The sequence below is a fragment of the Salmo trutta genome, chromosome 32 (genome assembly GCF_901001165.1).
Source record: "Salmo trutta chromosome 32, fSalTru1.1, whole genome shotgun sequence".
Lineage (NCBI taxonomy): Eukaryota > Metazoa > Chordata > Actinopteri > Salmoniformes > Salmonidae > Salmo > Salmo trutta.
Genome location: NC_042988.1, coordinates 2265150 through 2390674, shown reverse-complemented (window position 1 = coordinate 2390674; position 125525 = coordinate 2265150). Strand labels below are relative to the sequence as shown.

General features: G+C 43.5%; 4 protein-coding genes across 7 annotated transcripts; 1 reads left to right on the top strand and 3 right to left on the bottom strand.

The window, feature by feature from the left end:
* Positions 1-10152: 10152 nt before the first annotated feature.
* LOC115170759 (ras-related protein R-Ras) lies at positions 10153-28920 on the bottom strand. Its single transcript, XM_029727037.1, has 6 exons — positions 27998-28920; positions 27666-27753; positions 15382-15484; positions 12835-12943; positions 12446-12564; positions 10153-12153 (listed from the first exon to the last, which is right to left on the bottom strand). Exons 1-6 carry the CDS (start codon positions 28082-28084, stop codon positions 12066-12068), a joined length of 594 nt encoding a protein of 197 aa, XP_029582897.1. The 5' UTR covers positions 28085-28920; the 3' UTR covers positions 10153-12065.
* Positions 28921-29823: 903 nt separating this feature from the next.
* Positions 29824-33339, bottom strand: si:ch211-195b15.8 (tyrosine-protein phosphatase vhp-1). Its single transcript, XM_029727036.1, has 5 exons — positions 33141-33339; positions 32695-32811; positions 32355-32514; positions 31656-31779; positions 29824-31494 (listed from the first exon to the last, which is right to left on the bottom strand). The coding sequence occupies exons 2-5, from the start codon at positions 32794-32796 to the stop codon at positions 30243-30245; spliced, it is 1638 nt and encodes a 545-aa protein (XP_029582896.1). The 5' UTR covers positions 32797-32811; positions 33141-33339; the 3' UTR covers positions 29824-30242.
* A 16082-nt stretch (positions 33340-49421) lies between these two features.
* ap2a1 (adaptor related protein complex 2 subunit alpha 1) lies at positions 49422-111067 on the bottom strand. Its single transcript, XM_029727035.1, has 22 exons — positions 110234-111067; positions 97916-98127; positions 83445-83638; positions 82974-83103; positions 82089-82190; positions 81691-81950; positions 70581-70749; positions 70308-70445; positions 66949-67131; positions 64945-65042; positions 64442-64673; positions 62325-62476; positions 62153-62162; positions 60581-60735; positions 59412-59483; positions 57312-57394; positions 56554-56643; positions 54750-54873; positions 54426-54542; positions 54217-54286; positions 53970-54104; positions 49422-51830 (listed from the first exon to the last, which is right to left on the bottom strand). The coding sequence occupies exons 1-22, from the start codon at positions 110298-110300 to the stop codon at positions 51753-51755; spliced, it is 2871 nt and encodes a 956-aa protein (XP_029582895.1). The 5' UTR covers positions 110301-111067; the 3' UTR covers positions 49422-51752.
* Positions 111068-116724: 5657 nt separating this feature from the next.
* LOC115170756 (protein arginine N-methyltransferase 1) lies at positions 116725-121704 on the top strand. Of its 4 annotated transcripts, none has more exons than XM_029727032.1 (10): positions 116725-116794; positions 117889-117984; positions 118243-118398; positions 118756-118819; positions 118941-119083; positions 119656-119743; positions 120391-120506; positions 120716-120866; positions 121099-121220; positions 121403-121704. In XM_029727032.1, exons 1-10 carry the CDS (start codon positions 116768-116770, stop codon positions 121484-121486), a joined length of 1047 nt encoding a protein of 348 aa, XP_029582892.1. In that variant the 5' UTR covers positions 116725-116767; the 3' UTR covers positions 121487-121704. The 4 variants fall into 4 exon arrangements, with proteins under 4 accessions (XP_029582892.1, XP_029582890.1, XP_029582894.1 ...); XM_029727030.1 differs by having other exon boundaries at positions 119656-119767; XM_029727034.1 differs by having other exon boundaries at positions 116727-116794; positions 117898-117984.
* The last annotated feature ends 3821 nt before the right edge of the window (positions 121705-125525 follow it).

The following is a 125525-nucleotide window of genomic DNA, read 5'->3' as shown; positions in this document are numbered from 1 at the left end:
AAGTTCTCTGCCAGTTTCTGCATCCCACAGCGATTCTGTGGATTCCCCATTGGATCTGAAAACACCAGCAAGGATAAGAACCCCACAGTATGCATGTAAATGGTCCATCTCCGTTCATCTCTTTCCAAAAACATGCCTTCCCTCCATATTAGTGCAGTCCAGAATGATTTTCTGGATGGTGTCTGACAGTTCAAAAGAAGATTATGTCCTGCACACGAGTAACCGCCATCCGCATCGGCCCTGGTTGCATCCTTATCACATTGGCAGCCATGCGGGTGGCTCATTCCTTGGGCAAAAAGACCATTCAATTTCACTATTTTTTGACATCCATATTTTTCCTCCTGCAGGCTGCTGATGAGCTGGTTCTGGGGCTGGCTGAGGGTCAATCTCATCCTCTCCTTCCAACTCACTGTCAGACTCCAAATTGACAGAGACAAGATCCTCATATTTCTGAAAATTCTTCATCTTCCAAAGTGGAAGACACTCTTTCCACACTAGCTTCTCTCTCTCTGCAAAATGATTTCTAAGGCCCTCTGAACAGAGATTATTTTTGCCATGCTGATGTAACAGGGTTATATTGGTGATTCCCCTTGCCACTTTATTGTTAAGCCAATGGGGTTTTGGTTTTATTTTTGTCTTGCCTTCACCTACTCAACATGGCATCTTATTGGCTGGTTTGCGTGGCTTGCTTACGAGGGAGGATGTTTCAGTTAGAATCGTCCCAGTGAACAAGCGCCAAACCAGCGGTAAGTTGTTGGTTGCAAAGCACTGTACGTCAAAAGTGATTTTTATACTCCCAAGTGATGATTTAAATGTACAATTTATATCAATTTGTTTGTAAAGGTTATTCGAACATCACACATAAGATGCAGCGTTTTTTAGTGAATATTGGTTGTGCATTTTGTTGTAGAGAATTCCAGCTAATACTAGCTAGCGATTGTTAAGTTTCGTCAATTCGAATCTGGTATCAGGACAAAATAGTCAGCACATAGTAACTTCTGATTTCTTTGTACTTTAATTAATGCAAACACTTGAATGGTAAATGTGTGGTTCGTATATACGGGCTCCCTGTAAACCCCGCAGGGCAGACAGAGAACTGGTAATGACATCACATGTTCTTCCTTAAATACTGGACAGACTTAGTTCCCTCTCCATGAGGGCCTGTCATAGTAGAGGCTAGAATATGGTTTAGACTTATTCCAACCTATCGTTGGTGTGCAGGTTGGTCCCAACCTCTAGACGCACTCCTGTTTCCTGGCGTAGCTGTTGTCTCTGGCGGATGTCTCATCTTGTGACTGCAAAATGCACAGTTCTCTAAAACCCTTAACACCCCCCTGCATATACCTTTCACTCATATTCTGTTATTGCTATTATTCTACAGAAAAGCTCTTGCAAAACCCTGTTTTAAAGCATCAGCATTCTGTCCACATGACCCACCATCACATGAGCCACTTCCTCTAACATATAACAGTATTCAATTATCTTATAGTTAATAAACTTATCATTATAGCATCTGTGTTATATGATATAGGTTATGCAAACAAATTGTTATATTATATAGGATATGCACACAAATAGTTGGTCAAACCCTAACACAACTTACTGTGTCTGGTGGGGGGGGTTTGTATATTTTGTTTAGTGCTGAGTGCAGAGTTGGATGGTGAGCCGTGCATTGCAGTGCTGTTCCTATCAGGTACATTGTTAAAGATATTATATTGTATATTGTAATTGTAATATTTTGGTATAATTTTGTGCTGTTCCTATCAGAATAAAGCTCCATGACTGGTGTTACAAGTTGGAGTTCGTGTCGATGATTGATTGTACACAACGCAAGAAGAGTACTGTTACAGTGGTGCCGTGACCGTTCTGCTGGATTTCCATCTCAGAACTTCGCCGTGGTTGCCGTTGAAGAATCAGATAAGACGTTGCTGGTGCAGTTTATGGCAATATTGCATTTCGCCACAAGAGGGCGCTACTGCAACGTTTTACTATCGAAATGGAAGATTTCTCTGGTTGAGACTTTCTCTTCACAGATAAACGATAACTTTTGTGTTACTTGTTTATTTGCAATTCTAACGTATATCTGATATAAGTAGGGTGAGTTTTACCAGTGTACTAGATATAGGTTAGATTTTGACGAGGTAAAAAAATAAATATATATATATATTTTTTTTCATTTACATTTTTATTAGTGTGTTGATTTCCCATTGTAAGATGGAAGGTGTTGGGAGAGGTAGGGGTTTCCTGACATTTAATCTGTCACCATCTGTTGGTAGGGGTTCAGCCAAGATTCCGGTTGCTTCTACACCTATGCCTAAACTGGAGGGTTTTGGGAGTTTTGATGATAGTTTATCCATGGAAACGCCCAAGGATGTGTATGAAAGAGTTTTGCCAAAAACAGGTAGTGGGGAGGTCTCCATGAATTTCATAGCAGACATAGTACAGCAGATTGGTCATTCCATTGGGGAGAACATTGCCTCCTGTTTGGAGTCAAAGGCAATTGTTGGACATGTTGGGGACAATGTTATGGGGGAATGCATGCAGCTCTAGGGGTATGGATGTGTCAGGCCTGAACCTGGTATTGAAGTCTGATATCAGGGAACCGGTGTACTTTCGGGGGGATGGCTCTGAAAAGTGCACAGGGCATGAGTGGGAGGATATGGTCATGGTTTACATGCGTAAGAGGGGCGTATCTGGGATGGACCAAGCAGATGAGGTTATGGGTAGGCTTATGGGAAGGGCCCACGATGTTGTTAAAGTGGGCATACGCAGCAATCCCTCCGTTGATTTATCTGAAGGCCCGAGTCCCATCTTTGACATACTGAAACAAAATTTTAGTGACACTGCTTTTTCAAGCATGCCCCTCGCTGACTTTTATGCCACATTACCTCTGACTGATGAACAGCCATTCGACTATTGGCTCAGACTGAACAGGGCTATGGAGGTTGCTGAAGATTGTCTAAAGAGACAGAACAAAAGTGTTGAAGACCCATCTCGTGAGCTCACAGTCATGTTCATCAGACATTGCCCTAACGCTGAGCTGTCGCTTATCTTTAAGTGCAAGCCATTACAGCAGTGGACCGCTGCAGATGTTCATGAGAGGTTGGATGAATACAGGAGGGAGCAGAGGTACTCTCACTTATCTAAGGTGACCCCAGCCATCGCAACAATGAAGCAGGAAGTTGGTGCTGTCATGCCAATCACCATGCCTGCTGTGAGGCCCCACATGGAAGTACCTAATGTGTTGCCTTCCCCAGCCCAGAGTATTCAGGGCTCAGCTGAGCCGATGGAACGTATCCTTGCAATGCTGGAGCGTGTGCTGGAGCAGAGGCCACAGCAGTCTGACCGTAAGTTCCAAAAAGGGAATAGGAGCAAATTGAAGTCTAATGGGCCATGTGACATGTGCGGGGATGCTGGACAGGATATTTACTTTCACTGCAGGGCCAATCACCTCTGCTTTCTTTGTCATGTAGCTGGCCACGCACGCTCTCAGTGCCCCAAGGCCGCAGCTCTGAGCACAGCTGGTGGAGTCCCTACAGTAATCACTGCTCAGCTCCCGGGAAACTAGTAGGCCTGCATGTAGAAGGGGAGAGTGTTGGGCCTTTTGTAGAGTCCCCATCGGTGAGAGCTGTTGATTTGGAGTCTGTATATAAATGTTTGTGACGAAATGGAGACTGAGAAGAGTATCATAATGCAGAACACAAGAGACTTTCCCCATATGATGATTTATTCTATGCCAAGGTGTTAATTGGAGAAGTAGAAGTGAGAGCTATGCTTGACAGTGGGTCCATGGCTTATACCTTGAGCTCTAGGGTCTTACCTGAACTGTTGCATGCAGGAGTGTTGAAAAGTCCATCATTGAGTCCTACAGAGGTAGTCTTGGTTGGTTGTGGTGGGTTGAAGACGAGGCCTTTGGGAGTATGTGAGCTGGAGATGGAGGTGTACGGCTGTAGTGATGAGCTCATCTTGGGCAGCAATCTCCTAAAGCATTTGATTCGCCACCTGAAGACTAATGGAGATCTCTGGAAGAGGGTTTATACTCCTGTGTGTGACGGGGGTGAGGAGAGCAAGCTAATCAACATGATGGCTAATGTGGAGAGATGGAGAGACAGTGAAGTACCTGACAAAGTTGGAACTGTGAGACTAAAAGGGGCTGTGACTCTAGAGCCTATGCAGGAGCACTTAGTCTGGGGCAGACTACGAAACACTCAGAATCTATCAGCTGGCAGTGCTGTTCTCATTGAGCCCAGCAGTTCAAGGTCAACACCAAGGTCAATCCTGGTAGGGAGGACAGTAGCTCTATTGCGGGGGGATGGGTGGCTCCCTGTTAGAGTGATAAACCCTTCTCAGAAGACACTGACATTGAGACGAAACGCCACTCTAGCCGATGTCTTTCCTTGCATGGCTCTGGAGGACTTTGACTCTTCGTGTGTGAATGATGATTCATCAGCAGCTTTTCAGCAGCAAGTGCAGAGAACGGCTGATATACTCACTGACTGCCAAGATGACTTGACACTGACTGATGACGGTTCCAGCCAACTTCACCATACTGACAGACCTGACAGTTCAAGCAGTCCTGAGGTCTTACGTGACTTAGGTTTGACTGATATTGATGTCGACTCCTGTCAAGTGTCTCCTGCTGGTAAGAAGAAACTCATCCAGCTCATAGCTGAGTACCAGTCCATTTTTTTCCAGGCACAAGTTGGATTGTGGAAAAGCTTCTGGATGTCTTCACCGCATTCAACTGAGTGATGAGAAACCCTTTCGGATGCCCTACCGACGCCTTTCACCAAATCATTATGAGAAGCTCAAGCAAGCATTGAATGAGATGGAAGAACGTGAAATCATAAGGAAGTCTAGTAGTGAGTTCGCCTCTCCCCTTGTCCTTGTATGGAAGAAGTCTGGAGATCTGAGACTCTACTGATTTTCGTTTGCTCAATGCTCGCACCATCAAAGACGCACACCCACTCCCTCACCAGGCTGACGCGCTGGCTGCTTTAGGTGGAAATGCCTTTTTCTCGACAATGGACCTTACCTCTGGCTACTACAATGTGGAAGTGCATGAGGATGACCGGAGATTCACAGCTTTTACGTCGCCATTTGAATTGTACGAATACAATCGTATGCCACAGGGGTTATGTAATAGTCCTGCAACCTTTATGAGGATGATGCTAAACATCTTTGGGGATCAGAACTTTCTTAGCCTGCTGTGTTACCTTGACGATGTCTTGGTCTATGCGCCCACTGAAGATCTGGCTATACAGCGCCTGGAAATGATTTTTGAACGTCTCAAGGCTCACAACCTGAAGTTGGCGCCAAAAAAGTGTAACTTTCTGCAGAGGTCTGTGAAGTTTCTGGGGCATATCATTAGTGCGGGTGGTGTAGCTACAGACCCTGAGAAGGTAAGGGCCATTACAGGAGTAACAGAAGCTGATCTGATGGAAGATGGCACTGACATTCCATCTCAGAAGAAATTGAGGTCATTCCTTGGGATGGTGGTGTATTATCAACAGTTCATTGAAAGTTGCTCGACCATCGCAAAGTATCTCTTTGGATTGACTACTGGACACAAGACTCCATGCTGGAAAAAGAAGCGACGCTCACCTGTCAGGAAGTTGACGGCTGCCGACTGGACAACAGAATGCAGACAGGCCTTATTCCAGCTAAAGCAAGCCTTACTGGACCAGGTTTTGTTGGCCCACCCCAACTTCGACAAACCCTTTCTACTCTCGGTGGATGCGTCCAGCAACGGCTTAGGTGCTGTGCTGTCCCAGGAGCAGGAACAGGGAGCTACAGCGAGACCTATAGCCTTCGCGAGCAAGTCCCTCAGTTATGCGCAGTCGAGGTATCCTGCGCACAGGCTCGAGTTCTTTGCCATGAAATGGGCTATCTGTGACAAGTTCCATCACTGGCTACGGGGACAGCAGTTCACGGTATGGACGGATAATAATCCCTTGACATACATTCTGACCAAAGCAAACAGAGATGGGTCGCCAAGCTGGCACCGTACGAGTTTGACATCAAGTACATCCCTGGAAAAATAAATGTTGTTGCAGATGCTTTGAGCAGAGAGCCCTTCGTACGACCCAGTGCACTCCATCGCCTGACAAGGGTCCCGTATGAGACCTTACTAGCTGAAGCTAACGCTGTACGCACAGACAGAGTGCAAGATGTGTTTCGCTGGTCCAGCCACCCCTTTGACAAAGCCTCTGACTCCAACGAAGTGTTCATTAGCTGTCAGGCTACTGTTGACCCCCCCATCTGGTGCTTTATCGAGACATGAAGTTGCAGCTGTTCTTCATTCACACAGGTGCTGGGTGGGTGAAGTGGGCTCACATGCACTGCTGTTGCCACAGCTTCCACAGGCTGTTATGCCATCAGAGCAGACCGATGTCGATGTTCTGCCACACGACCTACTGATGAGTAAGCAGCGTGATGACAACGTGATCAGCAGAGTGATCTTCTTTGTGGAGAGGGGGAGAAGACCATCCCGGAGAGAGCGTGCCCATGAGAGTGTTGAGGTTTTGTGTCTTCTCAGAAGTTGGGACAAGTTGACCATGAAGATGGGTGTACTGTATCGTGTTTCGAAGAATGTGGTCACAAAGAAGAAAATGCATCTGTATATGGTTCCAGCCTCCATGAAAGCAATGGTGTTGAAGGGTGTCCATGATGAAGCTGGCCACTAGGGCCAACAGAGAATAGTCTACCTGACAAGACAGAGGTTATTCTGGCATGGCCTGGAGAGGGAGGTTAAAGCATATGTGAAGTGCTGCAGGAGATGCGTCATGAGCAAGACTACTGATCCGGAAGCAAGAGCTCCTCTTGAGAGCATAATAACATCTGAGCCTCTTGAACTAGTGTGCATAGACTTTTGGTCTGCAGAAGATTCTTCAAACAAGTCCTTGGATGTGCTCGTTGTTACTGACCACTTTACCAAATTGGCTCATGCCTTCTTGTGTCCGAACCAGTCTGCTAAGTCAGTAGCTCATCAGTTGTGGAACAACTATTTCTGTGTCTACGGGATGCCTCGCCGTATACACTCAGACCAGGGAGCCAACTTTGAGAGCGCTTTAATAGCCGAACTGTTGAGTGCTGCAGGTGTTCAGAAGTCTCACACCACGTCGTACCATCCGATGGGGAACGGGTCCTGCGAAAGGATGAATAGGACGTTGGGAAACATGATCCGAGCCCTGCCGACGAGAGCAAAGCACAGATGGCCTCAGGCGCTGAAGTCCCTCACGTTTGCGTACAATTGTACAATCCACGAGACCACAGGCTTTGCCCCTTTCCTGCTAATGTTTGGGAGGACGCCAAGACTGCCTGTTGACATGGTCTTTGGCTCTGTCATAGAGAACCCAGAAGTTGTCGACTATGTTCAGTCTTTGAGAGATCTGAAAGAAGCCATGAATACAGCACAGGCATCTGCAGCAAAGCAGTCGAAGAGGCATGCTGACCTTTATGACAGAAGAGTCAGAGGAGCACCAGTGGAGATTGGGGATCGAGTTTTGCTGGCTAACAAGGGGGAGCGAGGAAAGCGGAAGCTCGCTGACCGTTGGGAGGATACTGTCTACCTTGTCACTGGATTGAATGCTGACAGTCACACTTTTAAGATTCAGAACAGCTCCACTGGACAGGAGAAGACGGTACATCGCAACCTGATAATGCCAGTCAACTTTCTTCCTCTTCCCCATGCTGCCGTTGATGAGGGAACAGACATGTCTGGATTAACAGAGTCTGAGGAAATGAGTGACAGCTTTGTGGTCTCAGCTGCCATGGACACTGCAGTGGATGATGATGCTGAGTACAGAACAAGAGTGTGGGTGTCAGAGTTGCCTTCTGAAGGAACAGGTGACACAAGCCTGGAGGGTGATGTGCGATCCTTGGATGCTCAGGATATTCCACCTTTGGATTATGTGGAAGATATACTGCAGCTGGAAGATCTGCCTCGATCAGAGAGTCTTCAAGAATCTGACCGAGACCGTAACAGTGTAGTGAGTGAGATAATTGACCAGTCTGCTTACGATATCCGTACTGACTTACCAAACTTGGACCATTCTTTAACTGATCAGTTACGCACTGACTGTGTTGACAGACCCACTATCGCAACAGTACACAACACTGTCACTCCTTATGCAGTTGAAGGTACTCGGGATCGTATTAGGTCAAGGGCAGGAAGACTATTTAAACCAGTGTCAAGACTGATTGAGATTATGAATCAGCAGAAAGTTGGCTCTTGAAGGTTAATATGTGAATAGAGAGGGTCAATGGTATTGACATGTTTTGTTTTTACATCATTGTGACCATGATTAGAGGTTGCAGGATGATAATGTGACGGATATGATAAAGTCTCTTATGGTAGTTTATTTTATTACTTAGATGTTTTAAAGTCACTGAGTGTACTTAACATGTAACAGGCATGTTTACCTATGAGGGCTAAGGGGATTGATCAACCACTTTTCACTCTAATTCTCAAGGAGAATAGTCTAATGACTGGAATATTTAGTGACTGTTTTAAAGCAGGGTCTCTATCCTCGATATACACAGCTTTACCTTTTAGTTTTCTCTATTAGGTAGTATAAAAATATCTATATATATTTTTTTTCTTCTATGGATTATTCTGTACATATGTTGAGTGTCTCTGTACCTGGTATGTTTGCACAGTGTGGTTTTGTATTTTTATTATTTTATGATCAGTTCCTAAGTGGAATTCAGTAGGGGGGAGTGTAACAGGGTTATATTGGTGATTCCCCTTGCCACTTTATTGTTAAAACCAAAACCCCATTGGCTTATTTTTGTCTTGCCTTCACCTACTCAACATGGCATCTTATTGGCTGGTTTGCGTGGCTTGCTTACGAGAGAGGATGTTTCAGTTAGAATCATCCCAGTGAACAAGCACCAAACCAGCGGTAAGTTGTTGGTTGCAAAGCACTGTACGTCAAAAGTGATTTTTATACTCCCAAGTGATGATTTAAATGTACAATTTATATCAATTTGTTTGTAAATGTTATTCGAACATCACACAAAAGATGCAGCGTTTTTTGGTGAATATTGGTTGTGCATTTTGTTGTAGAGAATTTCAGCTAATACTAGCTAGCAACTTACTGTGTCTGGTGGAGGGGGTTTGTATATTTTGTACAGTGCGTGAGTGCAGAGTTGGATGGTGAGCCGTGCATTGCATGACATGCAATTTTGTGCTGTTCCTATCAGAATAAAGTTCCATGACTGGTGTTACAAGTTGGAGTTCATGTCGATGATTGATTGTACACAATGCAAGAAGAGTACTGTTACACTGATTGATTGTGGTAAGGAGCCACACATGCAAAGCTATTTATTTGTGTCCCTCACCCAATTTGCACCTGGCTGGGGTAGTGTGGGAAAATACTGCATTTTTTACAATGTATCAAAATAATGTGATGTAATAACATTGTATAGTTTCACACACTACAAAGGGTACAGAGTGTGAGAAAAGTGGGAGACAGGTTCTTGGTGCTATGTTGAAACAGCAGTGGGCCCGAACACCACATATGTAATATAAATGTGCTATTTTGCATGTTCTTCACAGAAAATGAGCCAAGGCCAATGAGTCTCAGATTACTAAAATAATTAATTGTATCATTTACATTTTTTCAAACATTGAAAATTGGTCCCACAGACCCAAACACTACAAAAGGGTTAAAGGTATTTTATTTTATATATTTGTTTAGCTTTTATTTAAGCATAGAACAATGTTGGAAAGACAGGGAGGATGGAGAGGGCGAATCAAAGGGCAGTGGGCCGGATTCGAACCCATGCCGGCTGTAACCACTGAACCACACAGGCTACCATACATAATATTTCTGAGGATGAACATCAGATAAGCGCATGTTTGAGTACATTGAATTGTCACAATCCCAATTCAAACAGACCTTTTTATTGATCTGTACATTTACATGCTTCTTTTCTGCATTCATCAGTTTAAAAAACAAAAAAACATTTGACCTCGGCCAAACTGCTTCCCTCTCGCTACTTTACTGTCACCAAGCGTTCACCAATACTGTTGATGAGAAATAGTAAAGTAGAAAAAGTTGAGTGCGTCCAGACAGCCCGTTGCCCTAATTCATTCTGACATTCTGAGCAAAAACTCAAGATTTGAGTAATAATGTATAAAAAGTGTAACGTGTACAAAAGGTATTTGGTTTATTTCAATACAAAATACACATGGCGGATACTGGTAGATTACAAGGTGCAAGTTTGATATAGTTTGAGATTCATTGGTATAAGAATACAAACGACTTTCTGCTGTTAGAAATAACTACATAACAGATGTAAGTACAATACTTTTTTGTGGTTTACTACACTGCATTAATAGCACTGAGTCAATGCATTATTTTATAATTAGGTGTGGAACAAATGTGGATCCAACATCAACACGGTTCTATTTCACAAAGAAAATAAGATAGCCAGCTTTGAGAACCAATCATCACTAACTCAAATTATTAATCAAAACATCGCAAATATTTTTAGGGTCAGTTTTGAGTCTGATTCAACTCACAAATTTGGAGCAGATTAAGAATCTTTCATAACGTTAGACGGCTATCCTGCTTTGTGTGAAATATCGCCCAAGGGATAAGTAGGCTAACTGTTAGTCATATGTTAATTACATCTATATGAAGGTTTGCAAGACCAGTGCTACATATCCTCTCTAAACAAACAAGTTATTTCATGACAGACAAATGTAGTTTACGGAAGTTAAATCAGGAAGGCTGGTCTGATTGCTCGGTTAACTTCAAGCATAACATCATTTACTTAGCTTCCTATTGTATGGGCATAGTGGGAATGAATACGAACGTATTATCAGCATATCGTTTTCTCTTTCCTATTAGCCACGTCCGGAATGTAATTCACCCATTTACCGTATAGCCTATATGCACCAATACCCATGCCTCATGCTTGCTGTTCAGCCTATGGGCTCACTCTTGCAATTATCACCGTCATCTCTCTCAACCAATGGGCGTAAATCTTGGGACGTATTTATATGTCAACTTACCCATGTTCTCTCACTTTCTGTCTTTCATCAACAGTTGATGCCTTGTCTGAAGCTTTTCAACAGATCTTCATTAGCTGGGACTCATTCATTTAATACAATTCAAAAACGAACTCCTTTTTGTACATGGCTGGTAGCGGTGTGACATTTAAACATTTGCAAAGAGCATAACAATAAAAATGACTTAAAAAGCAGGCCTACACCTGTATGCATAGATAAAAGTACCTAGACATGCCTAAACATCCACCCAGTCATTTTAAAATAAACAATAGCACTTTAGTGTCAAACTACTTTTGCCTACCTTGAAGTTGTGCAAAAAAATATGATATATTCTGTGGTCATGGATACTACACTGTGAAAAAGTACCAGTCTTTCAAACACATCGTTTCACTCTCATTCTGCTTCAGCTCACTCTTTTCCATGCAGTCTTTTAAAAATCTAATTTGTCGATTCAGTTTAACTGGGCTCCTTTCATTTTCTGTTGTAGGTATGAATGATAGCGCCCTCCAGTTCCTAAATTATCTGTTCCTTCCCGCAATGTCAAATCAGTGACTTCCATCAGGTTGACCCAATGTAGGAAGCTACCCAAAACACAGTATCTGTGAGATCTCACTCTTTACCATCCCTACTCTTTCTTTCTTCAGTCTGTAGTAGACTCATCTCTCGATCTCTTCTCATCTAGCCCAAGGCCTCTCCCTTTACATCCTCAATAATGAAATAACAATACCACAAATACAAAAAAAGTATATAAAAAAAAAAGTTTGAAGATGCTAATTTCTAAGTGTGAATGAAACCATTAAAAAAAATGTATCACTCCACCACTTTGCCCACCATTGCCGTATGCAACCTCTCCCACACACATCCCTACCCAATTCCCCAAACCTCACCATACAGTTTTTTGCATTTCCAAGTGTATATCTCTCCCCTCCCTTGCCAAATCTTCTCATTTCCCTCCAGGTAAGTCAGACAAGACTTGCATCAGTGGTGAGGTGAGGGGGTTTTGGTCTCTGTGACAACAGTGCTATGCCATGGGAGGGGGCATTTAAAGGAGGGTGCAGGGGCAGCCACCGCTCTTCCGTTTTCCTGTGTGGTTTGCAGGTAGAGGGGGACTCTCAGTCTCCTGAAACTTTCTGTTTTTAAAAGAAAGAAAGCATTGGATACTTCGACTCAGGAGTAGGCTATAATGGACACTAAAATGTCTGTCCCTCAACTCTGCCTCTGGTCACCAACTCTTCTAATTATCTAGCTATAAACATGACCTATTATAAAGTAGCTTTCTAGCTGTTAGCTAGCTGTTAACGTTACCTTATAGCTTTCTAGCTGTTAGCTAGCTGTTAACGTTACCTTATAGCTTTCTAGCTGTTAGCTAGCTGTTAACGTTACCTTATAGCTTTCTAGCTGTTAGCTAGCTGTTAACGTTACCTTATAGCTCGCACAACCTCCAGGAAGGCTTCGTCTACATTGTAGCGGTTCTTAGCCGAGGCCTCCATGTAATGGATCCTGTTCTCTCTGGCAAAGCCATGGGCCTCCTCTCTGGAGATCTACAGACAGGACAGAGAGAGGTACATGCACTCAGGTTAAAATGCACCCGCCAGGCCAGCAGCAGTTTCATTTCCTTATTCCGGTAAACTGAGTAAGAGTAAGGTGGTGGTATTAGATCTAGCCAAAGAAACACTTGTAGCCACTCGCCACCTGTTGGCAACTCAAAAGTATTTGAGGCCTGAGAATTAGAACCAGTAGGATCTAAATTGGCATTATTATAGCTAGCAGAAGATCTCCTTTAACATGACATTGAGAGTGAAAGCCAGTACCACTCTCGACTGGTCCAGGTCAGCCTTGTTCCCCACCAGCACCATGGGGAAGTCATCCCGGTCCTTCACTCTCAGTATCTGGGTGTGGAACTTGTGGATCTCATTGTAACTGAAAAAAGGGAAGGAAATTGGCCGAAACGAGAACACATTAGGAACTGATCATAAGTGCTTTATGTCCTTAAAAAGGTGCAATCCATTAGTTCAATTTACTGTAAAAAAAAAATATATATATATATATATATATATATATATATATATATTTTTTTTTTAAAAGCAGCCTTGTGGAGGACTGTCAGGTGAGACTCTTTGCGAGTGTAAATGCCCCTTAAAGCAAAGAGGCATCTTCATTGGCATAAATCCAACTACTTAGTTGTTTTATTGTATAATCTTATTTTAAATGTACAAAGACAACAGCACAGTGACAAACATTCATTCAAACATGACAACAAACAATAGAAGTGAGAGGTGTAGACTGGGTCCTACCAGGACACAAAGGACACCCATCGAGCCCTACCAAAGCAAGCCAGGCATCCTGTATAATCTGGCAGGAGTCAAGTCTTGGGGTACAGTTCATAAATAAATAAGGACAATTGTTATATTAGGCCATGCTCTATGGTTTACGTATGTTCTCAGAATGTGAACTCTGTTTAGGTGCAATTGCACCAATCCACCTTTCAACTCAGAGGACTACTACAGCAGCTCATTATGCTGCCTGTATTTGACACCATGTCATGAATGCAACTCTTATGAGAGGTGAACGCCTATAACAAGTCTCACTTCCCCTAGTTACTGTAGCATCACTCTGTGATTAGGGTTGCACAGCCGCAATCAGAAAACACAGTATAGTGTAATACTGACCATGGCTTGAACGCCTCGACACTTGAAGGAATGAATGATCACGAGTGTACTGCGTTTGCGTCGCAAATAGGGATGTTAACGGTTAACCGTTAAATCGGTTAGCTGCCGAAAATTCATTTGACAAGTCGTGCTTATCAGTCTATAGCAGGGATCACCAATTTCATCTTGAGTGGATGGACGAGGGGACAGAACATAATAAAACATTAAAAAAAGTTAGACTGCAAATTGATCACAAGAAGCCAAAACAGATGTTTGACTAAAATAATTTCAAACCTTGATTACATTTGGGAACATTGCCCTGCATAGGGTGCCGTCTTTTGGATGGGAAGTTAAACGCGTTTCCTGACTCTGTGGTTATTCAAAATCCCATGGCGCTTATTGTAGGAGTAGGGGTGTTCACCCCAGTGTCATGGCAAAATTTTCTACCTGGCAACACTCCATCATGGCCACCTAATCATCCCCCTCATTCCTAATTGGCATATATCACTTCTCACCTCGCCACCTGATGTGTAGTGAGAGTTCTTGTACAAAAAAATGGTCGCCGTGCATCACTGAGGTGGGTGAGTTTCCCTCTACTATATAAAGCACTTTGAGTACCTCAGTTGGTAGAAAAGTGCTATTTAAATACAATCAATTATTAGTCATTATTATTATTTGAATACGATCACGTCTCTCTATAATGCAAGGAAATAGATTTCCAAAATTAAAAATCACTTGGAGCTGATTTCCTGGTGTTTTTACAGTCTTATGTCCAAAAATGACAAATCATTTTTTTTGGTATGTATTTTTTTGCTCAGAAAATTTGGGGGTGGGCAAATAAAAACACCCACAGGCCAAATTCAGGCCGCCAGTTAGGGAACCCGGGTGTATAGGTTACTTTGCATCATTTTTCTACATTGAAATTGCCGCATGTGTATTTTCATTAGTCGTCACGCATTCTATTTATTACAAGTGCACAGCATGCAGAGAGCCTACTTTGAGGAGAGGAATAGCCTACCAGACAGCGCGAGTGTAACTCCTCAAAAAGCCTGTAGGCTACTGGAGTGAAACCTGCTTTTGTGAGTCCAGTCAATGCGCAACAAATAACATTTCTAAATGCAACTGCTTGTTAAAAACTTGTGGCCACGATTAAAAAGGAGCTATTTTTATTTCTCAATCTCAACTTGTAAAGCCTCCCATTTGACATAAGTTCTTAATGAAAAATGCCCAGTTCTTGTATGCATGCATGGTATCAGAGAGGAAGAGGCGAAGCGCCAAAATCTGTCCAAAATATTGTCCAGTGCATTTCTATGGGCTTATTTTGGGCCTAAGCTTGTCGCCTGCCTCCTGGCTATGGGACGACTCCCCTTGTTAAAACAGAAACATATGCATCTCGTCATTATATACATATCTCTGATAGTTTCTGTTGATCACGTCATTTTACTGTTTGGAAAAAATATAACCGTTCGTTGACCGGTTAATGAGGGTCAGTTAGTCGGCAGCTAAATTTATCAAAATGTGCATCCCTAATCACAAACAGTGACGTTGCCTTCCTGAAACCTTGAGTACTGTAGCCCTGACAAATACTTTAGCTCTGAAGACTTCAGAGTATGTTGTGTAGTTGGGAACACTGGTTTGAATCTACAGTTTGCCTGTGACTTGAGAAACTGTGTACATGCATCCACCCAAACAGACACAACAAACTCTTACCTGCCAGTGTCATTCAGAGCGAACACCAGCAAGAAGCCTTCTCCTGAGCGCATGTACTGCTCCCTCATTGCACCAAACTCCTCCTGACCTGCTGTGTCCAAGACTGACACACACAAAGAGAGTCAGATGTACATACATATGGATAAATATGGATAGTGACATACAGTGCATTCGGAAAGTATTCAGACCTTTTCAACATTTTGTGTTCCTCAATCTACACACAATAAACCATAATGACAGAGCAAAAACAGTTTTTTTGTTGTCCTGTTCGATGGTGAACCTTCGCCCCATTCTGAGGTCCAAAGCAGGTTTTGATCTAGGATCTCTGTACTTTGCTCCATTCATCTTTCCCTTGATCCTGACTAGTCTCCCAGTCCCTGCCACTGAAAAACATCCCCCACAGCATGATGCTGCCACCACCATGCTTCACCTTAGTGCCAGGTTTCCTCCAGATGTGACGCTTGGCATTCAGGCCAAAGAGTTCAATCTCGGTTTCATCAGACCAGAGAATCTTGTTTCTCATGGTCTGAGAGTTCTTTAGGTGCCTTTTGGCAAACTCCAAGCAGGCTGTCATGTGCCTTTTACTGAGGAGTGGCTTCCGTCTGGCCACTCTACCATAAAGACCTGATTGGTGAAGTGCTGCATGGTTGTCCTTCTGGAAGGTTCTCCCACCTCCACAGAGGAACTCTGGAGATCTGTCAGTGACCATTGGGTTCTTGGTCACCTCCCTGACCAAGGCCCTTCTCCCCCGATTGCTCAGTTTGGCCGGACAGCCAGCTCTAGGAAGAGTTTTGGTGGTTCCAAACCTCTTCCACTTATGAAAGATGAAGGCTACTGTGTTCTTGGGGACCTTCAATGCTGCAGAGATTTTTTGGTACTCTTCCCCAGATATGTGCCTCGACACAAACCTGTCGTCTCGGAGCTTTACATACAATTCCTTCGATCTCATGGCTTGGTTTTTGCTCTGACATGGACTGTCAACTGTGGGACCTTATATAGGACAGGTGTGCCTCTTACCAAATCATGTCCAATCAATTGAATTTACCACAGGTGGACTCCAATCAAGTTGAAGAAACATCTCAAAGATGACCAATGGAAACAGGATGCACCTGAGCTCAATTTCGAGTCTAATAGCAAAGGGTCTGAATATTTATAAAGTATTTCGGTTTTAAAAAACATTTAATACATTTGCATACATTTCTGAAACCTGTTTTTGCTTTGTCATAATGGGGTATTGTGTGTAGATTGATGAGGAAACAAAATAATGTAATACATTTTAGAATAAGGCTGTAATATAACAAAATGTGGAAAATGTCAGGGGGTTTGAATACTTTCCGAATGCACTGTAGATGCAGCATAGTAAAAAATGCAGAAGGGGTGCAGGGAAGGCTCTCTGACAAGTGCAACACCCCCCCTTTGTGCCAGTAGAAATTACGCTTTGACTCAGATTTTCACTTTAAAATGTATGCCAAACAAAAGCCATAGATTTCAAAGTTCAAACAATACAACTCTATGCACAATTTACACAGAACATTTCACAAAAACACATTCACTGAAAGAACTGTGCGGATGCAAAGTTTCTAAAACAATTATGGTAAATTGGTTTTATTATGCGACCATGTTTTCCAAAAACTTAATTATCTGCTCCCAATTAAGATTCAAAGATGTCTGCTGAAAGAGTGGGGTGTCAAGTTATGACATGACACCTTGAGTTAAATATAAAGTCTTTTGGTTATTGAACTACAGTAGAAGTGGATTTAGATGTTTTAAATTTAACCTTTACTTAACTAGGCAAGTCAGTTAAGAACAAATTCTTATTTACAATGACGGCCTACACCGGCCAAACTCAGACGACGCTGGGCCAATTGTGCGCCGCCCTATAGAACTCCCAATCATGGCTGGTTGTGATACAGCCTGGAATCGAACCAGGGCGTCTGTAGTGACGTCTTTAGCACTGAGATGCAGTGCCTTAGACCGCTGCACCACTTGGGAGCTCTGATCTGTACTATACAGAAATACATAATTATGGATATAAATATCATTCTCTTCATAATGATGTATCCTGGACCATTCAGAGGTGTGGGGAACAAATATAGAACAAAGTGAGGATAAAACAACAGAAGAGGACATAGAGCGACATAGAACAGCTCAAAAGAGGAAGAGCTTGCGTACAGTGGTGGAAAAAGTACCCAATTGACATACTTGAGTAAAAGTAAAGATACCTTAACTTTTTAGTGACAGGGCAGTATTCGGAAATTATGGATGAATGACGTGCCCAAATTAAACTGCCTGCTACTCGGGCAGTTTAAGGATATGCATATTATTAGTAGATTTGGATAGAAAACACTCTGAAGTTTCTAAAACTGTTTGAATGATGTCTGAGTATAACAGAAATCATATGGCAGGCAAAAACCTGAGAAAAATCCAACCAGAAAGTGTGGAAATCTGAGGTTTGTAGTTTTTCAAGTGATTCCCTATCCAGTATACAGTGACTTAGGGTTCATTTTGCACATCCAAAGGCTTCCACTAGATGTCAACAGTCTTTAGAACGTTGTTTCATGCTTCTACTGTGAATAGGGGGAGAAGAGCTCCTGGAAGTAGATGAGTGAGAAAATGACATGAGCTCAGTGGCGTACGCTCCCGTGAGAGTTAGCTGTGTTCCTTTTCTTTTTGAAGACAAAGGAATCGTCCGGTTAGAATATTATGGAAGATTTGTGATAAAAACATCCTAAAGATTGATTCTATACATCGTCTGTAATATAACTTTTTTGAATTTTCGTCTGAACTCAACTTCTAGGGTAGGGGGCAGTATTTTCACAGCCGGATAAAAAAACTTACCCAAATTAAAAACGGCCTACTACTCGGGCCCAGGAACTAGAATATGCATATTATTAGTAGATTTGGATAGAAAACACTCTGAAGTTTCTAAAACTGTTTGAATGGTGTCTGTGAGTATAACAGAACGCATATGGCAGGCAAAAAACTGAGAATAATCTAACCAGGAAGTGGGAAGTCTGGTGCTTGTAGTCCTTTCAAGTCATTGCTATCGAACACACAGTGACTTAGGGTTCATTTTGCACTTCCTAAGGCTTCCACTAGATGTCAACAGTCTTTAGAAAGTTGTTTGAGGCGTCTATGATGAACAGAGCGAACAGAGGAAGTTGGAAGTTGTTGACTCAGGAAAGCAAATGAGTTCATTGGTGCGCGTTCACGTGAGAGTTAGCTGTGTTCCAAAACGTTTTTCAAGACACTGGAATCGTCCGGTTGGAATATTATTGAAATTCTAAGTTAAAAAGGCCCTAAAGATTGATGCTATACAACGTTTTACATGTTTGAACGAACGTAAATATAACCTTTTTGACTTTTCGTCGTGACATTTTGGCCGCGCTTCCTACACTTGGAGTAGCTTACTGAACGCGGAAACAACAAGGAGTTATTTGGACATAAATTATGGACTTTATCGAACAAAACAACATTTATTGTGGATCTGGGATACCTGGAAGTGCCTTCTGATGAAGATCAAAGTGAATATTTCTAATGCTATTTATGATTTTAGATGACTCCAAAATGGCGGGTATCTGTATTGCCTAGTGTATTTTTCTGAGCGCAGTACTCAGATTATGGCAAAGTGTGCTTTCGCTATAAAGTTTTTTTGAAATCTGAAACAGCGGTTGCATTAAGGAGAAGTGTATCTATAATTCTTTGAATAACAGTTTAATATTTTATCAACGTTTATGATGAGTATTTCTGTAAATTGATGTGTTCATTCACCGGAAGTTTTGGGAGGCAAAACATTTCTGAACATTACACGCCAATGTAAAATGGGGTTTTTGGATATAAATATGAACTTTATCAAGCAAAACATACATGTATTGTGTAACATGAAGTCCTATGAGTGCCATCTGATGACAATCAAAGGTTAGTGATTAATTTTAGCTCCATTTCTGGTTTTTGTGATACCTCTCCTTGCTTGGAAAATGGCTGTGTTTTTTCTTGTCTCGGCGCTGTCCTAACAATCTAATGCTATGCTTAAACAGCGGTTGACATGCTTCGAAGTACGGTAATGGAATATTTAGAAATGTTTTGTCACGAAACGCGTCGGGAGCGTCACCCTTCGGATAGTGTCTTGAAGGCACGAACAAAACAGAGGATATTTGAACATAACTATGGATTATTTTGAACCAAACCAACATTTGTTATTGAAGTAGAAGTCCTGGGAGTGCATTCTGACGAAGAACAGCAAAGGTAATCACATTTTTCTAATAGTAAATCGGAGTTTGGTGAGGGCCAAACTTGGTGGGTGTCAAAATAGCTAGCCGTGATGGCCGGGCTATCTACTCAGAATATTGCAAAATGTGCTTTTGCCGAAAAGCTATTTTAAAATCAGACATAGCGATTGCATAAAGGAGTTCTGTATCTATAATTCTTAAAATAATTGTTATGTTTTTTGTGAACGTTTATCGTGAGTAATTTAGTAAATTCACCGGAAGTTTGCGGTGGGAATGCTAGTCACATGCTAATGTAAAAAGCTGTTTTTTGATATAAATATGAACTTGATTGAACAAAACATACATGTATTGTATAACATAATGTCCTAGGAGTGTCATCTGATGAAGATCATCAAAGGTTAGTGCTGCATTTAGCTGTGGTTTGGGTTTATGTGACATTATACGCTAGCTTGAAAAATGGGTGTCTGATTATTTCTGGCTGGGTACTCTGCTGACATAATCTAATGTTTTGCTTTCGTTGTAAAGCCTTTTTGAAATCGGACAGTGTGGTTAGATTAACGAGAGTCTTGTCTTTAAAATGGTGTAAAATAGTCATATGTTTGAGAAATTGAAGTAATAGCATTTCTAAGGTATTTGAATAACGCGCCACGGGATTCGACTGGCTGTTGAGTAGGTGGGATGATTTCGTCCCACATACCCTAGAGAGGTTAACGAGAAGTTCATCTTTAAAATGGTGTAAAATAGTTCTATGTTTGAGAAATTTGAATTATGAGATTTTTGTTGTTTTGAATTTGGCGCCCTGCTATTTCACTGGCTGTTGAATAGTGTGTCCCGCAGGTGGGATGCTAGCGTCCCACATTTCCCAGAGAGGTTAATAGAAAATGACTCAAGTAAAAGTCACCCAGTAGAATACTACTTGAGTAAAGTCTGAAAGTCTTTGGGTTTTAAATATACTTAAGTATCAAAAGTAAATGTAATTGCTAATATACGCAAGTATAAAAAGTAAAAATAATTTCAAATTCCTTATATTAAGCAAACAGCACAATTTTCACGTATAGAGTGCCCCTGGCTCTCTCCAACACTCTGACATAATTTACAAACAAGGCATTCATGCTTAGTGAATCCGCCAGATCAGAGGCAGTAGGGATGACCAGGGGTGTTCATGATAAGTGCGTGAATTTGAAAAAATGTTTCTCTCCTGCTAAGCATTCAAAATGTAACGAGTACTTTTGGGTGTCAGGAAAAATGTATGGAGTAAAAAGTACATTTAAAAGTAGTCAAAAATATAAATAATAAAGTACAGATACCCCCAAAAACTACTTAAGTAGTACTTTCAAGTATTTTTACTTAAGTACTTTACACCACTGCTTGCGTGAGTGATTCCCGTAGCTGCGAGCCAAAGCTAATTTGGTGATTTTCGAAAGGATCTTTGGTTTGTAAGTGTAGTGCTCTGAACCAGGCTTGGATTTTGTTGTTTCGGCAGAGCGCCATTCGATGAACATTAAATATAATTTTGATTTTTGCAACTTAAAAAGCCAACTCTTCCTCTGTTTACACCACCCCTCGCTACCGCATAGATCGGAACCCCACTGGACCGATCACAGTGGTGGAGAATGCGGTCACCAGAAGTGGTGACAAATAGTTAAAATGGTTGGCTATGTGCACCATTGCGCAAAAGGAAAGCACAGACCTCGAGAATTTAAGTGGCCATGCTGGCTCAGGCAGGGAAGGACAGTAAGCCCAGAGTGGGGACTCATACCTAGGCTACAAGAACAGGATGATGACATTGAGGCCGATCTGCTTTCATTCAAGAGGTCAGCAGTAAGAGGACTATGGGCCCCGGAGCGGTGGGCAGGAATGCTGGCCCCCTTTCTTTCCGGGTGTGCGCAGGCTGTGTATTTCAACCTGGATCCTGCAGAAGCAGAGGACTAAGAAACTAAAAGCCAAAGTCTTATCCCAGGTACTGTCAAAATCCACAGGCCAAGCGTTTCTACAAGTGGACCTTCGATAGCAACGAATCAGCAATAGCCCAAATGTACCAACTAATATGGCTGACCAAGGGTTGGCAAAAGACGGTGTTGCCGGTGCTGGGAGCTTGGGCATACGTCATGGCAGTGACCATTTAATGACGAACCCATACCCACCGAGCCTTCCTCCGGATCAAGGGGCGCACATCCATGTAATCTATCCCCGCAGTGTTGAACCGTAGAGGGAGCCCCGGCCATAAAAGTCCAAGGAGAGGATGCAGAAGCGATGCTCGACTCAGGTAGTAAGATTACCCTAGTTCCGTCACACTTCGTGCAGGAGGGAGATGTGTCAGGAACAGATGTCAGTCTCCTGTATCCATGGGGACACAGTGGCGCAAGTTAAGTTAGTTACGCCGAGGCAAGTAGACTATGAAGGTGTGGGTGGTGAATCACTTACCGGTATCGGTACAGCTAAGGAGAGACTAATCTGTTCGAGAGTTCGTTGCGGATTAAACAGAACCGCCCCAAGCCCGCACCGGTGAGCATAAGCAATGCGAAGCAGTCACTGGCACACATATAGAAAACACATCCCCAAAAGGGGCATACCCGCCGTGCCCCACTGGCACTACAGGGAGAAGTCTCTTTTTCACCCAGATCGAGTGCAGGGGAGGAAGAAAAGGAAAATCAAAATCAGAGGCTCAGGCAGCTGTTTCAAGAAAAGACAGGATGCATGCTCAGGTCTCTCAACGGAGAGTGGAGGAGACCTAGGGCCTGCACAGGCCCTGGTAAGAATAGATAGCCAAGACTAATTTACCTGATGAGTTGACAGGACAGTTTGGCACCGCACAGCTGCAGGACCCAGACATGGTCTCAGTGCAGCGCAGAGTGAAGGTGACGGACGGGAAGCACATGGAGGACATCAATCCCCCTTATTACTGCATAGAGGGCTTACTATACTGGTGGTTAAGAGAAGGGGCGAAGTGCTAGAGCTAAGGTACTGTACCTGGGACATTCACATGTGTTGAGAGGCCACTTGGCAGTAGACAAAACTAAAGAGCACATGAGTAGATTCTACTGGCCCCGCATTACCAGTGATGTAGAGAAGTACTGCAAGTCATGTGACAAGTGCCAAAAGAATGCCCCCAAAGCCAATTACAGAAACACACTCATCCCACTCCCCATCATTGAAACGCCCTTTGAGCGGATAGCCATGGATATGGTAGGTCCTATTCCGAAATTAGCCCGGGGGCACGATTATATACTAGTGGTAATTGATTTTGCCACATGCTACCCCAAAGCCATACCCCTGCATAATATGTTTTGTTTAACTTTGGGTCTGCAGGTAGTCTAGAGTTAGAGCGTTGGGCAAGGAACCGAAAGGCTGCTGGATCGAATTCAAGAGCTGACAAGGTAAAAAAATATATATATATTTTTAAGTTGTTCTGCACCTGAACAATGACGGTAGGCCGTCATTGTAAATAAGAATTTGTTCCTAACGGACTTGCCTAGTTAAATAAAAAGGTTAAATATATATATATATATATATTTTTTATGTTTAAATATGTCTACTAAAAGGTATTGCTAAAGAGTTGATGTTTTCCCGAGTCGGCATACCCTCTATTTTGACCGACCAGGGATTGCGTTTATGTCCCGCATAATGAAAGACTTTTGGGCCTTGTACCAGGTTAAACAGATACACACGAGCATATCACATCCTCAGACAGATGATTTATGCAAACGCTTGAATAAAACTGTCGATTTATAAAGAAGGTTCTGGAACGGGACGGGAGGAACTGGGACATATTATTACCTCACTTGTTTGCTCTTAGGGAGGTGCCCCAGTCGCCAACGGGCTTCCCCGTTTTAACTGTTATATGGGAGGCCGTGCCGAGGGATTCTGGACCTTGCCAAGGAGGCGTGGGAAGCCCCTCTGTGTCCCCACAGAACTGATTGAGCATGTCATCCTAATACGAGAACGGATGGCCGCGGTGTAGCCAATAGTGGAGGAACACATGGAGAGCGCGCAGCAAGCGCAACAAAAGCCTGCAACAGGACTGCCCAGACCCAAAGTTTTAATGTAGGAGATAAGGTACTTTTAATTCCGACAGCGGAACGTCGGCTCTTAGCGCACTTGAGGGGTCCATACGAAGTAATGGCAAGCGTATCCCCTGTAAACAGTTAGGCAGCCAGGTAGGAGAAAACCTGAAACAGCCATACCACATCAACCTTGAGTACCATGAGAGAAATTAAGATGCAATGTTCTGCTCTCTACCCGCAGCCCAACAAGATCAACCCCCGCTCGACATGCAGGTAGTGAAGTCGCTGACACACCAGCAAGAGCACGACCTACGGGCCCTAGTGGTCTGACACCGGGAAGTATTCTCTTCCCTCACAGAGAATACAAATCTCATCCAGCATCATATATACACAGAGCCAGGCAAGAGTGAACTTAAGGCCTTACAAAATCCATGCTGCGGGACAAACAATAGTCAGAGGTGGTGAGAGAGATGCTGTGTTGGGGAGTTAGAGGCGTCTCACAGTGCCTGGTCAAGTCTGTTAGTTCTCGTTCTGAAGCCAGACGTGCGGTGAAATTCTGTAGTCTGTAACGACTTCCGAAGCCTGAACATCTCCAAATTTGAACCCAATGCCCAGGGTAGATGAGCTGATAGAACGATTGGGAAAGGAAAGCTACATAACTACGCTAGAGCTCACGTAAGGCTATTGGCAGGTGCCTCTGGCCACAGAAGACAGGGAGAAAAAGGCACTCTACGCCAGATGGACTTTTCCGTTACATGAAATTACTCATCGGGTTTCATGTTGAGGCCGCCACGTCACTGAGGTTAATGGACCAGTTACTCAGACCCCACCAAGCCTACGTGGCCACTTACATCGACGACATGGTGATCCATAGTAAAGAATGGGAGACACACCTACATCGGGTACGGGCCGTGCTGGGGAGCCTAAGTAGAGCAGGCTTGACAGCTAACCCTAAGAAATGCAGGTTCGGGTTAAGTGAGGCAGAATATCTGGGGTACACTATTGGGAGTGGTGTCATACACTCCCAGACAAAGAAAGTGGAGGCTATTCGGGAGTGGCGAACGCCGGTGCGTAAAAAGTAGGTGCGATCCTTCTTAGGGCTCACAAGTTACTATCGGCGCTTTATACCCAACTATGTCTTTATAGCCGCTCCATTGTCCAACCTGACCAAGAAAGACCTACCCACACAGGTGAGACGGACTCAAGCAGCAGAGATGGCTTTCCAAAAGCTAAAAGAAGCCCTGTTCGAAAAACCAGGGCTAAGAGCACCAGACTTTGGACTTCATTGTCCAGACGGACACCTATGAGTTGGCATCGGAGCGGTCCTCTCCCAGGGAGTGGGAAAGGTCAAACACCCTATAGACTACATCAGCTGTAAGCTCTCAGAGGGAAAATAAATATGCCACAGTTGACCGAGAAGGGCTGGCTATAAAATGGGCACTCACCTACCTCAGATATTTTCTTCCCAACAGATAATTCACTCTCGCGACTGATCATGCACACTCACCTGGATGGCAAGAAACAAAGAGAATAACAGTAGGGTATCGAGGTGGTTCTTGAGCTTGCAACCCTGTAACTTCATCATCCTCAGATCCGGGGTCCATCACGGAAATGCGTGCACGCTATCCCGCCGAGACGCAGTGGATTTTGTTTCCCCTTTCTTGAACCAGCCGAGTGCCATTCGGGGAACATTAAATATATATTTTCGAATTTTACAACTTACAAAGCCACGTCTTTCTCCGTTCCGCATAGATCGGAACTCCACTGGACCGTTCACAGTTCACAAAAGGTAGAAATACGCAATATCCTTATTTTGCATAGTTGGGTATTATACTACACACTGGGTATTATTCTAATGAGCTCTGCCCCCAAACAAGAACAGATTTGGTTGGCCCGGAGCAGACCAAATCTGAACCAATCATAGACGTCTATGTTTCTCAAGTTTGGACATTACGGTACAGCACAGTAGAGTACAGTAGATATGTTCAGTACAGTACTCTAGTGTGCTCTGCTGTACTAACTTTTCTTTACTGTTAAAACATAGACGTCTATGATTCGTTCAGATTTGGTCTGGCCAGGGTGGACTGACCAAATTTCAATTACTTTTCAACATCCATGGAGGTCCAATGTCAGTTGGTGTTCAGTGGTTGAGGATGCTTGTTACAGTATATGGAAAGAGGGTAGGGGGTTAGGTGTCAGTAACATGCTGACCAGACCGGACACGTCGTGTGTGCGACCATTGCAAAATAAATGTACACATACATGTTATTCAATCATTGCACCCACACTGCTTGCGGGGGTCAGTGAGCGTCTGGGTGGCCAGGCTCCAAAATAGAAATTGGTTCCATTTGTGACACTCCGGCCTCTCCCATCTCCTCATTGGTCTTTAGAAGCATATACCCACGTGCCATCTTCTCATAGGTTTTTAGGAGCAAATACCCATGTGGGTGATTGAAAGATGAACTTAGGTCCACACTCTGGTAGGTTGTAGTAATGCTGTAAAGTTGGTTGCCAACCGCGATATTAAGTCCAAAATAAGAAGAAGCCTGAGGAAAGAGGAGAGATGACGAGAAAGGAATTTGGTTTACTGTTTTATCTGTGGACTAATTGTCGGAGTAGAGGACCTTGTGCATTTCGGCTAAAATAACCCAATGTTTATATCCCAGGACAAATTTGCTAGCAACAGCAAGCTAGCTAGCTAAATTGGCATAAATGTTTAATGCTTTTCAACCTGTCCCCAAATTAATATAATTGGTTCAGAGTTTGTTTTGATATTTCAACCTGTGTGTCCTGATCGCTTCTGGTGTGGGTGAACAAAATCAACATGCGTGCGACGGCGGACGTACGTGCAAGCCCAGTTTAGTCAGCATGTAAGAGTTGTGAGAGGTGACATTAACTGTAGAGAAAGAAGAGAGAGTGTGGCAGAAAGATAGAGAGGGAGAGCAAGGGGTTGTCCAGACTGTTTACACAGTCTTGCTTTGACCACCAGACAACAGACAGAGAAATAAAACAGTTGAGAAATAAAACATGAGCTGAAGATAACAGTATGCCAGTGGAAGGGAGGACAGTAGCAGGTGGCCCAACTGTGGACCCAAATGTCCCATGTGGCTCAGTTGGTAGAGCATGGCGCTTGCAACGACAGGATTGTGGGTTTGATTCCCACAGGGGACCAGTATGGGAAAGGGTAAAGAACGTCTGCTAAATGATTCAAATGTAAAAGGTTTGTGACTTCTATGACTTCCCATTTTAGCCAATTCAATCGCAGTACTTCCGTTACTGATTGTTTGGATTTGGTAACAGATTTACACGTTTTTATCACTTAATAATTCATAAACAAACTTGATAGCGGTAAAACCCCTATAACTAATTATTAGGTCTACTTTGCTTGTTACTTACGTGAACTTTCATTATCCTCCTTAGAAAATATCTTAACGATATGTGGGTTTCTGGTAACGGAATTACAAGACAAGGCAAATAATTTATTGTGAACTAAATATAAGTGTTGATATCAGTTGGCAGGGGTCTTTACTTCAACATTATTGTGTTTTGATATATCAATAATACCTTAAATCTGGTAGATGTTGTCTAAGACCCCTTTTCCATCTGTTCGACCAGAAATCAAAGCCTTGATTATTCCTCATTTTTAGGATGGAAAATGGTTAAATGTATGTCTTCATTTAAAAAAAAAAAAAATAGACTTAGCTTTCATTTGAAACTCAATTTGACATGCTCCTATTAACTTCACATTGGTCTTCATAGGTCCTTTTAGGTGTAAATGCCCAGGGTTAACCCGACCCGACAGAGGCCAACAGGCCATAGTACACTTACATATCCCTTGAATATGAACACAGAAACACTTTTGCTATGGCATAGTGAAAAGACTACACCTTGGCTTAGAGCATAAACATCTGCCAACTGCAAGTTATAACAGAGCAGATGTGGGTGAATCATACAGACAGATTTGGCCTTGCTCACTCACTGGCTCAAGTCGTTTACGCTTTCCCTCTATTCTTGGAGCAAAGAACGTCAGTAAACCTACAGTATGACTTACTGTCTAATCGTGTCTCTTTCCCATCCACTATGCACATTTTGGTGTAGGAGTCCTCGATGGTGGGGTCATAATCCGATACAAAGTATGACTGCGAAAGAGATAGGAGAGCATGGGTGAATACTGTGTGTATTTGTTGTCTGGTAAAATTTGCGATTATCGCTTTGGTGGTTATGAGGAAAGAAATGTTTTTTTTTTAAACCAAATAGCCTACACAGCCAGACAGAGGATAGTTTACACTATTTGGCCTATATGGGTTAATATGCACATATTCAATTACCACTACAAACAAACACACGGTTGACAATGTTCAAACAGTTGGGGGATTCTCTCACCTGAATGAATTGTATGGTCAAGGCGCTTTTCCCCACACCGCCCCCGCCCACGACGACCAGTTTGAATCTCTCCTCCTCAGCAGACATGATTCGTTTCGTAAAATACTTAACGGTTGTCTATCTTTTGAAAAATGAAATGATAAAACTGACGAGCTGATAGGATATATTGATGACGTGCAATTTTGTAATCCGCAGGGGGGGGGGAAAATGAAGGTCCACTTCAACGATTGAGCAAACTACTTTTATCTAAGTAGCTCAAAGAAAAATTCGAGAAGGAAGCAGAGTTGGGTTTTTACTTCGGTATTACGCCAATAGGTTATCAATATCTCAAATATTACGCCGATAGGTTATCAATATCTCAAATATAAAAATGTATAGTTCGTTTTCTGATACTATTTCATAACATTGAAAAGCTTACGGTTTTAGTCTGGCCCAGTGTTGTAAACCATCCACAAAAGTAGTCTAACCCCAATAGAGTTTCGTATCACTGCTCCTAAAATGTATAGGTCGCTACATAACCCGGTAAAATAGAAATTAAGTATTATTGTTAAAAATCGAACGGTTTATCGGCCTATCTCTCATAATTTTTGTCGGGTGAAAAGCCTTCCGCACCCGCCTCAAGTAAATTAGGCTTTCGATGCCAACTTTGACTCCAGAAGGAAAAAAAATATGAGCTTGATTATCAACTACCCCGTCAAACTTCAACGCGCTCGTCTAAGTTTCATTATCTCTAGATTGATTCGTCTACATATCTCTGCAGGAGCATCATATAACAACTTTTGTGATATCTAAGTTACTGGGTTTTTCTTGGCGATGTCTTCATTTTTTTCCTCGTCTTCACTGATTTATTTTTTCATCGCTCCAAGGCAACTTTTTTTTTCTCAACCGAGAAGGGTTTCTCGAAATCTCATGCGTATGTACAAAATGGGCGTGTCTTAACGACACCGTTTCCTCATTGTATACATTCTCACGCTTCTCCCTCTTTTCATTAATGAACAAAGGCTCTATTAGAATGAGATACATTCTGAAATGTTTCTTTAATCAACACTGCACGTTTATTCATTAAACTGAAACAATATGGCTTAACCAGATTTTGAATGAGTGAACAATAGTATTCACACATTATGTGTACTACCTTATTTGGCCATTGAGCCCAGTTGTATGTAGGTCTAGTCAGTCATTTGTTTAGTGGGGAATTTTACAACAGAGTGTACATATAGCTAGAGCAGGGGAGTAGACCTAAAAATATGCTTTTGCAATGTATTGGGGGGTGTATTGATCCTTAGCACATGGAATGTTTTATAACCCTTTATTTATTTTTTTGTTTCACGTTTAGTACTTTAGCTTATGCATTTGAGCGTATTGTATGATTACCCTCAAACGACCTTAGCCTACCTGTTGAGAATATGAGGAGATATTGGAGGGAAAACTCCTAGCATACAGTATTTTATACTAATAGTTTATGACAGGTAAAGATTTCTTGTCTTCCTTTCCCTCCCTGATTTGCCCATCCCCTCAACCGGATGTGACTCATTTACATGGGCATGTTGCTCATTTTTACCACACCCACATTCACCCACAACCCCTCCCTATTAACCCAAACAATTTGTTGATGTTCAAGGGCAGACTGTCATCTAAAAGTGAAAATAATCCTAACTTTATTTTCAAGACTGCATTCTTGCAATATTTTATAAAATAATAAGTGAATAACCATATCAGTCTGAATTGTGAATCAGATGTTTTCCTCATAGGCCTAAATTATTGTAAGTGTATGGTGACATACATGGGAGATTAGTCAGAATAGAAAAGCCAGGAGAGAACAGGAGTAAAATATGTAATCTTTAATGAACACTATGATCCCATTACAAACAACAGTGCCAAAATACCATCCTCAAAATATTAATTTCATAAATAACAACAATAAACTGATCACTTTATTCACGTCAATCAATAAATAAAAATCAACATAATCAAGCCTTAATCCATGAGCATTGTGTTGGAGGCATAAACTGCTCCTATATGTAATATATATAGTGCTTTTGAAGGAAGTCAACAATAAATTGGCATTTATAGGACAAAGCATTCACACAGAGCTCTGTGAACATGGTATGGGCAGACAAATATTTTACATGCAGTTATGTTCTTCAGTTCCTCACATGCACACACACACACACACACACACACAAATCAATCTCCTGGCATTTATCAGCCCTCTCTCTGTCCTCGCCAGTGGTCTCTTACCGCATCAGCACCTATAGGGCAGAACAGCCTGTCCCACTTTGATCCGGGGGCCGAGCAGAACCCCCAACAGCATCTTCTCCCCCCAGCCCAGCAGCTTGTTGACAGTCAGGTTGAGAGGAGACAGGAGGCCCTGTTCAGCATCCACTCCTTCCTCAGCCTCCACTGCAGATGCAGACAGTTTAGCTGCTGGCAACACCTGCTGGTCAACTATGATACTGTGCTGGTTCAAAACAGAACTGCTGCTCAGGCTCCCAGTTAGTGTCTCCCTCTCTGCTCTTCCCTTGCTGTGGTCCTTCCCTGTTTTTGGAGTTGAGTTAGGCCTCCGCTTCTCCACGCTCTGACAGCGACTGGGCTCTCTTTTACCCTGGCCTCTTCCCTCTCTCTCTACCTTCACCTGGGTTCGGGAGGAGCAGCGATTGGGCCGACCTGCTGCTTTGACGCAGGATGTGCTCCTCTCTCTCTGTTGTACGTCTGTCTGTGAGGAGGAAAGGGCCACCGCCGAAGGCTTTCTACCGTGCCTTTTTGAACCACTGGTGCCTTCTGACTCCCTCTTGTGGATGGTGTTGGAAGCGCTGGAGCGTGTTGGCTTGTGGCTAATGCTGTGCCTGTTGTTGCTTTCTGGCTCATTCTGGTGGGGAGTTGGGGGAATTGCACCAACGGGAGACAAGGAGAGGGTGAGGCTCTTGCGCTTCTCAGAGAGAGACGCAATGCCTGTTGGGATTTGTAGTGTGTTGGGCTTTGGTGTTGGTGTCGCTGGTTCGTTGGGGCTTGGAGTCATTGCTCCACACGGGCTCTGGGCCTCCCTCTGGTTCTGGTTCTGGTTCAGGTTGAGAGTGAGCGTTCTGAGTTTGCTGGAGAGAGACAGCGTCAGTTGTGACGGCACACTCCTCTGGTCTTGCTGTAGCTTCTCTGATAGACTCTGAGTTTCACATGAATATGAGCACCTTTGCTCTATGTTCTCTGTGTTACAAGTGGAATTCTCATTGTACATATTATGCACTTTAGCAACCTCTAAAAAGTCCTTAGCAACATAGCCATTGTCCTGAATATTCATGATCTGATTGGCTGACAGGGGGACAGAGGAACCGCAGCTAATGTTTTCATTGCTTGACTGCAGGCATGTGTCCAGTGATCTGATTGGCTGGATAGTGGGGTTGCCATTAGAGGCCTTCTGAGCGAGGGTTCCCTGGAAGTGTTGTAGCTGACCCAGAAAATTGAAGTTAGGGGAGATTGAAGGCCTGCGCTCTTTCACAAACCTGAAAGTGAGGAACAGACAAGATTAGATGTGGATGCTTTATATATGCACACACACACACACACACACACACACACACACACACACACACACACACACACACACACACACACACACACAATCATTAAAATGCACGAATACATATAGCACAGACAAACACACCTGTAGGCATGGTCAAGGTCCATCCCCAGATTGTACATTATGTAGGCCACAGCCAGGGCAGGGGAGCGAGAGATTCCTGCAGCACAATGAACTAACACAGATCCACCTGATGACATAGCCCCATCTGAGAGAGCGAGAAGAGATAGATAAGTATTTATTTTTTATTTTTGTTGAAATCATCCATACTGTACTGCATGACATCATTAAGCCAGACTGCAAACTGTGCAAAGGACGCACAGCTTATATCAACTGTCATGAATGGGCTTCCTGCAACAGTAGGCTTGTATCAATTGTCCATGATACTGAATGGGCTGTAACAGCATTCAATATTTCTGAAACCATAGGAGCCTAACTGGCCTGCATGAAACCCTGATCAATAACTGCTCATCACTTGAACTGAGTCATCTGTGTTTCTTCCAGACAGACAGTCGCCAGTGTGTAATGCATCCATGATGATGCAGACTGTGGCATTATGATGACATGCAGAAATGTCCTATCACCTAACCAGTAGGATTTGCCCTGGTCAAATCTCCAATGACACCTATATGTTCCCCTTATAGTGCACTTTCCCCTTATAATGCACTAGCTCTATAGTGCACTAGCTCTCTGTCTTGTCGAAAATAGTGCAGTTGCACTATATGGGGAATAGGGTGACATCCATTTGACACATAACCAACCCAATCTCATCATTATTCTCACCGATAAAACGCAGTGCCTCCGGGATATGGGGCAGCAGGTCATCTCGAAGAGAGTCGTCGATGGGGATGCGAAGGTACTGGGAACCGGGAAGGAAAGTAGGCTGCGGGCTGCAGCGGCTCACGCTTAGCACGTAGGAGATCCCGCGAGCGCCGAGGCAATCCTGCAGCCGAGCAGGGAGAGCACGGGGAAAAGAGAGACAGAGAACAGGCAATATTAACACATTCTAGTCTTCTGGAAGAGCTGCCTTTTCGGTGCATTGTGAAAATACAACGCTTTGGCCAATGACGAGTGCTAGGCTATCAATTCTATTGACTGACCAACTGAATGAAAACATTATTACCTGCGTAACGTCCGTCTCTGCACCTAGGTAAAGATGCGGTAGGATGAGAGACAGCGGTGGACGTTCGCGTGTCCCGTTCTCTCTCTCCCTGTAGAACACCATCTCTGTTCTTTGTGTCTGGAACCAAAACATGAGAGAAAACTTTGTTCATTTCAATATCAAGGGATTACAATTATGTATTAGTCTACAATACATAGGAATCGAAAAAAGAATGCATGGAACTTTGACAATAATTTTAACAGTTGCATGAAATATATTAGCATTATTATTGCCATGAATGTTAATTAAGAAAACATTACTTTGGTCTATTGCTGCTGCAGAATCATGTTATCTTTGCATTACGTCATGGATTTTGCAAGTTCACATACATTAGATGATCATAAGAGAATATAAGATCAGACATAAATGATGCAAGCAATATGCAAAAAATATTACATTGTACTTACAGTGACGATTTTCAATCCAAACGAAGATACTGGAAATATCGCACAAATCAACTTGCACACCAAATAATATAATCAAACGAATGGTCTCAAAGCAAATGGATGAAGAATCCAAAAGGATATGTTATGCTTAATTAATAGTATAGCTCTCTCTCTCTCGACTTCTACTCTCGTCCTCGTCCTGTCTGCGACTGTAACATTATTTGTTGTTGTATGTCTATACCTGCGCGAGGGGGAAAGGATGAGGTAATGCGTTTTCTACAAGCTAAGAATAGTACAATTGTATGTGATGTCATTTTCAACCAATCAGCGCCCATGCCGGACTTTGACGCGTGCGCGCGCACGCGCTCCATTTGTTCATCATCATCAATTCGCCTGAAGACCTTGGCTTTTTATTGTGATGAATCGTACCTTTTCTGACGCTATTGTTGCAGAGCCGTTTTAAAAAACACGCAGCTGCAATACCCCGTGTGCGAAAAGCATTTATTTGTGTAAAATCCTATAATCTCATCCAGTGGCGAATTTAGCATGTAAATCTTGGTGTGGCAAAAAAATAAAAGAAGTGGGATGCATGCCAGCATAGCCACTACACAACACTAAACAATACATTAATTGCGCTATAACGGTGACAAACGGTGCCCACAAACTGTTAGGTCCTGCAAAATAAAGCTGTCCCAACAGCAATCCAAACACGTCCACTGCTACACCTGGCTATCAGCGGAGCCTTACTTGTCTGGTAGCGAAACAGTTCATTCAGCCTTATTTACTGCCTCTAAAAAAACCTGCTGATATGGCTGACTTGCTTAAACAAATGCGGTTTCTAATGACAATTGAGATGTACAAACTATGGCATAAGGGGACGACAAGCAGATAAGGGGAAATCCGTAATTTCGATTAAAACCTTAATGAGCAGGCTAGGACGGACGCAGTCGATATAACTATTTGTTCAGCACTTATGAAATGTACAGCAACATAATTCAGAACATGGACGATCTTAGAATGTGCTCCCTGTGTACCAAGTCAGAACCATAGGATAAATAAAGGGGGCACATAAGCAGACAATGAAAGCTCTTACAATATTCAATGATTACATTTCTCAAAAACAGGTTATAGGCTAAATGTGCACCAAGTCAGAACAGTAGGCGAAATTAAGAGGTGAAAATATACCAATTATTAGGGTGAGGCACATGGGCTAATAACAGCTTACTACACAACATACACTTAGTATTACTTTCTTTGTGGGCACCGTTTGTCACCATTATAGTGCAATTCATGTATTGTTTAGTGTTGTGCTGTGTAGTGGCTTTGTTGGCATGCATTCCACTTTTTTTTTTTGCCCCACCAAGATTTACATGCTAAAATTGGCACTGCTTTTAGAACTGCCCCAGTCAATTGTAAGTGCTGTTATTGTGAAATGGAAACGACTAGGAGCAACAACGGCTCAGCCGCGAAGTGGTAGGCCACACAAGCTCAAGCTCACAGAACTGGCGGATGCCAGGAGAATGCTACCTGCCCGAATGCATAGGTGTCAACTGTAAAGCTAGGTTGAGGAAGAATAATGGTCTGGGGCTGTTTTTCATGGTTCAGGCTAGGGCCCTTAATTCCAGCGAAGGAAAATCTTAACGCTACGGCATGCAATGACATTAGACGATTCTCTGCTTCCAACTTTGTGGCAACAGTTTGGGGAAGGCCCTTTCCTGTTTCAGCATGACAATGCCCCCAGTGCAAAAAGCGAAGTCCAAACAGAAATGGTTTGTCGAGATCGGTGTGGAAGAACTTGACTGGCCTGCAGAGAGCCCTGACCTTAACCCCATAAAATCTTTGGGATGAATTGGAACGCCAACTGCGAGTCAGGCCTAATCGCCCAACATCAGTGCCGACCTCGCTAATGCTCTTATGGCTGAATGGAAGCAAGTCCCGCAGCAATGTTGTCACATCCTGGCCAGTATATAAGGTTAATTGTTTTGTAGTTTGGTCAGGGCGTGACAGAGGGTATTTGTTTTATGTGGTTCAGGGTGGTGTGTTTGTTTAAGGGTGTTTGTTTTAGTATTTCCGGGGTTTTGGTTTATAGTCTGTTTATGTATTTCTATGTCTAGTCTGGTGAGTGTGTTTCTATGTTGGGTAATTGGGATTGGGACTCTCAGTTGAAGGCAGGTGTTGTCTATCTGCCTTTAATTGAGAGTCTCATATATAAGGGTGTGTCTGTGTTTGTGATTTGTGGGTGATTGTTCTGTGTAAAGCCCTATGCTTTGCCAGGCTGTTATTTGTTCGTCTTCGTATTTTGTATGTTCATTCTTATAGTAAATAAAAGTCAAGATGAGCATTCACGTACCTGCTGCATATTGGTCCACATTTTCTGATGACGATTTCGCACTATCGTCGGAAGACGAGGACGACAAACGTGACAGAATCACCCACCTCAAAAGGACCAAGCAGCAGAGGAAGGAGCAGACGGCGTTCGAGTTGGACTGGCGGGAGAAGTGGACTTGGGAGGAAGTTCTGGACGGGGCCGGACCTTGGCATCAGGCTGGGGAGTATCGCCGCCCGCAGTGGGAAATAGAAGCAGCCAAGGCAGAGAGGCGTTGGTACGAGGCCAGAGTGGACGCGCTGAAGGAGATGCACGAGAGGCACCCCCAAGAAAATTTTTTGGGGGGGCACACGGGTAGTTTGGCTAGGCGAAGGAAGAGCCGGAAGCCAGCTACCCGTGGTTATATGGAGGAGCGTATGAGGTGGGGAGCGCCATGTTTCGCTGAGAAGCGCAATATCTCACCCATACGCACGCACAGTCCGGTGCGAGTTATTCCAGCCCCTCGCAGGTGCCGTGCTAGAGCGGGCATCCAGCCTGGTAGGAGGATGCCTGCGCAGCGCATCTGGTCGCCGGTACGCCTCCGAGGACCAGGCTACCCAACTCCCGCTCTACGCACGGCTACCATCAAGCCCCTGCACAGCCCAGTCTGCCCTGTACGAGCACTCCGCTCGTGCAGGGCTACTAGTTCCATCGAGCCAAGGCGGGTTGTGCAGGAGGTAAGATCTAGACCGGCTGTGCGCCTCCATAGCCCTGGGTTTCCAGCTCCTGTCTCTCGTGCGGACCCGGAAGTGCGTCCACCCAGTCCGACTCGTCCTGTTCCCGCTCCCCGCACTAAACGGCAAGTGCGTAAACCCAGCCTCGCCAGTCAACAGTCGGAGCTGCCCGCCAGTCAACAGTCGTCGGAGCTGCCCGCCAGTCAACAGTCGTCGGAGCTGCCCGCCAGTCAACAGTCGTCGGAGCTGCCCGCCAGTCAACAGTCGTCGGAGCTGCCCGCCAGTCAACAGTCGTCGGAGCTGCCCGTCAGTCAACAGTCGTCGGAGCTGCCCGTCGGAGCTGCCCGTCAGTCAACAGTCGTCGGGGCTGCCCGTCAGTCAACAGTCGTCGGAGCTGCCCGTCAGTCAACAGTCGCCGGAGTGGTCAGACTGCGCTGAACTGCCGGAGTGGCCAGACTGCGCTGAACTGCCGGAGTGGCCAGACTGCGCTGAACTGCCGGAGTGGCCAGACTGCGCTGAACTGCCGGAGTGGCCAGACTGCGCTGAACTGCCGGAGTGGCCAGACTGCGCTGAACTGCCGGAGTGGCCAGACTGCCCTGAACTGCCGGAGTGGCCAGTCTGCCCTGAACTGCCGGAGTGGCCAGTCTGCCCTGAACTGCCGGAGTGGCCAGTCTGCCCTGAACTGCCGGAGTGGCCAGTCTGCCCTGAACTGCCGGAGTGGCCAGTCTGCCCTGAACTGCCGGAGTGGCCAGTCTGCCCTGAACTGCCGGAGTGGCCAGTCTGCCCTGAACTGCCGGAGTGGCCAGTCTGCCCTGAACTGCCGGAGTGGCCAGTCTGCCCTGAACTGCCGGAGTGGCCAGTCTGCCCTGAACTGCCGGAGTGGCCAGTCTGCCCTGAACTGCCGGAGTGGCCAGTCTGCCCCGACTGCCCCGAGCTGACAGACTGCCCCGAGCTGACAGACTGCCCAGACTGCCCCGAGCCGCCAGACTGCCCCGAGCCGCCAGACTGCCCCGAGCCGCCAGACTGCCCCGAACCGCCAGACTGCCCAGACTGCCTGGAACGGCCAGAACCTGAGCCGCCTCCAATATAGGTGGGTTGGGGAGGGGGGGTGTAGCACAGTGCCGTCGTTGACGGCAGCCACCCTCCCTTCCCTCCCTTTAGTAAGGGGGAATTTTCTTTTGGGTATTGTTTGGGGGTAATTTTTTTTTTTTTTTTTTAAGGTGCTTCTGGGGTAGCACCTTTAAGGGGGGGGTACTGTCACATCCTGGCCAGTATATAAGGTTAATTGTTTTGTAGTTTGGTCAGGGCGTGACAGAGGGTATTTGTTTTATGTGGTTCAGGGTGGTGTGTTTGTTTAAGGGTGTTTGTTTTAGTATTTCCGGGGTTTTGGTTTATAGTCTGTTTATGTATTTCTATGTCTAGTCTGGTGAGTGTGTTTCTATGTTGGGTAATTGGGATTGGGACTCTCAGTTGAAGGCAGGTGTTGTCTATCTGCCTTTGATTGAGAGTCTCATATATAAGGGTGTGTCTGTGTTTGTGATTTGTGGGTGATTGTTCTGTGTAAAGCCCTATGCTTTGCCAGGCTGTTATTTGTTCGTCTTCGTATTTTGTATGTTCATTCTTATAGTAAATAAAAGTCAAGATGAGCATTCACGTACCTGCTGCATATTGGTCCACATTTTCTGATGACGATTTCGCACTATCGTCAGAGGACGAAGACAAGCGTGACAAATGTTGCAAGATCTAGTGCAGGGCTGCCCAATGCTCTTCCTGGAGATCTACTGTCCTGTAGGTTTTCAGCCCAAGCCTAATTTAGCATATCTGATTCAGCTATTTAAGGTCTTGTTGAGCAGATAATTAGTAGAATCAGGTGTGTTAAATTAGGAAGAGTGGAGGCTGTTATAGCAGCAAGGGGGGGGGGGGCAACTCCATATTAATGCCCATGATTTTGGAATGAGATGTTTGACGAGCAGGTGTCCACATACTTTTGGTCATGTAGTGTATGTGCGAAATGTATGTGATATCAACAGAAAGGTATATTTTCTGGGTGACCTTAATATTGACTGGCTTCCATCAAGCTTCCCACTTGAAAAAAAGCTTCAAACTGTAACCAGTGCCTGCAATCTGGTTCAGGTTATCAGTCAACCTACCAGGGTATTTACAAACAGCACAGGAATTAAATCATCAACATGTATTGATTCAAGCTGTATCCAAATCCATTGTATGTAGTGATCACAATATAGTAGCCATATGTTGGATAACCAAAGTTCCAAAGGCTGGGCCTAATATAGTTTATAAGAGGTCCTACAAAATGATTTGTAGTGATTGCTATGTTGATGATGTAAAGAATATTTGATGGTCTGTGGTGTGTAATGAGGAGCAAGCAGACACTGCACCAGACACATACAGTGCATTTGGAAAGTATTCAGACCACTTGACTTTTTCCACATTTTGTTAGGTTACAGCCTTATTCTAAAATGTATTAAATCGTCTTTTTCCCTCATCAATCTACACACAATACATCATAATGACAAACAAAAAACAGGTTTTATACATTTTTGCTAATTTGTAAAAAAAAAAAATATGGAAATATCACATTTACATGAGTTTCAGATGCTTTACTCAGTACTTTGTTGAAGCACCTTTGGCAGCGATTACAGCCTCGAGTCTTTTTGGGTATGACGCTACAAGCTTGGCACAGCTGTATTTGGGGAGTTTCTCCCATTCTTCTCTGCAGATCCTCTCAAGCTCTGTCAGCTTGACAGTTGCTGCACAGCTATTTTCAGGTCTCTCCAGAGATGTTTGATCGGGTTCAAATCCGGGCTCTAGCTGGGCCACTCAAGGACATTCAGAGACTTGTCCTGAAGCCAGTCCTGCATTGTCTTGGCTGTGTGCCTTCGCCCCAGGCTGAGGTCCAGAGCACCCTGGAGCAGGTTTTCATCAAGGATCTCTCTGTACTTTGAGAATCTTGTTTCTGAGAGTCTTTAGGTGCCTTTTGGCAAACTCCAAGCGGGCTGTCATGTGCCTTATACTGAGGAGTGGATTCCGTCTGGCCACTCTACCATAAAGGCCTGATTGGTGGAGTGCTGCAGAGATGGTTGTCCTTCTGTAAGTTTCTCTCATCTCCACAGAGGAACTCTGGAGTTCGGTCAGAGTGACCATCGGTCACCTCCCTGACCAAGGCCCTTCTCCCCCGATTGCTCAGTTTGGCCGGGCGGCCAGCTCTAGGAAGAGTCTTGGTGGTTCCAAACTTCTTCCATTTAAGAATGATGGAGGCCACTGTGTTCTTGGGGACCTTCAATGCTGCAGAAATGTTTTGGTACCCTTCCCCAGATCTGAGGCCTCATGGCCTGGTTTTTGCTCTGCCATGCACTGTCAACTGTGGGACCTTATATAGACAGGTGTGTGCCATTCCAAATTATGTCCAATCAATTGAATTTACCCCAGGTTGACTCCAAACAAGTTGTAGGCTCATCTCAAGGATGATCAATGGAAACAGGATGCACCTGAGCTCCTTTTTGAGACTCATAGCAAAGGGTCTGAATACTTATGTAAAGAAGGTCTTTCTGTATTTTTTTTAATACATTTGCACACATTTCTAAAAACCTGGTTTCGCTTTGTCATTATGGGATATTGTGTGTATATTGCTGACAATTTTTCTTTATTTAATTCATTTTAGAATAAGGCTATAAGGTAACAACATGTCGAAAAAAGGGTTCAGAATATTTTCAGAAGGCACTGTACATGAAATTGCTTATTCCAGTTACTAATAAGCATGCACCCATTCAGAAAATGACAATTAACTGCAAAATCCCTGTGGATTAATGAGAAATTGAAAAATTATATGGTGGAGACGGATGAGGCAAAAGGAATGGCAAATAAGTCTGGCTGCTTGACCGTTTGGCAAATGTACTACAAATTGAGAAAATATGTGACTAAACTGAATAAAAAGAAGAGCGTCACATCTGGAGGAAACCTGGCACCATCCATACGGTGAAGTATGGTGGTGGCAGCATCATGCTGTGGGGATGTTTTTCAGCGGCAGGGACTGAGAGACTTGTCAGGATCGAGGGAAAGATGAACAGAGCAAAGTACAGAGAGATCCTTGATGAAAATTTGATCCAGAGCGCTCAGGACCTCAGATAGGGGCGAAGGTTCACCTTCCAACAGGACAATGACCCGAAGCACACAGCCAAGACAATGCAGGAGTGGCTTCAGGACAAGTCTCTGGATGTCTTTGAGTAGCCCAGCCAGAGCCCGAACTTGAACCTTTTTATTTTTATAAAATGTATTTCACCCTTATTTAACCAGGTAAGTCAGTTGAGAACAAGTTCTCATTTACAACTGCGACCTGGCCAAGATAAAGCAAAGCAGTGCGACACAAACAACAACACAGAGTTACACATGGAATGAACAAACATACAGTCAATAACACAATAGAACAATCTATATGCAGTGTGTGCAAATGAAGTAATATTAGGCAGGTAAGGCAATAAATAGGCCATAGTGGCAAAATAATTACAATTTAGCAAATAAACACGAGTGAAAGATGTGCAGAAGATGAATGTGCAAGTAGAGATACTGGGGTGCAAAGGAGCAAAAAAATATATATAAATAAAATCAATAACAATACGGGATGAGGTAGTTGGATGGGCTATTTACAGATGGGCTATGTACAGGTGCAATGATCTGTAAGCTGCTCTGACAGCTGATGCTTAAAGTTAGTGAGGGAGATATGAGTCTCCAGCTACAGTGATTTTTGCAATTTGTTCCAGTCATTGGCAGCAGAGAACTGGAAGGAAAGGCGGCCAAACGAGTAATTGGCTTTGGGGGTGACCAGTGAAATATACCTACTGGGGCGCGTGCTATGGGTGGGTGCTGCTATGGTGACCAGTGACCTGAGATAAGGCGGAGCTTTACCTAGCAAAGACTTATAGATGACCTGGAGCCAGTGAGTTTGGCGACGAATATGAAGCGAGGGTCAGCCAACATGAGCATACAGGTCACAGTGGTGGGCTGTATATGGGGCTTTGGTGACAAAACGGATGGCACTGTGATAGACTGCATCCAATTTGCTGAGTGTTGGAGGCTATTTTGTGAATGACATCGCCGAAGTCAAGGATTGGTAGGATAGTCAGTTTTACGAGGGTATGTTTGGCAGCATGAGTGAAGGATGCTTTGATGCAAAATAGATGTAATTTTGGATTGGAGATTATTATTGATTATTATTGACAATTACATGAAGTTGATGCAAAGAGTCAATATTTGCAGTGTTGACCCTTCTTTTTCAAGACCTCTGCAATCCGCCCTGGCATGCTGTCAATTAACTTCTGGGCCACATCCTGACTGATGGCAGCCCATTCTTGCATAATCAATGCTTGGAGTTTGTCAGAATTTGTGGGTTTTTGTTTGTCCACCCGCCTCTTGAGGATTGACCACAAGTTCTCAATGGGATTAAGGTCTGGGGAGTTTCCTGGCCATGGACCCAAAATATCGATGTTTTGTTCCCCGAGCCACTTTGTTATCACTTCTGCCTTATGGCAAGGTGCTCCATCATGCTGGAAAAGGCATTGTTCGTCACCAAACTGTTCCTGGATGGTTTGGAGAAGTTGCTCTCGGAGGATATGTTGGTACCATTCTTTATTCATGGCTGTGTTCTTAGGCAAAATTGTGAGTGGGCCCACTCCCTTGGCTAAGAAGCAACCACACACATGAATGGTCTCAGGATGCTTTACTGTTGGCATGACACAGGACTGATGGTAGCGCTCACCTTGTCTTCTCTGGACAAGCTTTTTTCCGGATGCCCCAAACAATCGGAAAGGGGATTCATCAGAGAAAATAACTTTACCCCAGTCCTCAGCAGTCCAATCCCTGAACCTTTTGCAGAATATCAGTCTGTCCCTGATGTTTTTCCTGGAGAGAAGTGGCTTCTTTGCTGCCCTTCTTGACACCAGGCCATCCTCCAAAAGTCTTCCCCTCACTGTGCGTGCAGATGCACTCACAAGTGCCTACTGCCATTCCTGAGCAAGCTTTGTACTGGTGGTGCCCCGATCCCGCAGCTTAATCAACTTTAGGAGACGGTCCTGGCGCTTGCTGGACTTTCTTGGGCGCCCTGAAGCCTTCTTCACAACAATTGATCCGCTCTCCTTGAATTTCTTGATGATCCGATAAATGGTTGATTTAGGTGCAATCTTACTGGCAGCAATATCCTTGCCTGTGAAGCCCTTTTTGTGCAAAGCAATGATGACGGCACGTGTTTCCTTGCAGGTAACCATGGTCGACAGAGGAAGAACAATGATTCCAAGCACCACCCTCCTTTTGAAGCTTCCAGTCTGTTATTCGAACTCAATCAGCATGACAGAGTGATCTCCAGCCTTGTCCTCGTCAACACTCACACCTGTGTTAACAAGAGAATCACTGACATGATGTCAGCTGGTCCTTTTGTGGCACGGCTGAAATGCAGTGGAAATGTTTTTTTGGGGATTCAGTTCATTTGCATGGCAAAGAGGGACTTTGCAAATAATTGCAATTCATCTGATCACTCTTCATAACATTCTGGAGTATATAAAAATTGCCATCATACAAACTGAGGCAGCAGACTTTGTTAAAATTAATGTGTGTCATTATCAAAAGTTTTGGCCACGACTGTACACACACATAGATTTTGTATTGTAGATATGTGGTAGAGTAGTTGCCTGAGGGTACACACTTAATGTATTGTGAAAAGTTTTATGAAGTGTAATGTCAGGTAATATTTAAAATTGTATATAACTGCCTTGGAAGCTGCTAATAGGGATCATAATAAATACAATTACAAATAACGTAATCATTCAATCATAGCCTATATTTAGTGACCCACAGTTGCAAGAGGGGAGAAAACACATAATATTGCACAACTCAAGATAAATGGGTTAACATGGGAAGTACATGGATAATTTATATTTAGTTCATGTTTTATTTCTGCATCAAGGCTGATCTTTGCTTTGCACAGGGCACACGTTTGCATGTTCACTGTAGCCTAGGAGATGGCCTAGTTCATCCCATTGGTGCATCATGACAAGTTACTCCTCTCCCTGAAGCCCTATATTCTCATTCGGGTCAAATTAAGAATAAGAAAGAATTAATCTAATCTGATCTCAATCCAGTTCTGCGTTTACCCCTGTTAACAGTTCAGGTTTATGACTGGGGGAAGATTTGCTAATACTAAACCTGTGCTTGAAGGCCATTTTAACATGGTGTTGAATTAGGAAAATAGAAATATGACTCTACAACTTGTCTGTTGTTGTTTTGATTATTGAGGGATAAAAACGCATGCAAGTGCCGCTTTCTTCGGCGGAAGCTCGTAATATCAAATCAAATCTATTTAAAAAAGCCCTTCTTACATCAGCTGATATCTCAAAATGCTGTACAGAAACCCAGCCTAAAACCCCAAACAGCAAGCAATGCAGGTGTAGAAGCATGGTGGCTAGGAAAAACTCCCTAGAAAGGCAAAAACCTAGGAAGAAACCTAGAGAGGAACCAGGCTATGAGAGGTGGCCAGTCCTCTTCTGGCTGTGCCGGGTGGAGATTATAACATAACATGGCCAAGATGTTCAAATGTTCATAAGTGACCAGCAGGGTCAAATAATAATAATCACAGTGGATGTCGACAGGTCAGCACCTCAGGAGTAAATGTCAGTTGGCTTTTCATAGCCGATCATTCAGAGTATTTCTACCGCTCCTGCTGTCTCTAGAGAGTTGAAAACAGCAGGTCTGGGACAGGTAGCATGTCCGGTGAACAGGTCAGAATTCCATAGCCGCAGGCAGAACAGTTGAAACTAGAGCAGCAGCACGGCCAGGTGGACTGGGGACAGCAAGGAGTCATCAGGCCAGGTAGTCCTGAGGCATGGTCCTAGGGCTCAGGTCCTCTGAGAGAGAGAAAGAAAGAAAGAGAGTTACAGAGAGCATACTTAAATTCACACAGGACACTGGATAAGACAGGAGAAATACTCCAGATATAACAGACTGGCCCTAGCCCCCCGACACATAAACTACTGCAGCATGAATACTGGAGGCTGAGACAGGAGGGGTCGGGAGACAATGTGGCCCCGTCCGACGATACCCTCGGACAGGGCCAACCAGGCAGGATATAACCCCAGCCACTTTGCCAAATCACAGCCCCCACACCACTAGAGGGATATCTTCAACCACCAACTTACCATCCTGAGACAAGGTTGAGTATAGCCCACAAAGATTTCCGCCACGGCACAACCGAAGGGGGGGCACCAACCCAGACAGGGAGATCATGTCAATGACTCAACCCACTCAAGTGACGCACACCTCCCAGGGACAGCACGGAAGAGCACCAGTAAGCCAGTGATTCAGCCCCTGTAATAGGGTTAGAGGCAGAGAATCCCAGTGGAGAGAGGAGAACTGGCCAGGCAGAGACAACAAGGCCGGTTCATTGCTCCAGTGCCTTTCGGTTCACCTTCACACTCCTGGGCCAGCCTACACTCAATCATAGGACCCACTGAAGAGATGAGTCTTCAATAAAGACTTAAAGGTTGAGACCGAGTCTGCGTCTCTCACATGGGTAGGCGACCATTCCATAAAAATGGAGCTCTATAGGAGAAAGCCCTGCCTCCAGCTGTTTGTTTAGAAATTCTAGGGACAGTAAGGAGGCCTGCGTCTTGTGACCGTAGCATACGTGTAGGTATGTACGGCAGGACCAAATCGGAAAGATAGGTAGGAGCAAGCCCATGTAATGCTTTGTAGGTTAGCAGTAAAACATTGAAATCAGCCCTTGCCTTAACAGGAAGCCAGTGTAGAGAGGCTAGCACTGGAGTAATATGATCAACTTTTTGGTCTAGTCGAGATTCTAGCAGCCGTGTTTAGCACTAAATTAAGTTTATTTAGTGCTTTATCCGGGTAGCCGGAAAGTAGAGCATTGCAGTAGTCTAATCTAGAAGTGACAAAAGCATGGATAAATTTTTCTGCATCATTTTTGGACAGAAAGTTTCGGATTTTTGTAATGTTACGTAGATGGAAAAAAGCTGTCCTTGGAACAGTCTTAATATGTTCGTCAAAAGAGAGATCAGGGTCCAGAGTAACGCCGAGGTCCTTCACAGTTTTATTTGAGATGACTGTACAACCTTGAAGATTCATTGTCAGATTCAACAGAAGATCTCTTTGTTTCTTGGGACCTAGAACAAGCATCTCTGTTTTGTCTGAGTTTAAAAGTAGAACATTTGCAGCCATCCACTTCCTTATGTCTGAAACACAGGCTTCCAGCAAGGGCAATTTTGGGGCTTCACCATGTTTTATCGAAATGTACAGCTGTGTGTCATCCGCATAGCAGTGAAAGTTAACATTACGTTTCCGAATGACATCACCAAGAGGTAAAATATATAGTGAAAACAATAGTGGTCCTAATACGGAACCTTGAGGAACACCGAAATTTACAGTTGATTTGTCAGAGAACAAACCATCCACAGAGACAAACTGATATCTTTCCGACAGATAAGATCTAAACCAGGCCAGAACTTGTCCGTGTAGACCAATTTGGGTTTCCAATCTCTCCAAAAGAATGTGGTGATCGATGGTATCAAAAGCAGCACTAAGGTCTAGGAACATGAGGACAGATGCAGAGCCTCGGTCTGATGCCATTCAAAGGTCATTTACCACATTCACAAGTGCAGTCTCAGTGCTATGATGGGGTTTAAAACCAGACTGAAGTGTTTTGTATACATTGTTTGTTTTCAGCAAGACAGTGAGTTGCTGCGTATCAGCTTTTTCATTTTTTTTTGAGAGGAATGGGAGATTCGTTATAGGCCAATAGTTCTTATATATTTTCTGGGTCAGGTTTGGCTTTTTCAAGAGAGGTTTTATTACTGCCACTTTTAGTGAGTTTGGTACACATCCGGTGGATAGAGAGCCGTTTATTATGTTCAACAAAGGAGGGCCAAGCACAGGAAGCAGCTCTTTCAGTAGTTTAGTTGGAATAGGGTCCAGTATGCAGCTTGAAGGTTTAGAGGCAATTATTATTTTCATCATTGTGTCAAGAGATATAGTACTAAAACACTTGTGTCTCCCTTGATCCTAGGTCCTGGCAGAGTTGTGCAGACTCAGGACAACTGAGCTTTGGAGGAATATGCAGATTTAAAGAGGAGTCTGTAATTTCCTTTCTAATGATCATGATCTTTTCCTCAAAGAAGTTCATTAATTTATCACTGCTGAAGTGAAAGCCATCCTCTCTTGGGGAATGCTGCTTTTTAGTTAGCTTTGCGACAGTATCAAAATTAAATGCTGGATTGTTCTTATTTTCCTCAATTAAGTTGGAAAAATAGGATGATCGAGCAGCAGTGAGGGCTCTTCGATACTGTCTTTCCAAGCTAGTCGGAAGACTTCCAGTTTTGTGTGGCGCCATTTCCGTTCCCATTTTCTGGAAGCTTGCTTCAGAGCTCGGGTATTTTCTGTATACCAGGGAGCTAGTTTCTTATGACAAACGTTTTTTGTTTTTAGGCGTGCGACTGCATCTAGGGTATTGCGCAAGGTTAAATTGAGTTCCTCAGTTAGGTGGTTAACTGATTTCTGTACTTTGACGTCCTTGGGTAGGTGGAGGGAGTCTGGAAGGGCATCTAGGAATCTTTGGGCTGTCTGAGAATTTATAGCATGACTTTTGATGATCCTTGGTTTGGGTCTGAGCAGATTATTTGTTGCGATTGCAAACGTAATAAAATGGTGGTCCGATAGTCCAGGATTATGAGGAAAAACATTAAGATCCACAACATTTATTCCATGGGACAAACTAGGTCCAGAGTATGACTGTGGCAGTGAGTAGGTCCGGAGACAAAACCCACTGAGTCGATGATGGCTCCGAAAGCCTTTTGGAGTGGGTCTGTGGACTTTTCCATGTGAATATTAGTCACCAAAAATTAGAATATTATCTGCCATGACTACAAGGTCTGACAGGAATTCAGGGAACTCCGTGAGGAATGCTGTATATGGCCCAGGAGGCCTGTAAACAGTAGCGATAAAAAGTGATTGAGTAGGCTGCATAGATTTCATGACTAGAAGCTCAAAAGACGAAAACGGTTTTTTTTTTTTGGTAAATTGTAATTTGCTATCATAAATGTTAGCAACACCTCCTTCTTTGCGGGATACGCGGGGGATATGGTCACTAGTGTAACCAGGAGGTGAGGCCTCATTTAACACAGTAAATTCATCAGGCTTAAGCCATGTTTCAGTCAGGCCAATCACATCAAGATTATGATCAGTGATTAGTTCATTGACTATAACTGCCTTGGAAGTGAGGGATCTAACATTAAATAGCCCTATTTTGAGATGTGAGGTATCACTATCTCTTTCAATAATGGCAGGAATGAAGGGGGAGGGAAAGTGACCTATACCCAAACACATTATTCACCTGTTCCCGATGTCCATTGTTGTGCTGATCACATCTATTTTTTCCACTCCGGACGCTTTATCTTTATTCCAGTGAGATGGCTAAGGCGACCACCGCCATGTTTAGTTTTGCCCAACCTAAGTCGAGGTCAATTTGTCAGATCTAATGGTGGGAGGCTTCGGCGTCTCAGACCCCGTAACGGGAGGAGTAGAGACCAGAGAAGGCTCGGCCTCTGACTCCGACTCGCTGCTTAATGGGGAGAACCGGTTGAAAGTTTCTGTCGGCTGAATGAGCGACACCGGTTGAGCATTCCTACAGCATTTCCCTCCAGAAGCCATGAAGAAAGTTGTCCGGCTGCGGGGACTGTGCGAGGGGATTTATACTACTATCTGTACTTACTGGTGGCACAGACGCTGTTTTGTCCTTTCCCACACTGAAATTACCCTTGCCTAACGATTTCGTCTGAAGCTGGGCTTGCAGCACAGCTATCCTCGCCGTAAGGCGATCGTTCTCCTGTATATTATGAGTACAGCGACTGCAATTAGAAGGCATCATGTTAATGTTACTACTTAGCTTCGGCTGGTGGAGGTCCTGACGAACCACGTCCAGATAAAGCGTCCGGAGTGGAAAAAATAGATGTGATCAGCACAACAATGGACATCGGGAACAGGTGAATAATGTGTTTGGGTATAGGTCACTTTCCCTCCCCCTCTGACCTTTTCATAGAGGTGGATGTAATACCAAATCAGGAGTTCCTTTCTGATTAATCAGGAAAAATCACATCTCATCTCACACTAGAAGACAAAAATGTAATTTATATGTGGATCGAGGGTCGGTTTCCCAAACACATCCCCATTGATCATGTTTTTTAGTCAAGGACTAGGATTAATCTGGGTCCAGGAAAAAGGCTCTATTATGTCGAGATGACAGTGAGTATGGAATCTGTTATCTTTGCATACTTGAGCTGCGTTTACACAGGCAGCCGAATTCTGAATTCGGCAAAATATCCGATCGGTCAAAATACCAATAATTGGGCTGTCTGTGTAAACGCTGCCTAAATGATCTGTAAAGGCCCACTGTGACATACTCCCTTTCATCACTGCTTTAAAGTAATCTTCAACCATTAGGTTGAAGGTACAGGTTGGTAACATGCAGTGTTTGGGAAGCTACTCTGAAAATATAGTTTACCAAGCTACCAATTACTTCACACTGGAAGATAAGCTACACTAATGCTACCCTCAATAAAAATATAGTTTACTTGACTAAAGTTACTTTGGATGTAGTGAACTACTTCTTCAAACTACTTAATGAAAAAGCATCATATGCAAATCCAATATGTCAGACTACAAATCGCAAGAACAGTTCACTTTGGGGTCATATGTTAACAATGTGTTATTTAGCCAATTAAACAAACAGTTTCAAGTGAGAGTTTGGCAAGTCTGATGCCGAAAAAAATAACTTATTGCCTACTTCACCCACATTTTATTTTAGCAAAATCAGAAGTGTCTAGTTCCAGTAATTAGCTACACCGCTACATGGCAAACAAGTTAAAACACTACCTAGATTTGAATTTAGTTCAACTACCACCAAGCTACCGGAATATATAATTAAAGTACTAGCTGAACGACAACAGGATCTTTATTTAATATTCAATGTTTATTCAATTATTCAAATTCCATCTACTACTTAGTCAATGTGATGAGTTCTTATTGATAGGACTATGCGATACATCCAACTACGGTTCTGGAGAGCTGCTGTGTGTACAGGCTTTTGGACGTGGAACTGTGGTGCGCTTTGGAAAGAATTTCCTCTTGACGGACATCATAATCACCATCACGCACAAACACACACTTTCCCATCAAGAAAAAGAAAGCCAGTGGTAGAGTATATGGCATAGTTTTACTTTCACATTATTCAGTACAGAGTAAATCTTAAATCTAACACAGGTATCTCACAGGTTTAACACCGATACACGGGGCTGCATTAGCTAGCGGATACTGCATAGACGTGCACACACACACACACACAATGATTCTACAGTTTCCACTACAATGATCAGACTGTGCCACCAATGCTGCATGGGTTAGACGTATAAGTGACTCCTGTTGAAACTAATATGACCATGTCTCAAAGATAATTTAGGATATTTTTATCACGTGGTACACCGACACACACACACGCGATACCCACCTCTGATGACTCGATCCCGGTAGTTGTGATTGACAGTTGGTCTTTTGAGTTCTCTCCTCCTCCCTCATCTCTAAGAATGGACATGTGGGTGCGTATGTCTGAAATGTGCGTTTACAGATAAGTGCTGTCCAGTGTCTTTGTGGTTGGTTGTGTTTTCAAAGATTAGAATCAATCTATTTGCAGATTGCAATCTTCTCCCAGGTAATACCATAAGGTAAGTATTTGTGACGTGTGTGTGTGTGCACAAGCCTGTGCGTGTTTAGAGATCAAGTTCTGAGGTACTCCTCTTTTTTTCAGTCAATCCCGGTATCAAGCAGCACTCTACTCTCCAATCCCATCCCTCTTTTCAACACGGAAAAATGAAAAATAACGAATACTAGGCCTCTGCTCTGCCGCTTCACTCTTCATGTGAACACGGACTGGCCCACTGCCCTCTAACTCCTTCCAACTATCACCTGACCTCCCCATCAATGGGGCTTGCTCAATGCTGACTTATGCAGGACATAAACATTTCATAAGCCATCGTAAAACACCCCATGTCAGCTCTCAACCAATGTTCCCTAACCTCAAGTGTCAAAAAACATTGCTAATCTGAAATAAACAGTTTCCACGACATCTTATAATTCCTTATGTTGTCATACTTACGGTGGTGGTAAGTAGGATTTATGACAGGTTTAAGTCAAGTATCCACCTTATCGCTGTCTGATTAACACTGTAAACAAGACCAGCTACCCTGCTACTCTTCTTCCATCTCGCTCTCCTTTTAGCTGACCCCTCTATCCTATTCGCAGGGTACACACTGCTGGCCCTACTTTCTCACACTACCTTTCACATACACACACACAACAGAAGCAACACAACATTACATCATTAAAGTAACATACAAAAACGTCAATAACTCCACTACTAATAAAAGGAAAGATGAGACAATAAAAAAAAAGAAACAAAGGGGTAATTCATATTCCACGAACAGGTACAGAATCATTTGAGTTTATATATAAAGTATGGTTACAAGCCAGAAAGATGGGGTAAGTGTGAGGGGGGTGGTGTGTTTATGTGTTTGAGGGGTATTGATGGACTGAGGTCTCTTGGAACCACCTAAAGTGCACTGGCCATTTCCACTGGAATAAAGAGGGAACTGTAGACTTGGGAATGTGCCGGAATTCTTTTATGGAATATTATATCTCAGGGATTATACTGAGAGGCCCTTGGGATGTATGGGGGGGGGGGGGGGGGGGGGGGTCTGGGACAGCAGAGGGTGGAGAAGAGATGGGGTTGGGGTGAAGGTGGGGGTTTAGAGTGTCGTTTTGGACCTTTACACAGAAGAGTCCCATTTCCTTAGTGATTTAGTTTTACCGGACCCTATTCAGATACTTTACACAGACACTTAAGCATGTACAAATATACACATGTATGTGCCTACATGTGAGAGTATCTGGGTGTGTATTACACATGAATGCGCCCGCGTGTGTGTGTGTGTGTATGTAGAACTGGTCCTCCCATGCAACTCCCAGGAATAGTCTAAGGTTGCAATGTCGAGGAATCGATGCACAGAATTTTCCACCCTCCCCATGCATCACACACGCCCCAAGTGCATGAGCCCCCGGGGCTTAAATAGACAGGACGGAGAAAAACAGGACACACACACACCAGCACGATTCTGAAACACACACAGTCATACACTTACGTTCACAGGTAAACAGAAAAAAAACAAGAATTGTAGCGCCGATGATAATAAACAGTAATAATAATAAGAATCGGAATTATAATCCTGACAATAATAATAAATGTCAATGATAGGGCAGTCGTGTAAGTGGCAACGGCTGCTTTTTTTTCCCTTATGTAGGTATTTTTCCTTCTGGTTGATTCTTTGTTCTTGGCAACCTCAGGATCGGGGAGTGGGAGGGAATGAAGTGGGTGGGGTGAGGGGAGTTGAAACGCTGGTCTCGGTGTGTTGGGTGTCTAGAGCATGATGATGATGATGGCCTGGGTCGCGTTGGGTGGGTTCTAGACTCAGGGTTTTAGAACTGTTCTGCCAGGAGGTCACAGACGCGCTGGGAGACAGTGTCCTTGCTGCTGCGCAGAGTCAGCCGGTACATCTGACAGAGAGAACAGACACAGATTTAACATGGGTAAACGTAAACACACACACACACACACGCACCCTTAAACATGAATTAACATACAGGGTGGTCAGTAAAGTTCAAACCACATAATATATATATACAGTGCCTTCAGAAAGCATTCATAACCCTTGACTTACTCCACATTTTGTTGTGTTACAGCCTGAATTCAAAATTGATTAAATATTGTTTTTTCAAACCTATCTACACACAATACCCCATAATGAAGTTGTATTTTTTTTTTTTAATGTTTGCAAATTGATAGAAAATGAAATCTCTCACTTATATAAGTATTCACACCCCTTTGCTATGACACTCCAAATTGAGCTCAGGTCCATTAAATTTCCTTTGATCATCCTTGATGTCACTACAACTTGGTTGGAGTCCACCTGTGGCCAACTCAGTTTGGACATGATTTAGAAAGAAACACTCTATACAAGGTCCCACAGTTGACAGTGCATGTCAGAACATAAACTATACCATGAAGTCCAAGGAACTGTCCGTAGATCTCCGAGACTGTGATGAGGTATATATCTGGGGAAAGGGTATACAACTATTTCTAGGGTGTTGAAAGTTTGCAAGAGCAGTGGGAAATGTAAAAAAATATTGAACTACCCAGACTCTGCCTGAGCTGGCCGTCCGACCAAACTGAGCAGCTGGGCAAGGGAGGTGACCAAGAACCCAATGACCAATCTGAAAGAACTACAGAGTTCCTTAGCTGAGATGGGAGAACCTGACAGAAGGACAACGGTCTCTACAGCACTACACCAATCTGGGCTTTATAGGAGTGGCCAGAAGGAAGCCACTCCTAAGAAAAAGACACATGACAGCACACCTGCAGTTTGCAAAAAGGCACTTGAAATACTCAAGAGCATGAGGCAAAAGATGATTCTGATGAGACAAAAATGTATCTCTTTGGCTTGAATGGAAAGCGTTATGTCTGGAGAAAACCAGGCACAGCTCGTCACCCGTCTAACATCATCTCTACCGTTGAAGCATGATGGTGGCAGCATCATGCTATGCGGAAGCATTTCAGCAGCATGGACTGGGAGACTGGTAAGGATAGATGGAACAATGAATGGCGCCAAATACAGGCAAATCCTTGATGAGAACCTGCTTCAATAGTGCAAAAGATTTTAGATCGGGGCGAAGATTTACGTTCCAACAGGACAATGACCCTAAGCATTCAGAGAAAGCAACGCTGGAATGGCTTCAGAACAAGAATGTGAAAGTCCTTGAGTGGCCCAACCAAAGCCTAGACTTGAATCCTATTGAAAAGCTGTGGAAAGACTTGAAGATTTCTGTTCACCGCAGCTCCCATTTAATTTAAGAGCTTGAGAAAATCTGCAAGAAAGAATGGGAGAAAATCCCCAAATCCTGATGTAAAAAGCTGATGACATACCCAAGACGACTCAAAGCTGTAATTGCTGCCAAAAGTGCTACTATAAAGTATAGACTCAGGGGTGTGAATACTTATGTAAATTAGATATTTCTGTATAATTTTTTTTATTTTTATTACTTTATGGGGCATTGTGTGTGTATATGGGTAAAAAATATATATTTAATCCATTTTGAATTCAGGCTGTAACAATAAAATGTGGGATAAGTCAAGGGGTATGAATACTTTCTGAAGGCACTGTATATATTGTATCTAAAAGTTTAACACGAGACGAGGGTAGAATGGAGTTACACTGAAGACACATTATCAACCTGGAGTCTAACACTGCGCACACAGAGAGAGAGAGAGAAACAGAGAGATAGATAGAGAGAATGAGGAGATTCAAGTGTTAAATTTTGGGGTGTCAGTGAGAAAGTGCGGAAGAATCAATGTGGAGGGAAAAGTGATTGAGAAAGTGTAAAAAGGGTGTGAAAGAGAGAAGAGGAAGAAAGAGAGCGAAAGAGAACAGGGCCAGTTGTGTGTTACCTGCTCGCCAGGCTTGATTTGCAGCAGCACACAGAAAGACACAGACAGCAGTGAGTGATGCAATGAGAGCAGCACAGAGAAGGACAGACGGACTCTGTGTGTGTATATGCATGTACATTTGTGTGTGTGTGTATGCATGTACATTTGTGTGTGTGTGTGTGTGTGTGTAGTGTGTGTTCGCGCGTGCGTACCTGGGCCTGCGCATTGGGTTCCAGTCTCAGCAGGCAGCCGACCTGTTGGGCCTTGGTCTGGATGACTCCGGCACACACATAGTTCTCTGGGTTAGGATCCACATTCTCCAACAGGGCTGTCCCCAGGCCCAGCAACTAGAGACAAGAGACAGGGGGGAGTAGGATGTGGTAGACATTCAGCAGGAAAGGGAATTAAACGAATATGCCTCAAGTGTGTGTGTGTGTGTGTGTGTGTGTGTGTGTCTACCTTGGCCTTGAGCACTTCTGTGTCCATGCCATGGCTGGCCTTGAAGATCTTTTGTGCTTCTTGCTGGGGCCTGAAAAGAGAAGAAAAGTCAGAAACACACCCTACACACACACACACACACACACACACACACACACACACACACACACACACACACACACACACAACCCCTTTACATGCTGGCACCCTACACACACAATCTCACTCACTGGCTGAGTTGTTTCCAGCGCTGGAAGAAGTCTGCGGCGGCCATCTCTGTGGGTTGGAAGAACTTGTTGATGGTGACAGGCAGCTTGAGAGAGATGTTCTGCAGGGCTCCCCCATACCTGAGAGGAACACACACACACACACACACACACACACACACACACACATACAAACAACTTTATAAACTGAAGACGACAAAACAAAATGTGTGTGTGTATATGTTTGGGATACTACTGATCTTGCGTGCGTGATTGCGAGGTGTTTGTATTGTACGTCCTGTGTAATAATCTGGGTGCGCGCGCGTGTGTGTGTGTGTGTGTGTATACCTGAACTTGATGTTGAGCAGCGGAGCATCAATAAAGTCAGTCAGACACTCGATGTTGATGACCTGCTGCACCTGTGCTCCTCCCTCCACTAGGGGTTCCACTGTTTTGGTCTGCACGTTGAGCTGTGGGAAAGCCAGTCAAGGAGCCAGGACTAGAGATCACACGGGGGACTGCATATTGAATATAGCTATGCGTGTTAAATACATGCAAGTATAGCCTGCAACCCAAGGGACACACATAGTAGTGTGGCACAGTATACTAGAACATGAACAACGGTTCAGTACTAGAATATGTTACTTTACTGGTTAAAGAGACAGCTTATTTTATAAAAAGGTGCGCTACTTCTATGCAAATGTTGATCAGCACAATAAAATAAGTCCCAAATGTAAGGGAAACAGATTGTTTATCATCTGTAGCCTCATGAAATCAGCCGAAACAAACTCGACAACTCAATGCATGCACACACACTCATATCGAATACGCATTCCCCTGTATTGTGAATATGCTACATCACGATTTACCCAGTTTATTAATCGAGATTTACCATTCAAATAAATGATTACCATTATGTTGATATGTAGTTAGATTGGGAAAAACAAAGTCACATTTATTGTATGATTGTGTAATTGATTCATTAAAGGGGAACGAAAACACTTAGTTAAGCCAATCAATGAGATCCACTAATACTAAACATCTGCATTTAACATGGAAACATCTCTATTGTTAGGATTTTGACATTGAACAACGTTTATTAGAGGTATGGGTAGGCCTAGGGCTGTGGCAGTCATGACATTTTGTCAGACGGTGATGGTCAAGCAAAGAACTGCCAGTCTCATGGTAATTGACACCTTTAGCACCAAAAATCTCAAATTTGGACTCATCAGACCAATGGACAGATTTCCACCGGTCTAATGTTCATTGCTCGTGTTTCTTGGCCCAAGCAAGTCTCTTCTTCTTATTGGTGTCCTTTAGTAGTGGTTTCTTTGCAGCAATTCGACCATGAAGGCCTGATTCACACAGTCTCCTCTGAACAGTTGATGTTGAGATGTGTCTGTTACTTGAACTCTGTGAAGCATTTATTTGGGCTGCAATTTCAGAGAGGTAGTTAATTCTAATGAAGTTATCCTCTACATTTTCCAGATTGACTGACATTCATGTCTTAAAGTAATGATGGACTGTCATTTGTCTTTGCTTATTTGAGCTGTTCTTGCCATAATATGGACTTGGTCTTTTACCAAATAGGGCTATCTTTGGTATCCCACCCCTACCATGTCACAACACAACTGATTGGCTCAAAAGCATTAAGGAAAGAAATTCCTCAAATTAACTTTTTACAAGGCACACCTGTTAATTGAAACGCATTCCAGGTGACTACCTCGTAAAGCTGGCCAGTAAATTCAGGAATTCCTGCCAGTGATGCAACAAATATGCCAATATGGCGATTTACAGTTACAGTTAGCTGGTGTTCTAAAGCCTATTGTTTCCATTCCCCTTTAATGCATACATGTCTATGAAAAATGTTGACGTAAAAAAATAAAAATGTAATGACATTGATCTTAAAATGTGTCCTAATACTGAACAGAGCAGTAGCAGAGTTTATCTGTCTGCTAATATGCCTTCTTTTTTAGCTGTGGTATCATTTTGGTATTGAGTATTGTGATGGTATCGCGTATTGTGATACTAAACCTGGTATCAGTATCTAAGTCAAAATTCTGCTATCGTGACAACATTAACACATAGTGTGCAAGATAGGGGTGTGTGTGTGTGTGTGTGTGTGTGTGTGCGAACAGTAATTGAAGGATATGAGACTGCAGCTCCCCTGGGCAGCTGACTGTGGTGCTAAAGCTGACAAACTGCACCGAGGTCTTATTGCCATAGAACAGATACATCCTCCCTAGAAAAAACAAAACACACACACGTTAGAAGATATGTCAAGTTGACACATTTAGGTGACATTTCCAAAATAACACATACATGTTCAAATGCATTATGTATTGTTATGTATATTCCCTTATTCAGGCTATAATGCAGCATTACACACCAACTCATTCCAGTTCATAATGCATTATAATTCATAATTCTTCATACCTACAGTACAACATGTATGGATATAGTCGGTAACTCACCCATCCCATCAGTAAAAGCACTCTACACACACAGTAGCCAAGTTATGCATTATGCTCGCTCACCCAGCATCGAATGCATTATAGAAACTGAAGCGTACCTTACCACTGAATAAAACATTCTGTATACTAAAATGGACATGACAAAGCTAGGATGTGAACACAAATACTAAATGACGCCATCTATTACATTCTGTGCACGCTCAGGCGTACTTACCAAAGCTATAGAATAGTACAGACATTAGTTCAATAAGGTTACAGCATATAGGCTAATGTGTTTCACATGAGACTGATCTGCATGAAAAGGGTTAATAACTCAAGGGAAGAATCCTAACTTGAAACCCACACACAATGCAATCTCCCAGAACTCACATCAAATGTGACAAAGGTGACTTAGGATTCAAGCATCACCCCGCATTGTCTAGTAGCCCAAACTCACCCAGGTTCTGCCGGTACTCAGACTTGATGCCGATCTGAAGCAGCTGGTTCTCAAACAACACACCGTTGTTCTTACACACAAATCTGACAGGAGAGAGAGAGGGAGAAAGTGAGTGTGAGTGCGTGAGGGAGCGAGAATGAAAGTGTTCGGATTTATCATCATGTATCATTAGCCGTTTATAAAATGTCAATCATGTGGTGGTCCATACACTACCTATAGGTTACTGGAACTCTTCAGTCATGCCATCCTATCGCAATATCAATTCACTTTGCAGGCAAACATATACAGTTGAAGTTAGAAGTTTACATACACCTTAGCCAAATACATTTAAACTCAGTTTTTCACAATTCCTGACATTTAATTCTAGTAAAAATTCCCTGTCTTAGGTCAGTTAGGATCACCACTTAATTTTAAGAATGTGAAATGTCAGAATAATAGTAGAGAGAATGATTTATTTCAGCTTGTATTTCTTTCATCACATTCCCAGTGGGTCAGAAGTTTACATACACTCAATTAGTATTTGGTAGCATTGCCTTTAAATTGTTTAACTTGGGTCAAACGTTTTGGGTAGCCTTCCACAAGCTTCCCAACAATAAGTTGGGTGAATTTTGGCCCATTCCTCCTGACAGAGCTGGTGTAACTGAGTCAGGTTTGTAGGCCTCCTTGCTCGCACACGCTTTTTCAGATCTGCTCACACATTTTCTACAGGATTGAGGTCAGGGCTTTGTGATGGCCACTCCAATAGCTTGACTTTGTTGTCCTTAAGCCATTTTGCCACAACTTTGGAAGTATGCTTGGGGTCATTGTCCATTTGGAAGACCCATTTGCGTCCAAGCTTTAACTTCCTGACTGATGTCTTGAGATGTTGCTTCAATATATCCACATCATTTTCCTGCCTCATGAAGCCATCTATTTTGTGAAGTGCACCAGTCCCTCCTGCAGCAAAGCACCCCCACAACATGATGCTGCCACCCCCGTGCCTCACGGTTGGGATGGTGTTCTTCGACTTGCAAGCCTCCCCCTTTCTCCTCCAAACATAACGATGGTCATTATAGTCAAACAGTTCCATTTTTGTTTCATCAGACCAGAGGACATTTTTCCAAAAAGTACAATCTTTGTCTCCATGTGCAGTTGCAAACCATAGTCTGGCTTTTTTATGGCGGTTTTGGAGCAGTGGCTTCTTCCTTTCTGAGCGGTCTTTCAGGTTATGTCGATATAGGACTCGTTTTACTGTGGATATAGATACTTTTGTACCCGTTACCTCCAGCATCTTCACAAGGTCCTTTGCTGTTGTTCTGGGATTGATTTGCACTTTTCGCACCAAAGTACGTTCATCTCTAGGAGACAGAACGAGTCTCCTTCCTGAGCGGTATGACGGCTGCGTGGTCCCATGGTGTTTATACTTGCGTACTATTGTTTGTACAGATGAACGTGGTACCTTCAGGCATTTGGAAATTGCTCCCAAGGATGAACCAGACTTGTGGAGGTATACACATTTTTTTCTGAGGTCTTGGCTGATTTCTTTTGATTTCCCCATTATGTCAAGCAAAGAGGCACTGAGTTTGAAGGTAGGCCTTGAAATACATCCACAGGTACACCTCCAATTGGCTCAAACTATGTCAATTAGCTTATCAGAAGCTTCTAAAGCCATGACATCATTTTCTGGAATTTTCCAAGCTGTTTAAAGGCACAGTCAACTTGGTGTATGTAAACTTCTGACCCACTGAAATTATGATACAGTGAATAATCTGTCTGTAAACAATTGTTGGAAAAATTACTTGTGTCATGCACAAAGTAGATGTCCTAACCGACTTGCCAAAACTATAGTTTAACAAGAAATGTGTGGAGTGGTTGAAAGGTTGGAGTCATTAAAACCAATTTAAGTGTATGTTAACTTCCGACTTCAATTGTAGATGTATCTTACCACACGTGAATGACTTAACATAAGATGTCATTGACATCTACACAGTTTATGTTTTGTGTCAATCCAGTAGGTTGTTAGATACCTTTGCTCAAGAGTGATAGAACCAAAAACAAGGTAGCCCCGCCGGAAAGAGAGAGATAGGGAGAGAGGAGGAGCGAGCGAGCTAAAGCTCTTACTTGTTGAGAAGCTCGTCTGACTCGGGCAGAGGAGGGGCAGGATCCTCAGAGGCCGCAGAAGGGGGAGCAGAGCTGAGAGGAGGAAGGAGGGATGGAGAAAGGATGAATAAGGAAAGGTGGATGAGAGCACCAACAGAAAAGACGGGGGGTGTGAGAGAATGTAAAATGTGTTTGAAGGGGACAAAATGAATTACAGACAGAAAAAGGAATAAAGAGAGAGGGAGGAAGAGAGAGACGGTGAGTGTGTTGAGGGAGACCCAAAGCAGTAAGGCATGACAAACAAAATGGAGGAGGAAGAAGAAAAAAAGCAGAGGTGGGTTAGTATGAGCACTTAGATCCAATTTACCAAAACTGACAGCATTAACATAAACAATGAGAAGTATTTTGCTGGTACATGTGGTACATGTGGTACATGTATGTTTGAAGAAACACACAGCATAGGTAGGCTACAATAACATAATCCAACAACCCCACATGCAATAGAGGGTGTGTGTGTCCATGTGACTAGTCTAAGGTTGAAATGCCCGTGCAGCCTCCCTAAATAGCTTTAGTTTAGATAAGAATGACAGTGTTCATGTGTGTTTGGGTGCAACATGACAGTCAGCCATCTTATTACTGGCCCCTTACTCCGAGTCACCAGGACCCTCCACCAATGGGGAGTCAGAGGCCTCGGGAGCGTGAAGAGCGCTGCCAATGTCCAATCACAATCGAAGACAAGAGACACACATTGGCGGTCCAAGCGCGCGCGCGCACACACACACACGCACGCACGCACGCACGCACGCAAAAACAGAGTGGGAAATAGAAAAAGGGAAGGAGAGAAAGTAAGAAAAGAGAAAGACAGTCACATACACAGCAAGATAAAAAGAGAACAGACAAGATTACACATATAAGACACAGAAGAAACAAGAAGAATGACTGATAGAAAGACCAAGACAGAGGACCCGCACATATCACAGACTGCAAGCACCACAATAATAAACAACAAAGCTCATTTTCAAGAGCTAGCTTCATATTCAACCACAGTGCATCTGGATAACTAAGAAACATAACCACACCACAAACATCAAGTTGCCACTAATATAAGGTCAGTTTTGAACTTCTCCCCCATGGAGGAGGGGGGGGGGGGGGATCTATGGGAGTCTTCTAGTCACAGGGTGAACATTCACCTCAGGAAGCCGTCGTCATTCACGCCGGCAGAGGAGGCAGCAGGCCCTGCCTCTGAAAACACATCAACCAATAGGCTGCCTGCACTGGGAGCGGCCCCACTAACGGGAGCGGCCGAACGAAGGCCAAGCAGATCCGCTGAAGGGGATGGGGTGGACTGGAAGACAAAGAGAAAGATGGAGAGAGAGAGAGAGAGCGTGAACATTGAATTTGGCCTTACTGCTATTAGCCCATAGAAACACATTGAATAACAGATTAATGCATAAAAAAAACTAAAAACATAAAAAAGGAAGCTTGTTTAAAAGTGTCTGTCTTGTATGTGAGAGATAGGTGGACACCTGCTTGTCGAACATCTCATTCCAAAATCATCGGCATTAATATGGAGTTGGTCCCCCCTTTGCTACAGCCTCCAGTCTTCTGGGAAGGCTTTCCACTAGATGTTGGAATATTGCTGCGAGGACTTGCTTCCATTCAACCACAAACGCATTAGTGAGGTCGGGCACTGATGTTGGGCGATTCGGCCTGGCTCGCAGTTGGTGTTCCAATTCATCCCAAAGGTGTTTGATGGGGTTGAAGTCAGGGCTCTCTGTAGGCCTGTCAAATTCTTCCACACCGATCCCAACAAACTATTTATGTATGGACCTTGCTTTGTGCACGGGGGTACTGTCATGCTGAAACAGGAAAGGGCCTTGCCCAAACTGTTGCCACAAAGTTGGAAGCACAGAATCATCTAGAATGTTAATGTATGCTGTAGCGTTAAGATTTCCCTTCACTGGAACTAAGGGGCCTAGCCTGAAACATGAAAAACAGCCCAGAACATTAGTCCACCTCCAACAAACTTTACAGTTGGCACTATACAGTCCGGCAGGTAGCGTTCTACTGGCATCCGCCAAACCCAGATGGTGAAGCCTGATTCATCACTCCAGAGAATGTGTTTCCACTGCTCCAGAGTCCAATGGAGCAGATTTTTACACAACTCCAGCCGACGCTTGGCATTGCACACGATGATCTTAGGTTTGTGTGCGGTTGCTCGGCCATGGAAACCCATTTCATGAAGCTCCCGACGAACAGTTATTGTGCTGACGTTGCTTCTAGAGGCAGTTTGGAACCCGGAAGTGAGTGTTGCAACCGAGGGCCAACGATTTGTTAACATTTTTTGGGACGAACTGACTTGGAAAGATGGCATCCTATGCCGGTGCCACGTTGAAAGTCACGGAGCTCTTCAGTAAGGCCATTCTACTGCCAATGTGTGTCTATGGAGATTGCATGGCTGTGTGCTCGATTTTATACACCTGTCAGCAAAGGGTGTGGCTGAAATAGCCGAATCCACTAATTTGAAGGGGTGTCCACATACTTTTCTATATATAGTGTATAAGAAAGATCAGGATTTAGTTTTTATTTATTTTGACCCATATTTAAGTCTCATCTTTCCGTAGAGTGGTTCGGACGCTACAGACATATTCAGGGTGTCTCATGGTCTGACAAACACCGCTGTAGCTTGGCCACCTTCCACTGCAGAAGGCCGCCATTGGCGGATGCAGTGGATTGAGACGCAGCCCATGCAAAAAACAGACGGCTTTTGATCTGGATTTTTTTTAACGCTAATTAGATTTCCAGAGGGTGCGCGGACATCGACTCTAGGGGTTTAATGCACTTTTTTTGTAGAGAATAGGTGCCATTTGGGATGTAGATACAGTATATTGAATTGGATGCTCACAGCGTTAGAGGCTGCGATGGCAGCGTCGCCCCCCCCTGTCCCCTCCACCGTTGAGCTCTCCTCTCTCCTTGCCGTCCTCCAGCTCTACCGACACGGCACCCGGACCCTTCTTCTTCTTCAGCTTGGCCAAGATGGATGACTCCCTCTCTGGGAAGGGAGGCATCTCCTCCAGCACAGTAGCCTGAAGAGGGGGAAGGAGGGAGAAGAAGAGGGGAAGGAGAGAAAGGGAGAGAGAGGGGGAAGGAGAGACAACATTGTTTGACCAGGCAAGTAAATAAACAAGGCTAATGGTAGCTGTTATTATGTGGTTACAGTTATGACAATGTGATTAAACCAGTCACAGTTATGGTTTACATTTGGAACACAACCACAGCTGAACACCGCAAGGTTATATTGTTGCTGCTCTGTGGCCTGCAGTCAAATCGTAATGTATTCTACAGCGCCTTCAGAAAGTATTCATAACCTTTGACTTTCTCCACATTTTGTTGTGTTACAGCAACATTTTTACAAAATTAATTAAAAGTGAAAAGCTGAAATAACTTGAGTCAATAAGTATTCATCCCTTTTGTTATGGCAAGCCTAATTAAGTTCAGGAGTAAAAATGTGCTTAACGAGTCACATAATAAATTGCAAGGACTCACTCTGTGTGCAATAATTGTGTTTAGCAAGATTTTTTGAATGACTACCTCATCTCTGTAACCCACGCAATTATCTCCAAGGTCCCTCAGTCGAGCAGTGAATTTCAAACCCAGATTCAACCACAAAGACGAGGGAGGTTTTCCAATACCTCGCAAAGTAGAGCACCTAATTGGTATAACTTTAAAAAGCAGGCATTAAATAAATGCATTCTGTTTGCAACAATGCACTAAAATAATACCGCAAAAAATGTGGCAAACCCATAAACTTTTTATACAGAATACAAAGTGTTTTTTGGGGGGGCAAATCCAATACAACACATTACGGAGTACCACTCCATATTTTCAGGGATAGTAGTGGCTGCATCATGTCATGGGTATGCTTGTAATCATTAAGAACCGCAGAGTTTTTCAGGATTAAAAAAGAAACGTAATGGAGCTAAGCACAGGCAAAAATCAAAGAGGAAAACCTGTTTCGGTCTGTTTTCCAGTTCCACCTGACAGGGCAATAACCTAAAACACAAGGCCAAATCTACTCTAGAGTTGCTTACCAAGAAGACAGTGGCTGAGTTACAGTTTTGACTTAAATCTGCTTGAAAATATATGACAAGACTTGAAAATGGCTGTCTAGCAATGATCAACAACCAATTTGACAGAGCTTGAAGAATTTTGAAAAGAATAATAGGCAAATATGGTACAATCCAGGAGTGCAATTATCTTACAGACATACACAGAAAGGCTCACAGTTGTAATCACTGCCAAAGGTGATTCTAAAATGTATTGACTCAGGGGTGTGAATTTGCAAAGATATCTAAAAACATGTTTTCACATTGTCATTATGGGGTATTGTGTGTAAATGGGTGAGAAAATCAATTTTGAATTCAGGCTGTAACAACAAAATGCGGAATAAGTGAAGGGGTATGAATACCTTCCGAAGGCACTGGAAGTGCATTTAAAATGCCAACATAATTTGCAGTAAACAATAAAAAGGGAAAGAGATCAGTAAAATAACAAAAACACATGCAGAGCTGTGGTAGCCTGACGCCTCACACTAAATTCTTCCTCTGCTCTGTTCGGTACAGAGAGTCTGAAACTGCTACGGTAGAAGTCGTTTGCATGACTTTAAAATGAAGGCCGTTGTACAAAACAAATTCATCAGCGATTGGATAGTGTAACAAATCTAACCAATCAGAGTATCAAAGTTGATAACGACATCTTGTAAACCGGCTCTGGCCCAACCCATCAGTTTCTGGGACCAATCAGAACGGTAAGAACGTGTTCACATTCTAGAAATCGTCGGGGAGAGTGGCAAATCCAGACTCATTGTGGAAAATAAACGTCAGTTGGTCAGCGCGATATGGAGGGGTAGCCAGGCAAGAGCTGTGTGTGCAGTGGTAACACTCCCTGGCACAGTCACATATACATCTCTCCACTGGAGACCAGGGTTCAATCCCCGTGCCCACCCTTCCAAACTGTCTCAATAAACCTGTCTCAAAATCCCCAGTCCTCACCAGGACGTCGGTGCTGGCGATGGAGGAGAGCTTGAGGTACTCCACGGCCCTCTGCTGCAGCTCCACGTCAGAGTTCCTGATCTGGCTGTCGGAGCGAAGCACCTCCTGGATGGTGGCCTTGGTCTCTGGGAACAGGTTGATGAACTTGATGTAAGCAGAGAGCAGCAGGGCGCGCGTGGGCACCGAACACAGGTGGAACTTAGAGTGGAGCAGGTTGAACTGGACCAGAGGGCTGGAGAGAGGGATGAGAAAGAGGGAGGGGGGAGAGAGAGAGAGAAGTGAGAGAGAAAGAGTAGAGTGAAAGTGAGAGTGAGAGGAGCGGTAAAGAGTTAAAATGATAGTGGGAAGAGAGGATGAGAATGGAGAAGAGGAAGGATGACAAAAAGGTAGAACCATAAAAAGAAAAGGGAAAAACCTAATTAATACATCAGAAAATAAGAGCAGCCGCATATTTGTGTGCGTCTCAGGTTGATATCACTGGTGTGGGAGAGGCCACCACTCACCTGGAGCGGGGGTCCCCGGCAATGAGGTTTCCAAACTCTCCCAGGATGTACCCCCCCACCTTCACCATGTTCTCATGACAGGCTGGGGCCTGTAGAGCCTGGAGAGGGGGACAGTTAAAAACGTAAGTAATTTGAACAGATTTTACGATAGCCAAATGCTATGGGTCTTCAGAGCCGTGTTCATTTGGCACCAAACAAGGACAAATGACTCAAACAGGGAGGATTTCATATATATATATATATATACACACACACACACTGCTCAAAAAAATAAAGGGAACACTTAAACAACACATCCTAGATCTGAATGAAAGAAATAATCTTATTAAATACTTTTTTCTTTAGATAGTTGAATGTGCTGACAACAAAATCACACAAAACTAATCAATGGAAATCCAATTTATCAACCCATGGAGGTCTGGATTTGGAGTCACACTCAAAATTAAAGTGGAAAACCACACTACAGGCTGATCCAACTTTGATGTAATGTCCTTAAAACAAGTCAAAATGAGGCTCAGTAGTGTGTGTGGCCTCCACGTGCCTGTATGACCTCCTTACAATGCCTGGGCATGCTCCTGATGAGGTGGTGGATGGTCTCCTGAGGGATCTCCTCCCAGACCTGGACTAAAGCATCCGCCAACTCCTGGACAGTCTGTGGTGCAACGTGGCGTTGGTGGATGGAGCGAGACATGATGTCCCAGATGTGCTCAATTGGATTCAGGTCTGGGGAACGGGCGGGCCAGTCCATAGCATCAATGCCTTCCTCTTGCAGGAACTGCTGACACACTCCAGCCACATGAGGTCTAGCATTGTCTTGCATTAGGAGGAACCCAGGGCCAACCGCACCAGCATATGGTCTCACAAGGGGTCTGAGGATCTCATCTCGGTACCTAATGGCAGTCAGGCTACTTCTGGCGAGCACATGGAGGGCTGTGCGGACCCCCAAAGAAATGCCACCCCACACCATGACTGACCCACCGCCAAAACGGTCATGCTGGAGGATGTTGCAGGCAGCAGAACGTTCTCCACGGCGTCTCCAGACTGTCACATCTGTCACGTGCTCAGTGTGAACCTGCTTTCATCTGTGAAGAGCACAGGGCACCAGTGGCGAATTTGCCAATCTTGGTGTTCTCTGGCAAATGCCAAATGTCCTGCATGGTGTTGGGCTGTAAGCACAAACCCCACCTGTGGACGTCGGGCCCTCATACCACCCTCATGGAGACTGTTTCTGACCGTTTGAGCAGACACATGCACATTTGTGGCCTGCTGGAGGTCATTTTGCAGGGCTCTGGCAGTGCTTCTCCTGCGCCTCCTTGCACAAAGGCGGAGGTAGCGGTCCTGCTGCTGGGTTGTTGCCCTCCTATGACCTCCACGTCTCCTGATGTACTGGCCTGTCTCCTGGTAGCGCCTCCATGCTCTCGACACTACGCTGACAGACACAGCAAACCTTCTTGCCACAGCTCGCATTGATGTGCCATCCTGGATGAGCTGCACTACCTGAGCCCCTTGTGTGGGTTGTAGACTCCGTCTCATGCTACCACTAGAGTGAAAGCACCGCCAGCATTCAAAAGTGACCAAAACATCAGCCAGGAAGCATAGGAACTGAGAAGTGGTCTGTGGTCCCCACCTGCAGAACCACTCCTTTATTGGGGGTGTCTTGCTAATTGCCTATAATTTCCACCTGTTGTCTATTCCATTTGCACAACAGCATGTGAAATTTATTGTCAATCAGTGTTGCTTCCTAAGTGGACAGTTTGATTTCACAGAAGTGTGATTGATTTGGAGTTACATTGTGTTGTTTAAGTGTTCCCTTTATTTTTTTGAGCAGTGTATATATATATATATATATATATATAAATAAAAAGGTTGAGATTTCCTTTGCAATAGTTTTAAAAACATTTTTCACCCTAATGTACTCAACCAGGGAATATGATTGAGGAATTTACAAGTTGAGACAAAAAGAGCACATTGGATCCAGACGTATCCGGCTTGGGGAGCCCCTACCTCGAAGACGGTCTTGGCGGCGTAGCCCTGCACATCGTCGCGGTTGATGACAATCTGGATGACGCGGTACCACACCTCCTCACTGACGTAGTCCCCGGCAATGCGGATGAGGTTAAGGATGGTGTCAACATACCATGAGTAGTCCACCGCATACTTCTCTGCCAGGATGGCCACCTTCAACACCTGGGAGAGAAGGGAGCAGAGAGGTTACACCAGGGGTTCTCAAACCTTTTTGGCCCACGACCCCATATTGATATCTGAAAATTCTCGCAGCCCCACCCATTTGATTTTTAAAAGGTTTTGTTAACAGCGAAGTTTACTTTTTTATTTGGAGCTATGGCAGTCAATTGAAAAACATTCCAACAGTATTTCATTGTCTTCTCAACTCACCATCACATACTTTTAATGTAGAGCAGTCAATTGCAAATGAGTCTGACAAATTGCATCTCATATCACCACCACTAATGAGATGGGTGTGCTTGTTTGTATTTGTATTTATTATGGATCCCCATTAGCTGGCTTCCATTAAAAAACACCCTCTGTGTTGCATGTCGCGTCGGAGCTTCTCAAAGTCAAGGGGCGTGGTCGACAGTGCGCACCTCATCTCTGCTTTCACATCCAACCTGGATCGATATTTGGTTTTAATGCAGACGAGAGCACTCAATCCAGCTTCACACAGATATCAGCTGGCGAAGGGTAGTCTACCATGAGTTTTATGGTGCTTTCAAGACAACTGGGAACTTGGATCATGACGTCAGTGATCTTTAGGTCAGAAAGTCAGAGCTCTAGAAAGAGGCACGAATTCCCGAGTTGGTTGACCGTTCAAAACATTTTTTCCCCCAGTCGGTGCATCCCAAAGTGCTCTTCCAAGCGTTGGAGGTGAGCAGTCATCACTTGTGTGGGACATTTACTGATTCTGTTTTGTTATTTTCATTACACAGAAAGTCAACCAAGTCTGTTTCTTTTACATCCATTGTGAATGACAGCAGTTCCTCTCTCAATGCGAAAAATCTTTCCAACTCTTTCCCTCGATAACCACCAAGACTTGGTGTGAAATTGAACACGGTCATGCACTGATCTCATATTCCACATAGTTTTGCGAACAGGAGTGCAGGCATTGGATGTGGTTTGATGTAGTTCACAATCAAAGTTACCTGCTACAGTATATCTCAGCGATCTGTGCTTAGCTCTACTGCCGCCATTTGCTCTTCATAAGGCAGAGGGAGACTCATTACTAACTAGAGTGCAGAGGCCTGCCCCCTGTATTCCTGATAAATGGAGCCCCATCTGTGCAAAAGCTCACCATTCGATCCCATAAGGAATCTGTTTTTGGTCAAAATAGCCACGCAGGGAATTGAGACAGAAAAATATGTCCTTGTGAATAGCATCCCACCACATGTATAGCGAACAAAAGTCAATGCATGGGCATCTTGGCCCTCACAGCTAAAGTCCATTTGGAAAGCATAAGCTTTGAGTTGTTCTGTCAGAGTTTCCTCTTGATTGCTAGCAATAGCATAAATTCTTCATTTAACAGTGTTATCTGACAAAGGTATTGATGTGAGTTTCTGTGCCTCCCCATACACTATTATTACTATATCAATTGCGGACGGTACAGTTGAAGTCGGAAGTTTACATACACTTAGGTTGGAGTCATTAAAACTCGTTTTTCAACCACTCCACAAATTTCTTGTTAACAAACTATAGTTTTGGCAAGTCGGTTAGGATATCTACTTTGTGCATGATACAAGTCATTATTCCAACAATTGTTTAGAGACAGATTATTTCACTTATAATTCACTGTATCACAATTCTAGTGGGTCAGAAGTTTACATACACTAAGTTGACTGCGCCTTTAAACAGCTTGGAAAATTCCAGAAAATGATGTCATGGCTTTAGAAGCTTCTGTTAGGCTAATTGACATAACTTGAATCAATTGGAGTTGTACCTGTGGATGTATTTCAAGACCTACCTTCAATCTCAGTGCCTCTTTGCTTGACATCATGGGAAAATCAAAAGAAATCAGCCAAGACCTCAGAAAAAAATTGTAGACCTCCACAAGTCTGGTTCATCCTTGGGAGCAATTTCCAAACGCCTCAGACTACGGTTTGCAACACGGGGACAAAAATCATACTTTTTGGAAAAATGTCCTCTGGTCTGATGAAACAAAAATAGAACTGTTTGGCCATAATGACCATTGTTATATTTGGAGGAAAAAGGGGGATGCTTGCAAGTCGAAGAACACCCTCCCAACCGTGAAGCACGGGGGTGGCAGCATCATGTTGTGGGGGTGCTTTGCTGCAGGAGGGACTGGTGTACTTCACAAAATAGATGGCTTCATGAGGGAGGAAAATTATGTGGATATATTGAAGCAACATCTCAAGACATCAGTCAGGAAGTTAAAGTTTGGTCGCAAATGGGTCTTCCAAATGCACAATGACCCCAAGCATACTTCCAAAGTTGTGGCAAAATGGCTTATGGACAACAAAGTCAAGCTATTGGAGTGGCCATCACAAATCCCTGACCTCAATCCTATAGAAAATTTGTGAGCAGAACTGAAAAAGCGTGTGTGAGCAAGGAGGCCTACAAACCTGACTCAGTTACACCAGCTACGTCAGGAGGAATGGGCCAAAATTCACCCAACTTATTGTGGGAAGCTTATGGAAGGCTACCCGAAAAGTTTGACCCAAGTTAAACAATTTAAAGACAATGCTATCAAATACTAATTGAGTGTATGTAAACTTCTGACCCACTGGGAATGTGATGAAAGAAATAAAAGCTGAAATAAATAATTCCCTCCACTATTATTCTGACCTTTCACATTCTTAAAATAAAGTGGTGATCCTAACTGACCTAAGACAGGGAATTTTTACTAGGATTAAATGTCAGGAATTGTGAAAAACTGAGTTTAAATGTATTTGGCTAAGGTGTATGTAAACTTCCGACTTCAACTGTATGTCAGTCTCTGCAATAGTGGGGGGTTTCATAGCGTAGCGTGCCCAGCCATTCACGGTGGGAATGATTGAAGTGCAACGAGCAAGTGCGGCCTTTTCCCATGATCTAAGGGCGCTCTCTAGTTTAATTTGATCTTTTAGATTCTAATATTTTTTTATTTAGATTAAGGTTAACCACATTATAATGATTTTGAGACAAAGACGATATTATATATGTATATATTTTTTTTGAATTTAGGATTTTAGACATTCTCCCACGACACCATTTTCACATCAGGCGACCCCGTTTTGGGACCGCTGGGTTACACACTAACACAGACACATAAGCACAAAGACACACATGCAGGCATAAACCCAGAGGCACTCAGAGGGGGAAAACATACAATATACACACAAGCAGACGCGTACCATCTCCTCTCTGATGGAGTAGTCGGCTGTCTCCAGGTAGCTGAGCATCTCGGCAACGATCTGCTTGGCGTTGCTACGGTCACACATGGCGTAGAGCAGGTCAGCAGCCCTCTGGCGAACACTCACATCCCTTTCAGTCTGGAGAGAAAAAGATAAGGTATAAAATGTGTTACAAACACCAGCAAAGTACTTAAAACAAAGTGTTAATTTTTTTTAAAGTAGTGTCTCGTCTGAACAGAGTGTGCGTGTAACGTGTGTTTGACAGAGACAGACCTTGAGTGCGTTGATGACGGTCTCGATGTGGGTCTTGACAGCCTCATGGGAGAACTCAGAGCTGGCCAGGGTACACATGCTCTCCAGAGCCAGGTAGCGCAGGTTGGTCTCTCTGTGCTGCAGGAACTGACCCAGCTGGTTACAGGCACGCACCAGCAGGTTGGGCTCACTGGAGAGGGGGAAGTAGGAGGAGGGAGGAATTAAGAGTAAGCCACACCACACCATAATCAAATCAAACTTTATTTGCCATATGCGCCGAATACAAGTGTAGACTTTACCGTGAAAGACTTACTTACAAGCCCTTAACCAACAGCGCAGTTCAAGAAGAAGAAAGTATTTACCAAGAAGGCTAAAATAAAAAGTAACACAATAAGAATAACAATAACGAGGCTATATACAGGGGGCACCGGTACTGAGTCAGGTTGCAGGGGTAAAGGCTAGTTGAGATAATCTGTACATGTAGGTAGGGGCAAAGTGACTATGCATAGGTAACAAACAAACAGCGAGTAGCAGCAGTGTACAAGAGGGGGGGGGGGGGGGGGGGGGTCAATGTAAATTGTCCGGTGGCGATTTTTATGAATTGTTCAGCAGTCTAATGGCTTTGGGGTAGAAGTTGTTGAGGAGCCTTTTGGTCCTAGACTCCGGTACCGCTTTGCATGCGGTAGTAGAGAAAACAGTCCAATTGCCATTCTTTAGGTTTAGGATGAGAAAGAGAGAAATAGAGACAGAGAGAGAGACACAGAGAGAGAGGGAAAGAGTAGAAAGAATAATATACTGTGTGTGTGTGTGTGTGTGTGTGTGTGTGTGTGTGTGTGTGTGTGTGTGTGTGTGTGTGTAAAAAGTTATGTTGTGTTACAGGCTGAAAATGTATAAAAAATATTTCTCTCACCCATCTACACACAATACCCCATGAAAAACAGTATTCAATAAAGCATTCAAAACATGTTGGCATTGAATGCATCTGTTACTCTTTCTGGCTAAGTCTCTAAGAGCTTTGCACACCTGGATTGTACAATAATTACACATTATTGTTTTTAAATTCTTCAAGCTCTGTCAACTTGGTTGTTGATCATTGCTAGACAGCCATTTTCAAGACTTGCCATACATTTTCAAGCCGATTTAAGGCAAAACTGTAACGAGGCAACTCAGGAACATTCAATGTCGTCTTCGTAAGCAACTCCAGTGTATATTTGGCCTTGTGTTTAGGTTATTATCCTGCTGAAAGGTGAATTTGTCTCTCAGCGTCTGTTGGAAAACTGAACCAGGTTTTCCTATAGGATTTTGCCTGTGCTTAGCTCTATTCCATTTATTTTTATCCCCCAAAAAACTCAGAGTCCTTGCCAATGACAAGCACACCCATAACATGATGCAGCCCCCACCATGCTTGAAAATATGAAGAACGGTACTCGGTAATGTTGGATTTGCCCCAAACATAACGTTTTTGTATTCAAATCAAAATGTATTGGTCACATACACATGATTAGCAGATGTTATTGCGGGTGGAGCGAAATGCTTGTGCTTCTAGCTCAGACAGTGCAGTAATATCGAACAAATTACACAACATATACCCAATACACACAAATCTAAGTAGGAATGAATTAAGACTATATACACACTGACGAGCGATGTCACAGTGGAACGAACTAGGATACAGTCGAATAGTATAGAATACAGTATATACAGTTGAAGTCGGAAGTTTGCATACACCTTAGTCAAACACATTTAAACTCAGTTTTTCACAATTCCTGACATTTAATCCTAGTAAAAATTCCCTGTTTTAGGTCAGTTAGAATCACCACTTCATTTTAAGAATGTGAAATGTTATAATAATAGTGGAGAGAATGATTTACTTCAGCTTTTATTTCTTTCATCACATTCCCAGTGGGTCAGAAGTTTACATACACTCAATTAGTATTTCGTAGCATTGCCTTTAAATTGTTTACCGTAATTTCCGGACTATTAAGTGCACCTGAATATAAGCCGCACCCACTGAATTTAAAAAATATATATTATTTTGAACATAAATAAGCCGCACATGTCTATAAGCCGCAGGTGCCTACCGGTACATTGAAACAAATGAACTTTACACAGGCTTTAACGAAACACGGCTTGTAACAAAAATAAATAGGCTTTAACGAAACACGGCTTGTAACAAAAAATTTAAAATTAGCAGTAAGCTTTAGTTGTCTTTTTGCACTGAGTCAATTCCTCACGCTGCTGTTTCCAACGTCTTATCAGACTCATTAAGACCAAGCTCCCGTGCAGCAGCTCTATTTCCTTTTCCAACAGCCAGATCAATCGCCTTCAACTTGAAAGCTGCATCATATGCATTTCTCCGTGTCTTTGCCATGATGAGGGTGACAAAATGACTACCTTAATCAGAATGATGGGAAGTTTGAGAGCGCTCGATTTAATCTAAACAGTAAACAAAAAAGTTGTTTGACCTTAACCCGTTCGGCAATTTCATTGGTCTAATGAAAGCTTCATGCCGGCAAAAAACTGAGCACGTCACAGAATGTGTTGCGGGAAAAATCCATATATTAGCCGCGTCATTGTTTAAGCCGCGAGGTTCAAAGCCTGGGAAAAAAGTTGCAGCTTATAGTCCGGAATTTACGATAACTTGGGTCAAACGTTTCAGGTAGCCTTCCACAAGCTTTCCACAATAAGTTGGGTGAATTTTGGCCCATTCCTCCTGACAGAGCTGGTGTAACTGAATCAGGTTTGTAGGCCTCCTTGCTCGCACACGCTTTTTCAGTTCTGCCCACAATGTGATGGCCACTCCAATAGCTTGACTTTGTTGTCCTTAAGCCATTTTGCCACAACTTCGGAAGTATGCTTGTGGTCATTGTCCATTAGGAAGACCCATTTGCATCCAAGCTTTAACTTCCTGACTGATGTCTTGAGATGTTGCTTCAATATATCCACATCATTTTCCTGCCTCATGAAGCCATCTATTTTGTGAAGTGCACCAGTCCCTCCTGCAGCAAAGCACCCCCACAACATGATGCTGCCACCCACGTGCTTCACGGTTGGGATGGTGTTCTTCGGCTTGCAAGCCTCCCCCTTTTTCCTCCAAACATAACGATGGTCATTATAGTCAAACAGTTCCATTTTTGTTTCATCAGACCAGAGGACATTTCTCCAAAAAGTACGATCTTTTTCCCCATGTGCAGTTGCAATCCACAGTCTGGCTTTTCTATAGCGGTTTTGGAGCAGTGGCTTCTTCCTTTCTGAGCGGTCTTTCAGGTTATGTAGATACAGGACTTGTTTTACTGTGGATATAGATACTTTTGTACCTGTTTCCTCAAGCATCTCCACAAGGTCCGTTGCTGTTGTTCTGGGATTGATTTGCACTTTTCGCACCAAAGTACGTTCATCTCCAGGAGACAGAACGAGTCTCCTTCCTGAGCGGTATGACGGCTGCATGGTCCCATGGTGTTTATACTTGCGTACTATTGTTTGTACAGATGAACATGGTACCTTCAGGCATTTGGAAATTGCTCACAAGGATGAAGACTTGTGGAGGTCTACAGTTTTTTTTCTGAGGTCTTGGCTGATTTCTTTTGATTTTCCCATGATGTCAAGCAAAGAGGCACTGAGATTGAATGTAGGCCTTGAAATACATCCACAGGTACACCTCCAATTGACTCAAATGATGGCAATTAGCCTAACAGAAGCTTCTAAAGCCATTACATCATTTTCTGGAATTTTCCAAGCTGTTTAAAGGCACAGTCAACTCAGTGTATGTAAACTTGACCCACTGGAAATGTGAAACAGTGAACTTATAAGTGAAATAATCTGTCTGTAAACAACTGTTGGAAAAATTACTTGTGTCATGCACAAAGTAGATGTCCTAACTGACTTTCCAAAACTATAATTTGTTAACCTGTCGGGGCTAGGGGGCAGTATTTGCATGGCCGGATAAAAAAAACGTACTCGATTTAATCTGGTTACAACTCTTGCCCAGAAACGAGAATATGCATACAATTAGTAGATTTGGATAGAAAACACTTTAAAGTTTCTAAAACTGTTTGAATGGTGTCTGTGAGTATAACAGAACTCATATGGCAGGCCAAAACCTGAGAAGATTCCATACAGGAAGTGCCGTCTGACAATTTGTTCTACTTCTAGGGCATCTCTATCAAAAATACAGCATCTCTGCTGTAACGTGACATTTTCTAAGGCTTCCATTGGCTCTCAGAAGGCACCAGAAAGTGGAATGACGTCTCTCCAGTCTCTGGGCGAAGAAAAGTAACCAGTTTTAAATTGGGTAGGTTTTTTTATTCGGCCGTGCAAATACTGCCCCCTAGCCCCAACAGGTTAACAAGAAATTGGTGGAGTGGTTGAAAAATGAGTTTTAATGACCCCAACCTAAGTGTATGTAAACGTCCGACTTCAACTGTACATATGAGATGAGTAATGCCAGATATGTAAACATTATTAAAGTGACTAGTGTTCCATTCTTAAAGTGATTTCTAGTCTATGCCTATAGGCAGCAGCCTCTAATGCACTAGTGATGGCTGTTTAACAGTGTGATGGCCTTGAGATATAAGCTGTTTTTCAGTCTCTTGGTCCCGGCTTTGACGCACCTGTACTTACCTCGCCTTCTGGATGATAGTGGGGTGAACAGACAGTGGCTCGGGTGGTTCTTGCCCTTGATGATCTTTTTTGGCCTTCCTGTGACATTGGGTGCTGTAGGTGTCCTGGAGGGTGGGTAGTTTGCACCGGAAATGCATTGGGCAGACCGAACCACCCTCTGGAGAGCCTTACGGTTGTGGGCGGTGCAGTTGCCGTACCAGGCGGTGATACAGCCTGACAGGATGCTTTCAATTGTGCATCTGTAAAAGTTGGTGAGGGTTTTTAGGAGACAAGCCAAATTTCTTTAGCCTCCTGAGGTTGAAGAGGCTCTGTTGTGCCTTCTTCACCACACTGTCTGTGTGGGTGGTCCATTTCAGTTTGTCAGTGATGTGTACACCAAGGAATTTGAAGTTTTCCACCTTCTCCACTGCCGTCCCGTCGATGTAGATAGAGGGGTGCACCCTCGGCTGTTTCCTGAAGTCCACAATCATCTCATTTGTATTGTTGACGTTGATTGAGAGGTTGTTTTCCAGGCACCACACTCCCAGAGCCCTCACCTCCTCCCTGTAGGCTGTCTCGTCATCGTTGGTAATCAAGCTTACTACTGTTGACGTCTGCAAACTTGATGATTGAGTTGGAGGCGTGTTTGGCCACGCAGTCATGGGTGAACAAATAGTACAGGAGGGGGCTGAGCACGCACCCTTGTGGGGCCCCTGTGTTGTGAGGATCAGCGAAGTGGAGGTGTTGTTTCCTACCTTCACCATCCGGGGGTGGCCCGTCAGGAAGTCCAAGACCCAGTTGCACAGGGCGGGGTTCAGACCCAGGGCCTCGAGCTTAATGATGAGCTTGGAGGATACTATGGTGTTGAATGCTGAGCTATACTCAATGAACAGCATTCTTACATAGGTATTTCTCTTGTCCAGATGGGATAAGGCAGTGTACAGAGTGATGGCGATTGCATTCTCTCTGGATCTATTGGGGCGGTAAGCAAATTGAAGAGGGTCTAGGGTGGCAGTAAGGTAGTTGATATGATCCTTGACTAGTCTCAAAGCACTTCATGATGACAGAGGTGAGTGCTATGGGGCAATAGTCATTAAGCACAGTTACCTTTACCTTCTTGGATACAGGAACAATGGTGGCCATCTTGAAGCATGTGGGGACAGCAGACTGGGATAGGGAGAGATTGAATATGCCTGTAAACACACCAGCCAGCTAGTCTGCGCAAGCTCTGAGGACGCGGCTTTGAATGCCATCTGGGCCAGCAGCCTTGCGAGGGTTAACACTTTTACATGTTTTACTCATGTCGGCCACGGAGAAGGAGAGCCCACAGTCCTTGGTAGTGGGCCGCGTCGGTGGCACTGTGTTATCCTCAAAGATTGTGAAGAATGTGTTTAGCTTGTCCGGAAACAAGACGTCGGTCTCAGTGACGTGGCTGGTTTCCCTTTTGTAGTCCGTGATTGTCTGTAGACCCTGTCTGTAGTCCCTGCCACATACGTCTCGTGTCTGAGCCGTTGAATTGCGATTCCACTTTGTCTCTATACTGACGTTTAGCTTGTTTGATTGCCTTGCAGAGAGAATAACTAGTGGCAAGAAAAAGTATATGAACCCTTTGAAATTACTTGGATTTCTGCATAAATTGGTCATCAAATTTGATCTGATCTTCATCTAAGTTACAACAATAGACAAACATAATGTGCTTAAACTAATAACATACAAAGTATTGTATTTTGCTTGTCTATATCAAATACATCATTTAAACACTCACAGTGTAGGTTGGAAAAAGTATGTGAACCCTTAGGCTAATGACTTCTCCAAAAGCTAATTGGAGTCAGGAATCAGCTAACCAGTTCTGATAGCCTTCAGCCGTACCCTTATCCTAATCCTCCTCTGTTCCTCTGGTAATGTAGAGGTTAACCAAGGCCCTGTTGCCCCCAGCACCACACCTATTCCCAAGGTGCTCTTATTTGTTGACTTCTGTAACTGTAAAAGCCTTGGTTTCATGCATGTTAATAGCAGAAGCCTCCTCCCTAAGTTTGTTTTATTCACTGATTTAGCACCCTCCGCCAACCCTGATGTCCTAGCCGTGTCTGAATCCTGCCTTAGGAAGTGGCTTAGGAAGGCCACCAAAAATTCTGAAATTTCAATCCCCAAATACAACATTTTCCAACAAGATAGAACTGCCAAAGGGGGCGGTGTTGCAATCTACTGCAGAGATAGCCTGCAGAGTTCTGTCATACTATCCAGGTCTGTGCCAAAACAATTTGAGCTTCTACTTTTAAAAAAAAAACACCTTTCCAGAAATAAGTCTCTAACCGTTGCCGCTTGTTATAGACCCCCCTCAGCCCCCAGCTGTGCGCTGGACACCATATGTGAATTGATTGCCCCCCATCTATCTTCAGAGTTCATACTGTTAGGTGACCTAAACTGGGATACACTTAACACCTCGGCCGTCCTACAAACTAAGCTTGATGCCCTCAATCTCACATGAATTATCAAGGAACCTACCAGGTACAACTCTAAATCCGTAACCATGGGCACCCTCATAGATATCATCCTGACCAACTTGCCCTCTAAATACACCTCTGCTGTCTTCAACCAGGATCTCAGCTATCACTGCCTCATTGCCTGCGTCCGTAATGGGTCCGCGGTCAAACAACCACCCCTCACCACTGTCAAACGCTCCCTAAAACACTTTCTAAATCGACCTGGCCCGGGTATCCTGGAAGGATATTGACCTCATCCCGTCAGTAGAGGATGCCTGGTGCTTTCCTCACCATTTTAAATAAGGAAGGCCACCCCATTAAAAAAATATAAAACTAAGAACAAATATGGTTCACCCCAGACTTGACTGCCCATCACCAGCACAAAAACATCCTGTGGCGTACTGCATTAGCATCGAATAGCCACCGCGATATGCAAGTTTTCAGTGAAGTCAGGAGCCAATATACACAGTCAGTTAGGAAAGCTAAGGCAAGCTTTTTCAAACAAAAATTTGCATCCTGTAGCTCTAATTCCAAAAAGTTTTGGGACACTGTAAAGTCCATGGAGAATAAGAGCACCTCCTCCCAGCTGCCCACTGCACTGCGGCTGGTAAACACTGTCACCACCGATAAATCTACAATAATCGATCATTTCAATAAGCATTTTTCTACGGCTGGCCATGCTTTCCACCTGGCCACCCCTACCCCGGCCAACAGCTCTGCACCCCCTGCAGAAACTTTACCAAACCCCCCCCCCCGGCTACTTCTTCACCCAAATCCAGACTGCTGATGTTCTGAAAGAGCTGCAAAATCTGGATCCCTACAAATCAGCTGGGCTAGACAATCTGGACTAGACAATCTGGACCGTCTCTTTCTAAAAGTATCTGCCAAAATTGTTGCAACCCCTCTTACTAGCCTGTTCAACCTCTCTTTCGTATCGTCTGAGATCCCCAAAGATTGGAAAGCTGTCGGGTTCATCCCCCAATTCAAAGGGGGGAGACTCTAGACCCAAACTGTTATAAACCTATAGCCATCCTGCCCTGCTTTTTGAAAATCTTCAAAAGCCAAGTTAACAAACAGATCACCGACCATTTCGAATCCCACCGTACCTTCTCCACTATGCAATCTGGTTTCCGAGCTGGTCATGGGTGCACCTCAGCTACGCTCAAGGTCCTAAACAATATCATAATCGCCATCGATAAAAGACAGCACTGTGCAGCCGTCTTCATTGACCTGGCCAAGGCTTTCGACTCTGTCAATCACCGCATTCTTATCGGCAGACTCAATAGCCTTGGCTTCTCAAATGACTGCCTCGCCTGGTTCACCAACTACTTCTCAGATGGAGTTCAGTGTCAAATCGGAGGCCCTGTTGTCCGGACCTCTGGCAGACTCTATGGGGGTGCCACAGGGTTCAATCCTCGGGCCGACCCTTTTCTCTGTATATATCAATGATGTTGCTCTTGCTGCTGGTGATTCTCTGATCCACCTCCACGCAGACGACATCATTCAGTATACATCTGGCCCTTCTTTGGACACTGTTAACAAACCTCCAAACGAGATTCGATGCCATACAACACTCCCTCCGTGGCCTCCAACTGCTTTTAAATGCTAGTAAAACTAAATGCATACTCTTCAACAGATTGCTGCCCGCACCCGCCCGCCTGACTAGCATCACTGCTCTGGACGGTTCTGACTTAGAATATGTGGACAACTACAAATACCTAGGTGTCTGGTTAGACTGTAAACTCTCTTTCCAGACTCACATTAAGCATCTCCAATCCAAAATTAAATCTAGAATCGGCTTCCAATTTCGCAACAAAACCTCCTTCACTCATGCTGCCAAACACACTCGTTAAACTGACTATCCTACCGATCCTTGACTTCGGCGATGTCATTTACAAAATAGCCTCCAACACTCTACCCAATAAACTGGATGCAGTCTATCACAGTGCCATCCGTTTTGTCACCAAAGCCCCATATACTACCCACCACTGCGACCTATATGCTCTCGTTGGCTGGCCCTCGCTACATATTCGTCGCCAAACCCACTGGCTCCAGGTCATCTATAGGTCTTTGCTAGGTAAAGCCCCGCCTTATCTTAGCTCACTGGTCACCATAGCAATGCCCACCCGTAGAACGCAACTCCAGCAGGTGTATCTCACTGGTGATCCCCAAAGCCAACACCTCTTTGGCTACCTTTCTTTCCAGTTCTCTGCTGCCAATGACTGGAACCAATTGCAAAAATCACTGAAGCTGGAGACATATCTCCCTCTCCAACTTTAAGCATCAGCTGTCAGAGCAGCTTACCGATCACTGTACATGTACACAGCCCATCTGTCAATAGCACACCCAACTACCTCATCCCCATGTTATTTTTTGTTGTTGCTCTTTTGCACCCCAGTATCTCTACTTGTAAATCATCATCTGCACATCTATCACTCCAGTGTTAATCCTAAATTGTAATTATTTCACCTCTATGGCTTATTTATTGCCTTACCTCCCTAATCTTACATTTGCACACACTGTACATAGACTTTTTCTATTGTGTTATTACTGTACGTTTGTTTATCCCATGTGTAACTCTGTTGTTTTAATCGCACCGCTTTGATTTATCTTGGCCAGGTCGCAGATGTAAATGAGAACTTGAGAACAACTGGCCTACCTGGTTAAATAAAGGTGAAATAAATAAAAAATACATACATACATACACACACACACACACAGATATACACATACATATACACACATACATATATATACACACACACACATATATACATATACATACACACATATACATATATAGGAATATCCACAAGAGCTGTTGACAGAGAGTTTAATGTACATTTCTCTACCATAAGCCGCCTCCAACATCATTTTAGACAATTTGGCAGTACGTCCAACCGGCCTCACAACCACAGACCACGTGTAACCACGCCAGCCCAGGACCTCCACATCCAGATTCTTCACTTGCTGGATCATCCAAGACCAGCCACCTGGACAGCTGATGAAACTGTGGGTTTGCACAAACAAAGAATTTCTGCACAAACTGTCAGAAACAGTCTCAGGGAAGTGGGCAAATGCTCCTTTGATGGCCACTGGCACGTTGGGGAAGTGTCTTCTTTACAGAAGAATCCCGTTTTCAACTGTAACGGGCAGATGGAGGACAGTGTCTACGGCGTCGTGTGGGCGATATAAAGGTTGTGAACAGAGTGCCCCATGGTGGCGGTGGGGTTGTGGTATGGGCAGGCATAAGCTACGGACAACGAACACGATGGCATTTTATCGATGGCAATTTGAATACACAGAGATACCATGACATGAACCTGAGGCCCATTGTTGTGCCATTCATCCACTGCCATCACCTCATGTTTCAGCATGATAATGCACATCCCCACGTCGCAAGGATCTGTACACAATTCCTGGAAGCTGAAAATATCCCAGTTCTTCCATGGCCTGCATACTCATACGTCACCCATTGAGCATATTTGGGATGCTCTGGGTAGACGTGTACAACAGCGTGTTCCAGTTCCCGCCAAGATACAACAACTTCGCACAGTCATTGAAGAGCAGTGGGACAACATTCCACAGGCCACAATCAACAGCCTGATCAACTGTACGCGAAGGAGATGTGCCGCGCTGCATGAGGCAAATGGTGGCCACACCAGATACGGACTGGTTTTCCGATCCACGCCCCTACTTTTTTTTTTTTTTTTTTAAGGTATCTGTGACCAGCAGATGCATATCTGTATTCCCAGTCATGTGAAATCCTTAGATTAGGGCCTAATGAATTTATTTCAATTTTCTAGTTTCCTTACATGAACTTTAAGTCAGTAAAACCTTTGAAATTGTTACATGTTGCGTTTATATTTTTGTTCAGTGTATATGTGAGAAAGAGAGAAACAGAGAGAGAGAGAGAGAGAGAGAGAGAATGAAAGAAGAAATATACACAGAGAGAGAGAGCTACTGAAAGAGAGAGAAAAAGAGATACAGGAAAAAGACAGAGCGAGAAGATGAAGAAAGACACCTAGAGTGACAGACCGCTTCCTCACCTGTCGTAGTGGATGATGAGTGAGATGGCCTCGAACAGGATGGCGTTCTTGGCGTTGGAGTGCTGAACCTTTTTGGACTTGGGCGGTTCCTGGGCCTTGTTCAGGATGGTCTCCAGACACTCCACCAAGCGGCCCTTCACAGCGCCATCCTCTGGCGGGGGGTAGCACTGCAGCAGGCGCAGCAGTTTACAGGACAGCCAGGGGGCCGGGACAAAGTAGTAGGTGTAGTCCTGCAGGTCAGTGGAGGCCGACGACACAATCTGGAGAAGGAGAAAGGGAGATGGGTTGAAATCCTGGCGATAGAGACAGTGAGGCAAAGGGAGAATGGATCGCTGGACTGACATGCATGATTTTATAGGTATACATGAACACGTGCGCACATACACGCGCACACACACCCTGCTCAGACGAGAAACAGCCAGGGACACACAGGTTTTGAACTCATCTGGGTTCTTCGAGCTGAGACAGGTGATGAGGGAGATGGCTGCCGTGACAACACCCTGCGAAAGAGAGAGAGAGAGACACACGCTCATCATCAGAAACAACAGTAACACCTAAACGGCATAAACTTCAACCTTACAGTCTCAATGAAGTCAGTAGTAAGGTTCCAACATCCATACCAGCAACCGGATGCATACAGTTTTTAGGCGAAATGGAAGGGAGCCTGTTGCGTTCAACATCAGCTTTTGGACATTAACAAGGCGACACTCCATCTTAACTCCTCCTCCACATTTACTGTATTGCTTGAACAGTTTTTTTTCTCTTCTCATCAAGACCAGTATCTGAGGCATCTATTTTCAGGCATTTACTTTACGTTAAGTTACTTTGGCTGCGTTTAGACAGGAAGCCCAAGTCTACTCTTTCTTTCAGCAATTTGTCTTTTGACCAATCAGATAAGCTCTGAAAAAGATCTGGTGTGATTGCTAAAAAGAGTAATTAGTGGGGGGGAAACATCTGAATTGGGCTGAATGTAAACACAGCCTAAGAGTGGTATTCTAGACTAGTGTGGATATTGTAACAGAGCTAGCTAGCGCCACCTATTGGCCTGGAACATAAATGCACTAGCATACCTGATAAATCAGGGGTGTATTCCTTAGTGTAACAAACTGCTTTGCAATGGAAAACGTATTACAACGAAAGCAAACATTTTGCAACGAAAGCAAATGTTTCTAATTAGACAATTCAGTTTAGTCGCTCCCCGTTTTTACTGTTGGCTTCCTAGTGAATACACCCCAGGTTTGCTAGTGTTGGGCTAGAGCAAAAATGTACGGCCTGTCTCTCACCATGTGCTGGTCGTTGAGGAGGTGCACCACCCGGGAGGTCCACTCCCCCATCAGAACCAGGTCTGGGGAGGCCTTGTACAGACGCAGAAGACACAGGGCAGCAGACTGCTTCACACTGTCCATGGTGTCCCTGGCAATCACATCACAAACACAATGCTCACTATAAAGGACTACCAGTCTCCAACAACTCGGGTCGTGGAAAGATATTGTCTGTACCGCAGATTTTGTCTAATCATGCTGTTATAGCATATTAATACAAAGAAAATCATGTCCTCAGTCCCCCTCCCCTTTCTTCCATTTCCTGCTCCGTTCTCCTCACCCTCCCTTCCCTTCATCCATCCATCCTTCTCTTCCCAACCTCTCCCTTTGGAAAATGTTGTTGTAAAAAGGCCTATAAGAATACAATTTGACTGACTAATTGCTCTCTCCCTCTCCCCTTCTCCATCATTACTCCTCCCTCTCCATTCTTACCCGGCCACCAGAATGCGTGGGATCTCTCCAGCAAAAGCCTCGGCCATCTCACGGCTGCCCACGTTGGCGATGCAGTGCAGGGCCAGGCACATGAAGGTGGGGTTGCGGCTAGACAGGTCGTTCTTGATGGCGTTGTTGATGAGGCGGATCAGCTCGCTGTTGCTGTTCACCAGCACCGAGATGAACAGGTAGCCCTGAGAGGGGAGAGAGGGAGGGAGGGGGGAGGAGAGAGGGGGTGAGGCGATATATTGGAGGGATGAAGTGTAGGGGACAGAGGATGCAGGATGGAGGGAAAGGAGGGAATTGGGTCATCGGAAGAGAGATGAATATGATGAAAAGTGGAGCGGGCAGGGGAGTGAAAGAGGAAACGTGTGTAGGGAAGCAGAGACAGAAAGAAGGGAAGGAGGGGAAGGGCGGAGAAAAAGAAGAGAGAAAGTGAGCTGTAGGGAATGATGGCAGGACGCATTGTGGAGGGTTCATCCCTCCCTACAGTATTCATCTACGTCCCAAATGGCACCCTATACCCTATGGGCCCTGGTCAAAGGTAGTACACTATAAAGAGACGTATTTGAGACACTCTTTCATGTGGCTGTGACTCAGACGGACTGGGGCATCATCACGATGCAGTCTCACGGCCTGAGCCTGAACCGTGGCTGCCTGCCACTACCTCTCACATCATATTCCTTCCATAACACACTCATTCCCTTCGGAAAGTATTCAGACCCCTTTACTTTTTCCACACTTTATTACGTTATAGCCTTATTCTAAAATGGATTTCAAAAATAAATCCTCAGCAATCTACACACAACACCCCATCATGACAAAGCAAAATCAGAAATACCATATTTACATAAGTATTCAGACCCTTTGCTATGAGACTCAAAATTGAGCTCAGGTGCAACCTGTTTCCACTGATCATCCTTGAGATGTTTCTACAACTTGATTGGAGTCCACCTGTGGTAAATCCAATTGATTGGACATGATTTGGAAAGGCACATACCTGTCTATATAACGTCCCACAGTCAACAGTTCATGTCAGAGCAAAATCCAAGCAATTAGGTTGAAGGAATTGTCCGTAGAGCTCCGAGACAGGATTGTGTCGAGGCATAGATATGAGGAAGGGTACCAAAACAATTCTGCAGCATTGAAGGTCCTCAAGAACAGTGACTTCCATCATTCTTAAATAGATGAAGTTTGGAACCACCAAGACTCTTCCTAGAGCTGGCCCCCCAGCGAAACTGAGCAATTGGGGAGAAGGGCCTTGGCCAGGGACGTGACCAAGAACCCAATGGTCACTGATGATCTCCAGAGTTCCTCTGTGGAGATGGGAGAAAGGCACCTAAAGGACTCTCAGACCATGATAAACAAGATTCTCTGGTCTGATGAAACCATGATTGAACTCTTTGGCCTGAATGCCAAGCGTCACAGCTGGAGGAAACCTGGCACCATCCCTACGGTGAAGCATGGTGGTGGCAGCATCATGCTGTAGTGATGATGTTCAGCGGCAGGGACTGGGAGATTAATCAGGATTGAGGGAAAGATGAACGGAGCAAAGTATAGAGATATCCTTGATGGAAACCTGATCCAGAGCGCTCGGAACCTCAGACTGGGTCGAAGGTTCACCTTCCAACAGGACAACGACCCGAAGCACACAGCCAAGACAACGTAGGAGTGGCTTCCCTCCTGAATCCTCCTCCCCCTCCCCCCCCTCCTCCCTCTCTGCGGATGACTTCGTCAACCATTTTGAAAAGAAGGTTGACGATATCCAATCCTCGTTTGCAAAGTCAAACGACACCGCTGGTCCTGCTCACACTGCCCTACCCTGTGCTTTGACCTCTTTCTCCCCTCTCTCTCCAGATGAAATCTCGCGCCTTGTGACGGCCGGCCGCCCAACAACCTGCCCACTTGACCCTATCCCCTCCTCTCTTCTCCAGACCATTTCCGGAGACCTTCTCCCCTACCTCACCTCGCTCATCAACTCATCCTTGACCGCTGGCTACGTCCCTTCCGTCTTCAAGAGAGCGAGAGTTGCACCCCTTCTGAAAAAACCTACACTCGATCCCTCCCATGTCAACAACTACAGACCAGTATCCCTTCTTTCTTTTCTCTCCAAAACTCTTGAACGTGCTGTCCTTGGCCAGCTCTCCTGCTATCTCTCTCAGAATGACCTTCTTGATCCTAATCAGTCAGGTTTCAAGACTGGGCATTCAACTGAGACTGCTCTTCTCTGTGTCACGGAGGCTCTCCGCACTGCTAAAGCTAACTCTCTCTCTCTCCTCTGCTCTCATCCATCTAGACCTATCTGCTGCCTTTGATACTGTGAACCATCAGATCCTCCTCTCCACCCTCTCCGAGTTGGGCATCTCCGGCGCGGCCCACGCTTGGATTGCGTCCTACCTGACAGGTCGCTCCTACCAGGTGGCGTGGCGAGAATCTGTCTCCGCACCACGCGCTCTCACCACTGGTGTCCCCCAGGGCTCTGTTCTAGGCCCTCTCCTATTCTCGCTATACACCAAGTCACTTGGCTCTGTCATATCCTCACATGGTCTCTCCTATCATTGCTATGCAGACGACACACAATTAATCTTCTCCTTTCCCCCTTCTGATAACCAGGCGGCGAATCGCATCTCTGCATGTCTGGCAGACATATCAGTGTGGATGACGGATCACCACCTCAAGCTGAACCTCGGCAAGACGGAGATGCTCTTCCTCCCGGGGAAGGACTGCCCGTTCCATGATCTCGCCATCACGGTTGACAACTCCCTTGTGTCCTCCTCCCAGAGTGCTAAGAACCTTGGCGTGATCCTGGACAACACCCTGTCGTTCTCCACTAACATCAAGGCGGTGACCCGATCCTGTAGGTTCATGCTCTACAACATTCGCAGAGTACGACCCTGCCTCACACAGGAAGCGACGCAGGTCCTAATCCAGGCACTTGTCATCTCCCGTCTGGATTACTGCAACTCGCTGTTGGCTGGGCTCCCTGCCTGTGTCATTAAACCCCTACAACTCATCAAGAACGCCGCAGCCCGTCTGGTGTTCAACCTTCCCAAGTTCTCTCACGTCACCCCGCACACTGGAAGCTCGCATCCGCTACAAGACCATGGTGCTTGCCTACGGAGCAGTGAGGGGAACGGCACCTCCATACCTTCAGGCTCTGATCAGGCCCTACACCCAAACAAGGGCACTGCGTTCATCCACCTCTGGCCTGCTGGCCCCCCTACCTCTGAGGAAGCACGGTTCCCGCTCAGCCCAGTCCAAACTGTTCGCTGCTCTGGCACCCCAATGGTGGAACAAGCTCCCTCACGACACCAGGACAGCGGAGTCAATCACCACCTTCCGGAGACACCTGAAACCCCACCTCTTTAAGGAATACCTGGGATAGGATAAAGTAATCCTTCTAACCCCCCCCCTTAAAAGATTTAGATGTACTATTGTAAAGTGGTTGTTCCACTGGATATCATAAGGTGAATGCACCAATTTGTAAGTCGCTCTGGATAAGAGCGTCTGCTAAATGACTTAAATGTAAATGTAATGTAAATGCTTCAGGACAAGTCTCTGAATGTCCTTGAGTGGCCCCGCCAGAGCCCGGACTTGAACCGGATCAAACATCTCTGGAGAAACCTGAAAATAACTGTGCAGCAACTCTCCCCATCCAACCTGACAGAGCTTGAGAGGATCTCAAATCAAATCAGGTTTTATTTGTCACATACACATGGTTAGCAGATGTTAATGCGAGTGTAGCGAAATGCTTGTGCTTCTAGTTCCGACCACGCAGTAATATCTAACAAGTAATCTAACCTACCAATTTCACAACATCTACCTTATACACACACAAGGGTAAAGGAATGAATAAGAATATGTACATAAAAATATATGAATGAGCGATGGCCGAATGGCATAGGCAAGGTGCAGTAGATGGTATAGAGTACAGTATATACATATGAGATGAGTAATGTAGGGTATGTAAACATTATTTCATGTGTCATTGTTTAAAGTGGCTAGTGATACATTTATTACATCAATTTGTTCATTATTAAAGTGGCTAGAGATGAGTCAGTATGTTGGCAGCAGCCGCTCAATGTTAGTAATGGCTGTTTAACAGACTGATGGCCTTGATAGAAGCTGTTTTTCAGTCTCTCGGTCCCGCTTTGATGCACCTGTACTGACCTCGCCTTCTGGATGATAGCGGGGTGAACAGGCAGTGGCTCGGGTGGTTGTTGTCCTTGATGATCTTTTTGGCCTTCCTGTGACATCTGGTGGTGTAGGTGTCCTGGAGGGCAGGTAGTTTGCCCCCGGTGATCCGTTGTGCAGACCTCACTACCCTCTGGAGAGCCTTACGGTTGTGGGCGGAGCAGTTGCCGTACCAGGCGGCGATACAGCCCGACAGGATGCTCTCAATTGTGCATCTGTAAAAGTTTGCGAGTGTTTTTGGTGACAAGCCGAATGTCTTCAGCCTCCTGAGGTTGAAGAGGCCCTGCTGCGCCTTCTTCACCACGCTGTCTGTGTGGGTGGACCATTTCAGTTTGTCTGTGATGTGTACGCCGAGGAACTTAAAACTTTCCACCTTCTCCATTAGTGTCCCGTTGATGTGGATAGGGGGCTGCTCCCTCTACTGTTTCCTGAAGTCCACGATCATCTCCTTTGTTTTGTTGACATTGAGTGTGAGGTTATTTTCCTGACACCACACTCCGAGGGCCCTCACCGCCTCCCTGTAGGCCGTCTCGTCGTTGTTGGTAATCAAGCCTACCACTGTAGTGTCATCTGCAAACTTGATGATTGAGTTGGAGGCGTGCATGGCCACGCAGTCATGAGTGAGCAGGGAGTACAGGAGAGGGCTGAGAACGCACCCTTGTGGGGCCCCAGTGTTGAGGATCAGCGGGGTGGAGATGTTGTTACCTACCCTCACCACCTGGGGGCGGCCCGTCAGGAAGTCCAGGACCCAGTTGCACAGGGCGGGGTTGAGACCCAGGGTCTCGAGCTTAATGACGAGTTTGGAGGGTACTATGGTGTTAAATGCTGAGCTGTAGTCGATGAACAGCATTCTTACATAGGTATTCCTCTTGTCCAGATGGGTTAGGGCAGCGTGCAGTGAAGAATGGTAGAAACTCCCCAAATACAGGTGTGCCAAGCTTGTAGCGTCATACCCAAGAAGACTCAATGCTGTAATCGCTGCCAAAGGTGCTTCAACAAAGTACTGAGTAAAGGGTCTGAATACTTATGTAAATGTGATATTTACATTTTTTTTTATTAGCAACAATTTCCCAAAACCTGTCTTTTGCTTTCACATTATGGTGCATTGTGTGTAGACTGATGAGGGGAAAACATGATTTAATCCATTTTAAACTCATGCTGTAACGTAAGAAAATGGGGAAAAAAGTCAATGGTCTGAATACATTCCGAAGGCACTGTATACAGCAGTTTTCAAAGGAAACAGCCTTAAACTGACCAGTTATATAAAAGAAAACTTGTTCCCAAATGTGTTACTTGATTGTAATAGAATTAAGTATTTCTACATATCTACTCACCTATCTATCCATTCACCCATCCCTCCCTTAATTAGCCAGACACCCTATCCTCAGACAGAAAACACTCTCAGCCATTACACAGCAGAATAAGCTACAGAGGAGAGGCATTTCATTTTGTTCGAGCAGCAGCATAGAAAGACATGACCCAGAATATTTGGAGTGTATTGTGACTGTAGGCTAATGTACTCTAATGCTAAATATGGTCCTGATTGAGTGAATTGCTATGCTGTTGGGGGCCTAATGCTCGTCTCCTGTGTCACTATGGCTACGTCCCGATTCTCCACTCTTTTCCAGAAATGTGCACTTGCACACTCCCCGTCACTGATTTAAAAGCATGGATTTGGTGTAAGCATTGGCTGCAGGGAGTTTCCACTATTGTCAAATCCATGTGAGAAACTGTGCAATTGCACACTTCGGGAGAAGGGTAGAGAATTGGGACTTAGCCACGTTTTGTTTCTAATGCTGTCAAGCCATATATTTAGAGAGTTAAAGAATTAGAATCCAAAATACTTGTCATGAATTGATCAATTTAATGTTCAATGGCGCAAACATGGAAGAACTCCCTACGGCTCTGTCGGCTAGTGCCTCCCACTGGCTGCCACTTAATGTATGTTCTACTTTGACGAGGGTGAGAAAGTTCAATAGCACTTCATTTGTAGTGATTGCTATCACAGGCTTACATAATACTGTCATTGGAATGACAGTGTGTTAGGGGCCTACATATATCGTCACTGGATTGATATTGGCCCAACCTGATGCATATCTTATGCCTCATAAGTCTTTACATGCAACCACAAATCATCATTATCAAGGTTATTCACTTAGATTATTGATCCACTTGAGTGATGCTTTGATAAAGATTTGATAAAGTTGAGTATTGTGCACTCTAAGAAGATTCTGACTGACCTACTTGGATGCATATTGGATGTCATATTTTCCCTAGGCTATATGATGACAGATATTTGCATAGCTTTATTAACAGAAGAAGGATTCTCTGCCACTCTACTCTCTTCTCTCTCAAATTCTCCTCCTCTCTTCCTCTTCCTAATAGAAAGTCTTCTCAAATGCTTTCACATGGAGGGCCATTCTAGTCCAAGAGGCTTGTGGTCCTTTAGAGTTGGGTACAGAAGAAAGAAGGAAACAGATACTGTAACAATGACCTGAGGAGAACGAGAGACTGGGAGGTAGCCTACATGCCTCCACATCATGACAAAGTTGTGTTGTGTAGCCATTGTCCATGTCCCAAATGGCACCCTATTCCCTATACAGTGCACTACTCTTCACCAGGGCCTCATCTCCCAGAGCCTTTGTGGCGTTAAGATCATCGTTAGAACCTTCGTATGATGTATATTTAGTACCGAAGGTGTTTCCCAGAGCCTTCGTTAGTAACTTTTCGGTAAAAATCCGGAAACTTTCCAGGAAATTTTCAGAAAAAGTTCCATGGGAAGTTAAGCCCGGGAATTTTGCTTAAATTCATAAAAAAAAGTTTGCTTATAACAGTGAACCTTTTTTGTGGGATACACATGAGGCAATTCTAGGTCTTGTGGCATATTTTGGTTCAACAATCCCCAATTCAATAGAATTGCAACTAGAGGTTGACCGACCGATTAATCAGCATCGGTCGATTAATTAGGGCCGATTTCAAGTTTTCATAATCAGTAATCAGAATTTTTGGACGCCGACTATGGCCGATTACATTGCATTTCACGAGGAAACTGCGTGGCAGGCTGACCACCTGTTACGCGAGTGCAGCAAGGAGCCAAGGTAAATTGCTAGCTAGCATTAAATGTATCTTATAGAAAACAATCAATCTTCACATAATCACTAGTTAACTACACATGGTTGATGATATTACTAGGTTAACTAGCTTGTCCCGCGTTGCATATAATCAATGTGGTGCCTATTAATTTATCATCGAATCGTCGCCAAACGGGGGATGATTTAACAAAAGTGCATTTGTGAAAAAAAGCACAATTGTTGCACGATTGTACCTAACCATAAACATCAATGCCTTTCTTAAAATCAATAGACAGAAGTATATATTTTTTAAACTACATATTTAGTTAAAAGAAATTCATGTTAGCAGGCAATATTAACTAGGGAAATAGTGTCACTTCTCTTACGTTCATTGCACACAGAGAGTCAGGGTATATGCAACAGTTTGGGCCGCCTGGCTCGTTGCGAACTAATTTGCCAGAATTTTACATAATTATGACATAACATTGAAGGTTGTGCAATGTAACAGCAATATTTAGACTTAGGGTTGCCACCCGTTCGATAAAATATGGAACAGTTCCGTATTTCACGGAAAGAATAAACGTTATGTATTCTAAATTATAGTTTCCGGATTTGACCATATTAATGACCAATGGCTCGTATTTCTGTGTTTATTATGTTATAATTAAGTCTATGATTTGACAGAGCAGTCTGACTGAGCGATGGTAGTCGGCAGAAGGATCGTAAGCATTCATTCAAACTTTACTGCGTTTGCCAGCACTTCTAAGCAATGCTTGCTTCACAGCGCTGTTTATGACTTCAAGCCTATCAACTGCTGAGATTAGGCTGGCAATACTAAAGTGTCTATTAGAACATCCAATAGTTCTATGAAATACAAATGGTATAGAAAGAAATAGTCGACGCGTCAACATTCCTATAATAACTACAACCTAAAACTTCGTAACTGGGAATATTGAAGATCTGGGAATATTGAACCACCAGCTTTCATATGTTCTCATGTTCTGAGTAAGGAACTTAAACGTTAGCTTTTTTTATATGGTACATATTGCACTTTTACTTCCTTCTCCAACACTGTGTTTTTGCATTATTTAAACCAAATTGAGCATGTTTCATTATTTATTTGAGACTAAACAGATTGTATTTATGTATTATATTAAGTTAAAATTAGTATTGTTGTAATTGTCATAATTACAAATATATATATATACAGTTGAAGTCGGAAGTTTACATAAACTTAGGTTGGAGTCATTAAAACTCGTTTTTCAAACACATCACACATTTCTTGTTAAACTATAGTTTTGGCAAGTCGGTTAGGACATCTACTTTTTGCATGACACAAGTAATTTTTCCAACAATTGTTTACAAACAGATTGTTTCACTTATAATTCACTGTATCACAATTCCAGTGGGTCAGAAGTTTACACACAGTAAACTCCCAACGATGAACCAGACTTGTAGAGGTCTACAGTTTTTTTTCCTGAGGTCTTAGCTGATTTCTTTTGATTTTCCCATGATGCCAAGCAAAGAGGCACTGAGTTTGAAGGTAGGCCTTGAAATACATCCACAGGTACACCTCCAATTGACTCAAATGATGACAATTAGCCTATCAGAAGCTTCTAAAGCCATGACATCATTTTCTGGAATTTTCCAAGCTGTTTAAAGGCACAGTGAACTTAGTGTATGTAAACTTCTGACCCACTGGAATTGTGATATAGTGAATTATAAGTGAAATAATCTGTCTCTAAACAATTGTTGGAAAAATCACTTGTGTTATGCACAAAGTAGATGTCCTAAGCGACTTTCCAAAACGATAGTTTGTTAACAAGAAACTTGTGGAGTGGTTGAAAAATGAGTTTTAATGACTCCAACCTAAGTGTATGTAAACTTCCAACTTCAACTGTACACACCAGAGCACGCAACTACCTGACCAATACAAGAGTTGAAAAATTGGTGGCCATCTGGGCAAATTTGAGGCTTTTTGAGCCTGACAATGAGCCATTCTCAACAAGGTTAGAAAGTGACAGTGAAGATGAGGCCTCAGACTCTAATGTTCAAGAGGTGGACATTGAGGAGGTCCAGGGAGAAGACATGCAAGCCTGAGAGGAAGACAACCAAAGCTTTAGTTTCTAGACTATCATTTTACAGATGTATGTTGAAAACGTTTTTGGGAGATGCAATGGATCATTGGGGATCATTCAATATTCCATTTCTTTTGTTGTTCAGTGAAATCATCCCATGTGAAGAGTCAACTCATTTAATTAAAGCTCAATTCGAAACTAAATAGTTTTTTTGTATTTCTATTGGAAGGATTTAATCATTTGCAATTATGTCTACTTATGATAAGGTAAAAGGTTTATGTTTGTCTCCATATGATATGGTAAATATAACCAATGCAAAAAAACATCTACATTTAAATGGTATTAATATTAATTTGCATATATTTCGATTAATTCCCACAGAAAGTTTCCACCTCTGAATATTCCCCAAAATGTGCAACCCTAAACGTGGCTGTTAAAAACTTTTGCAAATCTATGCGTGATCCAGACCACTCGTAGAGCAGCAAAAGTGCATCGTTACGCCTCGAACATACCTACAGTGTCATTGAGCAAAATGGTACGCAGCATCATCTGGATATGTGTGCAACAAAAGTTTAATATTCACCTTCTGCTGCCATTTCTGTCAAGCCATCTACGCATACAATTTGAGTTGCCAAAGTATTTGCAATTGACAAAAAAGGATAATATTAAGCTTCAAATGAAAACCGAGATGACTGCATTAAGAGACAGGCTACATGGGCCTATATAGGCTATTTCAATCATATTGAAATCAATTGAGTTCTATTTTGCGACTAGGCTACAGTCAAATTTTTGGCCTCAATGTGTTTCATGATGTGTGACATTTGCACAATGATGTGACCCATCTGTGATTTAGTGCATCATTATTGGGTAAGCATAATAAAGGTGCCTCAATAGCCTATTTGCAGTCATAGGTGGTAAAATCTACATAGCTGTGTGAAGTAGGGGTGTAGTAGTGCACTGGGCCTTTACTAGTCCTTTATTAGCGGACCGATATAGCAGTCTGTACTGAGGGCAAAAAAGAGAGTAGCATTGCTTTTCTTTCGATCCTATCAGTATCGACACATGGTCTAACGACGCAGTTAGAGAACGTTCTCTATACGTGCTTGTTTGGGAAACACTTAAAAAGTTGTCTCGTAAATAACAACCTGGCCTTCACAATCACCCGACCTCAACCCAATTGAGATGGTTTGGGATGAGTTGGACCGCAGAGTGAAGGAAAAGCAGCCAACAAGTGCTCAGCATATGTGGGAACGCCTTCAAGATGGTTGGAAAAGCATTCCAGGTGAAGCTGGTTGAGAGAATGCCAAGAGTGTGCAAAGCTGTCATCAAGGCAAAGGGTGGCTACTTTGAAGAATCTAAAATATAGAATATATTTTGATTTGTTTAACACTTATTTGGTTACTACATGATTCCATATGTGTTATTTCATAGTTTTGATGTATTCACAATTATTCTACAATGTAGAAAATAGTAAAAATAAAGAAAAACCCTGGTATGAAAAGGTGTGTCCATCTTTTGACTGGTACTGCATGTAATGGGGAATTGATAGACACTCAGGCAAACAATTCAAACAATGAAGGTGTACAAATTGGCAGGAGAGAGCGCATACTGGAGAGAGACGTGCATTGTGCATTTTAGCCACACTGACCTTCTTGGACTGTGCAATCCATGCGGCCTCCGCAATGGATTAGTTCACTGAGATGGGCGTAAATCAGACAGGTGTCTCGTGTGCCATAGAAAAAAAAAAATATATATATATATATATTTGCTACTGCTCAACTAAAAACAAATCTCGGTCGACCAACAGCCTATCAACCAAACAATTGACCAGTCGACTAGCTGGGGTCATCCCTAAAACGTTCACACCCGTAATTTGAGACGTAAACATTGTTTTGTCTTAAGGTGCATTGGAGAGGTCCTCCACCAAACACTAAAGAGGCATGATAAAATCATTTAAATTATATCCCCCTGAACCTGGGTTGTGTGAGAGTGAATAGAGTTAGAGTGACCACCTTCTGCCCCCAGCTGTGCCCTGGACACCATATGTGAATTGATCGCCCCCCCATCTATCTTCAGAGCCCGTGCTGTTAGGATATTGACCTCATTCCGTCAGTAGAAGATGCCTGGTTATTCTTTAAAAGTGCTTTCCTCACCATCTAAAATAAGCACGCCCCATTCAATTTTTTTTTTAACCAGGAACAGATATAGCCCGTGGTTCACTCCAGACCTGACTGCCCTTGACCATCAAAAAAACATCCTGTGGCGTACAGCATTAGCATCAAATAGCCCCCGCGATATGCAACATTTCAGGGAAGTTAGGAACCAATATACACAGGCAGTAAGGAAAGCAAAGGCTAGCTTTTTCAAACAGAAATTTGCATCCTGCAGCACAAACTCCAAAAAGTTCTGGGACACAAGAACGTCCATGGAGAATAAGAGCACCTCCTCCCAGCTGCCCACTGCACTGAGGCTAGGAAACACTGTCACCGCCGATAAATCCACTATAATTGATCATTTCAATAAGCATTTTTCTACGGCTGGCAAGGCTTTCCACCTGGCCACCCCAACCCTGGTCAGCCCTGCACCCCCCACAGCAACTTTCCCAAGCCTCCCCCATTTCTCCTTCACCCAAATCCAGATAGCTGATGTTCTGAAAGAGCTGCAAAATCTGGACCCCTACAAATCAGCAGGGCTAGACAATCTGGACCCTCTCTTTCTAAATGATCAGCCGAAATTGTTGCAACCCCTATTACTAGCCTGTTCAACCTCTCTTTCGTATCGTCTGAGATCCCCAAAGATTGGAAAGTTTCCGCGGTCATCCCCCTCTTCAAAGGGGGAGACACTCTAGACCCAAACTGCTACAGACCAATCTGGTTTCTGAGCTGGTCATGGGTGCACCTCAGCCACGCTCAAGGTCCTAAACGATATCATAACCGCCATCGATAAGAGACAATACTGTGCAGCTGTATTCAGCAACCTGGCCAAGACTTGACTCTGCAAATCACATTCTTATCGGCAGACTCAACAGGCGTCTTGGCTTCTCAAATGACTGCCTCGCCTGGTTCACCACTACCTCTCAGACAGAGTTCAGTGTGTCAAATCAGAGGGCCTGTTGTCCGGACCTCTGGCAGTCTCTATGGGGGTGCCACAGGGTTCAATTCTCGGGCCGACTCTTTTCTCTGTATACATCAATGTTGTCACTCTTGCTGCTGGTGATTCTCTGATCCACCTCTACGCAGACGACACCATTCTGTATAGTTCTGGCCCTTCTTTGGACACTGTGTTAACTAACCTCCAGACGAGATTCAATGCCATACAACTCTCCTTCCGTGGCCTCCAACTGCTCTTAAATGCAAGTAAAACTAAATGCATGCTCTTCAACCGATCGCTGCCTGCACCTGCCCGCCCGTCCAGTATCACTGCTCTGGACTGTTCTGACTTAGAATATGAGGACAACTACAAATACCTAGGTGTCTGGTTAGACTGTAAACTCTCCTTCCAGACTCACACTAATCCACAATTAAATCTAGAATTGGCTTCCTACTTCGCAACAAAGCATCCTTCACTCATGCTGCCAAACATACCCTCGTAAAACTGACTATCCAGCCGATCCTTGACTTCGGCGATGTCATTTACAAAATAGCCACCAACATTCTACTCAGCAAATTATATGTAGTCTATCACAGTGCCATCCGTTTTGTCACCAAAGCCCCACATACTACCCACCACTGCGACCTGTATGCTCTCATTGGCTGACCCTCGCTTCGTCGCCAAACCCACTGGCTCCAGGTCATCTATAAGTCTTTGCTCGGTAAAGTTCCGCCTTATCTCAGCTCACTGGTCACCATAGCAGCAACCACCCGTAGCACGAGCTCCAGCAGGTATATTTCACTGGTCACCCCCAAAGCCAACACCTACTTTGGCTGCCTTTCCTTCCAGTTCTCTGCTGCTAATGACTGGAATGAATTTCAAAAATCACTGAAGCTGGAGACCCATATCTCCCTCACTAACTTTAAGCACCAGCTGTCAGAGCAGCTCACAGATCACTGCACCTGTACATAGCCCATCCAACTACCTCATCCCCATACTGTTATTAATTTTTTTGCTCCTTTGCACCCCAGTATCTCTACTTGCACATTCATCTTCTGCACATCTATAACTCCAGTGTTTAATTGCTAAATTGCAATTATTTTGCCACTATGGCCTATTTATTGCCTTACCTCCCTTAACTTTACTCATTTGCACACACTGTATATAGATTTTTTTTCTCTATTGTGTTATTGACTGTATGTTTGTTTATTCCATGTGTTGTTGTTTGTGTCGCACTGCTTGTTCTCAACTAGCCTACCTGGTTAAATAAAGGTTAAATAAACATTTTTTTTAAAATTGATGATATATTTCTTACTGTAAACATCAGAGGCAAGTCTCCACAGTATTTTTCTATGTGAATGTTCCACAATGTTGCACCCCACTGAATGTGCAATGTGGCATGGAAAAATGAAACCACTAATCTGACATGGCAAGATTATCAAGGAAGGAAAGGTAGGAAGGAGGACGCATTTTCAAAGTATTCAAACCAGACCAAAGGCTACCATTGTGAAAGAGTTTGTACTGAAACACACCCAAGAGTTAAATCTTTTTATATACATATCATATAACCCAATAGTCATACATACCGTGACATATATAACACTACTTATAAGACTTTTAAAAGTCTTTGATCTGGCAATTGAATGTTCCGGTCAAAATAGCTGTATACCAAAGCAGAGCTTGACCTTCCAATGAATGACACTAAGTTCAATGATCTGCTGTACTGCAAATATAGACAGAGAAGACTAGGACGCCAGAATGGGTTAAGTAAATGCACCAGTGTAGGTTTAGTATCAACATTGAAAGAACCGTTTAAGAGAAAAAGAAATACAGTGGGAGGCAACCAGTACAACCAACTGACAAAACAGAGACTGGGATATCAAGATAGAGACAAACAGACAATGAGAAACGGAGTACCACAAACTGAAAATATACAGACAACCCACACAGACATACATAGCCACAAGGGCACAGCACACATACATTTTTCATTCATACAAGTTGGGTGCTCTCTCTCACACACGCACACTTCACTTACGATCTGTTTCTCTGTGTACTTGTTGGAGCTGAGCAGGTTGACAGCCTCCATGTGTCCAAAGTCGATGTCATGTCCCAGCAGGAAGATGAAGAGCAGCTTGCAGACATACTTCTTCTTACTATAGCCATCCAGTGCCTTGTCCCCCTTGAACTTGGAGCGGATGTTGGCCAGCTCCTTATTGATCCGCTTGATCTCCGCCTCCTTGCTCTTACCTGGGGAGGAAGTGGGACAGCAATTTAAGTTTGGATTCAAGTTTTAATACTTTATTGCCATACCAACCAAAGTTGTAAGGAATTAGATTTAATGTGGCTCATTAAAAACAAGGACAAAAATATGCCCATATACATACCAGGGATTGACATTCAGGTAAATTTGCCAGTGGCACACCATGAGAATGTGAATGGCTCGAGTAATTTCAATAGCAGGTGACTTGAATCTTTAATTTCTGGGCTGATCAAGTAGTCTATAGAGTTCATACAGACATTGGCAAGTGAAATTGAAGGACTTTTTCCAAGTGCTTCATTGTAATTTTCAAGGACCTAAATTGTATATTTAATTGTTGTAATAGCCTATAGAACCCCCCCACTACATTCGTATGCATTACATCTAAGAATAATGCATTTTTTATTAGGCCTTCCCAATGGCATTATACGTTGACATTCACATAATTTTTTTATATTCTAAAATATGTCAGAATAATGTGGACATGGCCTGGCTAAATAAACAGTAGGGCTGACCCCATTTAGTCGACTGGCCGATTGTTTTGTCGATAGGCGGTGGGTCGAACGAGATTTCTTTAGTCGAGCAGGCCTAATTGATTTTTATTTTAAATCGGGCAGAAAATACACCGGTATGATTTGCGCCTGTCTCCGTGGACTAATCCATTGATGAGGCCACGGGGATGGCACAGTCACTCAAAGTGAGATACTGAAATTGTATTCGGTTATTATGTAAAAAAATAATGGTGCAACACTAATCAATCTAATATTATTTTATAACAAATGTGCTTTCTCCCGAGTTGGATACGGTCGCTGTTCGCGGTTCTGAAACAATCTTCAGTGCACCGTAGAATTGCTGCCTTTCCCTATGTTGCTATTTGCATAATAGCAAAGTTAACCATCATATTAGAATTGAGAACCATGTGTCGGAGCCAGCAGCAGCAGAGACGAGGAAACAGCCCTTGCCTTAGCCTAATTGTCTAAGAAAATTCAGGAGATAGGAAACCCCAATTGAATTAGGTCTATAATCAATAGCCTAACAGTTAAATGTGCCTGGCTTTATAAATCATCCATATACAGCGTATTTGGAAAGTATTCAGATCACTTCCCAGGTCCCACAGTTGACAGTGCATGTCAGAGCAAAAACCAAGCCATGAGGTCGAAGGAAATGCCCGTAGATCTCCGAGACAGGATTGTGTTGGGGCACAGATCTGGGAAATGGTACCTAAACATTTCTGCAGCATTGAAGGTCCCCAAGAACACAGTGGCCTTCATCTTTCTTAAATTGAAGAAGTTTGGAACCACCAAGACTCTTCCTAGAGCTGGCCAACCGGCCAAACTGAGCAATCAGGGAGATGGACTTTGGTCAGGGAGGTGACCAAGAACCCGATGGTCACTCTGACAGAGCTCCAGAGTTCCTCTGTGGAGATGGGAGAACCTTCTAGAAGGACAACTATCTCTGCAGCACTCCACCAATCAGGCCTTTATGGTAGAGTGGCCACACATTAGCCACTCCTCAGTAAAAGGCACATGACAGCCCGCTTGGAGTTTGCCAAAAGGCACCTAAAGACTGAAGATTGAACTCCTTGGCCTGAATGCAAAACGTCACGTCTGGAGCAAACCTGACACCATCCCTACGGTGAAGAATGGTGGTGGCAGCATCATGCTGTGGGGATGTTTTTCAGCAGCAGGGACTGGGAGACTAGTCAGGATCGAGGGAAAGATGAATGCAGCAAAGTACAGAGAAGTCCTTGATGAAGTCCTGAGTGCTCTGGAGCAGGTTCTCAGACTGGGGGGAAGGTTCACCTTCCAACAGAACGACAACCCTAAACACACAGCCAAGACAACACAGGAGTGGCTTCGGGACAAGTCTCTGAATGTACTTGAGTGGCCCAACAAGAGCCCGGACTTGAACCAGATCGAACATCTCTGGAGAGACCTGAAAATAGTTGTGCAGCGACACTCCCCATCCAACCTGACAGAGCTTGAGAGGATCTGCAGAGAAGAATGGGAGAAACTCCCCAAATACATTGTGCTAAGCTTGTAGCTTCATACCCAAGAAGACTCAAGGCTGTAATTACTGCCAAAGGTGCTTCAACAAAGTACTGAGTAAAGTGTCTGAATACTTACACTACCATTCAAAAGTTTGGGGTCACTTGGAAATGTCCTTGTTTTTGAAAGAAAAGCACATTTTTTGTCCATTAAAATAACATCAAATTGATCAGAAATACAGTGTAGACATTGTTAATGTTGAAAATGACTATTGTAGCTGGAAACGGCTGATTTTTTATGGAATACCATGCGGGTACTATTTAATGAAGTTGCCAGTTGAGGACTTGTGAGGCGTCTGTTGGTCACACATAATATGCACTCAGCTCTCGCTCCTATACCCTCCCTTTTCTTGATCTCCTTCTAATTGTTATTATTAAAATGTTTATTTTGATCATTATAATAAGTAATGTCGGCGGTAGTAATTGTATTTATTATGGATCCCCATTAGCTGCTGCCTACTCTTCCTGGGGTCTGGCAAAATTAAGGCAGTTTATACAATTTTAAAAACATTACAATACATTCATTAAAGAATTCACAACACACTAAGTGTGTGCCCTCAGGCCCATACTCCACTACCACATATCTACAATCCGAAATCCATGTGTACGTGTGTGTATAGTGCATATGTTATCATGTGTTTGTATGCATGTCTGTGCCTGTTTGTGTTACTTCACAGTCCCTGCTGTTCCATAAGGTGTATTTTTACCTGCTTTTTAAATCTGATTCTCCTGCTTGCATCAGTTACCTGATGTGGAATAGAGTTCCATGTAGTAATGGCTCTATGTAGTACTGTGCGCATCCCATAGTCTGTTCTGGACTTGGTGACTGTGAAGAGACCTCTGGGGTATGCATGGGTGTCCGAGCTGTGTGCTAGTATTTTAAAAACAGACAGCTCGGTACCTTCAGCTTGTCAACACCTCTTACAAAAAGAACTAACGAGGAAGTCAAACTCTCTTCCACTTTGAGCCGTGGAAGATTGACATGCATGTCACTAATGTTAGCTCTCTGTGTGTACTTTTAAGGGCCAGCCGTGCTGCCCTGTTCTGAGCCAACTGCAATTTTCACAAGTTCCTCTTTGTGGCACCTGACCACACTACTGAACAGTAGTCCAGGTGTGACAAAACCAGGGCCTATAGGACTTGCCTTGTTGATAGTGTTGTTAAGGCAGAGCAGAGCTTTATTATGGACAGACTTCTCCCCATTTTAGCTACTGTTGTATCAATATGTTTTGACCATGACAGTTTACAATCCAGGGATACTCCAAGCAGTTTAGTCACCTCGATTTACTAAATTTCCACATTAATCATTACGAGATGTAGTTGAGGTCCCAAAGACAACACTTTTTAGTTTTGGAAAAATGTAGAACTAACTTATTCCTTGCTGCCCATTCCGAAACCAACTGCGGCACTTTGTTAAGTGTTGCAATCATTTCAGTTGCTGTAGTAGCTGACGTGTATAGTGTTGAGTCATCCGCATACATAGAGCCAGTTGCATGTCATTAGTACAGTAGCCTTGCATAACCACCATCGAGCTGCAGGCCTAAGAGTGCGTCCTGTTTAGTATTAATACCATAACTTACTTAGGCATATATTTAAATATATAAGCTACTGTATCAATGAATCATTCATTTATGGTCAGATTTTTTTTTTTTAATATTGTAATCTAACAGCAACTGTTTGGCACACACAATACTTTTAAACATTTCGACCTAATGATGAGGACGACTTTTCTTTAGTTGGGGACATCCCTAATAGACATCTTGCTCTCAACACCGACACACTATTGAAGTCTGTCCATGTGGTGGCTAGTCAATCTCTCCATTTGAGATGTTGAAGAGTTCTTGAGGGGTTATTGTATCATGTTTTTAAATGAGAAAGCAACCAGAAATCGGATTACCTTTGTAATGGAACGCTTTGTATGGAAAACCTAGTTGAAGCCAACAAATCAAAATCAAATTTTATTTTATTGGTCACACACACATATTTAGCATATGTTACTGTGGGTGAAGCAAAATGCTTGTGTTCCTAGCTCCAACAGTGCAGTAGTATCTAACAATTCACAACAGATACACACAAATCTAAAAATAAGATAATTAAGAAATATATAAATATTAGGACGAGCAATGTCGGAGTGGCATTGACCAAAATACAGTAGAATAAAGTATATACATATATGAAATGACTAAAACAGTATGCACACATTATTAAAGTGACTTGTCTTCATGGATTCCGATTGGTCAGACCAGCGTTGAATAGATCTTAACACGGGTACTACCTGTTTGAGTTTCTGTCTATAAGAAGGGACGAGCAGAATGGATTCGTGATCTGATTTTCCCGAATGGATGGCCTTGTAGCCATCTCGGAAGGAAGAGTAACAATGGTCCAGAGTTTTGAATGGCGAGTACTACAGGCAATGTGTTGATAGAACTTCGGTAGCCTTTTCCTCAAATTTGCTTTGTTTAAAATCCCCAGCTACAATAAATGCGGCCTCAGGATATGAGGTTTCCAGTTTGCACAAAGTACACTGTAGTTCCTTGAGGGCCGTCACGGTATTGGCTTGAGGGGGAATATACACGGCTGTGACTATTACCGAAGAGAATTCTCTTGGAAGGTAATAGGGTCGGTATTTGATTGTGAGATATTCTAGGTTGGGTGAACAAAAGGACTGGAGTTCCTGAGAGAGCAATGATTCCGTGAAACAGAGTATGTAGATCCTCGCCCTGAGCTCATCTACTTTATGGTCCAGGGACTGAACATTAGCGAGTAATATACTCGGAAGCAGTGGATGGTGTGTACGCCTCCAGAGTCAGACTAGAAGTCCACTCCCAATAGCTCTTCTCCGCCGGCGGCGTCTTGGAGCAGCCTGGGGGGGTACGAACAAAGGATCCAATTTGGGAAAGTTGTATTGAGTTACCACCACTCTGATATCCAAAAGTATTTTCTGACTATGTTATAATACAAAAAAAACTTTCAGGGCTAATAATCTAAGAAATAACACAAAAACAAAATACTGTCTGTCGGCTGCCATGTCTGTCGGCTGCCAGGTCTGTCGGCTCCATCTTCTGATGTTGTCTTGCTCAATATAACCGCACATGGTTAACGCAACAGAGTAACGCAAAAAACTCAAATTGAAATGCCTGGAAACATACGAAAGCGGCTACATCGCTCATAAAAACAGATCAGAAATGAAAATCACAAAATAATTATACTGGAGCAGTAGAACTTCTAAATCAACTATGATAACTTCAAGGACCAAATACCATATGGAAAAGTTAGATTTTCAAGATGGGCTATTCCATGATGACAATTGCACATCGCAAATATTTAACCAAGACTTTGAACTTTTTAAATACCTTGTTTGCATACCCATTCTTGCCTTAGCATTTACTGCTAGATATCACTTGGAACATCTTTCCTACCGGTGTTGGTCTTCGGTGAGCTGCTCCTTGCAACAACCAGCTGTTTGAGAGCTGCGTGCTCTCTTTGTCCAACAGATTAGCTCAAACAAGGCTGTGTGTGCAGCGCATGTGTACACAATCAACATAACGAACTACCGGTTTCCGGAACTCATTATTGATTTTTTTGCTCATTGTAGAAGTGCTCAGAAAGTAGCTTTTTGGACCTGAATGCCAAAAAATTCAAGAGATAAATGTTATTAAAATTTTACATACCCCACCATACGATTACACATCCACATCTTCATCACTGCAAAATATAAAAGGTTGAGACTGATCTAATTTAAAAGCCTACAAACAGGGGTTGTGAAACTATTTTCTAATTTCTGGATTAAAAAAAAAATCTAAGTGAATGTCATTTTAACCTTTAACATCAATTATCTAAAAAAACGTTTAAAAAACACATTTGCATATGTTGTAGCTTATACCCTATTTTACATAATCTAATAGGGCTGCACGATTTGGACAGAATATCTAAAATATCAATTGCGATTACAAAATGCGACCATCAGACATGGTTAAAACAATTGAAATAAGAAGTCAAAGTGCCATCACTTCTAAAATGAGATCCTATGAATGAATACATATTGTGCTTACTAAATACAAAACCAAATTAAATAAAGCTTTTCCAACACTTAAATTAGCGACATATTAACAAACATACTTTTTTAACATGGTCATCAAAATATTGAGTGCTATAAGCACAGCACTTACTAATGAATTGATGAATTGCATGAGTTCCTATTTTACCATTATGAGTTCTTAAATAACCTAAGTTAATTATTTAGTCAGGCACCAATTGGCTGCAGGTGGAATATGAAGCTTATGATTGTGTCATTATAAGTAGGCTCAATCATTATTATAATTGAAATTATAAGTCAAAGTGACTTATTAAAATCATGTAATACCGATTGCAAGGTGCAGCCGATGTCCATAACATTGGAGTCTGGTCCAGTCATTCAACGCAATATTTCACCTTCTCCCTTCATTTTTTTTATTCAGTGTTGGGATTTCGACTTGGAAGAAATATGTGCGAGATGGAATCTTCCATCGCATGGCCAGCTTGCTCATCATCTTCTTGAAGCAGTCTTTGCTGTGTGTGTAAATATGAACCATGTCTTTGGCTATGTGATAGCCTCTGATTTCTTTATTTTTTAGACCCCGTTTTCTCCCCAATTTCGTGGTATACAATTGGAAGTTACAGTCTTGTCTCATCGCTGCAACTCCCGTACGGACTCGGGAGAGGCGAAGGTTGAGAGTCGTGCGTCCTCCGAAACATGACCCAACCAAGCCGCACTGCTTCTTGACACAATGCCCACTTAACCCGGAAGCCAGCCGCACCAATGTGTCGGAGGAAACACCGTGCACCTGGCGACCATGTCAGTGTGCACTGCGCCCGGCCCACCACAGGAGTCGCTAGTGCGTGATGGGACAAGGACATCCCTGCCGGCCAAACCCTCCTGTAACCCAGGCAATGCTGGGCCAATTGTGCGCCGCCCCATGGGTCTCCCGGTCATGGCCGGCTGCAACACTGCCTGGACTCCAACAGCTTCTGTGATTTCTACGTGTGCAGAATGTTTTTCGTAGGGAGTTATACTTGAAAACGCATGGGCAATCAATGCCTGTTTAAGAGGGCAACTCCACCACTAATTTTCATTATCTCAGCACAATACCAGTGTCAACATATGCAAAAATGTTTTTGTAGAAAAAAATATAGTTAAAAAAGTTCAACCCAATTACATCATCAAAAGTTTCAACATTTTAAAAACAGTGATTTTCAAACACTGAGATTCGTGGTGACTTTGGGAGCAAGAAAATAGCACCCTTGGGATAGAAACTCGTTGCAAGTTTTGAAAATCCTACCCTGTGATGTCACAGAAGCATTTTTTTAGGATCTCTCTGCTTATATTTTTAGCCACAGATCATAGAAACGTTTTCACAGTATGCAGACACTTGTTTGGCGCTGGAGGTGATGAATACTAGGTTGAAATGTGGCAGAATTGCCCTTTAACCTAGGTGGCTGGTTGCGGCTCTAGGGCTGCTGTTGGGCACTTTTTCTTATCATGTAATCATCGTAAAGTAGGGGATGGTTATTCTTCAAATTATTTAATAAAAAGGTGTCATGTTGGCTCTTGTTGTCGCCACAACTCTGAAGCACTTTTTGCACAACACTTGCATTTGGTTAACATCGGTCTGCCTGTAGCCAAAATACTGCCATACCACTGAAGATGCACCCTTTTTGGCACCAAATCAACATTCGTGTTAGCACTAGAAGCACTCATGTTTCTGACACACCCTATGATGTAAAGCCACATAGTTTCTAAACCTCATACAGTAGTCTTTGGTAAAGCCCTTTCTCTCCTCACCAGCATGCGCTTTAAGCGGGGACGCTTGTGATTGGCCAGCATGTGCATGCAGTGTCCACTTGTGATTGGTCAGCGTCCTCTGTGCATGTAGAGTCTAGCGGATCTCATTGGAGGTACCGCAGTCTAGTCTTTGTTGTACTAACATTGTCAAAGAACAGAGAAAATTGCAGATTCTTGCGATATGGTTATTGCACGTCAATTTTGCAATTTCAATCTGAATTCGATTAATCATGCAGCCCTATAATCTAAGGTTGTGTTGTGCCCATAAATGTACTAACATTTGAATAAAAATGTACATTTCAACTGGTACCACAAAGATGGTTGGAGGTCCGCACATCAGAGAATGTTGACATGAATGGGAATATATGTTGTTTTGAATTATACAGTCAAGCCTCTTTAGGAATCCTATTGAAATCATAGAAATATAGATAACTTAATGGTCATGTCTATTCAATTAACATTCGACGGTGGGTGGACCGGCAGTTTGTGGTTATAATAAGTTAAAATGTCATTTCAATTTAAATGTCAATGGTTACCAGCTGAATTGCAGTGGTCTGAAAGGATAGGTCCATTCTATGAATTACATTTCTATGACTGAAATGACCCCTCCCCCAAGAATTCAAGAGCATGTTGCGTCTCAACCGATGGCAGGCACAACACAAAACCCTATGAGTTTACGCATTTTTAGATAATGGTGTTAAATTAATAATTGTTTATTTTAATGATATCAAACTCAAAAGTTTATATTTTCCAGGGATGAAGACATGGATGTCTCATGGTATGGTGGGGTATGCAAAATGGGGAAACTTCAAGCACCTTTAACTGCTGAATGTTTTGGCATTCAGGTCCAAAAAGTCACTTTCTGACCACTTCTCCACGGGCAAACATGTACGGAAAGTTTTGTTTAAATCAAAAGGGGTGCTGTCAAAAAGTGATTGAATTCAATTGGATTTATGGTTTATTGGATTCATCTTAATATGCTCCTGAACTATGGCAAAATTTTGGCTAACAGATCCAAATCACAGAATCTGCCGTTTAAACAGTAGGCCTATATAATCCAAGGTTAATCTAAAGGTTAAGCCTACATTATTTGACTAAAACTGAAGAAAAAAAAGCCTATTCTCTGGATTGGTCTAATCTGAGTCTGTTAAACCAGCCCTCAATAGAACAGCTTCACACTTAGTTATTTCAGATAATCTGTTCAGTTTGCACACAATGTCTGGAAACAATAATAATATGCTGCATAGAACATAAGCAAGTGGAGAGAAATATGCAGGTCCCATGCATGACCAATAAGGTTATGAGGAAACCACACCTTTCATAATTTGAGACAAGTTTAAGGAACGCTAATAACAAGAGAAAAGTTGTGTGAAGTTGTGTGTCAAGAGGCGACTGTTTTCAAGAGTGAGGGGAGGGGTAAAAATGCTCTTGGAGCCTCTTCACACTTCCTACAATGTTCGTAAAATTAACATCGGCTACACATATTACTCAAATGTAAACGTGCATACTTGCTACGTCTTAACCTCTACCTCCAGAGGTAGCGCACGACACTCGCCCGACAGTTGCCCCCTTGAAGCAGGGTAGTGTAAACATTGTTTCCTTGAGCCAACACTCCTACAGTCTAAATGATAATAGCAGAGCAATATTTTTGAAACTGTTGAAATATATAGACATTTTCCTAATATGAGACTTGTTTTGAGATTTACCGGAATTTACAGTAACAGCCCATTACATTTTTTTAATTGTCGCAGCAGCCACCAGCTGCACTGAGCCACATAAAACTATCAAAGCCCATCCCCACCACCAATTTATGTAGATCCTACAAACAGGATATGCTTTTTCATATGTAACATTGTGTGATGATTTCAGAGGTGGCACCATAAGTCCCAGGGTGGTAGGGGGGAAATTGTTTTCCTTGGGCCCAGTTTTTACTGATCTGGTGAATCAATTAAATGTTATTTTGTGTCAATTCGCAACCCATCCGTAATGGGATTAATTGACACAAACAAACATTACAATAATTCACTGTGGTAATTCAGTGACAATTCTTCTTCCGGTGTTCTCTGTAGTGTGCATCGCATAAAGAGTGAAAAACTTTAAGGTATAAATCAATACATTATAGTAAATAAGGCTATCCAAACAGTAATTATATCCCTAGAGCAGTAAAAGAATATACATACATAAATACAGAAAAATTAAACATAAGGCATTTGAACCCAGTAGGCTAATCTAACCAACTCTGGACAGTAGTTGTAGCATTTGTCATAGTAATAAATCAGCTGTAAAAAGTGGTTTTATATGAGCTATGATGGGACCAGATTTTTTCTAATTAGGTCATATGGTAAAACAAAAACAAAAAATGTGGACAAACTCCTGGCCCTAGGGAGGATGAAAACATTAAAATCCTTTACATAGACAACAACTGCGATTGGACAATAAAACTATCATGGCTGAGCTAGCTTTATACAGGGTTGCATCGTGTAGGCCTTTGCATCTGTAATTAAAAAGATACTCATACACTATATCATTACTATTGTGTTGATTGTGTTGAAGAGAGAAAAGGCCATACTGTACAAATCAGGGGGACTGATGGGAAGAGGACAAGAGGTGGGACAAAGGAGGGACGGGGAGGGTGTGAATAAGGGTGAAAGTCAAGATATTAGTGTGTGACTGTGTGTCCATTTCAAATAGAGGCAGTCCTTGCCATTGCAGTTTAGACACTAGACTTAGGTAAGGTGTGAGTTTTCCAACTTTTCGATCTCGACTACTATGTCATATTGTGATCTCAGACAGCAGTCTATTCCAAATCAATCTCATGTTAACCCCACAACAACACTAGCAGTCTTGCAACCTTTTCAAGTCCTGTTCTTGGTTTTCTGTTGTTTATCATGTTTGAAAGAGGAGGGGCAAGGTACCCTAAATGCCCCCTTAACAAAAAAAGATTGCAGTCAGAGCCCAGTATAACTTTAGTACACTGCAGTATACCACGTCCAAAATAACATTTTTATTTACTGCAATAATTTTGAAGTGTAACTGCAGTTAGACTGCAGTATAACTGCGTCCAAAATACCACAGTTGTCTGCTGTCACTGCACTTTTTTTGTAAGGGCCAGCTTTACATGGCTGTAAGCGAGACACTGTCTAGTACTCTAAACGCCTGCATTTTCCCTTACAAAAAAAGATTGCCGTTTAGAAACTGCAGTAAAGGTTCACTAACTGCAGTCGACTGTGGTATTTTTATTGCAGAATAACTGCAGTAAAAAAACATATATTGGACCCAGTGTTTGCAGCATAATGCAGTTATACTGCACTCTTACTACAGTTATACTGCACTCTGACTGCAATCTTTTTTCATAAGGGTTAATGTGCACAAGGTGTGTGTGTGTATTTTGAGTGAGTGAGAAAGTCTTCTGCCCTATCATGACAGTGGCTATGAAAAATGGCAGTGTCACGCACAATAAATGTATAATGTATGGATCGAAAGTATGTGTGCGCTATGACAGACAATGCACTCAGCATAGGCCAGGCCTATAATTAGAAAAACTGGATTAGCAACATGTGTATATTATTCCAACTATTAACAATACATTAATGGAATTAAACTAGGTAGGCGCAAACACATGATCGACTACTATGCTGCCAGTGGCGACCAATTCTAATCGACCCAGTCGTTCAACTGGCTGGTTTAGCTACTGTAACGTTATATCTGAACAGCGATACAACATAACTGTCCATCCAGTACTGCTTCATTTCGCCCTATGCGACTGCCTGATAAATGTATTATCACAAAAAACCAGAGCAAAATTGACCCTGGTGGCCCGTCGCGATATCAACAGTCAGCTACCCTGCTTCTGTTCGGGTGCAGGTGACGTGAACAGCAGTGGCAACATCTAATGAGTAGCGGCCTAGTAGTATGCTACGAGTCTGACACACAACACAACATCACCGTCGACCGTGTATCATCACAAGCACACTAGTAGGCAGCGCAAATGGAAAAGGGATGCGGTGCAGCAGCAACTGTGACCGCGAATGACCTCTCCATAGCTATAACCCCCCTCCTATCTCCTTACCATCTAGGTTAGCTAGATGTTTCACTTTACACCACTACATTTCAGGGCACACTTGCAAACAAATGTCTGTCGACCAAATGTCGTCCACCATGCAAATGTTTATAATAACATGGCACGTTGAAAAGCTAATCAATGATGGAAGAAAAAAAATACACTTACAATTCCGTATGTCCGAAATGAACACCGCTAATCCGCGCATCCCATCTCCCTTCGACACAGCCGGCATTTTTACTCGTTTCTGTCCTCACTCCGGCCTTTCTCGTAGAAAATGAATTGTCGACGGTCAGCTATCAAACGTCAGCTGGTGTTACAGTACAGTGTATGTTACCTTGTTTCCTAGCTAGTTAGCCAGCTAACCAACTTTTAACAGTTTCTTTCCTTGTCGTTTTACCAAAGATAGCACGTTTATAATAGCTTGCTAGCACATTTGCTAGCTATGTAGATTAGCTAGTTTGGATGGCCGTGCCGTGGATCAACTCAGCAAGCCAGCAGTATTGGTTACTCCAAGTGTATCCGTGTTAACTAGCCGACGTTTCCGCTGGCTAGCAAATTCATTCAAACCTTTCCTTCGTTCACGACCAGATGACCGTTAAAGTACACTCAGTTGTAACTAACTATATTTACCCGCTAAATATATTAAAGTTATATATACAGGTATCCGAGAAAAAGCAGAATGCCAAAAAATAGCGACTCGGTCTGATCTTTGACTGTCAGTGAGTCACGCACGGCAAGCTAGCTAAACAGCTAACGTTAGCTGGCTAGCTAGCTATATCAAATGTTGGAAAACATCACCAGTTGAGCGTGATCAGTCAGCACACAATCGTATTTCCACGATGTATCTATTCCAATAATGACGTGTGTCTGATGGCTAAACGAAGACAATTCGATGTCGTCAATAATTGATGTCAATTCGCTACTCGGTAGCCTTGGACAAGGCTCGTGACAGCACAAGCAGCGCGACCACTAGACGTGTTCGTTTTGCGCAGACTCTGGCGCTTCTTTTTCGCTAGTCTCGCACTCACAAGTGTTGTAAACAACATTCGCGTGAGCAGCAATAGTGGAATCAGAGGTTCGCCTTCAAAATAAAAGTTCCCCATTGAAACTAATGAAAACATACAATCTGTGAAATCATGCCTCAGTTATGGACTAGATAATGCTAAACAAGGTTGGAATATTGTTATATAAATTCAACAAAAGACAATTATTAGTTCATTTGACCCCAAAAAGTTGACAAAAATATTAGCATCTTAGTTCTTATTGCAGGACTCTGAAACCACTGAAATTAGCAACATTAAGCTCACCAGTCAGCCTGTATATTGAAAATTCATATTGCACTGTGCAGCCTAACCTATGGATTGTACACCCATTAAATGGGGTATCACCATAGTGCCCTCTAAGCTCACCACAAAGCTCACAGCCCTGGGACTGAGCTCCTCCCAATGCTACTGGGTCCTGGACTTCCTGACGGGCCATCCCCTGATTGTGGTCTTCAGAAGGAACCAGGCTGGGCACGGCTCCATCCTCATCAATGAAGCCACCTGGAGATGGTCAAAAATGTCAAGTTCCTTAACGTACAAATCTCAGAGGAACTGAAACGGTCAAACCAGACTGACATCGTGGTTAAGAAGGTGCGACAGCGACTCTTCAACCTCAGAAAGCTGAAGAAATGTGTCTTCTGCGAGGGCCCTCGTAGATTTCTACAGGAGCTCCATCAAGAGCATATTGTCGGGCTGCATCACAGCCTGGTACGGCAACTCTACCGCTGTTGACCGCAAGGCTGGACAGAGTGTGGTACGCTCAGCCAAACGCACCATTGGGTGCACATTTCCTGAACCTCCAAGACCCCTACAACACCAGGTGTCGCAGGAAGGTAAAGAAGATCATCAAGGACCTCAAAACCCGAGCCACAGCCTGTTCCATTACTCAGATGTGGGCAGTATAGAAGCATCATGTCAAAAACTGTGACTGGCCAATAGCTTCTAACCCCAGACGATCAGGCTGCTGAATAGTCACCACTAGACTTCCTACCCCTGCAACCCTGTGCATCTGACTAATAAACGAATGTAATCTAATCTATTAGCCTATTCAGTGACACTCAAAGAACACAACTGTGTAGAGTTTACACAAATATTAGCGTCTTAGCTCTTATTGCAGGACTTTGAATGTGGGAAATCAACTTCCCAGTCTGTCTATTGTGTGTATTGGACATTCATATTTCACTGTACAGCCGAAACCAGTGGTCATCAATTACCCCATTATTTATATTTCTACTTTGCACTTTCTTCCACTGCAAATCTACCATTCCAGTGTTTTACTTGCTATATTGTATTTACTTTGCCACCATGGCCTTTTTTGCCTTTACCTCCCTTATCTCACCTCATTTGCTCACATTGTATATAGACTTATTTTTCTACTGTATTATTGACTGTATGTTTGTTTTACTCCATGTGTAACTCTGTGTTGTTATATGTGTCGAACTGCTTTGCTTTATCTTGGCCAGGTCGCAATTGTAAATGAGAACTTGTTCTCAACTTGCCTACCTGGTTAAATAACGGTGAAATAAATGAATACAAATAAATTAATAAAACCTTATCGATCTTCAAGGCATTCCTAGTCGATCATCAAACATTTCTGTAGAAAAGCCAATGATAAAGGCTTGCGCTCCTTCTTTTTATTATTTGTGTTGCACTGTTGGCGGTCGGTGCACTTGATTCAGAAGCCCTGGCACCGGGTAGGCAAAGTGTTCCCATTATTTAACCATTTCATTTGTCTGAAAAGATTAACTCTGCCTGCATGGAGGACCGGGAGATCTGTTGGTAAATCGAGTGTGCCTACTGCGCTGGCCAATCAGATAGCTCAAATCACACTGCCTACAGCTTTTAAAACAATGACCAGAGGGACACTGTCAAAGAATACAGCAAGAGCTGCTGTTTTTAGAAGTGAGTTCATGTTTAACTTTCTATTCAGCACTGTTTTTATTCAACACTATTACAAAACATAAAACGCTCATGTCTACAGTCCAATATGAATGTTAAATAGGCACAATAGGCTGTATAATCAGCTGATTTCCCACAGTTAACGTTCCCCAATAAGAGATAAGACACTAATATTTGTATAAACTCTACATAGTTGTGTTCTGTGGGTGTCACTGAGTAGACTGATAGCTAATTTCATGGGTGCGCGATCCATAGGTTAGGCTGTATAGTGCAATATGATTGTCCAATACACACAAAAGACTGACTGGAAAGGTGATTTCCTAAAGTCAAAGTCCTGCAATAAGAGCTAAGCCGCTAATATTTTTCTAAATTCTACATTGTTCTGTTCTGTACATGTCACTGAGTAGGCTGATACTGTACATTGCAATATGAATGTTCAATAGAATAGACATAGGTTGACTGGGGAGCCTAATGTTGCTCATTTTAGTGGTTTCGGAGTCCTACAATAAGAGCTAAGAAGCTGATATATGTGTAGACTCCAACAGTTGTGTTCTGTAAGTGTCACTGAGTAGGCTGATATCCCATTTAATGGGTACATAATCCATAGGTTAGGCTGTACAGTTCAATGTGAATGGCCAATACACACAATAGACTGACTGGAAAGGGGATTTCCCACAATCAAAATCCTGCAATAAGAGCTAAGATGCAAATATTTGTGTAAACTCTACATAGTTGTGTTCTGTGGGTGTCACTGAGTAGGTTGATACACCATTTCATAGGTGCACAATCCATAGGTTATGCTGAGCAGTATATATAAGTATGCCCAAATGCAATTCGGAATTGCAATTATTTTTATATATATATAAAACAGCGGCCTCCCGAGGGGCACAGTGGTCTAAGGCACTAGCTGTGCCACTAGAGAACCTGGTTCGAGTCCAGGTTTCGCAGCTGGCCGCGACCGGGAGACCCATGGGGCGGCGCACAATTGGCCTAGCGTCGTCCGGGTTAGGGGAGGGCTTGGCCGGCAGGGATGTTCCTGTCACATCGTGACGGGTCGGGCGCAATGCACACAATGCACGCTGACACGGTCACCAGATAGGTGTAAGGTGTTTCCTCTGACACATTGGTGCTTCCGGGTTAAGCGGGCGTTGTGTCAAGAAGCAGTGCAACTTGGCTGGGTTTGTGTTTTGGAGGGCGCATGGCTCTCGACCTTCGCCTCTCCTGAGTCCGTACGGAAGTTGCAGCGATGGGACAGGACTGTAACTACCAATTGGGGAGAAAAAGGGGTAAAAAATAAATACAATTAAATATATATGTATATACATAACAAAATTCCAACCTTTTTTTGTTGAATTATCTAGTCCAATTGTGCCATGACTATACTATTTTTTATCAGTTTGAATCAGTTTCAATGGGGGACTTTTATTTTGATGGCGAACCGCCGATTTCACTATTGTTTCTCACACTAATGTTGTTCACGACATACACAATAACTGATTGGTGGAATGTTGACGATTTGCTCATCTCAAAGTTGGACCCTTGGGTGGCGCAAAATCTGCCATATTTAAATTACTGTAAGTGCATTTTTTTACATGGCATATTATTTTAATGACAAAGATTTGAGAGAAATAATACAATTGTTTTATAAATGGAGTCTGGCTTTTTAACTGAAGTAAGTTGGTTTCTTGCCCCCCAATATAAATGTGTCCATCCTTTGCCTTTCACCTTTCTTTTAATCTAATTTAAGTTTTATTTAACTAGGCAAGTCACTTAAGAACAAATTCATATTTACAATGAAGGCCTAACTTTCCTCTAGTCATAGCAGTAAGCTCAATGTTACTAGCTCGTACTACTGATATGCCTCATCAATAATGTCTGCTCTGCACTTTCTGCAAATACTAAACAAATGAAGCGCTTGACCAAATTGAAACTAAAGCCTAATATTGAGCATACCAATGAAACCCAGTTTTTTAAAACGTATTTATTACCAATTGTAATGTGAAAGACATTGATTTGATGATGTGTCATGGTCAGGTTAATTATCTATTTTTGTGAGTGTTATCGTCCTCTGGGAAAGGTGGTGGTCGGTCAATATTTCAATCTTTCAGATGAGACCTCCAACTGAAGATCTGTTCTGACTCTTTTAGGGCCAGTTTTCCAGAGCATTGCTGGACTTAAAATCCCTTGACACCTCTGAATACCATATTTGCTTCAGTGTCCCTAGCCTGTTGGCTCCACTGCAACGCTTCCCTGTTCAAATAAAGGTGCATAAGAACATTTGCAATTGCAAGTGGGGCTCCGGAGTGGCGCAGCGGTCTAAGGTACTGCATCTCAGTGCTAGAGGCGTCACTACAGACCCTGGTTCGATTCCAGGCTGTATCACAACCGGCCATGATTGGGAGTCCCGTAGTGCGGTGCACAATTGGCTCAGTGTCATCCGGGTTAGTGTTTGGCTGGGGTAGGCCATCATTGTAAATAAGAATTTGTTCTTAACTGACTTGCCAACAACTGAGACATAAGTGACTATTAGACATGTGACTAACAGAAATTGAATAATGTGTCCCTGAACAGAGTACAGGCCTTGGTGTAACGTTCATTCCTTAAACGATAAACGTGAATCTGACCATCAACCCGGTGAGACAAAACCATGACTCGTCAGTGAAGAGCACTTTTTGCTAGTCCTGTCTGGTCCAGCGATGGTGGGTTTGTGCCCATAGGTGACAATGTTGCCGGTGATGTCTGGTGAGGACCTGCCTTACAACAGGCCTACAAGCCCTCAGTCCAGGCTCTCTCAGCCTGTTGCGGACAGTCTGAGCACTGATGGAGGGATTGTGCGTTCCTGGTGTAACTCGGGCAGTTGTTGTTGCCATCCTGTACCTGTCCCGCAGGTGTGATGTTCGGATGTATCGATCCTGTGCAGGTGTTGTTACACGTGGTCTGCCACTGCGAGAACAATCAGCTGACCGTCCTGTCTCCCTGTAGCGCTGTCTTAGACGTCTCACAGTACGGACATTGCAATTTATTTCCCTGGCCACATCTGCAGTCCTCATACCTCCTTGCAGCATGCATAAGGCACGTTCACGCAGATGAGCAGGGACCCTGGGCATCTTTCTTTTGGTGTTTTTCAGAGTCAGTAGAAAGGCCTCTTTAGTGTCCTAAGTTTTCATAACTGTGACCTTAATTGCCTACTGTCTGTAAGCTGTTAGTTTCTTAATGATGTTCCACAGGTGCATGTTCATTAATTGTTTATGGTTCATTGAATAAGCATGGGAAACAGTGTTTAAACCCTTTACAATGAAGATCTGTGAAGTTATTTGGATTTTTACGAATTATCTTTGAAAGACAGGGTCCTGAAAAAGGGACGTTTCTTTTTTCTGGGTTTATTTTGCGCAATGGCACTGTCGGTGTGTTCGAAGCATGACCGCTGCGCCACTCGGGAGCCCCTAGTGGTCATATACTGAGTTATTGACGAGCACTACCTACATTTTGTTTGTTTGATAGATTAAGCAAAGATCTTAATCCAATAACCTTTCCTCAGACAGAATTGTAGCAGTTTTAGCCAACCACAATCATAGCTGAATTTGAGGTTAAAGTGTGAACCAATGAGAAATATTTATGCGAAACTGGGGCTGTCGTTTGGGAGGTGCCAGCAACACGGATCCAATCAGGAACCGTATTTTGCGTCAAAGGGTGGGGGCTCAAAGGTGTGCGTTTTAATACCACTGTACGTCTGCATCCATGCCCACACGGAATTGAAATGGCGGAGACTACGGACAGAATGGAGGTAAGCGCAGTGGTGTGGTCGAGTAGCGGTGTAACACATTTTAAACTACGTATAATTTGTTTCTGTTGTTTGAAATGTAAGTATTTTCACTAAGCTAAAGTAACTATATTTCCAATGTCATTGTAGCCGGCGGAGCCTGTTAGTTCAGAGACCACACGCACTTCACTATCAAAGCATCCATTTTAGCCAGGCACCCTACACGGCAAGGCTCATTCATTTGTCGTCACGTGTTTGCTAGCACAGCAAACTCTTACTTTGTATACGCGGTTGTCATATAATTCTAGTTACTGATTTATGAATATATTTGGGAAATTGATTAGTAATGACAGAAGTATATGTTGTGTGAGCCATCGCTAGCTCGCACATCGGGGTTAGACCGCATGGGCGCTAGGTTAGCAATGCTAACCAGCGTTTCACAAAGCGAATCTGGCTCACTTTGCCGGCATTTTATTTATGTAGCTCAAGGTCCGTTTTAATCCATCAAATGCGTTTCCATAACTACATACGTTAATTGTTAGTCATTGGTGTTAGTTCTAATCTGTGCTTCTAACGTTACCTAGCCGGCAGCCCGGGAGGAGTTATTAACCACTATTTTATCTAGATTTATTTGAGCTAGTTTGTGTCCTGCCAATACTTGAATAAAGCATAGCTCATTTAATTAGTGGAACTCGCTAGTAACGTTATGTTCAGTGCGCCCCATTCGACTAACTGTTTCTACCTTTTTAGTTACTGTCCCAACGTTCCATGTAAGTCAGTGAAGGCCTAAATCACCATGTGCTTTCTCTCCCCCTTTGTGCCCGAAGAAAATAGTACTTCATGCACTACACTGAACTTCGGTTTAGCTACAACTACGTGAATTTAACACCACACACCCGTACTTCCAATTGTATCTAATTCATTGGAAGTATTGTACAATGAACATAAGTTTATTTTTTGAGCAACTTAAAGTCGATACTAAAATCCATCTATTCAATGGTAATTTTATATCGGCATGTTCTACCTGGCTGTAACTGGTTTGGCTGAACAACCTTCATACATGTCAAATGGTCATTGCTGGTCTGGGGTTGGTTGTGACTGGTATCTCTTTTGGTGAGATTTCTCAGGGGGAGAGCTCGGCCAAGCCAGCAGCAGAAGACATGACTTCTAAGGACTACTACTTTGACTCATATGCCCACTTCGGTATCCATGAGGTAGGTATTGCCGAAAAAAGAATTGTCATTTAAATGTTTGTTTGGTGAGGAAATTGGTACCACAACCAAGATGGTTGAAATGTAAAGACCCATGTTATGCTGCTATAACCCTAATTGTGGTCAGCACATCTGAAAAAATACAATGAGGCTATTGAGATGGGTGGTACATTGTCAAATGTTCAAGCATGTATATATCCCAGTTGGGATGTCTGACCTCGTTGCGCGTTGCCTTAACTAATCTCATGTCCTGCTCTGTAGGAGATGCTGAAAGATGAGGTGCGCACCCTGACCTACCGGAACTCAATGTTTCACAACAAGCACCTGTTCAAGGACAAGGTGGTGTTGGACGTGGGCAGTGGGACTGGCATCCTCTGCATGTTTGCAGCCAAAGCTGGGGCTAAGAAAGTCATAGGCGTAAGTACCCCCACCTTGTTTGCGAACGGGGAGGAGACTCATACCTCGTTTACTGCCATGCGCTGTCAAGTCTGTAGTACTTTCAGAACTTGTGATGCAGCTTCACCATTCTTTGTGTGACATGTCTCTATTGTCATACCATATTGTGTATGCATACCTGTTTTTATCTCACAGGTGTGAATGCTTTGCATCAAGACCTGTTTTATTTGCTTTATAATGAATACATAGAAAGCCCATGAATTCCCAGTAGGCTTCAATTGCCTTGATGGGTTCACAAAAGGACACCATGGTTCTGGTTAGTTGTCATTACTTGAGACACTCAAAGGCCTGCTCTCTAATCCCTGCATTTGTTTTCAGATTGAATGCAGCAGTATTTCTGACTATGCTGTGAAGATCGTCAAGGCCAACAAAATGGACCATAGTAAGTCAATACTTCCCCCTGCCACTTCAGTTTTCAGTCACGCTTGTCCTTTACAATGGTAAAGGTGAGGTAATGTTAAGGCTATTTAGTTGTAACTCATCCCTATTTTCTCCCTATTCAGTTGTGACCATCATCAAGGGGAAGGTGGAGGAGGTGGACCTCCCTGTAGAGGGAGTGGACATTATCATCTCAGAGTGGATGGGCTACTGCCTCTTCTATGAGTCCATGCTCAACACGGTCATCTACGCCAGGGACAAGTGGCTGGTATGTTCTTGTCAGTATATTTAATTAGTACATTATGGAATAGACTTAAATGCTTGTTTGAATGTCTTAATTGCTCTCTTTCTCTATATTGAAATCTTCAGGAACAAGTGGCATGTGTTAAACTGTTTGGCCATATACCAAGGCTTTTAGGAGATTAAGTTCCTGACTTGCTGTGGAATTGACCATAAAGTAAACCTCATTCCAGTGGGTCTCGCCAGCAGCGTTGCTGGGTTGACTTACTGGGAACATTTCAGATATTATAGCGCTGGTGTGAACTCAAACTCAACTGTTTTCCTTACCATGTATAAATGCGTGTGCTGTAACAATATTCAGTCAGATCAAATGATAAATTTTTGAAGTGTATTGTATTAGTTACTTTCTGTCTGGAGTTGGCTTCCCTCTTTGGAGGCTCAACCGCCTACGCAGACTGATGTGCACACCCCACAAGCAGTCATTGTGCCATGATTCCACACAGCCACTAAATATCAGGCCTCTGAGTAGCCTGTTAATCTGTCATTCCTAACTGTATTAACCTGCCATGCTCTTTTCCCCTCTCCCTTTCTGTCTCCCAGAAACCAGAGGGCCTGATTTTCCCAGACAGGGCTACCCTGTATGTCACAGCCATTGAGGACAGGCAGTACAAGGACTATAAAATCCACTGTGAGAATTCCTCTAAATTTTGGGGTAATGTAGTTGGTGCGAATTGGCCAGCGTTGTACCCATGTTTTTGGTTCGAGAGGAGATAGTAAAGGGACTTTGTCATTGGATTCTGTGGTCAAGGACGTATCGAAGCAGATTCAGAACGCTCACCGTTGAGTTAGTCAAAGGAGCCAAAAGCATATTTTAGACTCATCAGCAACAATTTGTGATATAACATTTACTTGTACTGTGCTTTTATTAAGATCACTGTATTGGTCAATTGCACATGGTCCAACCTAAATTTTACTATTGCTTTTAATCCAAATGCTCCAAAAGATGGAGAGGTGCGGGGGATGCCACACTGGGTCCCTGGGGAGTTAAATGCCTTGCGCAATGGAATCTAGGATTTGATACCAGCAACCCTCCAGTTGCTGGTTCGCCTCTAATTGCTAGGCTACCTGCCACCCCTGTAGTAGTTATCCATATCGGCTCTGCTCTAGCTAGCTAACAAGTCTGGACTTTGAAGTGTGCACTTCTAGACCTAGCAAAGCTAACCATGTTCTTTGACAGGAAAGACTAATGCCCAGACAACAATTTAATATCAAGTTGATTTTTAAACTTGCCATCTGCCCATGTGTGGTGGTAACCCCATATCTTCTCTGTAACAGGGTGGGAGAATGTGTACGGTTTTGATATGTCCTGCATCAAGGAGGTGGCCATCAAGGAGCCCCTAGTGGATGTGGTGGACCCCAAACAGCTGGTCAGCAGCGCCTGCCTCATCAAGGTGAGTCAATCGCACTCAGCAGCCTCCCCCAATACACACAGTTCTGTGACCCCCCCCCCCCCCCCCCACTTGGAATCTGATTTCTTGACTGAACCTATTGACTTTTCGTGTCGACACCACATCTCCACTTAATCCCACCAGTTCAAACAGGATTTTGCATTTCTTGTCATCGGAGTCTCACGTTGTCCCCCCCTCTACATTGTCCCCAGGAGGTGGACATCTACACAGTGAAGATCGACGACCTGTCCTTCACCTCGCCCTTCTGCTTGCAGGTGAAGAGGAATGATTACATCCACGCTCTCGTCACCTACTTCAACATCGAGTTCACGCGCTGTCACAAGAGGACGGGCTTCTCCACCAGTGAGTCTAGGCTCAGCCCCCCCCCCCCCCCCCCCCCCCCCAGTAAACCGTCTGCACCACAGTAATGGATTTGTTCACTGAATCCTCATAAGTGAAGTCTGTTAAATGACAGCCCAAGTCATCAATAGTTGAGAATAAATGTAAGACAGAAACTACGGTGCAGAAACGATCTGAATTTTAAGGGATGTTTTTTGTGAAGTCATATTAAACCTGTTGTTTCTCCTCTCCCCAGGTCCAGAGTCTCCCTACACCCACTGGAAACAGACTGTATTCTACCTGGACGACTATCTGACTGTGAAGACTGGAGAGGAGATCTTCGGCAACATCAATATGAAGCCCAATGTCAAAAACAACGTAAGAGGAAAAATCTCCCCGTCTAAGTTTGTTAGGACACCTTTTTAGTGTCCAAGCTAGAAATGATTACATTTCTCTGTTCTGTCTCATGGTGTTCCGTACTGTTCTTTGGTTTAAAGCTGGGTGCTTATCCAGTGTGCACTCTTTTTAACCTGTTTCTGTATGTCTTTTTTTGTTTGCAGAGAGACCTGGACTTCACCGTTGACATAGACTTCAAGGGCCAGCTCTGTGAGGTGTCCAAGACCTCAGAGTACAGAATGCGTTAGGTGCCCTCTTCTCCCACACCCCATTGTGTGTTTGTGAAAGGGGGAGTGCTGAAGGAAGATCAGGGGTCAGTGTGTGTCTGTATGATCACTTAATTCTCATCCTCCAGAACTTGACTAGTACTCCTAAGCAATGTTTGAAATATTTTTTTCTTGCTTTCTTGTAATGTTTGATCAGATGTTCTGAGGTTTAAAACAACTAAAAGACCAGTGGAAAGACATGGCGAGTCATTGTGCAATAGTCACTGAAATCATGTTTTTACATGTGCGTATGTCTAAGTTAAGCTCGTGATCTTAGCCTGTGCTTAAACTCAACGCACACACACTGACCCCCCCTCACCTGCCTGTACATAGTGTTATTGTTCAGTCACATTGGCCTCTGTTGTACAGGCACGGATCTTGTTGACATGGCAGACCCCCCCCCCCCCCCCCCCCCTGTTTACATAAGAAGCGCCTCCTGTGACAGGTTTGTACCCCCCCCCCGCCAGCCAATTAGATTGTCTGTTGGGGGGGTGCAAGTCAGCCATTGGTGTATTTTAAATTCCAAATGAGAGTAACTGGAGGAAATCCTCTCCAGGCTGTAAAAAGCAGTTGTAGCTGTGATATCTGACTACCATTCAGCTCATCTTGAATCATCATGTCTGATTGGATAGCTCTGTGCTGATGACCTCCCCTTTCACGAGACTGAAGGTAAGCAGTTTGTTCTCATCCAGCAGGTGTGGGTGATGTAGTCTAACCATGGAGCAGTTATAATTTCCCCAATTCAGATCGGTCTTTTCTCAACCTGTTCCCTGTTCTAGCAATCAGAATTCATAAGAGCCCTAGTGATGTATGGTTTATTGGGACCACAAAGCTTGCCAGTGCTGGACTAAACAAGATCCCTTTAACCTGTTGTCGTCCCTGCCTGAATTCAATAGCATTGGTTTAGCCAATCCCAGGGGCCCTTGTTTGCTGGATTATCTGTCTGGTTTGCCCTCTAGTGCAAAGTGCAGCACGTAAATCTGAAACAAATGTATTGCCAGACTGCCAGCCAGAAGGGGCCGATGTCAACCTCTGAGATTGGTCATCTCCAGTGTGTGCTACGCAGGGTGGAGATGAGTTAGACCGGACTGTTTCATGTTACGTTTTTTGTCCTTGCTGCTTTATGTGACTTCTTGAGTGTGGACCATCACTTTTTCTTTTTTCATCTTTTTAAAAAATAAAACTGGAAAATATAATTTGTCTTGTCTATATTTTTGCCCTTCTGTTCAGGTAAAATTGATAAGGTCTTTGGCAATTGGAATAGAGTTGGCTCTGTAGAAACATTTTCATAAATAGTCTTGCGTAAACCTTTCAGGCTTTGTATAGTCATTGATTAAACTACACTGCTCAAACAAAGGGAACACTAAAATAACACATCCTAAATCTGAATAAATGAAATCTTATTAAATACTTTTTTCTTTACATAGTTGAATGTGCTGACCACAATCACACACAAATAATCAATGGAAATCCAATTTATCAACCCATGGAGGTCTGGATTTGGTGTCACACTCAAAATTAAAGTGGAAAACCACACTACAGGCTGATCCAACTTTGATGTAATGTCCTTAAAACAAGTAGTGTGTGGCCTCCACGTGCCTGTATGACCTCCCTACAACGCCTGGGCATGCTCCTGATGAGGTGGCGGATGGTCTCCTGAGGGATCTCCTGGACTAAAGCATCCGCCAACTCCTGGACAGTCTGTGGTGCAACGTGGCGTTGGTGGATGGAGCGAGACATGATGTGCTCAATTGGATTCAGGTCTGGAGAACGGGCGGGCCAGTCCATAGCATTAATGCCTTCCTCTTGCAGGAACTGCTGACACACTCCAGCCACATGAGGTCTAGCATTGCCTTGCATTAGGAGGAACCCAGGGCCAACCGCACCAGCATATGGTCTCACAAGGGGTCTGAGGATGTCATCTCGGTACCTAATGGCAATCATGCTACCTCTTGCGAAGGGCTGTGCGACCCCCCCCCCCCCCCCCCCCAAACAAATGCCACCCCACACCATGACTGACCCACCGCCAAACCGGTCATGCTGGAGGATGTTGCAGGCAGCAGAACGTTCTCCACGGCGTCTCCAGATTCTGTCACATCTGTCACGTGCTCAGTGTGAACCTGCTTTCATCTGTGAAGAGCACGGCACCAGTGGCGAATTTGCCAATCTTGGTGTTCTCTGGCAAATGCCAAACGTCCTGCACGGTGTTGGGCTGTAAGCACAACCCCCACCTCTGGACGTCGGGCCCTCATACCACCCTCATGGAGACTGTTTCTGACCGTTTGAGCAGACACATGCACATTTGTGGCCTGCTGGAGGTCATTTTGCAGGGCTCTGGCAGTGCTTCTCCTGCTCCTCCTTGCACAAAGGCGGAGGTAGCGGTCCTGCTGCTGGGTTGTTGCCCTCCTACGACCACCTCCACGTCTCCTGATGTACTGGCCTGTCTCCTGGTAGCGCCTCCATGTTAAACAAACAATTCTTTACAGACAGATTATTTCACTTATAATTCACTATCACAATTCCAGTGGGTCAGAAGTGTACATTTAAGTTGACTGTGCCTTTAAAAAGCTTGGAAAATTCCAGAAAATGATGTCATGGCTTTAGAAGCTTCTGTTAGGCTAATTGACATAATTTGAGTCAATTGGAGGTGTACCTATGGATGTATTTCAAGGCCTACCTTCAAACTCACTGCCTCTTTGCTTGACATCATGGGGAAATCAAAAGAAATCAGCCAAGACCTCAGAAAAAAATGTGTATACCTCCACAAGTCTGGTTCATCCTTGGGAGCAATTTCCAAATGCCTGAAGGTACCACGTTCATCTGTACAAACAATAGTACGCAAGTATAAACACCATGGGACCACGCATCCGTCATACCGCTCAGGAAGGAGACTCGTTCTGTCTCCTAGAGATGAACGTACTTTGGTGCGAAAAGTGCAAATCAATCCCAGAACAACAGCAAAGGACCTTTTGAAGATGCTGGAGGAAACAGGTACAAAAGTATCTATATCCACAGTAAAACACGTCCTATATCGACATAACCTGAAAGGCTGCTCAGCAAGGAAGAAGCCACTGCTCCAAAACTGCCATAAAAGAAGAAAACCCTGAAATGAGTAGGTGTGTCCAAACCTTTGACTGGTGCTGTATATAAATATATATGCAGTGCGTTCGGTAATGATCATGCTGTTTAAATCAGCTTCTTGATATGCCACACCTGTCACGTGTATGGATAATCTTGGCAAAGGAAAAATGCTCACTAACAGGGAGGTAAACAAATGTGTACACAATTGTATAGAAATAACCGTTTTCTTGCATATGGAACATTTCTGGGATCTTTTATTTCAGCTCATAAAGCATGGGACCAACACTTTACATGTTGTGTTTATATTTTTGTTCAGTATACATCTTCTGGGCGAATAAAATACACTACAGCAAGCTATACAGGACCGGTTGCCAAAATGTAGTGAAGGGGATACACATTTATTTTTTGGTGGGCATTGCATATACTCCCTTAATCCCCAGGATGCATTATCAAAGTAGTGTAGTGGAGGTATCAGTAAGGCTGGCTGATAGAACAGATTAGAATGTTTGGTGTTTCAGTGCAGTGCAGCAATGTGCACACAGCAGCCCTATTTACATCAGCAAATGTCACAAAGTGCTATACAGAAACCCAGCCTAAAACCCCAAACACCTGTCTAAAATGTGAACCTCACTATTGAGTGGTTTCATGGACAGATGGAAATACCCGTCCAAAATTTAGAGAGGTGAGGGAGATCTAAAGATGCAACAACTCTCACAGGTTGCTAATATGACTAGAATAATGCATTTGGCTGCTAGATAATGAAAGAAAGCTGAAAGAAAACCAATAGGAAGTTTTTACAAAATAATTCTCCATTGTTTGAAACGTCCAATATATAGCGATGCTAATGAAAGGCCTAACCATCTTCTGGTTGATAGAAAAGCTTTCCCAAACAACTTCTCAATTAAATGTTAACTAGCTACAAAGTAGCCTATGCCTACTT

Bases quoted from the DNA above. Each gene is read 5' to 3' on its own strand.
- LOC115170756 (XM_029727030.1), top strand. From the start codon at position 116,768: ATGGCGGAGACTACGGACAGAATGGAG. The intron at 119,768-120,390 runs GTAATGTAGTTG...TCTCTGTAACAG, and splicing joins GAATTCCTCTAAATTTTGGG to GGTGGGAGAATGTGTACGGT. The intron at 120,507-120,715 runs GTGAGTCAATCG...CATTGTCCCCAG, and splicing joins GCAGCGCCTGCCTCATCAAG to GAGGTGGACATCTACACAGT.
- ap2a1 (XM_029727035.1), bottom strand. From the start codon at position 110,300: ATGCCGGCTGTGTCGAAGGGAGATGGGATGCGCGGATTAGCGGTGTTC. The intron at 70,750-81,690 runs GTGAGGAAGCGG...CCCCCTCTCCAG, and splicing joins CTCATCATCCACTACGACAG to TGAGCCCAACCTGCTGGTGC. The intron at 70,446-70,580 runs GTCTGTCTCTGT...TTTTCTCTCCAG, and splicing joins CCGTCATCAACGCACTCAAG to ACTGAAAGGGATGTGAGTGT.
- LOC115170759 (XM_029727037.1), bottom strand. From the start codon at position 28,084: ATGTCTGCTGAGGAGGAGAGATTCAAACTGGTCGTCGTGGGCGGGGGC. The intron at 12,944-15,381 runs GTAAGAGTTTGT...CCCTTTTTTCAG, and splicing joins GCTCTGAATGACACTGGCAG to TTACAATGAGATCCACAAGT. The intron at 12,154-12,445 runs GTAACGTTAACA...TTTTAAAAACAG, and splicing joins GAGGTTGTGCGAGCTATAAG to AAAGTTTCAGGAGACTGAGA.
- si:ch211-195b15.8 (XM_029727036.1), bottom strand. From the start codon at position 32,796: ATGGTGTTCTACAGGGAGAGAGAGAACGGGACACGCGAACGTCCACCG. The intron at 32,515-32,694 runs GTAATAATGTTT...GCTCGGCTGCAG, and splicing joins CAGAGACGGACGTTACGCAG to GATTGCCTCGGCGCTCGCGG. The intron at 31,495-31,655 runs GTGTGTTTGTCT...CCTCACTTTCAG, and splicing joins GACCTTGACCATGCCTACAG to GTTTGTGAAAGAGCGCAGGC.